Source organism: Ovis aries, chromosome 16 (genome assembly GCF_016772045.2).
Source record: "Ovis aries strain OAR_USU_Benz2616 breed Rambouillet chromosome 16, ARS-UI_Ramb_v3.0, whole genome shotgun sequence".
Taxonomy (NCBI): domain Eukaryota; kingdom Metazoa; phylum Chordata; class Mammalia; order Artiodactyla; family Bovidae; genus Ovis; species Ovis aries.
In genome coordinates this window covers 5,742,573-5,866,572 of record NC_056069.1, presented here as the reverse complement: position 1 = coordinate 5,866,572, position 124,000 = coordinate 5,742,573, and the positions used below count along the sequence as shown (strand labels likewise).

Below are 124,000 nucleotides of genomic sequence, written 5' to 3'. Positions count from 1 at the left end.
TGAGTGAGGGCAGGTGGGTTGGGGAGGGATCAAGGAAGAGGAACGGAGTGAAGAGAGACCAGACAGCCCCATCACTGGATGGGCAGCAGGAAAAGGGACATTTGGACCACTTTGCTGGGACGGGGGCACAGGAGGGTCTTTGGTTGGGGGGTGGTGGTATACCACTCATCTGAAAAGTGGTGTTAAGAGTTTGGAGACCGCATCAGTTGGAAATGGGGAGCAGACCATGCAGAGCGAACTTCTCTGAGAAAAAGAACTGAATCAAAAGCAGGGTTGGGGAAAGGAAAGATACTAAATCAATGGGGCACCCCTCCCCATGGTCCAGTGTCGGGCACATTTCAGAGTGAGGAGCTATCCCTGGATTTAACTGGTATGAACTGTCAGCCAGATGAAGATGGGAGTCTTCAGGGAAAGGTGGAGCAGGGAGTCAGTACTCTTTGATGCCAAAGGATTTTAGTGTGACCTTGGTCTGGCCTCTGTTCTACTGGGCCATGAGCTTCAAGAGACCCTGTGCAGAGAGGTGATGGGCCTGAGGCCAGCATCTCAACTCAGGTAGTCCTGAGGCCCATCAGGGTTTAGCTGCTGACCAGCTGGGTTATTAGTCAAGCCACTTTCCCTGTCTGAGCTTCTGGTTTCCTCAGATGTAACTCTGGATAATCTGGTGAAGATATACCAAAATAAGGCATACTAAGCACCTGGCACATAGTAAGAGGTAATTCCTTTAGATTTAATGTTCAGTTCACATTTATTGGGCTTCCCTGGTGGCTCAGAGGTTAAAGCTTCTGCCTGCAATGCGGGAGACCTGGGTTCGATCCCTGGGTTGGGAAGATCCCCTGGAGAAGGAGATGGCAACCCGCTCCAGTATTCTTGCCTGGAGAACCCCATGGCTGGAGGAGCCTGGTGGGCTACAGTCCATGGGGTTGCAAAGAGTCGGACACGACTGAGCAACTTCGCTTCCTTTCTTTCTTTCACATTTATTGAGTACATACCCTCTGAAGTATCAGTTCAGTTCAGTCGCTCAGTTGTGTCCAATCTTTGCGACCGTATGGACTACAGCACACCAGGCCTCCCTGTCCATCACCAACTGCCAGAGTCTACCCAAACCCATGTCCATTGGGTTGGTGATGTCATCCAACCATCTCATCCTCTGTTGTCCCCTTCTCCTCCTGCCTTCAATCTTTCCGAGCATCAGAGTCTTTTCCAGTGAGTCAGTTCTTCACATCAAGTGGCCACAGTATTGGAGTTTCAGCTTTAGCATCAGTGCTTCCAATGAATATTCGGGACTGATTTCCTTTAGGATGGACTGGTTGGATCTCCTTGCAGTCCAAGGGACTCTCAAGAGTCTTCTCTAACACCTCAATTCAAAAGCATCAATTCTTTGGTGCTCAGCTTTCTTATAGTCCAATTCTCATATCCATACATGACTACTGAAAAAACCATACCTTTGACTAGATGGACCTTTGTTGGCAAAGTAACGTCTCTGCTTTTAATATGCTGTCTAGGTTGGTCACAAGGAGCAAGCATCTTTTAATTTCATGGATGCAGTCACCATCTGCAGTGATTTTGGAGCCCAAGAAAATAAAGTCTGTTATTGTTTCCATTGTTTCCCCATCTATTTGCCATGAAGTCATGAGACCAGATGCCATGATCTTAGTTTTCTGAATGTTGAGTTTTAAGCCAACTTTTTCACTCTCCTCTTTGACTTTCATCAAGAGGCTGTTTAGTTCTTTGCTTTCTGCCATAAATGTGGTGTCATATGCATATCTTAGGTTATTGATATCTCTCCAGGCAATCTTGATTCCAGCTTGTGCCTCATCCAGCCCAGCATTTCTCATGATGTACCCTGCATATAAGTTAAATAAGCAGGGTGACAATATACAGCCTTGACATACTCCTTTCATGATTTGGAACCAGTCTGTTGTTCCATGTCCAGTTCTAACTGTTGCCTCTTGACCTACATATAGATTTCTCAGGAGGCAAGTCAGGTGGTCTGGTATTCCCATCTCTTTCAGAACTTTCCACAGTTTGTTGTGATCCACACAGTCAAAGGCTTTAACATAGTCAATAAAGCAGAAATAGATGTTTTTCTGGAACTCTCTTGCTTTTTCAATGATCTAATGGATGTTGGCAATTTGGTCTCTGGTTTCTCTGCCTTTTCTAAATTCGGCTTGAATCTGGAAGTTCACGGTTCACATACTGTTGAAGCCTGGCTTGGAGAACTTTGGGCATTACTTCGCTAGCGTGTGAGATGAGTGCAATTGTGCAGTAGTTTGAACATTCTTTGGCATTGCCTTTCTTTGGGATTGGAATGAAAACTGACCTTTTCCAGTCCTGTGGCCACTGCTGAGTTTCCCAAATTTGCTGGCATATTGAGTGCAACACTTTCATAGCATCATCTTTTAGGATTTGAAATAGCTCAACTGGAATTCCATCACCTCCACTAGCTTTGTTCATAGTGATGCTTCCTAAGGCCCACTTGACTTTGCATTCCAGGTTGTCTGTCTCTAGGTGAGTGATCACACCATCATGGTTATCTAGGTCATGAAGATCTTTTTTGTATAGTTCTTCTGAGTAGTCTTGCCACCTCTTCTTAATATCTTCTGCTTCTGTTGAGTCCATACCATTTATGTCCTTTATTGTGCCCATCTTTGCATGAAAATTCCCTTGGTATCTCTTATTTTCTTGAAGAGATCTCTAGTCTGTCCCATTCTATTGTTTTCCTCTATTTCTTTGCATTGATCACTGAGGAAGTCTTTCTTATCTCTCCTTGCTATTCTTTGGAACTCTGCATTCAATTGGGTATATCTTTCCTTTTCTCTTTTGCTTTTCACTTCTCTTCTTTTCAAGCTATTTGTAAGCCCTTCTCAGACACCACTTTGCCTTTTTGCATTTCTTTTTCTTGAGGATGGTCTTGATCCTTGCCTCCTGTACAGTGTCACAAACCTCCATCCATAGTTCTTCAGGCACTCTGTCTATCAGATCTAATCCTTTGAAACTATTTGTCACTTCCACTGTATAATCAGAGATTTGATTTAGGTCATACCTGAATGGTCTAGTGGGTTTCCCTACTTTCTTCAATTTAAGAAGAAAATGGTCTATTGGAGAAGGGAATGGCAAATCACTTCAGTATTCTTGCCTTGAGAACCCCATGCGCAATATGAAAAGGCAAAAAGATAGGACACTGAAAGATGAACTCCCCAGGTCGGTAGGTGCCCAATATGCTACTGCAGATCAGTGGAGAAATAACTCCAGAAAGAATGAAGAGAAGGAGCCAAAGCAAAAACAACACCCACTTGTGGATGTGACTGGTGATGGAAGTAAAATCCAATGCTGTAAAGAGCAATACTGCATAAGAACCAGGAATGTTAGGTCTATGAATTAAGGCAAATTGGAAGTGGTCAAACAGGAGATGGCAAGAGTGAACATTGACATTTTAGAAATCAGTGAACTAAAATGGACTGGAATGGGTGAATTTAACTCAGATGACCATATATATCTACTACTGTGGGCAAGAATCCCTTAGAAGAAATGGAGTAGCCATCATAGTCAACAAGAGTCCAAAATGCAGTACTTGGATGCAATCTCAAAAACAACAAAATGATCTCTGTTCGTTTCCAAGGCAAACCATTCAGTATCACAGTAATCCAAGTCTATGCCCCAGCCAGCAATGCTGAAGAAGCTGAAGTTGAACTTGTAGGTTCTATGAAGACCTACAAGACCTTCTAGAACTAACACCCAAGAAAAGATGTCCTTTTCATTATAGGGGACTGGAATGCAAAAGTAGGAAGTCAAGAAACACCTGGAGTAATAGGCAGATTTGGCCTTGGAGTACAGAATGAAGCAGGGCAAAGGCTCATAGAGTTTTGCCAAGAGAACAGACTGGTCATGGCAAACACCCTCTTCCAACAACACAAGAGAAGACTCTACACATGGACATCACCCAATGGTCAACACTGAAATCAGATTGATTATGTTCTTTGCAACCAAAGATGGAGAAGTTGTATACAGTCAGCAAAAACAAGACCAGGAGCTGACTGTGGCTCAGATCATGAACTCCTTATTGCCAAATTCAGACTTAAATTGAAGAAAGTAGGGAAAACCACTGGACCATTCAGGTGTGACCTAAATCAAATCCTCTGATGTATACATGATGATAATTAATTTATACTTTACAGATAGCTTCACCATGAATCATCTCTTTAAATCCATGCAGCGTTCTACAGCAGAGGAACAGGGGGGTCCAAAATGTAGAGTGACTTCCCCAAAGTAAGAGACAGTGACAGAGACATGTACACATTAACTTTTAAAAACTGATGTATAAATATGTGCAGAAAAAATCACCAGTCATCAGTAGATAAAGTAGATAGATCTATAAACTATAGATAGATTTTCACATAGTGAATATACCTACATAATATCCACTGAGGTTCAGAAATGATACACAGCAGAAACGCTTCCTGTCCTTAGCCAGTCCCAGTAAGGACTTCGTTCTTGACTTCAAACAGCATCAATTAGGTTTGCCCATTGTGTTTGACTTCTTTCACTCGTTATGTTTATGAGATACAAGTTATTGCATAAGTTTATACGTCATTTGAATATACTATCATTGATTCATTCATTCCACTGTTGATGGACATTTGGTTGTTTCCAATTTAGGAATGTGCTGCTGGGAATATTATATATATATATATATATATATATATATATATATATATAAGAATATATGTTATAGGATATATCTTAGTGTGGAATTGCTTATTGTATTCATATGTTCAGCTTTATTAGCTACTGACAGAGAGGAATCTAAAGTCCCACCAGCCAAGTCCGAGAATTCCACTTGCTCCACATGTTCATCGTCCCTGGGGGTTGTCTATTTCACTTTAGCCATTCTGACGGACGTGTATATTAGGACTCTGCAGGGGCAGAACCAAGAGGCTGCGCATGTACATGTGTGTATGTCTATAGACAAGTCCGAAATCTTCACAGCAGGTCAGCAGGCTGGAGACCCAGGGAATCGTTGATGCTGTAGTTCAAGCCTGAAGGCCATCTGCTAACAGAATCCTCCTTTCTTCAAGAAAATTCATTCTTTTTCTATTTTTTCTATTAAGGCTTTCAACTGAGGCAATAATGAGTACCATCCATATTATGGGGAGTAATCTGTTTTACTCCAAACCTACAGGTTTAAAGAACTTCCCAGATGGCGCTAGTGGTAAAGAACCTTCCTGCCAATGCAGAAGACATTAAGAGATGTGGGTTGGATCCTTGGGTCAGGAAGATCCCCTGGAGGAGGGCATGGCAACCTTGCACTCCAGTATTCTTGCCTAGAGAATCCCATGGACAGAGGAGCCTGAAGGGCTTCAGTCCACAGGTCACAAAGAGTCAGACACAACTGAAGCAACTTATCATGCGCTGGTTTAAATGTTGATCTCATCTAAAAAAATACCTTCACAGACACATCCAGAATGTTTGACCAAATATCTGGGTACTGTGGACTAGGCAAGTTGAGACAAAATTAACCATTACAATGTGATATTGCTTTCTTGTAATTTGCATTTCCTTAATGACGTATGAAGCTGAGTTCATTGGCCCTTTGGATATTATCTTTTGCATTTTAATCTCTTGTCTATTTCTATATGGGGTTCTCATTCTCATTCATTAAGAGGAGTTCCTTATATATTCCATATATTTGCTATTGGTTAGTTGTATGTATTGCAAATTTCCTTCTCCTCTGTGGTTCACCTTTTTATTCTCTTTATATTATTTTCTTCCATAGAGAATTTACTTGTTTCTGGCATGCAGTTAAGGTAGGGGGAGTTCATCTTAATCCTATCAGGAATTGAGTTTTCTATAGCTTGGCTTCAGTCTTTATGCAGGTCTTGAAAGTGAAAGTGTTAGTGCTCAGTCGTGTCTGACTCTTTGTGACCTCATGGACGATAGCCTGCCAGGCTCCTCTGTCTATGGAATTCTCCAGGCAAGAGTACTGGAGTGGGTTGCCATTTCCTTCTCCAGGGGATCTCACAACCCACGGATCAAACCTGGGTCTCCTGCATTGCAGGCGGATTCTTTGCCATCTGAGCCACCAGGGAAGCCCCACATGTGTATCTTATTTGGTCTTACTCTAGAATAAAGCTCTTCAGGTGTCCCAACTTAAAATCTAGTGCATTCACTAGGACCCTAGAGCTGACTGGCCCTGGACTCCAGATTTTATTCCTTTAGTCCATTAGACTGCCTGTAGTTCTGCTCAGTGTCTTAGCCTCTAGGCTGCCACTCATAAACCAGCAACATCTGTTGCGGGAAAGCTCTGCTGAATATTGAGTCATTGCAGTCCTTTTGTGTCCCTGGAACCTTGGGTCCTCAAAGTCAGCACCTCATTAGCGTCCCTATTCTTTTGAACAGATTTGTTTCCTTTTTTCATTCAGTGTTTGATCTTTTTCTTGGTGGAAGAGACAACAAATCTAACACAAATCATTTCCCCTTGGCCAGAACAGGGGTGGGACAACTATAGGGAAGTCTGAAGTCACGGTGCCTTGTGAAGCTAACCACGTGAAACAGCCACGGAGCTCACGGTCACTGTCCCTGCCACCCGAGGCCTTCCCAGTGACCCACTAGAGCTCAGCATGGATGGATACTGAGGAGATGACCAGCAGGATGACAGGAGTGCCTGGCGGGTGAAAGGGGCTTATACAGTCAGATTCAGCTCTCACCATTCAGCTCTCAGCCTACAGGCCCATTCTGAAAGAACCCACCCTGGGACCCTCTCTCCAAAGCAGCCCCTTTCCCCAGTCTCTGCCTTATACAAGGTCTCCACCATGACCTGAAATTATCTTTTTCATATAGTGGTTTACTTGTTTATTGAGTACCATACCCAAAATTGCTACACGACAATGAGAACCTTGGCCCCCTTTTTCCTGCATCATGTTCTCAGGTGTGTAACACAGTGCCTGATGCGCACAGGCAGTCCACATTCACTGGTTGTATTAGTAAAGAACTCAGGCAGACCTTGGAGATACTATGGCTTCAGTTCCAGACCAGACCACCACAATAAAGCAAATACCGTGATAAAGGGAATCACATGAGTTTCCCAGTGTATATGAAAGTTATATTTACACTATACTGTGGCTTATTAAGTATGCGATAGTCTTGTGTCTGAAAAAAAGTACATTAAAAATACTGTCTGAAATTTTCTAATCACCCAATCTCAACAAGTTTTAGTAGTAATATCAAAGATCACAGATCACCGTAACAAACACAATAATCATGAAAAAGTTTTAAATATGACAAAAATTACCCAAGTGTGACACAGACCGGAAGTGAGCTAATGGTGTTGGCAAAAAGGGCATAGATAGACTCGTCTGAGCAGGGTTGCCACAGACCTTCAATTTGTTAAAAAACGCAATGTCTGTGAAGTGCAATGAAATGAATTGGAATAAAATGAGGTGTTTCTATAACCAAATGAATGGCCGGACAAATTATAAAACGACAAGAGCAGAAAGAATGAAGAGCAAAAAGTCCCATGAGAACCATCTCTTTCACAAAAGACCTTTGCAAAGAGCACGTTTCCTCCTTTCTTGGCTTTTGCTCTTTCCCAGCCCCACCCCACTCCCATGCAGCCTCCTCTGTTTCTCCCGGAACTCACCTCCCTCAGAAAACCTCACCCTGCCCAAGAAGGGGTCATCCCTCTTTCTCTTCTTGTGTCTTTGATGTCCACCCAGTAGGTGATGGCCTTCTCTGCTCTGTCCAACTGATAGAGATGGTGCTGGTGGGACTTGAGTCCTAAGAAGGAAGGTGGATTCCTTCCTTCCTGGGATTGGGAGTGTCCCAATCCCAGTTGGGTCTCTCTGTCAGCACAGCAGTTTCTCTTTACTAAGTTACTTGGTGAAGATAAACCTTTATTTGCTGTGGCTACATACAGGTCAAAACTCGATGGAGGAGGTACTTCTCTGGCAGTATAGTGGTTAAGACTCTGCACTCCAGTGCAGGGAATGTGGGTTCAGTCTCTGGGAGGGAAACTAAGATCCCAAGTGCCTCATGGCCAGAAAACAAGACAAAACTCAGTGGAGGAAAAGCTGGATGTTCCTCCTGCTAGCCTTAGAGGCCAGACCTCTAATTCTCTCCTGTTCCCCATCTCACCTTGTTGGTGCCATTTCAAAAGAAGCCATCCCTGATGCTATCCACTGTGTTTCCGAGGGCTGGCCCCAGTTTTCCCCTATCAGTTCCACTGGCTTTCTTTGACTTTAGTCTTCTGATAGCAGGTAGGGAGGGCGTGCTGACTCATCCCACTGATTACATAGCCACATATCCTCCTACATAGAGCTAGTAGTCGGCCCTCTGTACCAGGGTGTTCTGCCTCTGCCATTCCACTGCCATGAAGGCCCCTTACAAAGCGCAGCCCCTTTCATGGGTCCTTGGGGAGCCTACTCCTGCTTGCATTTTCATCCTCCGCTCAGCTCTCCCTTGGCCTCCAGCCCTGCCCAACATCTGTCAGTTCCTCAAAGGCACTGAGTCTGATTTCTCTATGAGCCATCGCAAGCAGCGTTTGAACTGTTCAAATTCTCTTCTTGCCTCAGTTGGCTACTCTTTCTCGTCCTTCAGAACTCATCTTACACGTTCCTTCTTCACGAAACATCCCCCTCAGCAGGTGACTTTTTATGTTCTCCTAAGGCACTGAGGACCATTGTGGAATAAGCTTATTACAAATTATAACCACCCGTTTACAGGCCTAACTCCCTAGCTAGACCCTGGACAGGGACCATATCTATTTGCTCTTCGAACAGCTATTAGTTGGCTCATGCCTGTCTCCCTCCAGACAATGAACTTGATGAGACTAAGGCAGTGTTTCTGCTCACCTTCCTGCACCGCCGCATGCCCAGCATGTAGTAGGTGTGGTAGGTCCAAAGGTGCCCACAGCCCCATGTCTTCCTCCACACCAGCAACTTTTACTGAATGTTTTCTATGTACTAGACTTCTGGTAAACATTTGCATGGGGTAATAGTTTATTTCTCTCAATCCCTCTGTAAGATAGGATTATCAGCCCCACTTCACAGTTGAGGAAATGTAGGCACAGAAGAGGTCTAACAACTCAGCCACACTGACAATATTAAAGTCCTAGTGAGTGAGTGAGTGAGTGAGTGAAGTCGCTCAGTTATGTCTGACTCTTTGCAACCCCCATGGACTATAGCCTGCCAGGCTCCTCTGACCATGGGATTTTCCAGGCAAGAATACTGGAATGAGTTGCCATTTCCTTCTCCAGGGGATCTTCCCAACCCAGGGATGGAACCCAGGTCTCCCACATTGCAGGCAGACTCTTTACCATCTGAACCACCAGGGAATCCCTTTAAAGTCCTAGAGCAGAGATCAAACCTGGGCCATGTGGCTCCAGCACCCACGCCCTTAACCCCTTCTCAGGACTCTCCCTATTCATGACTTCTGTCTGTGTGATGGCTGGCCTCTCCTCCACTCCAACACCAGCCCCCCGCCCCCCACATCCCCAGAGCTTCTTCCCATGAAGACAACAGCAGAAGAGGGACCAAATGCAAGAAGGGCTGACTTTTAAAAGTAAGCAGCCTTTTTAGCTGCTCAGCTAACGTTATCCACCAGGTGGCAGTCGCACCTCCCAGATAAAATCGTCTCTCCCTTCACTTCCCTCCACTTTGAGAAATATAAAGAACTCCATTTTTATTTTTTTTGCCAAGGAATGAGTAGTCTGAATTCAAACCTCGACTCTTTTCAGTTGAGCTTTTTGAAAATGGCACTTGGAGAAAGTGTGTTTCCCATCCCTAGACAGCCTAGGGTGTGTGGCCAGGGCTGCTCAGCCAGGGCAGGTGAAGAAGTTCAGCACCTGCTGGGCGGGGGGTGCCCCGCATAGGGGAACCTGGAGCAACTGCGCAAGATGTTTCAGTACGAAAAAGACAATTTGCTCCTCCCTCCGCCACCTCTCATCAAACAGCTGCAGGAGCAGAAAACCAAAGGATGCATATTCCTAGTCATGACTTTCATTTGGCCAGCAGCAGGCACGGGGACATATGGTCCCCTGAGGAGAGAGCCGCAGATGACTGTCAGAAAAGGGCCTTTCCACCTCGTCTGTGCCTGAAATGTTCCTTTGCTTTCCAGGCTCTGCCGTGTGCTTTTGGCAGCTTCCACTGTGTTCCTAAGAGTGGGATGGGCTTGGGGGCTGGAACGGTTCTTGGTGCCAAGCCGGCCCTGACTTTCAAAAAGGTAACCCCAGGACTTCAAGAAACATAGAAACCCAGGCCAATTCTATGGCAGGAGGAGGGATGCAAGAGAAAAGTTTTATTTTTTTATTAATGAAGAAATTGTGATATATTTAAAATGTTTACATTAAACCAATAAATGGCATTAACCCCCAAAATACAATGTAACAGAATTATCCTTTTCTCCAGGAAATTCCAGGAATTATTTTTAAGACTGAATTCTTTGTGTGTTGTAAGCGGCGGGTGTGATAATGGCACTCAAGCTTAAAGGTGTGTGATGGCTTGACCTGTTCCCATACCTGTCGCTGGATCTCTGCGGCCACTGTTTAATGTCAACTATCTCCATTTGGGGCCTTCTGTGTCTGAAAGGACTTGGATCCCTGGGGGCCTAGACTAACATTGAGTTTGTTGGGACAAAATGGATGCGAGGACCTCACCCCATGGGGAGCGGAGAGAGAAACTCTAGACTTGATAGTAGGGAAATTGAGCCTTTTCCCCTTCCCTTGCCACCTCAACACACTAACCCAATACAAACTCACACACACCCCTCAGCTCCTGGTTTTTGAGCCCAATCCCTAAGATTAATTGAATTGTCTATGTCCTCCATCTATCTCATCTTCCTTTCATATACCCTCTCCAAATCAAAATAACGCTTAATCAGAATTAGAGCCTGTTCAATGCTGCTAAGTGCCACTTGGTACTTGTTAAAGCAGGATCTCTGTGCCCTTTCGAACAAGCCAAGCATTTCAATGAGACTTCAGAGGACAAGGAGGGGACTGGGGTAAAGATCATCCTTTGTAATCGATACCCTCTTTCTGAAGCTTCTGTGTCTCCCGGTAGGATTAGGACAGGCCTTGCTTCCCTCTCCTTTCATGAAGGTTTTATCTTTGCTGCTGTGTGGCCCGAAGAAATGGGGTTAGCACCGCAGGGTAAATTGTGTCTCCTCCCAAAAGAGTGCAGCATGTGGGGTTTTGCCAAAGCCCAGGTCCTCGTCTGTCTTCCTCCCTCCCCACGTTTCCTCCCCTACACAGCCCTAACATGCCCACTCCGTCCCTTCTCCTGCCCTCATCCTAGCTCAAGCTGTTGCAGGAAAGAAAGTGGAGCCAGGGAGGATGGTCACACCCCAAGTCTGCAGCGAGTCCCTGGAATGGCCACTGAGCATGGGTTCTTGGCTTCGCACAGGAGAAAATTCAGGAGTGAGCCAGAGTAATGTGAAAGGTTTATTTAGGGCCCACAGAGTGGGGGCCATCTCAGAAGGTGAGAGGCGCCAGGGTATGGGGTTTTCATCTTTTATAGGGTGGGTAATTTCATAGGCTAAAGACTGGAGGATTATCCCAACTATTTTGGGGAAGGGATGGACTCTTTCAGGAACTGGGCCAGCGCCCACTATTTGGCCTTTTATGGTCAGCCTCGGGACTGTCAAGGCACCTGTGGGTGTGTCACTTAGCTTGCTAATATGTTACAAAGAGTATATTGAGGCTCAAGGTCTAGTGGAAGTCAGCTGTTTGCCCTCTTGCAGCAAGTTGGTGCTAACCAGTTTATGTAGTGTTCTTGATGGTTGTCATTCTTTTAAAGGTTGTGCCCTATCACTGTCCTGTCTCAAAGGCTCTGTCACCCACCAACATCATTCACAGACCCACTGCCATCCCTTCCTAAATGGCTCTTCTGCTCCCATGCTTCTTCCCCTACAATCTATTCTCCATGAAATTGCCAGTTCAGTTCAGTTCATTCGCTCAGTCGTGTCCAACTCTGCAACCCCATGAACTGCAGCACGCCAGGCCTCCCTGTCCATCACCAACTGCCGGAGTCCACCCAAACCCATGTCCATTGAGTCGGTGATGCCATCCAGCCAACTCATCCTCCGTCGTCCCCTTCTCCTCCTCCCCTCAATCTTTCCCAGGATCAGGGTCTTTTCAAATGAGTCAGCTCTTTGCATCAGGTGGCAAAAGGACTGGAGTTTCAGCTTCAACATCAGTCCTTCCAATGAATGCCCAGGACTGATCTCCTTTAGAATGGACTGGTTGGATCTCTTTGTAGTCCAAGGGACTCTCAAGAGTCTTCTCCAACACCACAGTTCAAAAGCATCAATTCTTCGGCGCTCAGCTTTCTTTATGGTCCAACTCTCACATCCATACATGACCACTGGAAAAGCCATAGCCTTGACTAGACACAGAGTGGTCACAAATTAGTTACTGTCCCTCTACTTCAGCTACTCTTCAGTGGCTCTCCATCTAATTTAAAGATAAAATCCAAAGTCTGTACCCTTGCTAGGAATGCCTTTCCTTATCTGGCCCGTTGGCATCTCTGAACTCATCTCCTGACCCTTTTTCTCTTGTCACTAAGCCCAGCTGCACTACTCTGCCTTAGATATATCAAACCCAGTATTGCCTCTGGACCTTCACATATGCTGTTTCCTTTGCCTATGTTTCCCTTAGATTTTGGCATGGTTTGTTTTTTCTTTCACTATTCACATCTCAGCTTAAATCTTACCTGTCAGAGATACCTTCTTTAATCTCCCAGTTCAAGAGCCCCATGCTCAGTCTCCATCATATTATCATTTTGTTTTTCTCATAACACTAACAGCACTATTTTTTTTCTGGTTTATGTACACGTCTGCTTGTGGATTGTCTGATTTCATCTTCTGAACTATAACTGCCAACAGACAGGGACTTTGCTGGCTTTGTCTCTCCAATATTTTTAGAGCCTAGAACAGGGCAAACACTTATATAAATGATTGAATGAATAAGAAAATTCCTTGATATGATTCTCCTTTGCAAATTGCCACCTTTGGTTAACAGAATGCAAGTTCAAAATTCAGGTTAGTGATTCTGTGAACAATAATAATCCCTTATCTTTGTAAGGCATTATCTCCTAAGATCCACCCAACAACTTCCAACACTAGGTGTGGGCATCACATTTCACTAGGGCTCAGATTGCTGAAATGAATCACCAAAATCACACAGACACACACACACAAACAGCTGAGGGCTCAAAATGTAGGTCTTTGTCTCTAGGATGTAAATGCCAAGAGGACAGAGATTTTGTGTCTTATCCCCAGGTGGCGCAGTGGTAAAGAATCCACCTGCCAATGCAGGAGACTCGGGTTCCATCTCTGGGTTGGGAAGATCCCCTGGAGGAGGGCATGGCAACCCCCTCCAGTATTCTTGCCTGGAGAATCCCATGGACAGAGGCGCCTGGCGGGCTGCAGCCCATGGGGTTGCAAGGATTCGGACACGACTGAGTGAGCACACACACACACATCCCCACATTACCCTTAGAACAAATAATATGAAAATAATTGTTGAAGAAATAAATGAATGAACAAACTCATGGCTAGCACTCTCTCTCTGAGGCTAAGGCAGATTCTGAGACACAGCAACTCCCCTCCTCTCACTGTTTCTGATCGGTCTGCTCCGGCATCAGAGGAGGCCAGGTCTTTCTCGTCCTCCACCCTCCCTTTCAGGTCCTGGGTGCCCCCACTTCCAACCCAGGAGCTGCACCCACAACCCAGTCAGACTCTCTTCACCCAGCACCCACATTCTCCCAGTCCTTGTGTCTCCCAGGTTTCTGCAGAGACTCGGTGTTGGCTTCTCCAGCATGTTCAGAGAAGCTTGTTAGAAATGTGGTCTCGGGCTCTCTCAGGGCAGAACTAAAACCCGTATTTGAACAATATCCCCAGTTGAACCTGGCACCCACTGGCATTTGAGGACTCTGAGCTGCCTTTATCAAGCATTCCCATCTCTATCCTGCTTGGGAAATACCTGAGCCTTGAGGCCCCACTGCAGCCCAGCCATCCTCTCAGTGGCAGTTTTGAGAGCTGGCCTTGGAAAGAGAACGGACGTCAGGATCCTGTGAGTCACCCACTTGGCAAACATTTAACAAGCACTTATGGTGTGCAAGGCACAGACAAGTCCTGAGGACGCAAATAGGATTCAGGCAGCACTTGTCTGCCTCGCCTAAAAAAGCAGGTACGCAAATTATATATTGAGATAATTAGACACTGTAATAAAGCGAGTCAGAAGGAGATCTGATAACAAACCAAGTGTGATGACGGTGAGTGCAGGAACAGAGGGCATTTAGAAAGAGTGATTCAGGAATTTATCTCAGAGGAGGTGATGTTTAATCTAAGCCCCAAAGGGTGAAGGAGGAACCAGTTCTGTTCTGAGCTGAGCTGAAGACAGGGAGAGGGTGGAGCAGGGCAGGCAGATAATTTCTTACTGGAGGTAAAAAGGAGTGGGAAGACCCTGCCCCATGAAAGGTGGCTTGCACTGGAGGGAAGAGGAGGCCTGCCTTGTGGCAGGAAGGTGCGATGGAGAAGGGTTAGGAGAGGAAGTTGGGGTGGGAGTGAGGCTAGATCTTTCAGGTCACCCACACCTGGGAAAATGTGCTGATTTTATTTCCAGGGCCTTGGGAAGCTGTTGGAGGGCTTTATCAAGGCTTGGCGAAGCCAGATTTCTGTGGTACTCCAGCTGCATCGGGCAGAGCACTCGGCTTTCACTAGATCCAGTCATTGTAGCTGAGGATCACTGTCCCCTCTGTACAGAGCTTGGGTGGGGTTGGGTATAATATCACAGAGGGGAATGGACTTCCCCAAGATAGTTACCGGCCACAATGTCAATATCTAGGACAATAACAGTCATGATAATAAGAGTCACTAATGTTTATAGTTTGTGGGTTTCTTTTTTTTTTTTTTTTCATGATTGCCTCATTTAATCCTCACTGCAGTCTAATAATGGAGACATTATTTGCCCCTTCCAATGGATGAGATGACCAATACTCAGAGGTTACCTAGTGTGGCTGAAATCACTCAGCCAGGTGCGGCAAAGGGACAGAAACCCTGGGCCGGGGGGAGGGATTCTCACCCCAGAGCCATACCCTTAACCCTACGGACCCCAAGAGGCCCTACTATCCCACACAGTGCCTGGGTCACAGTGCCTGAGATTTGCTATTCGTGAGGGCAAAAGGGAAATAACTGAAGAACTGAAAACCATATTTCCTCAAAGGCAGGATAATGGAGCGGCCAGCTGGGAGACAAAAGGCCTACTTTCTAGCTCCCACTCCTCTTTTCCTGCTTCTTTCCCTAAACTGAAAGATTCCAGAAAACAAGTCCCATCTCATGGCCCCTTGGAGTTTTGCTCACGTTGGTAGCATAGGCTCAGCGCCCCTGCTACACAGTATGGATTCCCCAACCCCCACCCAGTAGGAAGAAGAAAGCAGGAACTGGGCGATGCGGTGCTGGGCCTGGAGTCTCTGCTTTCTCCATCACCATGGCAACTCTGCCAGGCTAGATCCTGTGGAAATGTGAGAATAAGCAGGAGGTGGGAAGGCAGCATCAGAGGGTTCCCCCTGCTGCCAGTGACCCTGCCGCCCACTCCTGCCTCCCACCCAGCACAGGGACCTGCACTCTGCAACAGTGTAGATAGTCATTATTCAGTTCAGTTCAGTTCAGTTCAGTTCAGTCGCTTAGTCATGTCCGACTCTTTGAGATCCCATGAATCACAGCATGCTAGGCCTCCCTGTCCATCACCAACGCCCGGAGTTCACTCAGACTCACGTCCATCGAGTCAATGATGTCATCCAGCCATCTCATCCTCGGTCGTCCCCTTCTCCTCCTGCCCCCAATCCCTCCCAGCATCAGAGTCTTTTCCAATGAGTCAACTCTTCGCATGAGGTGGTCAAAGTACTGGAGCTTCAGCTTTAGCATCATTCCTTCCAAAGAAATCCCAGGGCTGATCTCCTTCAGAATGGACTGGTTGGATCTCCTTGCAGTCCAGGGGACTCTCAAGAGTCTTCTCCAACACCACAGTTCAAAAGCATCAATTCTTCAGCACTCAGCTTTCTTCACAGTCCAACTCTTACATCCATACATGACCACTGGAAAAACCATAGCCTTGACTAGACGGACCTTTGTTGGCAAAGTAATGTCTCTGCTTTTCAACATGCTATCTAGGTTGGTCATCACTTTTCTTCCAGGGAGCAAGCGTCTTTTAATTTCATGGCTGCAGTCACCATCTGCAGTGATTTTGGAGCCCAAAAAAATAAAGCCTGACACTGTTTCCCCATCTATTTCCCATGAAGTGATGGGACCAGATGCCATGATCTTCGTTTTCTGAATGTTGAGCTTTAAGCCAACTTTTCACTCTCCCCTTTTACTTTCATCATGAGGCTTTTTAGTTCCTCTTCACTTTCTGCCATAAAGGTGATGTCATCTGCATCTGAGGTTATTGATATTTCTCCCGACAATCTTGATTCCAGCTTGTGCTTCTTCCAGCCCAGCATTTTTCTGCATATATGTTAAATAAGCAGGGTGACAATATACAGCCTTGACATACTCCTTTTCCTATTTGGAACCAGTCTGTTGTTCCATGTCCACTTCTAACTGTTGCCTCCTGACCTGCATACAGGTTTCTCAAGAGGCAGGTCAGGTGGTCTGGTATTCCCATCTCTTGAAGAATTTTCCACAGTTTCTTGTGATCCACACAGTCAAAGGCTTTGGCATAGTCAATAAAGCAGAAATAGATGTTTTTCTGGAACTCTCTTGCTTTTTCAATGATCTAATGGATGTTGGCAATTTGATCTCTGGTTCCTCTGCCTTTTCTAAAACCAGCTTGACCATCTGGAAGTTCATGCGGGCGGCTGTGACGGCATACAGAGAGGGCAGCCGAGAGGAGCTACCCCACGTCTGAGGTCAGGGGCAGAAGCCGGGAGGACCCCATGCCAGAGGGACGGTGGCCGAGAGGAGTTACCCCATGTCCAAGGTCAGGGGCAATAGCCAAGAGTGCCAGGCTGTGATGGTGCAGGAGGAGCTATCCCCTGCCCGAGGCCAGGGGCTGTGGCCAGGAGGAGCAACCCCACGTCCAAGGAGCGGTGGCTGGGCGGGTACAGGAGGGCCTAGAGGAGCTATTCCATGTTCAAGGTCAGGAGGGGCGGTGGTGAGGAGATCCCCTCGTCCAAGGTAAGGAGCAGCAGCTGCGCTTTGCTGGAGCAGGCGTGAAGAGATACCCCACGTCCAAGTTAAGAGAAACCCAAGTAAGACGGTAGTCATTATTATGATGCTACTAATCAGACGTCATTATGTTGCTACTAATAACAGGTTAAATGCATTGAGTGCTTACTCTGTAATAACACAGCAGTAACTCTTATCAGAAACAGACATGTATAACCCCAACTTTTGATGGCGCTCCACTCTCCATATGTTTTAATAATTTAAAGAAGAAAATATAATGATATAAAACAAGTATGTGTGCACTCTTAGTCACTCAGTCGTGTCTGACTTTCTGTGACCCTCAGGGCTGTCGTCTGCCAGGCTCCTCTGTCTATGGGATTTTTCAGGCAAGAATACTGGAGTGGGTTGCTGTTTCCCTCTCCAGGACTGTGTGGATTGTGTTAGCTGCTCAGTCGTGTCCTTTTGCGACCCCACAGACTGTAGCCCACCAGGCTTCTCTGTCCATAGAATCCTCCAGGCAAGGATACTGGAGTGGATTGCCATTCCCTTCTTCAGAGGAACTCCCCAACCCAGGGATCAAACCCTAGTCTCCTGCCTCACAGGCAGATTCTTTACTGTTTGAGCTACAGGGAAGTCTCCTCCAGGGGATCTTCCCAACCCAGGGATTAAACCCAAGCCTCCTGTGTCTCCTGCATTGCAAGCGGATTCTTTACTCGCTGAGCCATCGAGGAAAACAAGTATAAGGAAAGCCAAACAAGATTCCAATTTCCCCCTTTTATGGGTGACTACACTACAAAATTGCCTCACCCTAGGAGAAAGAGAGATGAGAATTTCATCAGGAGTGTGGGAGGCTGAATCCTGGTTAGGGTGTGGTGTGTGTTGAGGGAGGTGCCATTGGCTTCTGGACACTACATTGCACTTGACAGCTGAATTCCACTGTCCTTCTCTTCTTGTCCTTTCCTTCCATTCCCTGTATGTGCCCCTTCACGTACCCACTTCCCCACCACCTTCTGCTGCCCCTTGTAGGGGGCTGTTGATCCTGTTTTAAGTAGGACACTTCAGGGCACTAAATTTGAGTCCCCATTTACATCCCTTCCAATTGCAGAATTTTGCTTTGGTCTTTGTTAGATTTGAAGACTTTGGATGGCAAGTAAAAAGGAAGTTGCTGATGACTGTATTTGACTATTGCCTTAATGTCTCCCTCAGAAGGACCTTTTTGCCACAAACCTATGTTCCAGAATTCTAAGTTGATTCTTCCAGGCTCCACAGTATCACATCTGTTCAGGAACAGCTGTTCAGGCTGCAGTAATGATCAAAGCTCTGCATTCCAGAGCTCTGGTGCTCTAAAAATGGCAAACACTTCTTTCTTTATATATATATATATATGAGTGTGGGATATATATATATATATATATATATGGAACATAAATTCTCAGTAGAAATCTATTTTAATGATTGTGACATCTCGGCCCAGCCCAGAAGCAAAATATTCAAGTGCTGTTTTGAAATTTGACAGGACACAGCAGTAAGAAAGCCTCTCCCTCTCTCCTTTGGATTTTCAAGACTATTTTGGTTCTGATGACAGAGATGGTGCAGAGTCTCAAAGGAAAAGATTCACAAGGAGGCTTGATTTCTCTATAGAATGTGTTCAATTATAGCTCTATAGAAAGAAGTAAAACCCTTTCATTTTGGTGGGATTTTCTTTGAATCTGAAAAACTGATTTATAAATATATACTAGTATATCTTATCTGTGTTTGTCTGTCTGTGTACTTACCTATCCATTCATCCTTCATCCATTCATCCATGTGCCCCTCCATCCATCTACCCATGAATCCAGCCAGCCAGCCAGCTTACTAGAGAGCCTTCCTTAGCACCCATGTGATTGTAATTGGTTGGACCACTTCTGAGGCCCATGACAATTTAGCAGACAGTGTAACAACCACAAAGAATAGCCATCACCTTATTGTTAAAGACATCCCTGTCAAACAAATAAAAATTTTTTTGATAGGAAGGACTGATGCTGAAGCTGAAGCTCCAATACTTTGGCTACCCTGAGGTGGAAGAACTGACTCATTGGAAAAGATCCTGATTCTGGGAAAGACTGAGGACAGGAGAAGGGGATGACAGAGGATGAGATGGTTGGATGGCACCACCGACTCAACAGACATGAATTTGAGCAAGCTCCAGGAGTTGGTGATGGACAGGGAAGCCTGGTGTGCGGCAGTCCATGGGGCTGCAGAGCTGGACGTGACTGAGGGACTGAACTGATGTATCCTCTTAGTCTAACTTCTTGGTGACTTCTTAGTCAATTCAGTGGGGAGGGTGGAGGATAAAGTTTTAATAAAATTTTTGTTAGAAACTTAGAGAGTGAAGTGAAACAGCACGTGTGTGTGAACCCTAACTTTGCAAACCGATTACCCTTTCTGAATGTTGACCACCTTTAAAGTGAGCATGCAAACAGCAGTTGCCTCACTGGGCTGTGGGCAAGCAGAGAGGCAGGATGCCTGCACCTGGTGAGCACTCCATCTGTGTTAGTAGATGTTGTTATCGGTACCATGACTATTATTCTCACACCTACGGATTGCTTGTGTTTCTGGGATTGGGAGTTCACTGTGCTAGAGAAAAGGTCCTTCCTTTTCCCTTGTTTCCTGCCCTCAAACTGATATGTGTCTTTTCCTGGTAGTAAAGTCAAAGAGAAAAGATAGACACTAAGGAATCTGGAGTTCTTTGACATAAAAGAAATAACAAGATTTCAATTCCTTTGCCCCTACTCCTGGAAATGTAAAACCCAGTCTGACTGCTGAATCACAGACACACTTTTAAGGAAGGCCAGTGGGGCAGGCAAGAATTGTACATGGAGTCACCCATGCTCGACAGAAGAGATTTGGCTTACTTCCCTGGCCTCTGCTACTCACCTATATGACCTTAAGCAGATCCTTTAACCAAGAACTAGTTCTTGAGGGGCAAGTGGCCTCATGTCTGGATTCACAATCAAAACTCACCTTCTCTCTAGAGAATTGCTTCATCAACCTCTCTCTATACTTTCAAATATGAGAGCTTGCACTTAGATTATGTTTAAGAATGAAATTTTTTGTCTTAAAAACAAACCTAACAACAACAAAAAATTCTGTCCATCGCTATTCTAGGAGCAATGAGCATCCAGTTCAGTTCAGTCGTTCAGTCATGTCCGACTCTTTGTGACCCCATGGACTGCAGCACACCAGGCTTCCCTGTCCATCACTAACTCTCAGAGCTTGCTCAAACTCATGTCCATTGAGTTGGTGACACCATCCAACCATCTCATCATCCTCTGTTGTCCCCTTCTCCTCCCGCCTTCAATCTTTCCCAGCATCAGAGTCTTTTCTAAGGAGTTAGTTCTTCCCATATCAGGTGGCCAAAATATTGGAGCTTCAGCTTTAGCATCAGTCCTTCCAATGAACATTTAAAGACTGATTTCCTTTAAGATTGACTAATTTGATCTCTTTGCAGTCCAAGGGACTCTCAAGAGTCTTCTCCAACACCACAGTTCAAAAGCATCAATTTTTTGGCGCTCAGCTTTCTTTATAGTCCAACTCTCACATCCATACATGACCACTGGAAAAACCATAGCTTTGACTAGCCAGACCTTTGTTAGCAAAGTAATGTCTCTGCTTTTTAAATAAGCTGTCTAGGTTGGTCATAGCTTTTCTTCCAAGAAGCAAACGTCTTTTAATTTCATGGCTGTAGTCACCATCTGCAGTGATTTTGGAGCCCAAGAAAATAAAGTCTGTCACTGTTTCCATTGTTTCCTCATCTATTTGCCATGAAATGATGGGACCAGATGAGGGTTACAGGGGAAGAATTGGGGATGTGGTAGGTGGGAACTGGAGTCCAGGCTTTAGCATGCACTAGCTGTGTAAGCTTCTAGGTCACCCAACCGTTATGGGACAGAGTTTTCAGTATTTTGTTCAGTACCTCATGGGCGAGGAGTGAAGTGTGTAACCTGCCAACGTAGGTAAGTGCCTGACCCATCATAATTGATGAGCAATTGCTAGTTTCCTCTTCCCAGAACCAACCATCATTGTTGTAGTCATGAAGCCATTCCACATCCATTCCCCACCTGTGCAGTTAGACACACAAGGGGCCACTTGGCTTTTCCCTCCAATGAGAGGTGAATTATGCCTCGATTTGGTCAAATAAGAGGGCTCAGGTCTTTCCTGGATTCTATCTAAAACCTTAAACTGCTTCACTGACATATCACTGCCAGTTCTCTTCATGGTAACAAGTTAAAGATGCTTGAGTTTAGTGGGGATCCTTCGTGGATATGTTTGGTTCTTTTCTTGTATCTTTTGGTGTTGGGGGTGGGGTTAGAGAAATGTTGAAAATAGTCCCTTTAAAAATGGTGAGATCTGCTTGACTGCATTGACATTTTGATGGTGCTAAGGGCCTGCTTACTGAAATAGAACGCCAATGAAAAGGATGAAGCAGGCAGAGGCTGAATTCCTGGCACTGTATTCACTGACTCACCACACTCTACCTCCCACCTATCCACAAGCAGGTTTTTACTGACACTTATTCAGATTGTATGCAATAGAAAATACTGTGTGTTTGGGCCCACACTGGATTTTGATGCTGCTGTTCATTTTTAACTTCTTTGAGACAAACCGTACTTTTCCAACTCTGGTCACCATAAGGAATCACAGTGACACTTTTTTTCCCCCAGCCAGCCAACAACACCTGATTTGACTAGAAAAAGATTCAAAGTTAAAAAACACCAAAAAAGACTCAGGCATGCCAAACCAAAATGTTCTCTAATAAAAGAGGCTGGATGAGTGCTGCCAGATAAGGAGTTCATAGTGGGGCACAAATGTGCGTGTTCTGATTTCTCATTTATCTGAAGCTTGTGGTCCCTGTTCTGAGCATGGGGTGGGAGTGTGTGCTGAGAGAAGTTGGCAAAGGGCATTTTTAAAGGAGAGAAGTGATAGGCATTCCCAGAAAGGCAAACAGCATCCCACAGAAGGCCGATTCAGAGCACAGCTTTTGTGGGTGACGTGGTATTTGTGGCACTCATGAGACATAAGGCTTGATCTGAGCCACAGAGGAGCATAATCAAAATAGCTTTGCAAGCTGATAGTTCATACTGCAGACTAATCTCCTCTTTTTCTCCTGGGGTGGGAACAGAGGGAGGAGGGGAGGAGGAGATCAACTGGAAATGGGACAAGGGTTAGAGGTTAGGCAGGTACGTCGAGTCCCAGTTCAGTGCAGAACGTGGTAACAGGTGAGGATAAGACTCGGCCAGGGCAGGAACAGGAGGCCTTGTAAAACGCCATCCAAAGTGGGGTTCTAAGGCTGACGCCAGCAAACACACTAACACGTAAAGCAGGGTACCCCCAGATACCCCAGTGCCTTGGGATCCTGTATTACCTGGAGACAGTGCTCCACAGTCTGAGCAATTCTAGGGGGAAAACATTTGAAACAAAGCAAACAGGTTTTCTTCACTGCAGAACTTCTCAAAGCCAACCCAACTGCCTATTTCCTAAGAAACAGAATGCTTTACTTTCTAAGCTAATTTAATGACAGAATTTTTTTTTTTTTTTTTTTTTTTTGTCCTTTTCTCCTGGTAAGGACTATCTTAGCACTCCAAAGATCAGAATTTGGAAACAAATATTAAAAGTTTTTATTTTTCTATCAGTATATACTTTAGAAAAATAATCCCTGAAATGTGTTTGACTCACTTCATTGACGTCTTCAATGCTCCTTAATTTTTAAAATCAGGGATTTACTTTCGCAGACTTTTGAGCCAACTTTTAAGTATTTCTCAAACTTGAAAAAAAAAAATCCTAACAAAATGACTTATTTTCCTTCTGAACTGGGTATGAATACAAACCTGTTAACAAAGAAGTTATAAAATAACTTCATTGTTAAGGACAGTTAAGAATGGAATAGAGCTTTCCTTGTTGGTTGGATTTAGGTAAGTGACCAGTGAATAAAATAAGAAAATGCAACCCTTATAACCTTGCCCTTTCCAGATTCACCATTCTGAGACTTAGAACACCAAAAGTATTTCACCTATATATTATCTCAAGATATAGTTGTTACATCACTTACAGTTGATATAGCACTTGCCCAAGTTAAGTATTTCCTGAAATAAAGAAGCTAAATCTACCTATGTCTTCCCCCCCACCCCTACAGTGCTGGAACCATGCTAGAAAGTCCAGGCATCTTGCAGAGGTGGCAACCAAATGTCACCCACATTCTCCTACGTCCCTGGGGCTGTCTCAAGGGCACGTCACTGAACTCTATACATACTGTCCCCCAAAGCTTCTGGGACTCAGTACTCTTGGGGGGTTCTACACACTGCTGGGTTTGGTTACTACTATCAGAAACCCCTATATTTGAAAGAGTTGCATACTGGGAATATTTAGGCAACTTAGAAGCCAAAGACCTCCCGAGTCCATTTGTCTAGGGACAAGAACTGCTTCTTCCAGTCTTAAGACTACTATGCTCAAAGTAAGAAGGAGTAGAAATTAAATTTTACACAATGGGAGATATATATACATATATACACTAGGTTCTAGGTATGTGGGTTCAATCCCTTAGTCGAGAAGGTCCCCTGGAGAAGGAAACGGCAACCCACTCAAGTATTCTAGCCTGGGAAATCCCATGGTCAGAGGAGCCTGGTGGGCTACTGACCATGGGGTCACAAAGAGTCAGTGACTAAACACCAAAAACAAAGCCCTTAAAAGCTTGAGAATGCAGTCTAACATATAAATGGCTGCCACACCACAGCACTCAGTGGTCCACATGATTTATGGACCAACCCAAAGATAACACTTTCAATTCACATGCTGTAGAGAATGTAATCCCAGAGGCCACATCCTGCGGTGTGAGGATACGGGGAGGAACGGGAGGGCTAAAATTCAAGAGAGACTCCTTAACCCAGCTCCTCTGGCTGGCACGGCCAGAGATCAAGGCTCTCCACTGACACAGACTCAAAACTGACCCTCTCAGATACTGACTTTCCCTGTTGAGTAAACATGTGCTCCCCTACTTTCATCAGACAGTTGGCCTTAAGCAGATGACTGGACACTGGGATCGCGGGCTCAGGCCTCACACATATGCTGAAGACTACAGACAAAAAGACCTCTGCAGGGCAGCGTGTGAAGTAACTGCAGGCCAAAGAGAACCACCACTGACATTTAGCTGTTTGCATAAGCAAGGCACATCTGCCAGGAGCACTTATATGACCAACATCTTTTCATTTCAGCTTCTTCTGCTTTGGCCAAAGAATATGTTCCTAATATTTTTTAAATGTTCTATTCCCAGCCCTGGAAGCACAATTTACTTATGTTGAAAATAAATAAGTATATTAAAAGAAAGCTGAGTTAAAAGTTTTATTCATTCAACATCTCACATTACAAATATTTAAAAATTATACGCATACTGGTATAAATAGTCATTTGCAAACTATTTAATAACATTAATTTTCCACTAGCACTTCAACAAATGAACTCTTTTAAAAAAGGAACTGTGTTATATAACTTAAGAGTAGAACATACAAAAATAGGAACTTAACGTGAAAATGACTTTAATAAAAAATGAATTACCCTTATTTAAAATGCTATAATAAATACTACAACCTCCCCATACACAGTAAAAACTATATGGAAATTCAGCCAAGTAGTACAATTAACTGACATACTTAAATAACTTTTCCTTCTGATAATATGAGCAATACACTGGAAAAAAAAAACATTAGGGATTAGTAAAAACTAGACACCCACTTGCTAAAAGTTTCACTTCCAAAAAATATAACAAAAATCTGATGAAAATTATAAAAACTAATTATACTTTAAATTTTAAAAATATAAAAAATAAAACAGTTGAATACAATATTGTCCCAATTCTTACAATGCTATCAATCACAGTAGCTTTAAAATAAGATAATAAAATAAAGCAAATGACCAAAACCTCTTTTATTCCATTTTTAAAAATAATCTCAAATTTACATTAGTAGAAAGATTGATTTCTGATTCTTTTCTTTAGAAACACCAGCAAGAAAGAGGATTACTCTTAACAGTAGAAAATGACATTTTTAAATGTCTGCAATTAAAAACAAAGAATTACACTGCAAAGATCTTTCAAAAGTTTGAAATAAGTATTGCACATAACTTGAAGTTAACTTGCCACAATTCATCACATTCAAGTTTTAAATCACCTTTTAACAGAAGATTCAACTCTTCAAAACAAAAAGGGTGAATTATCAAGTCTTTCCAACAGCACTCTCATAAAATGCTAAATTCATTCACTGCAAGTTTTATTTTGCATTCTGCAGAGGTCTGTGTATGGAGAAGTATATATATTATACCAAAGCGTGGGGACCAGAAGGGGAAGGGAGAGGGTTCCTTTACATAGAAAATAATCAGAAACACTTTATTTTACATTGCAAAAATAACCATGTAATTACTCTGTAACTACATTGTAAGTACATGGCTGGTGCCATGCTAGTGCGCTAGAACTACATGCTTGGTAAATTGAAGTGATACCCTAAAATCTGTAAACTAATTACATGTTAATTATGTTTTGAGTTACATGGTAACTCCCAACTACAATCCCATGTAATCTGAAGGACATGTAATCAATAAAGTTCAGAGTAATAGATAATAATTGTTTATGCCCTGTAAATTGAAGTGTAACCAAATAATCTGTAAACACGCTTGTCACACAATCACAAGTAAATATTAGTAGAATAACAATTTCTTACATTAGTCATGCATACTAACATTACACACCTGTCCCACGGCAGGCTATTTTTTTTCTTTATATATAATTTAAAAGAGCAGACATCTCTGAATCAAACACTTAACATCAATTAATATTAAAAATGGCTAAACATTCACCAAAAATGTCTGCATTATGAATAATTTTAAAAACTTAGTAAGAAGCTGTAGACAATTTTGTTATTTTAAATTTCTACCCTATGCTTATGCATTTAATTTTTTTCTTTAGGAACTACAGTGTTATCTGTCATTTTCATGCGAATTTTTTTCATTAATTTGTTACTTTACATAGACTATCTCTTAAATTATAGGTACACCAATAGCTGGTGCTGGGGAAGGATGTTTAAGCAACATGCTTTCTCTTCTCTGCAGACTCTAAAATAGCATTGCCAGTGCACAACATTCATAATTTAAAATGTATGCAGAGCACTGAAATGTATAAAAAGCAGAATATAAGAAAATAAAATTTATTAAAATTATTTATATTAAAAAATGAAGTATATGAAGATCTCTCAGTAATAAAAGTACAAAAAGCTACTCTTTGCAATATGAAAAATTGAGGTATTGCATAAAGAGATATCCCGTCAGTGAAAAGTGTGCCTAAAAATGTTCACTGTTGGAAAAACAAGATATACAAAAGTAGTGCATAACAAATATACATTATGTGCATGACAAAATAAGTTAGCTACAAAAACACTGTACCGAAATTCAGCAGGTCATGTACAAAGGGAAAAATTATTATTCAAAGCTAGTTCTCAAACAGTGTTATTTCTTGTTAGCTCATCACACCTGTTTACTGAGTAGGAACAGCACGACAGCACACCCCAAGCCACCTACAAGCATTGAAAAGAATAAAAAGAGGCAAATGAACATTCCCATTAGAATTATGTCGTTCAGGAGAAAAGAAAAAGTCCCTGACCAGCTACACAAGAGCACCCTCCGCTCACATGACCGCTTTCAATATTTGCAGGGGATTCTTTAATAAGCAGCTCCCTTTCTTGTGTCTGACTGTTAGACAGCAAATGCCTCCATTTTGACCTTTGGAATTTAACAGGTATACAGTTCATTAAAGCCTGGATTAAAAATAAAGGATTGCTTTTCCTAAACATGATCAGTAGGGGTCATCAGTCAGGTGGTTTCACCGCAGTGCTAGGGCAAGTCTTTGGTTTTGAAGGATCCAAGATGGTACTGTTAGGCAGCACAAGTAGCAAGATTGCCATTAGATTTTTGTTTTTAATGTTTTGCACACTGATGATAATAATCCTTTTCATGGTGGATAGGGCATTTCATAAGAAAATGTCCATTAGAATAAAAGTTACTTCCAATGACCAGGGCTTCAAGAGACTATTTTTCAATTTACCCCTGAAGCATACTGTTCAACACATAATAACGCCTTTCAAAAGCTAGAGTTTTATTTATAATAAAGCATGCATTACTTGATGAAGTTGGCACTTCAAACACTGACTATGTCCCATGCTAAATTCTGAAACTGTAATGTTATTTTATTTTATAGGAAGAGTAAGATAAACATACGTACCTTTGCACAGATTTACACAGTTACTTAGTTCAACAGTGCAAAACACTTTGCAACTACTTTTTGTTTTCATTTTCTATGTTACAACTAAATTACAGGATATCCAAAGTAACTTTAAATCTAAAAGTAAGCCAATCAGCAGCCAATTTGAATATTGGTTTTGTCTTCCAGTTTTGGCTATACATGGTAGTCTAACACAAAATCAAAAATGATATCCTTGAGGTATCTCTTGATCTGTTTGCTTGCTTTTTTTTAATGTCAAAATGGAGAGCAAAGGCTGACACCTGATGAGTGTTAGGAAATTAGGATATAGAGTTTATATATAACATCAAAAATAAAATTTATACATTTGTTCTTTAGGAGAGGAAATGCTAGTTTTCCCACCAGTTGTCATTAAGTCTAGCTTTGGTAGGTTTCCTGGGGCTGTGACTGGATAAGTAAAAGTTTAAAAATAAATAAGTGCACTCCCCTCAGAAATAAATGTACCCAACTTTTACATTCTAAATTTAAAAACCTGTTTAAAAGAAAATAAATCTAGCTCTGCCTACTTTTTTTTTTTCTGATGTGGTAGTAACTTTGAGGCATAATGAAATGATATTCTGCCTCTAAACCCTTAAAATTAGTTATAATGCTGCTTCAATCTTGCTCATGCATTTGTGTTTGCTTTAACATGCTCTTTCCTGTTAATAATTGTTAACTTCCTCCACTGCTGTTGAAAGAACAGAAAAGGGATGGGAAAAAAAGAGAGGCAAAAAAGATGAAAGAAAAGAAAGAGAAAGGCAAAAGCACTTCCCTGGGGGAAACCCCACATCAGGAGAGACTGATAGTGTTATTGTTATGTGGTTATTTTAATAAAAGTATTCTTATCTGTTATATTATCAACAATAATTTAATTAAAAACCCAAAATACTCTATTGTTTCATTTTTCTTTTAATATTTCTCTCTCTCCTCTAAGAAAATGCTGCAGGAAGTTTGGATCCTCTTAGTCTCCAGCAAAACAAGAGAATGAAACTTCCATGCAACATGATGGCAATACAAAAAAGGAGTTCATACATCTTGTTTTCAGTGACACAGGAATCTACAAAACACCTATATTATAGGTCATTCTCTCTGTTAGACTACTGTTAAGTTACAGACTGCACAAAAGGACATGCCAGCGTGAAGAGGTTGAGGAAGGGGGCAGAATTAACAGAAGAGTGCACTTATTCTGAGGCCTGAAAATGAGCACTGTAGTTATCCTTTAGTTCCAGCGGAATGAAATATGTCGAGGACGGTCACCACCTTCCTTCACCAGGGGCTTGTGGAATTCCCTGCCAGCACGAGAATGAATAGCAGCCCAGCAATATTCACAGTAATACTGCAGACAGGTAACATTAGCACAGAAAAATGGAGCAAATTTTCCCCCACAACGGGCCCCCTGACATTCATCACACAGCTGATCATCCAAGACATATGGCTTAACTTCCACCTGCAATCAAAAATAAAAGAAAGGTGTTGAACACTTCTCAGTGAATGGACCTAGCAACTCAGACATGTGTGTACATTTCCATCCACTGAATGAATGAATCTGTGCCAAGGTGTCCAAAAGGAAGAGTCAATAACTCCTTTACTGAAATTAAATTATCATCTTTTAAGGAACTAGTAAGGTTTTTATGCCCATTATTTTACATTTTTGTCTTATTAATTAAAGAGTTTTCAAATGAAAGACAAGGTTCCAGCATAAATTTAAAAGTGAAGCCAGCTTAATGTTTAAGAACATTACAAGGTTAAACCCACGGGAGAGTCTTCATAGGCACAAACCATCACTTTAATTAGTGGATCTGGATTCTTGTCATACGTGGAATTATAATTTGCACAAGACCAACTAAGAGATTCCCAGAGCCACAAAACAGCACTTCAATGTACAAATCAGAGGGAAGCTGCCTGACTTCTATACCGTAAACCTCTGAGCTGTAAGAAGGTCATGGTTTCTATTTACAGTGTACACATCTTGGGTTATAATCACAAACCTCAAACTCCAGGAAAACAAGACACAGCCATAGTACTCATAATCTAAAACCTTGCTTTGTTCTTTGTCAGGAAGAACGGTTTACCTCAGTCTAAAAGTCAGAGGTAAATTTATAAAACTGGGTCTGTTCCAGTGTTCAATAGGCCGATCTGTCATTTGAGCCTCTCAAGCATTAAAAATAACCTGGCTCTTGATTCTCCAGTGAGAAAAAGAGTTGGTTATTTTTAGACTTGGAGAGACTCACAATTGAAACTCCCTTACACCAGGCTATCACTACCACTGCTGCCATCCACTTCTGACAAGGGATCCTGAGGAAGGCAGACCATGAACAAAAAGAGGAGTGACACAGAAGGCCAGCAGAGCAGATGTAACAAGCAGATTAGGCTTCTGGCCCCGAGGCCATTCCATAACACCTACAGTGTGGCAAGAAGACTGGCCAGAGGACTGGAGATCCTAGCGGGATACAAATTAAGTCTGAATTTCTAATGGCTAACCTTACAACTCCCAAACCGATGATGGAATGAAGCAATGAGGTGGGAGAGACTGTTTACTCAAATGTACATATTTTTTCGTGCAAATAAAAATCCAGGAGGTGTGGTAATACATACAGCAACTAATCCTGCCCCCTTCCTCCATGTTTATTAACAGATCTATACCTTTCTCTTTAACATATTCACAGTACGATGACCACTAGGACGAGAAATTCTCAGCTACCACTTGTGTGGAATATACATGAAATGGAACATAAGCAGTAAATGTAAACCACTGCTGCTGCTGCTCCTGCTGCTGCTAAGTCGCTGCAGTCGTGTCCGACTCTGTGCGACCCTATCGACAGCATGCCCTCCAGGCGCCTCTGTCCAAAGGATTCTCCAGGCAAGAATACTAGAGTGGGCTGCCATTTCCTTCTCCCATGTAAACCACTAGTGACTGACAGTTTTTACGTACTAAATTGAGAAAGTCACAATACAGTCAATCAGGAAAGACTTTTGAGGATAGGGCTTTGGAGTGCTGGTATCTCAGTCAGCCCTAACCAAAGTACCAGTCTGGCATGAAATAAGGAGCTGACACTAGAATGAAAATCAATGCACTGCTTTCTTCATCAAGAAGGTCTTTCTGTGAAAAAATCTCAACTGAACTAAACACTGTGCTTCCTAGTGCAGTGGATTCTAGGGTGAATTCCTATCTCAACACAAACTCATAGCAAACCATTTACCAACTAGCAGTCGATTCACAGGCCACACTCCATCCACCAGAACATAAACCCATGAGTACAGAGACTTCTTGCCCTAGGCACTAAAGTATTTGTTGAATGTCTGAAACACAAAGCTAAGAAATTTGTGAATGCAAAGAAGACATATAAGTGAACACAGAGTCTCAAATACAATACATTAAGAAACAGAAGAGTTATCTCTGAGGTTTTCTCCAGCCTTCTGATGCAGAGGATAAACACAACAAAGAGGAATTTAAAGTGTGAAAATAATTCTAATGAACTACCACCAAATTTCAGGTGGTAAAAGAGATTACAAATGGAAGGATTCTGAGTTCTTCTACTTAATCTGTTATAATGAAATATTATTTCTTAGACACAGTCCTTGAAGTGAATTATTCAATCATTTGTTACACAGTGCATAGGAAAATAGGACTTGCTGAGGTATTCTTGATATCCCAGGTTAAAAAAAAAAAAGGTGAGGAGATCTCAAAGGCATTCAAGTCTATATACTTAATATAATGAAGTACAAAGGATTTGGTAAATATTTATTGAATGACTAACTGAGTAAATGAATGGATGGAGGTGATAGCTTAGGAAAGATTAAGTGGACTCAAGCAAAGTGACTTGAGTATTTTGTTAGGCTACTCAGAACACTAAGAGACAGAAAAAATCCACAGGAAATTCTTAAGATATGCTCTAGAACTTGCATCTAGTGGATCCAATGGGCATAAATCAGCTGTCACTTCACTGTCATATAAAATTCACCCATTCTGAGCTTGGTAATGACACGGAGGGCCATTCGGAGAACTCCCCAGAATGCAGTCCAGGACTTACCCGTTTATCTATCTCTCCATGCTGCAGCTGCACGAAGCGGGCACTGATAGCAGCTATGTAACTCTGTTGATTAGAGAATGCGACTCGCCCAGCTCCTTTGGGGTATTTCAGCTCAGGGTCGGTATCAATCCCAGCATAGCACACGCCTCCGTACAGCCGGTCCATTATCATGGCGAGCTCCACTACATATGGAAGGAGTAGAGAGGACATTCGAGACCAGGAAACATCATCTGGCTCACCAAAGGTTTCATCGAAAGAAGCTTATCTGTCCATCATTATAGTAATTATTAAAATGAAACTAGTTATTATAATCAGTTGTCCGTTGTGTTGATTTTAATCTACTGTGACTAAGGACAGGGACTGCTGAGTGTTTCACGTATAATCTAAACAACCCTATGATGTAAGTAGTGATTTCCTGGGGAAACTGAGGCACAGAGAGAATGATCAACCTACGCAAGGTCACGGAAAGTAAAGCGGTTGTGCTGGACTTGGTACCCTGGTCTATCTGCTCCATATCGCGATGCCACCATGAATTCACCAGTTGACAATGTAATGCTTAATTATCATTTAGCACCAGGAAGCTAACTGGTAGACTCTCTGGGAGCCCTTTGAGAAGATTTCCATTAAAACCCTTTTACCTTTCCCTATAGTCTAGCTATTCGCCAAATTTAAATTTGAAAGAATAAATGAATCGTATTCTCCACAAAATGTTACAATTTTAAAATGGCATTCTTGTTTATGTTCTTCATCTCACCTATAATATTAAAACTCATATTATTTGAAGTTAAGGATGAAATTTCTTCTGTGAGTACTGCTCTAAAAACACGATGCACTGCTGAGGACCTTGTTGTGAATTTCAGTGCTCAGTAAGTAGCTGTTGAGCACATGGGGTCATGGGAACAAACCGTGAACATCTCGATACCTAACCCGTCCCGGAAGCGCTTTCTCTCTTGGATGATAATTAGAGTGATGAGCATGAGCATGACGGGACCCTGCACTAAGCACCAAGCATCTGCTACCTCATTTAATCCTCAGAACAACTCTACATAAAGGTCATACTTATAATTCCATTTGACAGATGAGGAAACTGAGAATTAGAGAAATCAATTTGTCCAAAGTTACTCAGCTATTAACTGGAACAGAGCACATGAATTCAAGCTAAGACACTTGGAGTCCAGGACTCTCACTATTAAGACATTAACTCAAATGTTTATGGAAAACTTATCCTAAAAATATCTTTATAAGCTATTTCTTATGCTAAAGGATAAACAGAGCTTTTGTTTCTCTGTTGCATCATACCAGCTCGCAATGGTCGGGGAACACCACCAACAAATATAGTTTTTCGTGGGTCAAGAGGCTGTGAACCATCCATCACGAAGTCACTGTCACTGAGATTCCAAGGTCGAATCTGTACCTAGGGGAGTGTGCAAACCAAAGTGTCTCAGTCTCAACACAGGCAATTTATGTGGAAATTAAGTTTATAATTATTAGAGAATATTTTACTTTACAAAGCTGTAATTTATATAGTTAAAAATCAATAAAACCAGAAAACCAAAAAAGATTTAAAAGCATATCCCAACACTTCATTTCATTTTTAAAAGTAATCTAACCAAGCCTGGAAAGTTCAATTTAATTGCCTATTATAAACCAAACTGCTTAACAGTAACACGACCTTAATTATCTGTAAGTTAATTAACTATTTTACAGTTTATTTGGGCTTCTATCCTACCCAACCCCTCAGCAGCCATATAATTTAAATTTAGCATGGTATTTGATGTTGATTAGTATACAGTGCTAAGAAACTAGGATTGTGTGTTCAAACCTATGTCCAGGAAATGCAAACTACTCCTGATATTAACAAATCTATTGCATTGTAAAGCATTTCAAAATAAAAATATTGATACCTACAGTAAATGTTTTATGATAAAACACTTCAGTGTGTCCATTAAAACTAACCAATACTCTGGTTTCTCTTCAGGTCACATAAATCTTTTGCCTTTTTCAACACTAAGAATCAAGTACCTCTATTTAACTGTTTGCATTTATATAACTGTTACAAATGCCCACACCAAAGGCTAAGGGGTTAACAGCAGGGTATTCCCAACAGGAATACCAACCAAGTCCCAAGGCCCAAAGTTCTCAAAATTAAATACCTATGGAGACCAGCAGGGGACAAAAAGGTCAAATAGAAAGAGTCTAGCCACACAGAAAACTGGGGACAACCCCAAGACACTAAGAGGAGCTCCACAAATTACTGCTTGAGCTAAGCCTACTGGAGCCTCCATCCCGAAAGGGACCCCACCACTAGGTACTGGTCAAGGGATAAAAGATTGTGGTTTGTCAGATTTGTCAAAATAGGCCAGTTGCTATTGCTACTATTCCTAAACACTGTGTGAGCATGTGCTCAAGTCATGTCCGACTCTGTGACCCCATGGACACTGGCCTGCCAGACTCCCCTGTCCATGGCATTTTCTAGGCAAGGAGTGGGTTGCCATTTCCTCCTCCAGGGGATCTTCCCAAAAGACTAAATTTTATAATAAAAACTCTTTCAAAAAGAAACAATATGTAATGTACATTTATGTATATACATAATTTATTTTATTAATACTTGGCAAGAGTACCATAGGCAGCAAGTTATTTGTATAACATAACTTGCTGCATATGGTATTGGGTAAAATCTTGACCAAAGAGAAGAAGGAGAAAGACAGGTATATTTGTGATTCTGAGTTCTATCATTCAGAGGAGATTCAGCTACTTTATATTTATCAAATGCATACTAGGTGACATCTTTTAATAGAAAGATTCACCAATACTTTAGTTAACCAAAAATTCAATGTCAAAATAATGTGCACATCCGTATGTCTTCTTTGGAGAAATGTCTATTTAGTTCTTTGGCCCATTTTTGATTGGGTCGTTTATTTTCTGGAGTTGAGCTGCAGAAGTTGCTTGTATATTTTTGAGATTAGTTGTTTGTCAGTTGCTTCATTTGCTATTATTTTCTCCCATTCAGAAGGCTGTCTTTTCACCTTGCTTATATTTTCCTTTGTTGTGCAGTAGATCCCATTTGTTTATTTTCTTTATTTTCCAGCATCAATGAGAGCCTGAACAGAGCTTTCATCTTGAAATAGCAGGAATGCATAGCCTAATAAAAACAATTTTGAAAGACTTTTATTTTTCCCACTTTTTTCATAATTCTTCAAGTGAAAGGAAGCATAAAAGGAAGGAAAAGGTTAGAAAAAAAAAAGGAAACAAAAACTCCTAAAACTTGATCTCACCCAAAGTCTGACAATATCAACATTAAGTTCAATTTGGTATTATCTTGAAACCTCCTTTAGAGTAAAATCAAATTTGAATTAAAAGTATATATTAAGTAGAAATTTTAAAAACACATTTGGGAAAATGTTAGTTTAGCAACAAACAGCTGTACACTGAAGGCAAACACTTATGAAGAAACTATAAGGATAAACTACACATGTATTTGAATCTTGAGAAATTACCTTTAGGAGGAAAATAGGATTTGCTCTCTGCTTTATGAGGCCAATCCACAATCAAAGGGCCAAAGCGACGAAAACTGGCTGTGATCTCATCTAACGAACAACAAACCAAAAAAGTAGACGTAAATATTCTTATGAGCATTTGGGGAAATAGTTTAGAAAAAACAGTCTCAAATCTATTATTTACAAAAACAGTACACCAACACCCCCTGCATCTCTTCACCTGGATTCCCCCACTGTTAACATTTATGCATTTGTCTTCCCCCTCTTCCCTTTTATCCTTCTACTGATGCACGAATCTACCGACTGATCTACCATCTTTTTCTGATGTGATGCTCTAGTACCACAAAATACAACTACTGGTACCTGCTCAGCAAGGTCACTCCCTTATGTACCAACATACAACTCCCCTCCAATAAGGAAATCAACAGTGATACAACATTCTCCCAATTCACAGACTCCATCCAAATTTTTAACTGTCACAGTAACATTTGTCTTTTCCTTTCTGATAGAGAATGTCATGTTCTGAGGGTATCTATTTTTTTCAGTTTACAATAGTTCCTCATTCTTTCCTGTCTTTTCTATAATTGATTGCTTCAAAATATACAGGTCATTCCTTCTGCAGGATGGCTCTCAACCTAGGTCTGTACCTGTTTCCTCATGACCTATGTATTCCAACCAGAAAACTACCATAATGATGCTATGTCATCCTGTCCTTTCACAAGGTATGTTAATCTTGATCTGCTAGTCGAGCTGATAAGTGTCTGTATTTCTCCACCAAAAGGAAACCGTTTCCCTTTGGATATGATCAATATTTTGTGGGGGAGCACTGTGTTAACCATCAATATCCCGTTCCCCCATTAGACCTGGCATTTACTGAAGATTCCTGCCTGTATCAGCTACCACGAGGGTAACTGCCAAATGCTGGTCATCTATTTCTATCAGTCCTTCTGCATTTACTAGTTCGTGTAATTCAATAAGGAAGAGTGTTCCCCTCTCCTCCATTTATTTAGTCATGCATTTACTTATATCAGTGTGGACCTATTTTATTCAATGGACTATAACCTGATTCTGGAGAAGGAAGTGGCAACCCACTCCAGTATTCTTGCCTGAAAAACCCATGGACGGAGGAGCCTGGTGGGCTGCAGTCCATGCGGTCGCGAAGAGTCAGACACAACTGAGAGACTTCACTTTCCCGTTTCACTTTCATGCATTGGAGAAGGAAATGGCAACCCACTCCAGTGTTCTTGCCTGCAGAATCCCAGGGACGGGGGAGCCTGGTGGGCTGTCGTCTATGGGGTCACACAGAGTCGGACACGACTAAAGCGGCTCAGCAGCAGCAGCAGCAGAACTTGATTCTCTTTCATGTATTCAGTTTGTCCTCAAAACTGCCCCTGATTCAGCCAGTGGGGGTTCCTATGTTCTCTGACTTACTCCCTCCCCACATCATTCTTCAAGTACTTCCATACTATCTGACCCAAGAAGATAACCCAGGCTTTCATCTTATTCTTTCTCTGCCCTAGCCCCAGAATCAGCCTTATTCCCCCTCCAAGATATCCTGGTTCCTTTCAGTGACAAAAGATACTTAGAAACTCAGATTTGGGTATTCCCTATAGTCATTGTTAATATTTATTATTTCTAAGTCTTCTCAGAGGACAAAGATAGGAAATACATAAACATACACAGACATATTTATAATTGTTTCTGTATCTGTATACATTTATAAAAATTAGTTCATATTGGTACTTGTAAGTCCATTCCAACATCTCATGTCATCTTCTAGCCTTTCCCCTTCACCTGTTTGTAAATTCCCTTCTCACTATGAGAAACCAAGCTCTCACCATCCTTAATTTTTTGCTTCCTTGCTCAGTGTAGCCCATCTTTCAGCGAGCTGCCCTGGCAGCCTCTTCTGCCCTCCACCTCTGCACATAGCCCGTGCTGCCCTGATCTACTGGTCCCCCACACACTGGTGCCGTGGCTTCGGCACAGGCCCCTCCACATGTATGTCTACGACACACCTCCACTTGGCACCCTCTTCCTGCTCACCAACCATCCTCCTTGGACATCAACACCTCTGAGTCTTACAAGGAAGGAAAAGGAAGGGGACATGGGATGGACAAGGAAGACTTAATCATATTTTACTATTAATGTAAATGACACCAGTCATGCTGTACTATATATTTGGACAATTAATAAACAGACTTTCAGAAAATAAATTTCCAAGGAACTTCTAAGAAAGAGTAGGTGAGCTGTGCAGAGAAGATCTGGGAGTAGGGCGGGACAGGGGACAGAGAAGAGAGATGAGAAACATTTTGTAATTCCAGTCTGCTAGGACTGTTCTCACCTCCTCCAGATTGTGAAGAAGTAGTCTGTATGAACTGCTACAATGCCTGTTTCTACATTCAGCCCCTGTGAGATCACTAAATCAGGGAGTGATATCAGTATAACCTAGACATATTGGTTCACAAATGATTCTTCATAAGCAAGGTGAGCCAGCCTAGTAGGAGAACCATAATCTTCAGCAGGAAGGGAAAAAGCCTCCAGCCTGTGTGATGTGCAGGCAGGAACCCCCTCAGCTCTATTACAAGAAAATTAAAACGGGCACAGCAAGCAAGGCTCTCTAGTCAAAGAGGTGTCCCTGTAAGCCTTCAGGGCTACTTCCTGAGAATTTGCACTCCTCAGGGGCCCAAAGGTCCACTTTCATCTGTGTTGTCTCCGAGCTTGCAAGCCAGAATTTCTGCTCTATTGGTTTTGCGCTTTTCAATATTCTTTGAGGCAGCCTCTAGTAGGTCATATTGTGAGCTACTTGCCTAACTGTCCAAGTTATTTTTCAAAGTATTAATTCTCTTTTTGTTAGTGCTTCTGGTACAAAATTCATTAGGTTCTAAGTGATCTGCCTCTAGCCCCATCTGCCCCATAAACTCTGCGATTCTTAGCATACAATTCTACAGAACATAGTATTTTTCATAAATACCTATTTCACATTTTAAAAGAAAGGCCTGTCCACCTAAACTGCTACTGACTTATCGACATATGTGTTATGAGGCTAAAAGAGGATGACTAACACAATCCCCATTAATTCTGCTCAGTTTAAACCACTTCCTGTGCCAAAGTGGTCAAATTTACCTGGGCTGCCAAGAATTTTAGGAATGATACATTTATGATCTCTTGGTAATTTTCCAAAAAGATATAGGCTATCTGGGCAAGAAGAGGAGTTTATCCTAAGCAAGGTCAGATAAAATTCAGTCTTCTTTTTTTGTATAAAGCATATAGTTTCCTCACTGAAGTCCATCCAGGGCTCAAGAGTGTTAAGGATTTGACCTCTAAAGGGTCATAAAACCTAGAATCCATTATACTAGGGAAAGTGAGGATTCCAGCTAGAGAATGCGGAGGCTGCATCTGGGAGCTTACTGGACAACATCGTGATGAACTGTTTAGCCCCAGATGAACACTCACTCGGAACAGAAGATATGCTTTCTGAGGAGAGAATGGAGACTGAGTCAGCCTGGCCTGAAATCTCAGCACAGCTTCCTCCAGGACATTTTATCAAAGATTAAAAAAAAAAAAAAATCCGGTGTTTATTTCAATCTTTGGCTGTTTGGAAGCCATTTTGCCTCAACCTTCCAAAAGACTGAGCATTTTAAGGAAAATGTAGTGGCACAGTCAATTAAATCTCAATCTAAATGGGACATTATTAAACCTCATTATTAGACCGTATAGGTTTTTAGAGAAAACTTTTATATCCTCCATAATGTTTCTATTTCCATTCAGGAAACCAAAACAAAATAGATAAGGGAAAAAAGGAAGCAAAGATATATGGTTGCTATATGGTCTGCTACTTTGATTTCTGTCAGGGTCACTTAGACCCACAGTTAAATGAAATACTTCTGGATAACTAGTTCTCTGTCTTTTTGCACGATTGGCTTCTTATTCAGCCATCAGAACTCAAGTATCATATCTGCAAAGAGGATTTATTTAACCAACAAATCTCACAAGTCTCTCTTCTGAGATTTTGCATATCACATCAACCTGCTTTCTTTTCAGGACTTATTCACTAATATTTTCACACTCATCTCCCTTCGCCCACTAGAATATCAGCTCTGTGTGAGCAGGGGTTTCTTTCACAATCTTATTTACTAAATAATCCTAAGAACAGTGCACAGCATTCAGAAAGCATTTGATGAGTGAAAAAAAATATTCAGAAAATGATATAACTCTTAAGATTCCCTACAACTCTAGTTATATTTTTCAAAAATTCAGACTTAATCTAAGATTTTAAACTTTTAAACAATTAACTATATGCTATATAGTCCATGGAATTCTCCAGGCCAAACTACTGGAATAGGCAGCCTTTCCCTTCTCCAGGGGCTCTTCCCAACCCAGGGATCGAACCCAGGTCTCCTGCATTGCAGATGGATTCTTTACTAGCTGAGCCACAAGGAAAGCCCAAGAATACTGGAGTGGGTAGCCTATCCTTTCTCCAGCGGATCTTCCTGACCCAAAAATTGAACTGGGGTCTCCTATGTTGCAGGCAGATTCTTTACCAACTGAGCTATGAGGGAAGCAGCAGTCATAAAAGGTAGGAAATCGGAAAATGCATAACTGAAGTCAGCCAAGGCAGGACACACAGACAACAGTGCAGTTAGCAGCTGTTTGCCCACAACAGAATCCTAGAGTTTTCCAAATGAGGTTTACGCTTTTTGATTTAGTCCAACCACTTGCTTCAGGTAGTTTTCAAAGTCCTACTCCCTTTCCTTTCGAGAACTAATTTTATACGCTGTACTAGGAAGACAGCAAAAGGGAACAGTGCAATCACAACTCAACACCTGGAGCCAGATGATATTATTATTATTATACTAACAGCAACTATTACCCATGTGTTACCTACTATGTGCCACAGTCTGGGCACTGTGCTATGAACAGCTCTTTCTAAACATACCTTCATCGATGTCAGGAGGCAAGCCACCCACAAACACCTTGCGAGAGTATCGCTCCACTCTTTCTCCATTCTGGTGAGTGAAGCAGTGAGGTGAACCCAGACCGCTGTGAAGAGGCTGATCCCCACGGCCATCATCCAAGAATCCGTCTTCCATTGGAAATAGCGAGGACTGACCTGGAAGAGAAAGCAGGAAGAAAAAAAAAAAAAAGCTAACAGAAAACGCTCCTTGCCATTGATTATCTTACACAAGAAACAAGGAAAACAGCAGATCCAGTAACGCTGCTGCTTTTATCTTTCCCACTGAATAATAAATCACTTAGATATGCTCTTATAGTTCCATCACCTTAAGGTCCCAACTGAGTCAGAGAGAAAGTACATGGTTAAATAGAGGGCTGCCCAACCATCCCACTAGGATCCAGAAACTTGAGAGAGGTGAAATGGAAGTACAGTAGGAGAGAGCAGTCTTTTGAATGTCATTGGCAGAGACTGCACTGCCTTGGCAGGGCCCCATGGCCACTGGCAATCTAGATATATACACTAAGTATTAAATTTGACCATCAGATGCTAGATCACTTAAATTTCTTTAAAATATCATACAATATAGCCTGCCCAATTTCCTTTAAGACCGCCCCTAAAATGAACAAGTTGATTTTTAAAGTAAGCGCTCATCTTGGTTTACCTTACCTAACGGAAGGTCATGAAAACCCATTTATGCTGTTTCCTAACTTCACTGGCTACTCTGACAAAATTTAAGATTTTTAGGTATGCTGAAGATAAATTTTCTTTTAGCTGAGTAAACATCAGCTGGTACAGGTAGTATCTAATTCTAAAAACTAGTCATTAAATTTGCTGTTAGAAAATCCTATTATATAGAACATAAAAGCAGAAAAGATCAGAGATGCCAGTTGTGGTTAATACTCTTGCCATACTTACCTGCCAGCAAAATACAAACTTATAAATCATAAGCAAAACAAAGAGCTACAAAGAACTGTAGAGTCTCTCAAAAACTGTTCTGTCACTTTTCAGGCTGCCAATTCACTTCTAGGTTCTGCATAAGGAATTTGTTAATGGATCCTGCAGAAATATATCTTAAGTGCTCTTCCTTCACTGAAACATTCCAATGTCTTTCTGTCACACTTGCCTTCCTTAACAGTATATTTATTACAAATTTACCCTATAAAATCACAGTTCAAAAGTTATATAATAAAGATAAAAATGACTCTAAAATTGGAGGTTATTTCTGGATTTTCAAAAGTCACTTTTATTTTAAAGCTACCTTATTAAACTGACTTTCTTATAAAAAGGCACAACTAACACAGGAGGCAAAAATAAAGTTTATTCATGTACCTCTAGGAAATGATTCTTCAAAAAATTCTCTAAAATGTCTAGAGCTTTCCCCCCCAATGTTTGAAATTTATAGGATTAGGTGTCTACTTAGTTTACCTAATTTTAAACAAAACACAGAACTATGCTTAGTAATAAATAGGTAAATAAATAAATAAATTTGAAAGTAGATATAAGGTATTCAAGCATAATTTATACCTCCAATCAGGTATTTTAAGACTAGTCATACCATATTTTCCTTTTTAAATACTCTTAATTTAATTCTAAGATATTCCTTTCAGAAAGGAAAACAGAAATCTTCAGATATAAATGAGTTTGAAATTATTTCAATTCAAATCCAAATCCTACCATTCCAACTCCCTCAAATTAGAATATTTATGATGCTAACTACAACACATAAAGGATATATCGATCACAGCTACATTTCAGTGCCCCTCCCCACTTCCCAATAAGGGTTAGAAATTGAGCAAACTTGGGTCCTCTCCAAAAACAACTGATACATTCAAAAGTTAGAAATAATAATGTTACCTCTCCTCCGCCCATATGTCCTTGCTGCATGTCAAATGAGAAAACAAAAAAACAAAAAAAAAACCTTTCAAACATTGTCAAAAGAATCAACTGTGATTTCATCTACCAGCTTAAGAAACTGAAAAAACAAAACAAAACAAAAAAACTGGCTATATTCCTTGTTTCCTGGTAAATATCTCAAAAATATAATGGAATTTTGATGCCAAGAGGTCAATGCATTCCTTTTTTTTTAAGTTCTTCAAGGACACTGTAAAAATCTATCGAGCCTTACTTGTATTAAGGGGAAGCTTTCTGCTGTAACTGTCACCCAAGGTCCAAACTAGTATGAAACTAAGGGAGTATGTAACATGGTCTAAATCAAGTTCTACCATATTGATCTTAATTTCTCTCAGAATTTCCTGCTAACTAGCCATTTAATTCATGACTTTTTCTTTTACCACAACAGAATAAACAGCAATTCTGTACTATTTGTCAATTATTCCCTAATGAAACTCATAACAAATGAAATATTTAGGCAATTTACAAACTTCCTTTTAGCCAGTTTCTTGTCCCTAATTAAATCTTCCACTATGGCCCAGAAGTTGAAAAGTATTAAAAAGTTAGGCATTTTATCATGAAGTAGATTCCAACTAAGAAGAGAAGTATATATCTGAATACTTGGGAAATGGCAGCATAAATTTCAAATCAGGAAACTTTTGAGAAAATGTTTTCCACAAATGAACTGGAACTTGTATGCGTAGTTACTCTAATTCTATTCAACAGATACCTCCTGAATGCGTGACCTTGCTAAGTACTATAATACACTCCTCTGACTGCAGGGAACTTATAGGCTATTCAGCCACATAAGCAAATAATGATAATGTGACTATTACAGCAATAAGCCTGTTAAGTGTTAGGTGCAACGGAAGCAGAGGAGGAGGAGAAGCTGGTTCTGATTAAAGAGTCAGAGATGAGATCTTAAAGGTAAAATAGAGAAAGGGCACTGCAGACCTGGCAATGGCACAAATAGGGGTGCCATAATACTCAGGGAAAGATGCCCAGAACAGAAGCATACAGAACAAGGGAGGTCTTGGCTAGGGAGAAAATTTAAACAGGAAGTTGGGATAGGTTTTCCAGTTAGAAACTGTAACCTTTTAAGAGATCATTATATAAACTGGTCAAGGTTTTCACTCTTAGCTCTCTAGATAAATGCTAAGTACAACTCAGTTATAACGGAGTTACAAATATAACTTAGAAGTACCATGTGCCTATTTTCCAAAATGAAATCATGTCTCATACTAAAATAATTTCTAACATTATTAGATAATATTGAATTTCACCAAAGTACTTGGGCAAATGGATTAAAACCAATAAAATCTCCCTCTGCAGTTAGGTTTTTCACTTTAGTAATTCTTAAATTAGGGTTGAGGGTGGAGGTATTTTCTTCCTTAGTGAACTTGACAGAGGTTAGGAAGAGAAAGATAACACAGAAGTAGATGTTTGTTTAAGATATTCTATTCAAATGACTGCTTCAAAGACAATGGAGTTCGGGGAAACGAATGATTTGAAAATCTTGGTTCTGTCAATCTTAAAAAGTTGATTGATGCTACTTGGATTTCCGAGAAAACAGTTATTTGAAAAAGAGTAGGCATTTAGAAGCTACAAAATTAACATTAAAAACTCTGATGTACATGCTGCATGCTAAGCTGTTTCAGTTGAATCCAACATTTTGCAACCCAATGGACTGTAGCCTGCCAGACTTCTCTCTCCATGGGATTTTCCAGGCAGGAATACTGGAGTGGGTTGCCATTTCCTTCTCCAGGGGATCTTCCTGACCCAGGGACCGAACCCATGTCTCTTACGTCTCCTGCATTGACAGGAGGGTTCCTTACCACTAGCCCCCCGACCTGGGAAGTCCAAATAGTTTTCCTTATTTTAAAAGTAAGCTTCACTATTTTAAAAGGAAGTTTCACTATTTCAAAAGTAAGTTTCAAGAACAGTAAAGCCTATACATCAAAAGCAAAAATTGAAGACTCTCAAAGTCTTCAAATGTGTACTTTAAAACTTTCATTCTATACCACAAAATTAAGCTGGTTAATGCAAAAGAATTCACTATTAAATTCAGAGATTAAATGCCAAAAACTATTTAGAAACATTTTCCCACATTTAGGTTATAGGCGTATAATGCTTAAAGCAACAAAAACTGCCCAATTAAATAGGCAAATCAATATAAACTAGTACCAAAAGATAAAAACAGTGACATTCTGGAGCAAAGAAAATATGAATGCTTAAATTTTTTATTTCCACTTATTATAATGATATACATTATTTTAATGTAGATTTGGATGTATATATATACTTTGTGTACTTCCATATATATATATATATATATATAGGAAATCATAAGTGTATACTTTAATGAACTTTCCATAACATGAACACATCTATGTAACCAGAACTCAGGTATGAAATGAACAGTAAGTGATGCCACTTCATCTATATATGAAAGAGGTACTAAAGCATTGTTCCCTCACTAGTTTCAAATTACACTTGGTGCAAACCGTATGATGATGAAATGAGTATAACACAGATCTTCATCAGTTTCCTGAGGAAAATGTCAGACAGATTTCCAATCTCCAGATTATCAAGCGTTACACATTATTTGACATTTTACAAACACCAGAGGTAGTGGCAGTTTAAAAAAATCACTTAAACAATGTTTAAAGAAGTCTGTATTTTGGAAAATTTCTAGCTAAGTCAGCAGAAATAAACGCTGCTTAGAATTTTCCTGTAATTACCAAAGAACATACACTGTTAAGACTTCCCTGATAGTTCAGCTAGTAAAAACTCCACCAGCAATGCAGGAGACCCAGGTTTGATCCCTGCGTTTGGAAGATCTCCTGGAGAAGGGAAAGGCTACCCACTCCAGTATTCTGGTCTGAAGAATCCCATGGAAAGAGGAGCCTGGCAGGCTACAATCCACGGGGTCCCAAAGAGCTGGACACAACTGAGTGACCAGGCACAGCACAACACATACATACACTGTTAGTTTTTAAAAGAAGTATGTTCAGTTCAGTTCAGTAGCTCAGTCGTGTCCGACTCTTTGTGACCCCATGAATCGCAGCACGCCAGGCCTCCCTGTCCATTACCAACTCCCAGAGTTCACTCAGATTCACGTCCATCGAGTCCGTGATGCCATCCAGCCATCTCATCCTCGGTCGTCCCCTTCTCCTCCTGCCCCCAATCCCTCCCAGCATCAGAGTCTTCCAATGAGTCAACTCTTTGCATGGGGTGGCCAAACTACTGGAGTTTCAGCTTCAGCATCATTCCTTCCAAAGAAATCCCAGGGCTGATCTCCTTCAGAATGGACTGGTTGGATCTCCCTGCAGTCCAAGGGACTCTCAAGAGTCTTCTCCAACACCACAGTTCAAAAGCATCAATTCTTCGGCGCTCAGCCTTCTTCACAGTCCAACTCTCACATCCATACATGACCACTGGAAAAACCATAGCCTTGACTAGACGGACCTTAGTCGGCAAAGTAATGTCTCTGCTTTTGAATATGCTGTCTAGGTTGGTCATAACTTTTCTTCCAAGGAGTAAGTGTCTTTTAATTTCATGGCTGCAGTCCCCATCTTAGTACTGAATAAGAACCCTCTGGTTCCCATCAGAGTTAAGGTGAATACTACTTATATGTTTATCATTTACATTACTTGGTTTGATCTATATAATTTGGTGTTCAGTACTAAAATAATTCAAGAATGTTCTAAATGGGCTGGAAACATTATGGCTATAAATTTTTATAACTTTGGGTGAATACTGCTATTAGATGTATTGATCAATACATTATTTCCAAAATATCTTTACAAGATTGCTTACAAATGCCCTATATTCATCAGTAAATTTCCTCTAGTAAAATATTTCAGTAGTCTGGCATTCTAGACTTGCAAAAATGTACAGAAAGACTTATCAGGTGTTTTTCAAAACACATTTTTATATACATATATATTATAAAAATGAAAATATTTATCTCTTAAAAAGTATCTTTTTCTTATTTGCTTGTAACATTTGTTAGAAAAGGAACAAACTAGACATAATAGTGGTATATTCACAAAATATGTCACAAAAAATAGAGTTATTTTAAAAATATGGTACATATTCATGTGCTATTAAACATCTCTAAAACGTAGCTTGCATGAGGTACCTAAGTGTATATTGTATGATTCTTATTGTGTGAACTTAACAATAAAGGAAATAGAAATAGATACATGGGAATGTACTCAAATATTTTTTCTAGAAAACAACCACATGAACCTTTGGGGACAGGAACTGGAATGACGAAAGAAAAACTCCACTTCTTGTTTTATCCTTTTCTGTTGTATTCAAATTTACACTTTTATGTGTACTATACTACCATATTTATTGATGGATCCTTTTGAGTTTTCTTCTTGGTACTTATATTAAAAGCAAGACTTAAACAGACATTTCTCCAAATAAGACATTACAGATGGCTAATAAACATATGAAGAAATGGTCAACATCACTACTTCAACACAAATCAAAACTACAATGAGGTATCTCCTTCACCCCAGACAGGATGGCCATAATCAAAAAATCTACAAACAACAAGTGCCAGAGAGGGTATGAAGAAAAGGGAACCCTCCTACACTACTGGTGGAAATGTAAATTGATACAGCCACTATGGAAAACAGTATGGAAACTCCTTAAAAAACTAGGAATGAAAACACCATATCACTCAGCAATACCACTTCTAGGTATATGCACTGAAGAAATCAAAACTGAAAAAGACACATGTACCCCAGTGTTCACTGCAGCACTATTTACAATAGCCAAGACATAGAAGCAACATAGATGTCCATCAACAGATGAATGGATAAAGAAATTGTGGAACATATATACAATATAATACTGCTCTGCCATAAAAACGAATATATTTGAGTCAGTCCTAATGAAGTAGATGAACCTAGAGCCTATCATACAGAGTAAAGTAGTCAGAAAGAGAAAAACAAATATTGTCTATTAACACATACACGGAATCTAGAAGGGTGGTACTGATGAATCGTTCGCAGAGCAGCAGTGGAGACACAGACACAGTGAACAGACTTATGGACAAGGGAGGGAGAGGGTGAGGTGAACACAGAGGGCAGCGTGGATGCATGCACACCAACAGATGCAAACACACAGCCAGTGGGAATCTGCTGTGTGACTCAGGGATTCAAACGGGGGCTCTGCAGCAACCTAGAGGCGTGGGAACGAGTGGAAACTGGGAGGGAGATCCAAGAGGGAGGGCACATATGTACACCTATGGTTGGTTCATGTTGATACAGGACAGAAACCAAACCAATATTGCAGCCAAACATCAATCAAGTAACAATAAATAATTTAAAAAAACAAATGATATATTAAAAGCATCCTTTCCTACATCTAATTCTAATAGGACTTTAATAAAAAGGAAAGAATTTGAGCCAGTTGAACTGAGGTGAATGAACCTAGAGCCTGTTACACAGAGTGAAGTTAAATCAGAAAGAGAAAAACAAATACCGTATATTAATGCACATTTATGGAGTCTACAAATATGTTTCTGATGCATCTATTTGCAGGGCAGGACAGAGACACAGACGTAGAGAACAGACTTGCGGACACAGCAGGAGAAGGAGAGGGCAGGACGAACTGAGAGAGTAGCCCTGAAAAGGTACACATTACCATGTGTAAACCAGAGAGCTGGTGGGAAGTTGCTGTGCAGTGCAGGAAGCTCAGCTCAGTGCTGTGACGACCTAGGGGGCCAGACGGAATGCTGGCGGGAGGGAGGCTCAAGATGGAGGGGACAGGTGAATACTTACGGCTGACTGACGTTGTTACATGGCAGAAACCAACACAGCATTGTAAAGCAATTTTCCTCCAATTAAAAATAAATTAAAAAAAAGAATGGGACTTTAGGCTATAAAGAATAAAATATGACTAGCTTTTAGTGGGCAATGAAAGACCTATACTACTTATGCTGCCTCAGGCTGGTCTACCTCCATTTACCTCTCTCTGCCCGCTGTGAGAAGGTAGCAGTGCTACTTGGAAAAACAAGGGGAGGTGGGTCAGATTAGAAGCTGTTATGAAGTAACTTGTTTTTCCAGTAGGACCAGGAAAAAAAAGTATGTGGGAGAATCAGTCAAACTGGTAAACCAGTTAAAAAGACAGAAATCAAAGACTGGACGCTGAGTTAAATCTGTAAATAAAAGAATAAGTTGGCAGAACCAAAAAGCAGACAATCATCACAAACGCAAAGTATATAATCCAACAAAGATGCAAAGAATCATTTCAGATGATTTTATAAATCATTCCCTAATTTCTTAATGGGTTCACTGTCACAAAATTATTTTAGATATATGCTTTATGGGCTTCCCTGGTAGCTCAGCTGGTAAAGAATCCGCCTGCAATTCGAGACCCCAGTTCCATTCCTGGGTCGGGAAGATCCCCTGGAGAAGGGATAGGCTACCCACTCCAGCATTCTGGGGCTTCAGTAGTGGCTCAGCCGGTAACGAATCCACCTGCAATGCAGGAGACCTGGGTTCTATTCCTGGGTTGGGACAATCCCCTGAGGAAGGGAACGGCTACCCACTCCAGTATTCTGGCCTGGAGAATTCCATGGACTATACAGTCCCTGGGGTCGCAAAGAGTCAGACACAAGTGAGCAACTTTCACTTTCATATGATTTATAGAATTTTCCATGTCACATTGGCTTGTGTTTATACTAGCTTGCTATACTAATTCAAAGAATGTTGACAAGATATAATAAACATATGAAAGGATTATTTAAATTGCCTTACAGAAGGGCAGAGATTGAATGTAATTCAGATTCTGTATTTCCCAAACCCTCAGTTTATTAAATAACAAAAGATAACACATATATATATGATGATCTGACAGAGGCTCAGTAAATAATAATTTTTCCTTCCTCAAAAGTAACCTCATATGTATATATTCTTAGGCTCATCTTCAACAGTTACTTTCAGCTCTTCATTACTATTTCCAGGCTAACAACTGTAGACCACTTTATAGAGTTTACAACAGGTTTTCATATTGTCTTTTTCACGAAAGGATCTTTCAACATGCTCCTTCCTGTAGCAACTATGAACCATATCACATACATTTTCACCAAGTGACTATAATCTACATTTCTCCTGGGTAAATTATGTCCTCCCTTTTCACAGATTTCTATCCCCTACCCTCCTTAAGCAAACAATCTTCTCCCTTTAGTTCAGTCTCTCAGTCGTGTCCAACTCTGTGACCCCATGAATCACAGCACACCAGGCCTCTCTGTCCATCACCATCTCCCGGAGTTCACTCAGACTCACGTCCATCGAGTCCGTGACGCCAGCCAGCCATCTCATCCTCTGTCGTCCCCTTCTCCTCCTGCCCCCAATCCTTCCTAGCATCAGAGTCTTTTCCAATGAGTCAGCTCTTCACATGAGGTGGCCAAAGTACTGGAGTTTCAGCTTTAGCATCATTCCTTCCAAAGAAATCCCAGGCCTGATCTCCTTTAGAATGGACTGGTTGGATCTCCTTGCAGTCCAGGGGACTCTCAAGAGTCTTCTCTAACACCACAGTTCAAAAGCATCAATTCTTCAGAGCTCAGCCTTCCTCACAGTCCAACTCTCACATCCATACATGACGACTGGAAAAACCATAGCCTTGACTAAACAGACCTTACTCGGCAAAGTAATGTCTCTACTTTTGAATATGCTATCTAGGTTGATCATAACTTTTCTTCCAAGGAGTAAGCGTCTTTTAATTTCATGGCTGCAGTCACCATCTGCAGTGATTTTGGAACCCAAAAAAATAAAGTCTGACACTGTTTCCCCATCCATTTCCCATGAAGTGATGGGACCACATGCCATGATCTTCGTTTTCTGAATGTTGAGCTTTAAGCCAACTTTTTCGCTCTCCTCTTTCACTTTCATCAAGAGGCTCTTTAGCTCCTCTTCACTTTCTGCCATAAGGGTGGTATCGGTATCATCTGCATATTTGAGGTTATTGATATTTCTCCCGGCAATCTTGATTCCAGCTTGTGTTTCTTCCAGTCCAGCATTTCTCATGATGTACTCTGCATAGAAGTTAAATAAGCAGGGTGACAATATACAGCCTTGACGTACTCCTTTTCCTATTTGGAAACAGTCTGTTGTTCTATGTCCAGTTCTAACTGTTGTTTCCTCACCTGCATACAGATTTCTCAAGAGGCAGGTCAGGGGGTCTGGTATTCCCATCTCTTGAAGAATTTTCCACAGTTGATTGTGATCCACACAGTCAAAGGCTTTGGCATAGTCAATAAAGCAGAAATAGATGTTTTTCTAGAACTCTCTTGCTTTCTCTATGATTCAGCAGATGTTGGCAATTTGATCTCTGGTTCCTCTGCCTTTTCTAAAACCAGCTTGAACATCAGGGAGTTCACAGTTCACATATTGCTAAAGCCTGGCTTGGAGAATTTTGAGCATTACTTTACTAGCATGTGAGATGAGTGCAATTGTGCGGTAGTTGGAGCATTCTTTGGCATTGCCTTTCTTTGGAATTGGAATCAAAACTGACCTTTTCCAGTCCTGTGGCCACTGATGAGTTTTCCAAATTTGCTGGCATATTGAGTGCAGCACTTTCACAGCATCATCTTTCAGGATTTGAAATAGCTCAACTGGAATTCCATCACCTCCACTAGCTTTGTTCATAGTGATGCTTTGTAAGGCCCACTTGACTTCACTTTCGAAGATGTCTGTCTCTAGATTAGTGATCACATCATCATGATTATCCGGGTAGTGAAGATCTTTTTTGTACAGTTCTTCCGTGTATTCTTGCCACCTCTTCTTAATATCTTCTGCTTCTGTTAGGTCCAGACCATTTCTGTCCTTTATCGAGCCCATCTTTGCATCAAATGTTCCCCTGGTATCTCTAATTTTCTTGAAGAGATCTCTAGTCTTTCCCATTCTGTTGTTTTCCTCTATTTCTTTGCAGTGATTGCTGAAGAAGGCTTTCTTATCTCTTCTTGCTATTCTTTGGAACTCTGCATTCAGATGCTCATATCTTTCCTTTTCTCCTTTGCTTTTTGACTCTCTTCTTTTCACAGCTATTTGTAAGGCTTTCCCAGACAGCCATTTTGCTTTTTTGCATTTCTTTTCCATGGGGATGGTCTTGATCCCTGTCTCCTGTACACTGTCACGAAACTCATTCCATAGTTCATCAGGCACTCTATCCATCAGATCTAGGCCCTTAAATCTATTTCTCACTTCCACTGTATAATCATAAGGGATTTGATTTAGGTCATACCTGAATGGTCTAGTGGTTTTCCCTACTTTCTTCAATTTGAGTCTGAATTTGGTAATAAGGAGTTCATGATCAGAGCCACAGTCAGCTCCTGGTCTTGTTTTTGTTGACTGTGTAGAGCTTCTCCATCTTTGGCTACACAGAATATAATCAATCTGATTTCGGTATTGACCATCTGGTGATGTCCATGTGTAGAGTCTTCTCTTGTGTTGTTGGAAGAGGGTGTTTGCTATGACTAGTGCATTTTCTTGGAAAAACTCTATTAGTCTTTGCCCTGCTTCATTCTGCATTCCAAGGCCAAATTTGCCTGTTAGTCCAGGTGTTTCTTGACTTCCTACTTTTGCATTCCAGTCCCCTATAATGAAAAGGACATCTTTTTTGGGTGTTAGTTCTAAAAGGTCTTGTAGGTCTTCATAAAACCGTTCAACTTCAGCTTCTTCAGCGTTACTGGTTGGGGCATAGAATTGGATAACTGTGATATTGAATGGTTTGCCTTGGAGACGAACAGAGATCATTCTGTTGTTTTTGAAACTGCCTCCAAGTACTGCATTTCAGACTCTTTTGTTGACCATGATGGCTACTCCATTTCTTCTCAGGGATTCCTGCCCGCAGTAGTAGACATAACGGTCATCTGAGTTAAATTCACCCATTCCAGTCCATTTGAGTTCACTGATTCCTAAAATGTCGACGTTCACCCTTGCCATCTCTTTTTGACCACTTCCAATTTGCCTTGATTCATGGACCTGACATTCCAGGTTCCTATGCAATATTGCTCTTTACAGCATCGGATCTTGCTTCTATCACCAGTCCCATCCACAGCTAGGTATTGTTTTTGCTTTGGCTCCATCCCTTCATTCTTTCTGGAGTTATTTCTCCACTGATCTCCAGTAGCATATTGGGCACCTAATGACCTGGGGAGTTCCTCTTTTGGTATAATTAAGAGATATTTTTCTATACTAACTTTTAAATGATTTCTTACTAACCTCTTCTGGGACAAACAAGTACTTTAGCTGATGCTTCTAAGTGAGAGACATCCGCAGAGGAAAGGAAATACATACATGCATTTGTTCAAAACTAGTATTTTTTGCTACTCTGTAACCTTCCCTGCCAGAAGCTTCATTTTTGAAGTAGGTAATCTTAAATACTAAAGCTAGAAGGTTGAAGAAAAAAGTACCACACACAAGCACTTTTATACAGAGGTGGTGGTAGTGGTTAAATGTTAGTTTTCTTGGATAAAATAAAGTTTCAAGTTGGGTAAAAGGAAAACTAATCATTCAATCTGATATCTAGCTCAGAGCTAAACCAAAACACACCAGAGAAATATGAGATGAATCAGCCTATGCTTAGCACTGCTTTCTGACTTAGCTGAGAAACTGTTTCAGGGTTGCTGTTCATAATTATAAAATGGATATTCTAACTATATTCCTACTACATAAGATTAACTAGGAAATGGTTATCTGTTACGGGATGAATAGCGTTCCCTCCTCAAAATCTATATGCTAAAGTCCTGACCCTCAGAACCTCAGAATGTGACTATTTGAAACAGGGGCTTTAAAGAGGTGGTTAAAGTTAAAAGCAGTCTCCAGGCTGGCCCTGATCCAGTATGACTGGTGTCCTTATCGGAGATTAGGGCACAGACTTTCACAGAGGGAACCTGTGTAAAACAGCTCGCTGCAAGCCAAGGAGGGAGCCGCAGAAGAAACCAACCATGCTCACCCTTTGATGGCAGACTGCGAGCTTCCAAGACGAGAAACGAATTTCAGTTTAAGCCATCCCGTCAGTGGCACCTGTTATGGCAGTCCTAGAGAACTAATTACAATATCCAAAACGTAGCCAGAAGGTTGCTTTGTTTTTTTGGTACATTTAAAATCCAAGAATCTCCCTCTAAGGATTCCCCTCAAAAAAATATCTACAACTAGTAATACAACAATAATAATTCCCTAGAATACACAATTAATATTTGTTGAATTATACTGGCAATGTCTTTTAAAAGTCATGAGTGGTAATATGAAGGGTAATTGCGTAGTCTGAAAACTGATGATTGAGTATAGCCATGGGGAAAAATGAAAACAATCTGATCCGCTGGGTAAGCGAGCCCTTTTTTATCTTTGTACATGTAAATGCTGATATTATTCCAAAATAACTGCTAAAGCTAGTAGACTAAGTATTTTGAATCTTTTCCTTTTTATTTATTTAGAATTTAAACTGCACTTCTTCCCCCAAACCTCTGATTGCTTGAAAATTTCAAAACAAGTTATACAATAAAAGTCACACTGAAATTCAAAAGTACATTTAAGAGAGGAAACAATTCTTTCATATTTTTATTCAAATAAAGCAAGAAATGGTTCTCAATTCAATAGAGGTTTGGAAGAAAAAGCTCTGAAAGTTATTAACTGAAGCAAAGTAGCTAAATAATCACCTTTCTAAAGGTTTTTAAAAGCCTGAATAGACTACTTGTGATGGACAGAAAAGAACAGCTCCTGCTGGTTCATTTAAGTCTCAAGGTTGAATGATGAATACAAAACGACACAACGTATTAGGCTTATTTTCAGCTTTAAGAAAAGGCTGAATGGATGTAAGATGTAGAGACTGCATTTAAAAGTAAATAAATTTTCACGCTATCTTAATAAGAGACAAAGAAAGCATGTTCAATATTAGGTAATTTTTTCAACTCATCATAATCTCTTGGTTTGTGTTTCTTTTCCCCTTACAAATCTTAAGCACTAATATTCCCAAAATGATGTTCTAATTAATTTAGTTTGACTACATGCCAGGTGCTATTCCAAATGATTTTATATGTACTTAATCTCCACCACAATCCTACAAGATGGGTATCATTTGTGATTTTTGAGTTTATCTTCATTAAACACACATAATGCATTAAACTAGCTCTGCAATACAGGAGCCCCCAAAACCTGAGCTATAGTGAGAACAAAGTGCTACTACAAATTATCATACGAATGCGACCAATTTATCTATAGAAGCAATCCACCATGGAAGACGTTTCAAAAATTTGACTGAAGACAATGGGCAATTTATTATTGTTGTTTAGCTGCCCAGTCATATCCAACTCTTCTCCAACCCTGCCCGGTTCCTCTGACCATGGGACTTCCCAAGCAAGAATACCGGAGTGGGTTGCCACTTCCTTCTCCAGGGGATCTTCCCGACCCAGGGATCAAACTCGAGTCTCCTGCATGCCTAAATCAAGGTGACTAAAGAACTGTCTTAACATCCCTCCACCTTACCTTGCGTTAATTTCAAGATTTTTAAGTAACCTTCTTCTATAATCTGGACTCTGCTGTCAGAGAGGGAATGGGTCTATCAGTAAACTCCAGTATCTAGAGATACTGGAAGCATCGCCTCATTATGAATGTATAAATTGGTACGAGTCAGCTTGTTACTAAGAACTAAAACTTGTTCATACTAACAAAATCAAGTTCTGGAACTCTGCAAAGCTGAATACTGAATCTGAGACCATGGCAGCCATAACCCCATACTCTGGGTCTTGCCTGAGGAGGGCAGCAAGCTTCCCCTCTTTGGCATCTCTTTGTTCTTTATCTTCCTATCTTTCCATTTGAGATAGTGTTAACCTCAGTCAGTTTACTTCTAGAATAAAATTTCCATGTATACAACAGTGAAAAAAAAACCATCTAGTCTACTTCTAGAGGGTGTGGGCAGTAAAATTTCAAAATATAAATATTTAGGGGGGGGAGTTACCTTTATTTTTCCTTTGCCAAGTGAGGGTCATTAAAAAATAATCTAATCTTGAAAGAAAGGATATTAAGGAGGGTGGGGGGTATAAAAGGAAAAAAATCTTATAGTAGACTTTAAAAAATTAAGTGAATTTGGCTTTAAGGAAAACCCACCAGAGAATGTTTCTTTTTCTCAACTCAACAAAGATACCCCAGGGGCAACTGACCTATTAATAATTTAGCAGTAAGGAAACAATTGGGAGAATGAAGAGTTGATCCCTTTGCCTAAGACAGAACAACAGTATCTCAGATCTTGGTTGCCTGCAACTTCTAGCACCTGACTCTGGAACTCATTCCACAGGAAAAGATGAAACCACACTACAATGACAACCCTTATATTACTCCCCCTTATCCTGATGCCACTGTCACCAGTTTTGGATTTCAGTCTATACACATTTACGCTAAAATACTGTATTTTGGCATTATTTCTGGCACTGTAGCATGTAAAGACCAAAGACTGATGAACAAGGGAGGTTTTTACAAGCCACATGGTCTCCAGAGGATCTAATGTATGCAGCAACTCTCATAAATCAAATCTCCTTCTAACTTTTCTTGGCTCTATAATCCTATAGTCTACAGAACACTGGTTTTTAAATACTACAGAAAAAGAAATCCAGTTAAAAAAGTAAGTTTCAACTCCTCATTCATACTAGACCATGGACAAGGAGGAGAACTGTTTTTGGTTTTGCTTTGTTTAGGTAATGCGGAGAATATGGTTATTTGGTCAAGAATATTTCATACAAGTGGTGGGACTTAAAATGAGTTTTAGCAACTCATTTAGCAACTCATTCATAGTGGATGGCACTATGAATACACAAATTTGAAATCCACATACAATAGGAAGAGTGAAAAAGAAGTAAACAAGACTTCTGTATCCCACCCAATTAAACTATCATCTTATAAAAAAGACTTTTTAAAAATTCTTTAATTCCTTTAATTCTTTAATTCCTTCTGTGAGTAGATGGTCCCTCCTTCCTTAATAAATATAGTCTGCTTCAGAATAAGCATATAAAAAGACAACAACAGCTCAGTGGTAATATTTAGAATAGGCATGGAGAATTTACTGAAGGCACTGCAAAGGCTAATATCATCTTTCTTGTTGTCATTAGATAGCAAATAGTGAATGACCTTGTCCTTTGCAAAGTCAAGCCCTGTGGTCTTAGGCTGTTTTTTCTGATTTTAGATCTCTGATTACCTTCCCTTTCCTTTTCCAACTACACAGAAATGGTTTTCGTGTTGACATTTCAAAGGTCACGCTACAGAAGCAAACACTGAATTAAGCCATTCTTTATGTGTCATTATGGGATCCTCATTTATTTTCATTGTCACCAGTTTTAAGACAGCAAATTAGTTGGCTCTCATGGTTTAAAAAAAGTTTCTCCTCTAATTTGGAGGAATAGTAGTTATTCATAAAATATCTGACAGATTAATAGCAACTTGCAGTTATCACTGCAGAGCAAACTAATGTCATTTCTCCACCTGCTGAAGCACAGCTACTACATTTTCTAACCAGTACTAACTTGTTTCAGTTCTCTGAATTTCACTAGGGTGAATCAATTATTATCACTTACCATTAATAAGCAGAGAGCTATCGGATCCTGGATATGAATAGTTTAGACGACCTAAGGGTAGAAGAAGGCCATTACTATATTTTTTTCATAGATGGTTTAAATGTACTCAACAACAAAGCTGAATTAATTGCCTAATAGGTATTTTAAAAACCATATTATGGGAATAAAACTTAGCTGTGCTAATAAACACAAAGAGTTAGAGGACATATCAAACAGCATGTTCACAAACATTCAAAAAGGGAAAGCCTGAAAGTGGGAAAATAAAATATCCCTTATATTTCACTATTCAGTTCTTCTAATTTCCAAATCCCCATCCAAAGTAATCTTTATACCACTATGTTCTCATATCAACTCCTAATAACAATCTTCATGTTTTTTTCCCCATCAATGTTCAAGTTCTCTTTCATGTGTAGTTCTTTACTGCTATTTAAAAGGACGTAGCTAGCAGCAGTATTTTTTATATGAATCATAACAAAGGTGCCAGTTTTATCCTACATGTACAGACATGCCAGTAGGTTTCAATTCATATCTCGGGGAATAAGTACACAAAGTAAAGGAACACATTTCACTATACTTACACATGAAGAAAATAGCAAAGCACACAGCAAAATGCACAGACAGAAGAGCATTCAGTAAACGCTGGGTTAATCTTCTCTGAATTTTGAACCTAAAATGGGCACGCAAGATACCCGCGAGAAAAGGGCTTATGAAAGTCTAAAATTTTTGGAGGATGCACCATCTTCCACAATAAAGGGGGGAACGCATTTCTACTCTGGAAGAGTTTCTACATGTAAGTTGAGGTATCCAGACTGCACATACTTAAGCCTAGATCTATGCTATAAATTATAAAACTCATTATTACAACATTTTTATGTCTCCATATTCCACATGCCCTTTGTAAGAATGGTAGAGAACCCTCAAGTCTTGTTCATCTAAGCAATGGAAAGGGGAACTTAACAGTTAATTACCTACCAGAGTTCAGCACTCTATGCATCAGGAGTAGTGTGAGAATATAAAATTGACTCAGAATTACACACATTCCAATTAGGAAACAGCAGTTTAAACTCTGACCCCACAGAACCATAACAGACTCTCCAAGACAATAAAAACAGTGGGTAAGCAGAGCTTCTCCCATGACTGGAGCAAGTCTTTCAGGATGCCGGGAAGACTCCAGACCCCACCTAGTTCCGATGAACACTATGGGAGCCAGGGCTAGTATGTGGTCCTATCCACCACCAGCCACACATTTAAAATTATTTAGAAAGGGACTTTAGACCACAGCTATCCTTCAGTCTCTCAAAATCCTCTTTCAAATAGTCTCCACAGAAATAAACTCATGTCATAAAAAGAGAAAAGTGTTCTCTGTTGCTAATAGCTTTAATTAAACCACATGTGAAACTTGGGAGTCTAATATGAAACAAAATCTAAAAATTTTTCTATAATTTAAAACCAAATACAAGGATTTTTTAAACTGTAAATTGCGTCACTTAAAATTTCAGTGTGTTCCTGTTTAGGGAGGAAAGGTAGGGATGGAGACCGGCAAGGAGATGAAAACTAACTTTGATATTTCAATCTCTTCCTAAAAACTGGCTTTGTTACTTAATGTTTATATACACAACCAAGTAGCTAAATCCAGTGAATTCCAGCTTAACTGCTTAACTGCAAGCCCAGATCATAGGACCTGTCACAAGAATATCTTTTAAAAAGCACAGACTTGAGATGCTAGAACAAGAACATGACCTTAATTGTCAAAAACTTGGGAGGGAGGGAGGGAAAGAGGGAGGGAGGGAGGGAGTGGTGTTTCTGAATCACTTAAGAGTAGCAGCTGATTTTCTGTGATGGAACACTTGGATTACTTTTGTAGCTGTAAAACCCTCTAGTCAGTGAACTAATAGTTATCACTCATACCATTTTTATCATAAAACACATTTTTAAAAGATGATATAAATCAACACAGGAACAAAAATATTTAATGATATTAACTGAAGTTAAGTTTCTGTATTTCGAAGAAGATACTCTTAATTTTTTTAAAAGGTAACATCAATGAAACCAAGGCTGTTCTATATGAACTATAATGCCTGTTACTTGATACTAAAAAATGATAATTAACAATGAGAATCCAAAGATAAATTCCCAAACTAGCTGGCCCAATTTAACTAGTCAAGTTCCACCTTATCAGAAACTGACTTTTAGGGTAACTTTTAAGGAGAAAGAGATAAGAACAGTTCAACAAAACAGGCACAAAAATACCCCCTCACTCAGTTCTCTCAGTCTGCCTCAACACACACCTCCTAAAATGCCACCCTGCACTCACAAAGTAGGTATTCTTTGAGACTTTTTCTGTTCATCAGACTTCTAAATACTGTAATTCTATTCTTTAGCTAAGACAATAGGGCACTGGCAAAATTTACAGATTAACTCTGAAAGTGATACTTGTTTTTATTTTTTGACCTGTTCTCATGATGAGTCCTGTTGAGCTGAAATCCGTTATGCCCTCTGTATAGTAAATACACCTGTTAAATATTTTGTTAAACAAATAGCAATGCTTTCTATTTCAATTTTAAAATATTAGCAGTGACATAAGAAAACTTTTGGGAAAAACTTTCATAATGCTTCCCTACCCTACCTGCCCTATCCTATAAATTCTTTCTATAATTAAACTATTTAGAGTCATCCATTCATGACATCTATTATGAAGAACACAGACCCCTTCCTTTCTGGAAGTCCTCTGAAAGCTCCCATTCTAAGTTCCATGTTACTCTAAAGTCTTCTACAAGCCTTTCACATTCTCCTTGTGCCCCTTTCATTTCTGCTCTACAGATGCCAACTTTCACCAGCAGTTTTGCATTTTCTAGTCCATGGCTAGATTACTGGCAACCCCCTCCCTCCCTCCAAGACCTCTTTGTTTCCAATGGAGAATATTTGCAAATCTTTTTTGTTTGTTTACTTGTCTTTTTTTCAATTATTTTCCCTAGGGCAACTTTCCCAAAAAAGAAGCCCCTCCTTTTTAGATTAACTCACCAAATTTTATTTCTATCTATACTGCAACAGATAACCATCTTAGGTAATCATCTCAGCTACTTGCTAACTATCTTATCTCTTTTAAGAAACAGCCCCCCTCTTTAAGAACTAGAGCTTCGTTGTTGTTGTTGTTGTTGTTGTTGTTGTTGCTGTCATTGAACCTAGGTATCTTGGGTTTCCTGTTTGGGCACCAAGTAAGCATTCAATGAGTTTACTCCACTGAACTTAAAACACCATCATTTCACAAATGAATACACTGAAGTAAAATCTAAAAATCACTGAGATATCTAAATATGAATATAACCCAGTGTTTGTGAGTTTTGCTTTCTGGCTTTTTGATAACTCATTCATCTATAAACATAACCCAGGCTTTGGTACATTTAGAATTGAATTCCTCAAGGGAGAAGGAAAGTATTAGGATTTCTGGCAAGTGAATCTATTTCGTGGATAACATTCAGTCTTTGGAGGGTCTTAGTATTGATTATGTTATAAACACAAAGAAATATTGCCAGATCAGCAGTCCTAACCTTAAGGGACACTATGACAGGAAAAGTAGTCGTCCCTGGAGGCCCGCCGTGGCATTTGGAGCCAGAAGCCTGGCATGCATCATGCAGAAGGCATAGACTATATTTGGTGACATGACTCAACCTAGCCAAATATAGGCAACTGATACAGTGTGACTCTGGGGAACTACACTACCAAATTCTACAGCCTAGAAAAGATTCAGATTCCAAGTAGGCATTTGCGAGTTGGAAAGAACCAATATTTACCAACTAGAATGACTAAGAATTACTGGGGGAAGGAGGTGCTCAAAAGAACAGTATGTACTATCATAACTATCATATTAAGACACTAGCTAAAGTAACCAAGTTAATAAGATGAAAGGAGAAAAAAAACTGGAAGGAAATACTCTAATAAATTAGTATCTCTTACTTTCAAAATTAGGTAAAATAAGTTATTTTCTAAAAACTAACCCAGATAGTATTGCTACTGATGATTCAGCAGGAAATGATATAATAAATGCTGCCATTTCAAACACACAAGCAATAAAAAATATCAAATGTTCTCTAGTGCTATTAGATTTCACGCTATGGCCTTCTCTTTCTCAGTCATGCGAGCACTGCTGGGGGCATGGTCGAGCAAGGGATGGTAACAGGGGACAGCTCTGCAAGGCTGTGTAAAATACAGCCATGCTGACCAAAATAGTGACAGCAGCCTGGAATGCTGAGTTAGTTTTGTTAGATACTAACAAAAAGGGAGAGGTTTCCAGTGGACAGGCTTCCCTGGTGGCTCAGACAGTAAAGCGTCTGCTTGCAATGTGGGAGACCTGGGTTCAATCCCTGGTTTGGGAAGATCCCCTGGAGAAGGAAATGGCAATCTACTCCAGAACTCTTGCCTAGAAAATCCCAGGGATGGAGGAGCTCGGTAGGCTACAGTCCATGGGGTTGCAAAGAGTCAGACATGACTTAGTGACTCCAAGTTTCTTTCTTTTCATTGAACATCATTAAAAATTTCTAACAGGGAAAGGATAAGCATGGATTTAGGTCCATTTCTAAGACAGATAAAAAGGTGCATGAACACAGCACAACACTCACACAAATATATTCATACATATACATACACATTATGTGTTGTTGTTTAACTAGAGCTGTTTCTCCTGGTTCTGCTCTTAGCGCCATAAATAATTGTTTAAAGGAGGTGCTGTTCCTGCCTTTCTACATTTGCTGTTTCTACCAATATTGTCAGATTTGCAGCAAGATGGCACAGTGGGGGCCTGCACGATGTAAGCAAGGTCCAAGAAATGATACATTCAGTTTGAATACTAACTTTACACTTAAACAAATGCAGAATATATATAAATATGAACTAATAAAAATGTACTCATTATGTTCTATCACTTAATGATACAAAGATCATTTTGTGTTTTATTGCTGACATGTAGGAATCTTAATTCCCCGACCAGGGATTGGACCCACTATGATCCCAGCATTTGAAATTCAGTGTTTTAACCGTTAGATCCCCAGGCAAGTCCCCAGAAATAATCATTTTTAATAATTTCTTCCACTGACCTAAAAGTAACTCCACAAAGCATAATCAGTAACCTTATTCTACCTCATCACTTCTCTGTGATACAATCAACTTCCAGTAAAGATGTTTCTATGCAAAATTATGAAAGAGACACCAGCTGGGACTGACATCAACAGGATGGAGAGTCTTGCCCCCCTCCCCAAAAAGCCATTTGAATTACACACATGCACACACGCATGCATACACGCAGAATTTAGACTACACAAAACCCCTTTCCAGGACAGATCTGACTTTCCGTTTAAAGGCTGGAGCTTGTAAAACATACTTGAATTCTCTTAACTCACTGCCATTTCCCTTCTAGATACTCTAGATATTCAGAACTACTGGCCCATTAACTTTCTCATCTGGGTCCCTTCCTCTGTCTGGAATGCCTTCCTTTCTGTCTGTTTCCAGTGTTTCACCACTCACGCCCCCTCCCTTTTATCCAGGTGGCTTCTTTCTTAGGCCTCACATCCTATGGAAAGTACCTGCCCAAAGCCACCTGCTCCTTGGATCAGACAGCCCCACTGGCTCCACATAACACTCTTTACACTTACTATATACTGTATTCAAATCACCTATTTCTAAACTCTCTTCCTCTAGGACAACAAAATCTTTGAGGACAGGTTTTGGGTCTCACATCCTAGAGCTCAGAGCAGAGAAAGGCACTCAATAAACTGCTGTTGAATAAATAAAACAAAGCTAGCAGCTAGTGGTCTCTCTGGCATGAAACACACAGTGCAAAGTGTAGAGTTGGACCAATCTCATCTAGCGAGGTAGGTTCAAGTTACTTAGTTTCTCTGAAGTAAAAACAGAGATATTTCCATGTACATGTGAGAAATTCATAAGATAATTTTTGCAGAATGCCCAGAAAAGTCCCCCTGGACAGAGTATGTGTTCAATTAATAGTAATTCCTTTCCCTTCAGTAACTTAAAAGCCAGAGACAACCAACAGTTTCTCGCTTGTGAGAGAAAGAAAGAGGAAGGATTCCTCCTTGCCAAGTAAGACCCAAACTGGACCCATGAAGAAGGGAGTGGCCATCTGGGGGATTTTTCAGCTTCAGAGAAATGAGTTTGCTAATGTTCTAAGTTGCCAACAGGGATATAATTCTTCTTTCAGGAGATGAGAGGAAAAAAGCTAACTCTTTTCTTTTATGATAGCCAAACTGGCAAAGTAGCATCAGTATTTTAGGAAATGAAAACTTTGGAAATTTCAACTTAAAAATATTCTTTTCAATAAAAGCCAAAGAGGAGCTTCTTTTTGGGCCAATAGCTCAGATTTAATTTTTCAATTGTGATATGGTAGCTGAAAATCAGAGTACAGTGTGGCAAAAAAAAAAAAAAAAAAGAGAGAGAGAGAAAACATTTTATCTTTAAGATAAGTAAAGTCAATGGGCTATGTTTCTACAGATTGAGGAAGGTTTCATAAGGATTGCTTTAACTATAACTGAGGGCAGGTACAAAGGTGGAAGATCTAAAAGCATCTAAGAATTTCAGGCAGATGGGAATGTCTAGAGAGACACCAGCAAAGAGCTGACCCAATTAAGGAATTCAAAAGATTTCCTACTGCCAGTAAACCTAACAACAAACCAGCAAGCAGGAAGGCTATTTTTATCCTTGCCAGAGGCCTTCTGACTCTGGATGCTACATTTAGAGGACAGAGCAACAAGATAACTTGCCTTAAGAGGATGTTATGATACCAGCAATTAATGGCAACTTTTCAAGCTTTAAATATTAGGCATAGTTTTTATTCAAAGTAAATGAGCCAAAGCCAGTTAAAAAAAGAAAAGATAATATAATGGAAGGAAAAGTGGAAAAACAGACCAATGGGTAGCAATCTAGAAACAAAGCCAAGGCAGTTAAAATTAAAATTAAATTAATTAATTAAAATTCTCCTATCTTGTAAAAATGTTGATTAAAACAAGCATGTGTCATAAGAGACCTATTTTAAAAGAACCAGTGGATAAAAATAAAAAATTGTAGAACTGACCTGAAGGTAAAGATTTTGAGAAGTGGCTCTCTGCCGTAACATGAAGATCAAGACAAATTTATGGAGTTCCTAGGAACTATAAAATAAGTTGCTTGCAAATGATTGAGGACTTTAGAGACAAGCCACTCTTAACATTAGTTACATGCATGCCAAGTCACTTCGGTTGTGTCCGACTCTGTGACACTGTGGACTGTAGCCTGCAGGCTCCTCTGTCCGTGGGATTCTCCAGATAAGAATACTGGAGTGGCTTTTCATGCCCTCCTCCAGGGGATCTTTCCGATCCAGGGATCAAACCCAAGCCTCTTATGTCTTCTGCATTTGCAGGTGGGTTCTTTATCACTAGTGCCACCTCACTGGTTACTGAAGTCCAAACCCCAAAAGCAATCAGCAAAGTCAGTATTGGCATTCTGCATACACAGCTATCAGCAACACTAATCACTTACTTAATATAAATTCTGATGACTTGATTGAACCTTAACATTCACTTGAATTTCATATCTAATTTCATTTGTTATTTCTCAAAAGGCCCTGTTCTTACTTTCCTTTATTAATACTAAAGGCACTTAGTCTTCCTCTTATTCATTAGTCTCCAAAACTAAATAATAAACAGGCTGTTCGAAGATGTCTGCAAATTATCTGGAGGATAAGCTGCATGAGGTTAAGAGTCTTATTTTTTATTTCCTTATATACCCCAACAGGCTAAAATAGTGCTTGGCACTATCTGCTTAATAACATATTTGTTTTATGAACAGCCTCCCATAACTTTAGACTTTACATATATATTCAAAGTGGTTCTCAAAGCAGAATGAGGGTGGGGTGAGGAGGGAAAGCAGTCTATCTGAATCACTTCTGGAATACACATGCTTAAGTCTCACGACAGACCTGGTGAATCAGAATGAGAAAAAAAGGAAAAGCTAGCTTGGATAAGTTCGCTCAGTGATTTCAGACCTTCACCCTCTGAAAGGTACCCTACAATAAGAAATCAGCAGGTGTGCGAAATCTGAATATTTTACAGAAGATTATGATAAAATACAGATTTTAAACTCTGTCCCCAGTTTCCTACATTAAGACACCTGAATGCCTAAAGTGTACTAAAATAAACATTTTTAATGTTTGTCTCCTCATAAATGCTGCACATAAATATCTACTGTGTGGCTACCAGACCATCAGCCGGAGGCTCTGTGTCCTATCCTGATTCTCCAGGCACCAGTTAGTCGACTGACTTCCAAAGCTATTGTATCTCTCGGAACTATAGTCTCTTCAACTATAAATTGGAGACCACAAAACTCACATGGAAAGTTATTATAAGGATTTAAATTAGAGATAATTTTCAGAAGGGGCAAAGCATAAAAGTCAGAGAAATGGTATCAGAAGTAATTGCCCTTTCACTTGAAACTTATTGTTAACACTGTTTCCTATACAGAATGTCCAGGTCCATGTCAAAAAAGAAATATACAGACCAGCATCAAATGTGCATTGTGGCCTACTACTACCCAATACACAGAATATGCTCAAATGTGTGTGGAGCTGGAATTTAAGCCGAAGCTAAAATGTAAAGTACTATGTGGCTTGAAGAAGGCCATCTCCCCCTCCTAACAAGGGCTGTCGTGTTACCCCAAACCAGGGTGCACCCCTGTTGTCACAGGGCTCCCCGTGCCCCTGGCACTGTGCCAGTTGTAATCTGAACAGTCCACACCCTTAGCTATGCTTCAAAAAGCAAAAAGATGGCTACAGATGCCCCCAGAGACAACATTCCAAAATGCTATTAATACTTGGTGGAGATGATAAGCTAGGATAAAGTAAGTGACTCCTAACTCCCCCTTTGTCCTCATCCTCACCATTTTCCTCTATGGAATTCCTTTTTTAGTTATGTTGTTTTTGGTAATGGGGAACATTCTAATGGCAAGAGTTTAAAGCTGAACAATTAGAGAAGTTCTCCACAGCAGTGTTTCATAACATTTCAGAATTATTAAGACCTACACTAATCAAAATATTTCACAGAGGCTCCCCACCATACCTGAAGCCCTCAAGCCCCACTCCAGTGGATATTACAAGTAAAACAAGAAACGCCTTTAATAATAAAAGGCTACTATGAATTCAGCAATACCTTTAAATGTATTTTCATTGTATTACATCAGCATCTGCATGCTTTAAAAGATAATCATGCAACACACACATGACAAATCTATCATCTAACTGGAATGTTTGGTTCTAGTAGGTTCCTGCTGCTGCTGCTAAGTCGCTTCAGTCGTGTCTGACTCTGTGCGACCCCACAGGCGGCAGCCCCCCAGGCTCCCCCGTCCCTGGGATTCTCCAGGCAAGGACACTGGAGTGGGTTGCCACTTCCTTCTCCAATGCTGGATCCCATCAAATAATTACCACGTCTGAAGAGGTCCATGATCCACAAATTAAGAACAGAAACATTACATAAAGCCAAGTTTAAACAACTCTTTCCTAGACATAGCATTTTTAGGCCTATCTGAAAAAGAAAAAATGCACTCTAGAAACAAAGCCTCAACTCAACTGAGCAGATCTGACTGATTTCTGGTTATATCCTTTCCTACAAGCTGCTGCTGCTGCTGCTGCTGCTAAGTCGCTTCAGTTGTGTCCGACTCTGTGCGACCCCACAGACAGCAGCCCACAAGGCTCCCCCGTCCCTGAGATTCTCCAGGCAAGAACACTGGAGTGGGTTGCCATTTCCTTCTCCAATGCATGAAAGTATAAAGTGAAAGTGAAGTCGCTCAGTCGTGTCCAACTCTTAGCAACCCCATGGACTGCTGCCTTCTCCAGTCAAGAGTACTGGAGTAGACTGCCATTGCCTTCTTACAAGCTCCTCAATATTAAATGCTCACATGAAACCCATATGCTATTTTCAGTCATTAAACCTTCAACCTTGACATTTAGGAATACCATGCCAGAGACTGTGTGGAATTGCTGATAGTAACTTAAAGTTCACTAAGTTCAATCCCTGCACTTCCTCTTTTAGATAAAGACACCAAGATCTAGAGGGAAGTGACCAAATTAAGCCATGTAACTGCTAATGGCAAAACCAGGTCTTAATACACTCCTCAATGCTTCTCTTTATTTATTACATTTTGGGAAAGTCTATTATAAGCCAACAACTTCTGATCTTTTACAATAAAGACATCAAGTGGCCAATTTAAGTATCTCCATTTAATTAACCATGACAGACATTTATTATTTGGAATATTACAGCCAGTACAAGTTGACTTTTTTTTTAGATTCTTTATACAAATTAAGAGTAATTAATCATGGCTGCTCTTCAGAAGATCTGCACATCAGTGCTGGTTCTCAAAAATTAAAAAAGGTTCCTCTAATTGGTTGATTCCTCCTTCTCTTTCCCAAACTACAGCAACTGGTATCAGCTCAACTGGATACGAAAGAGATTATGGAACTACTTTCCATTCAGAGTTTCACTAATGTTCTTAACTTATGGTTACCAGGTAATAAGCAGAATAAAAAAGAGCCCTGCTTTTAGAACAGACTGCACTGATGTGGGACTGAGTTCAGACTAAGTCTGTCAGACAAATCAGACAAAATAATGAAGCCCAGAGGCAGCCAGGCCATCTCCTTACCTGACTTGAAAAGTAGTAACTAGTTTTAAAGCGAAAGAGGAAAGTGAAAGAGGAGTGAAAAAGTTGGCTTAAAACTCAGCATTCAGAAAACTAAGATCATGGCATGTGGTCCCATCACTTCATGGCAAATAGATGGGGAAACAGTGGAAACAGTGACAGACTTTATTTTGGGGGGCTCCAAAATCACTGCTGGTGGTGACTGTGGCCATGAAATTAAAAGATGCTTGCTTCTTTGAAGAAAAGCTATGACCAACCTAAACAGCAAATTAAAAGGCAGAGACATTACTTTGTCAACAAAGGTCTGTCTCAAGGCTATGGTTTTTCCAATAGTCATGTATGAATGTGAGAGTTGGACCATAAAGAAAGCTGAGCACCAAAGAATTGATGCTTTTGAACTGTGGTGTTGCAGAAAACTCTTGAGAGTCCCTTGGACTGCAAGGAGATCCAACCAGTCCATCCCAAAGGAGATCAGTCCTGAATATTCATTGGAAGGCCTGATGCTAAAGCTGAAACACCAATATTTTGGCCACCTGATGCGAAGAAATGACTCATCTGAAAAGACCCTGATGCTGGGAAAGGTTGAAAGCAGGAGGAGAAGGGGACAATGGAGGATGAGATGGTTGGATGGCATCACTGACTCAATGGACATAAGTTTGAGTAAACTCTGGGAATCAGTGATGGACAGGGAGGCCAGGCATACTGCAGTCCATGGGGTTGCAGAGCCGGACACTACTGAGTGACAGAACTGAACTGAACGAGTTTAAAACTAGTTAAAAGTTACCCCTTTTGCAAATTTTTACTGCAGAACAAGTTCATCAATGCTTTTCTCTTTTCCCTCTTTTAAATTTGGTAGTAAGGAGAGTGGCAACATCAGGGGAAACAATAAGGAGTAGCAAATAAAGAACATCATAAATCAGGTATACACAACTGATAAATGAATCAACTGCCTACAATATTTAGGTTGAGATTCCATACATGTCAGAAAGAAATAATTTGTGGCAGAGTTGTGCAACTGTTCTGCTTCCTGTTGTTAAATTGAATGCAAAGAGAATCTCGGATATTTTTATGAAAGCTATGACTCAAGTGGCATGGCTTCCCCTCCCTCAATGTCAGCAAGTAACATATTCTAGGATTATATAACAGGATTAAGGAAAGTCTTAAACCTTCACAGACAACTCACCATTGTATTACTCCATAATCAAAAGGGCTTTCATTATGCAGATTAATAGCACATAGGGCTGTTCTAGTAGCTATCAGGAAATGAAACAGCAAGTCACCTCTCTACAGAATTTTACCATATAGAGGGAAAAAAACAGAAAAATAATAAGGTGATACTATCAAAAAGTACAATATACTATTATTAATTTAGAGATGGTGCATGAACAAAATGGATCCCTATAAATGTTCCGGACCTCCTTCTACTTTTTATACCATAGGGAGATCCCTAATATTTTGACACTGACAACCTGCTGACAAAGTCTGAAAACCTTACTACTTAAATGCTATTCAGACTTCACTTCTGAATGGAAAATAATATTATTATCTGTCCACATTGTAATATCTATATTTATTAAGTTGTACATAGATGGAGGAGCCTGGTAGGCAACAGTGCATGGGGTCGCAAAGAGTCAGACATGACTGAGCGACTTTACTTACTTACACAATACTTAATGTGAAAATGTACGAGATTATAGAAAAGCACTCATAAATTTGCTACCTGATTGCTGCTTGGGTTTTGGTATGGTATTTCTAAGTTTAAACTGTCAAATATATTTATTTATTTACCAATAAATATTACCAATTTATCAAGAAATTTACCAATTTCTTTACCAATAAATACTACCAATGTTTATTTCTTTACCAATCCCTGCCCTGAATGTGAGTCTAACAAAATTAAATCACAACAGTCATAAGATATATGAGCTTTAATACAGCTGCAAAGAAAAGAAAAGCTGTATGAGTTAAAAGCATCTTTAGAAATAGTAAGGCTTTTTAACCTTTTAAATAACATAAAAAGTTTACTGTCACTTTTCCCTCTGGCCCTCTTTACCCTCACTTCTCATCCGGGTAAAAACAGAGTTACAATAATGTTTTAAGATGCCTACTCAATTTTCCTGGACTCAAATAAGATTCTTTATGTTCAATATTTAGGATTAAGATATGGAGACTGCTTGAGTAATTATGGACCGATCATGGATGACATAAGACAAATTCCCCTTTTGTGACAATTACTTATATGATTTTCAGAACAAATAAGAACAAGGGTCAATATTTCACTACCAACACGTGGAGGGCAAAGGATCACTACTTTGTATTTGCCAGCACATGTTATATAAAAAGTCCAGCAGATGAGGATCTGGCCAAGGAACAAGGGGCATTTAGTATGAACCAGGTTGGTTTCAGTTCAGAGCTTAGAATAAGGAAGACTTCAGTCTCAGGCTACCAACACATCAGTGTTCACAGACATCCCATTCTGTTCTCCCAGGCATTTCCCTTTCCCCTCCTTCCCTTGAAAAATTAAAACAAAACAAACCTGAAACAACAGCAATCCTCCAACCTGGAAAAGTACAGTCACACAGTTTGAAACCCACACCTTTGTAAACTCTGCCTACACAGTGCTATGAGGAATCAAAAGAATCCTGAGCAACAGTGAACCAGAAAGGAGTGGGTCTGAATTCAGAAATCAACCTGCACCAGGAATAGACAGACAATCATGGTCCACCACTTTGTCCCCTCCTTCCTCACAAAGGAAGTTACCTCAACGGAGAAGCCCAGGTCCCATCCCTCAGCACAACTAAGCAAAAGAAAAAGACTGTTTAGGATGTTCCATTTCAGCAGTCAGGAAAGGGAGGGTGTGGAAGGAGAGGAAATCACCTCACTTCTCAACAGCCACACACAAAGTTCATCATAACCAAGTTTATAAACTGCATTCTCTGCTGCGTGCCTCACTCTATTACTCATGAGGCTTCTAAGAGTAAGGCAATTTTCTCCTCCCTAGAGCCCTCCACTACTCACTCCCCTGCTACGCTGCTTTGAATTATTTGGTATCATCCAAACAGAGCAAGAAAAGAACAAGCAAGGTTTGCAGGGCAGCTGCCTGGAGGACTCTTGAGTCTTCAAGGCTTGCAGTATTTAAAGATGCTCTAATTCACCAGAAGACATTTGGTAACACATAATGGTAATTTGCTAGGAAAGAGAAATTTGACTATGAATCCAAATATAATTTAGTTGCTCTGCATTATCCGTGTCTTCTCTATGGTACTTTGTATCAAGGACCATTAAATATCCCTTGGAAAAAAATGTCCATCTAATCCTTTAAAAAGGTGACTGGAGACTGGGTTGCATAGTAGTACATAGCTGTCTTTCCACAAATTGTCACTGATTTACACAGAAAAAGATGAAATACTGTAAGAAATTATATCCCCCAACCACTATTTCAAATAAATCATTTTAATAGTACAGGAATAGAAATTACTTTGTAAAAGCCCCTTTCATATTTAAAACTGTATGCACTCTGAAATTCACATTTATAACTAAATATAAAATTTAGTCCTATTTTCAGAAACTCTGATGAAAGGTTTCTAGAGCTATCTCAGTGTATATAAAGTCATATACAATATCTGTTCAAAACATCTGTATCAGTATATAACACCTGTTCTTGAAAATACAGAACTACATGACTACAATTTTACGTATAGGAATATAAAAAGAACTGTGGATCCAAGGAAAATTTAAGGTCTTCTGGTTATTACTTATGATATCTTTTTAAAGTAGACTAACTACTCCTTCCACTGTTGTAGAGATACAGAATTTAAGTAATTATTCCAACAGTCACTCTCTCTCTCACAGTGCCACAGAAAATCTTACTCAAAATTAACAAAACTGGCTTTGTGTACTAAACTTTCAACTGACTTTCATGATTTTCTCCTAGAGAGATTATTATAAATGTCTTTTCTTAGCAACAAAGAAAAGAGGCACAGATGGAATCATCACTTGCGCACTCGTTTAAGCATTTGTTTCAAACAAATTCACACATATGAAAAATAGTTGGGGAAGAGCCCTCTAATTTACTGTGCAGATAAAGAAAAAAAATTCCCATAAGTTGTTTTAAAATGCAAGGTCACAATACCTTAAGCAGTCAGGAATTAAATACATAGCATTTGGGGGATAGGTCCAGCTCTTTAAATAAGTTCTTATTAAATGAATACATGAAGCACGTAAGGCACGAAGGTTTAACTGTACAACACACTCCCACACTTACTCAACATATGCAATTGGTTTCTCGGGCACCATGGGAATATGTAAAAGACTGGCACTTTAAACAACTTGCATTTCTGAATTCAGTCATCATTGCCCACATGCAAATTAAGTATTTTAAAATGCCTAAAACTGAGAGAGACTGGTGTAGATAACACAGAGCTCCTCCTTCCAAAACCTGGAAGCAAGATGCATTCATGCATTCTGTATCAACATGAAGAGTAAAAGACTCTAATTTCATAATATATTGAGGAAAATTAAAACAGTATTCTGATCATAACTTAGTTAATTAATATCTGAAGAACAACTACATAATGTTTTGACAATTTACAGATTGCCTTTGTTCACTCAATAATTTTGCTGTCTCATTAGGCTTTCCAGTGAAATGAAGCAAATAGGATATTAAATTGTTTCAATATACAGGATTTAAAACACTCAACCATTAATATGAAACTATGGATTGTTCAACTGTGTGATATCTGATAATTTTCCTTCTGATAATGTCTCTTTATTCCAGTGCTGTCTCCCTCTGCTTCCATTCCATAAACTGGTTTATGCCTATATTCCTTTATTCCATTCACATACAGAAAAGAAAAAAAAGGCCCCTTAATTTTTACAGGACTCTCCTACGTATACTGAAAATAATACCACTTCGTGAATCTTTATCTCACTGTGTCCAAGCCATGCTTCAGAGACTGAAAGCAGATGCGCTGGCACGTGATTTTAATCTATTTCATGCTGCTCCATTTCTAAACAGTAAGTACCAATTTCACAGGCGAGAGAAAACACAAATAGCACTAAGATACAACATTTCCCAAGTATACATCTCAGCATCTACAATGGTAAAAGATTTTCCTGTCCAGGTGAAGGAATTACTTGATAAGCCTAATAATTATTGTAGCAATGCGCAAGCTGCCATCTTGGAGATAACTCAAAAATTGGTGTACAGCGCAGGCTCTTAGCTTATGAGACTGGGTGTACAACGAGGAAAATGAAATCAGTCTCTGGGGAAGAACTGCTACAGATTGTCACTGGTGTTAGTTATGGAGAAGGCAATACATAATTTCATGGGTAAAAATAACATACAGACATGCCAGCTGATCAGTGAAAGGACCTAGAGATAAGGCAGAGGGAAGACATTTCCTCTCAAAGAGGTAAACCTCCGTACATGGAGAAGATGATAAGAAGCCTTAAAATTCTTAGAAAAACTATTTTAAAATAAACCATAAAATTAAAAAAAAAACCTAATGTAAATTATGAAATGAAAGCTAGCTATTCCATTTGCACATTTCTTTTATCTTTTTAAAGGTTGCTAAACAAGCCAACTGGAATCAACAGCATATTCATAAAAAACTGAAAAATTATATTTGAAAGTTGAAAGTTTTGAGACATAGACATATTAACATCTTGTCTGTTGATGGAAAAAATAAAATTTTAAACCCACTTTTAAAGCAGTTTCTAAAGGAGTTTCTAAAGGAGTTTTTAAAGGAGTTTCTTTTTCCCCCTAAAAAATAAGTAGTTTAATTTTTTTAATGTAAATAAATAATACAGCCTTACAAAGTCATTCAATTGACAGATCTTGTACCAATTTTAGGCTTTATTATTTAAACATATACACACAAACCACATATCTATGCGGGACTGCAAATGGAAATAAAAATAAATGAAGTCATTCAACATACATTTTATAAAATCATTTTAAGATAAAATGAACCCAAACATAAAATCTGCCTCCACATGATAGTTTTTTTAAAATAATTTTCAAATTAATTCTTTTAATTGCATCTTTATACCACTTTTCTGAAAGCCATATTGTTCTATACTAATCTCACAGAAATAATGCCTATTTTCTGTTTATTCTATTTCTAAGGAAGCAGAGCACATGAAGAGGCCACTTATTTACTTTCAAAATGGATAGGCATTATTACTTTAAAAGGAGAGAGGAGAGTCTGACAAGAAATAAAGTATTCCCATGAGCAAAACTGCATTGCAATGGACTACAATGGTACAAAGTTCATCATCTTGGTTAAAAAAAAAAAGGCATAACTACTGTCTGACATTTTAGGACCATGAACTCATCCATGAAGTCCTTACTGCTCTTAAAAGGAAAAAATACACAAATTCATTTAATATGCTTAAGTCACCTTGGCACCTTATATTGAAACTGGTTTTCTCATTTGATAAGCATGAAAACAGACAAATAGATGTTTAGTAATAAAAATCAATACCATGTATTGAGCGTTTTCTCAATGAACTGGGCAGTATGCTGGATTTTGTAGACACATCGTATCATTTAATCTTCAAAACCACCACAAATTAGTGGCAGAATGGCAATATAAATCCCAGTCTATCTGACTCGAAAACCCATGGTCTTTCATTCTGGCATATTTCCTCTTATAAATCACAATTTTACAAAATCTTTGTGTTCCCATATTAGGACAATCAGGTTTAATTCTGTCACCAGACTTATCTTTTAATTATCTCTAGAAAATTAGTCTAGGTAATTATTTAGGTAAATATTGGTAAGAAGAAATTAAAAAGGGAATATGGTGACTCAGATAGTAAAGATTACCTGCCTGCAATGCAGAAGACCCATGTTCAATCCCTGGATCAGGAAGATCTCCTGGAGAAGGGAATGGCTAACCACTCCAGTACTCTTGCCTGGAGAATCACATGGTCAGAGAAGCCTGGTGGGCTGTAGTCCATGAGGTCGCAAAGAGTCAGACATGACTGAGCGACTAATACTTTCTTTTCATAGAATAAAGGCAGAAGTTTATACAATAAGCCACTTTAGTGAACTAGAAAATAAAAAATAAATCTGAGTTGTCCTGACTGTATCTGATAAACCAAGAAAATGTTGTTAATCCTATTGGAAAAATGTGTACAAACTCTTATAAAAATACTAGAGGCTTACTTCTTAGAAGTGAAGTGAAGGTCATTCAGTCATGTCTGACTCTTTGCGACCCCATGGACTATACAGTCCATGGAATTCTCCAGGCCAGAACACTGGAGTGGGTATTCTGAAAGGAATACTGGAGCCTTTCTCTTCTCTAGGGGATCTTCCCAGCCCAGGGATCAAACTCAGGTCTCCCACATTACAGGTGTATTCTTTACCAGTTGAGCCACAAGGGAAGCCCTACTTCTTAGAAGCATGACATAATAAAGGGTTTATGACTGCTGCCATTTGTAAACTGTTTTCTCTGATTAAAGACACAGGCACTTATCATGAAAATGAGTTCTAATTATTATCCCTAGTATCTATTACATAAGAGAAGAGGCTCTTAAAAGAAGTTGCTGATTAAATCAATTTAAATCAATTAAGGAAACAACCACAAATTCACAGCAAGTTACAAAAAGTAGTACAGAGAGATTCTGTGTACCCTTTATTCAGTGTCCCCAGTTGGGAACATCTTATGTAACTATACTACAAAACCAGGAAAGTGAGACTGTACAATCCACAAACTATATTCAGATTTCTCCTTTAGCTACTTTATTTTAAAGTGTGCAGTTTTTCTGGTGCTAGAAAGAGCCTTAGACTCTCCTCATTTTTCTGCTGGGAAAACAAAGGGTCAAAGAGGCTGAAGGACTAGCCAAAGTCAGAGTGCTAAGAAGTGACAAAATAAAAAGCCAATTCTGAAAGACCATCTTTCCCCAGAAACAAAGTATACAACCCCATTAGAGGCCATCAGAAGTCCATGAGGAATTCAGTAAAGACATTCAAAATAATCCTATTTCAAAATTGGTTCATCAGAGAGATACATATTCTTTCACATATTAGTTTTCATCTTTTCAGACTTATTAGGTCTGCTGAAAAACAGTTTTACTGCATCAGTAATACGGTAAACCAAACACAAAGAAAACTAGGCCAAGATAGTTACCACTTAAAGTCATACAGGCTCCTTGCCACCTCTGATCCCAGTACAAAGCTGTCTTGGCAAAAAGCAGGCTCATAAACACTGAATGAATGAACAACTTAAGTGACAGGACCAAATATACCAAACAACCCAAATGTTTTTAAAAACAAACAGGAAAACTCTGCAGTATAATAAAATGATATTTTTTGCAGAAAAATATTTATTTTGTGGGGTAGTTTTCATAACATCAGAGCTAGAATGGCCCTTAAAGAACACCTAATCTGGTCATTCTCAACTCTGGCTACACATGAACATCACCTGAGATAATAAAAAAAATCATAAGCCTCACCCCACACCTGGAATGGGGCCCAGGCATCTGTGCTTTTAAAGTTCCCCATTATTAAGTCCCTTATGATAAGAGTGGTTCTAAGTACTTTATTAAAGATAAAGAAATTGAGGCCTAGTCAAACTGCAGTATCTTATTCAGCACAAGAATTGAGACCAGAATCCAAGTGGGAATAGCACGACTTTTTTAACATAATATATAAAAAGGATTTCAAGAACCACAAAGCTTTGTTTTAACTTTGAAACTGTTGGACATTAAAAAAAAAAAAAGTGAAACCAGACCAAAAGATCTATCAACATTGAACTCTTCCCAGTGTATAGTTATTATCATTGGTGAACAGACATACAGGTGAGCAACACTACGCAGGTTTTGCCTGAAAGATTAAAAAAAATAAGAAGTATGGTTCCCATCTTTCCAGTTAACTGCCCTCCCTTAGCAATCAGTACTCTTATAGTTCCCTTAATTGGTATTGTAAAGGGCTTACAGTGGATGTCTATCAAGTAAGTTTGATTTTTGAGCAAAATGAGATACATGTATAAAATAGATGGAACTGGACACAAAATGTGAACCTATAATATTTGCCATATTGCTCATCAAGTTACACAGATAATGATACACATTTTACACTATTTACTAAAATCAAATAGTTATATTTGGAAAATTACCTTTAATCGAATCATTTTCAGCTCTCATTATGTCAATGAGTGAACTCTCCAATGAGTGCATGTCAAAAGTCCTGGGGCGATCCTGTAAACACAAACAGCCACAAACCACTTTTAAAATAGCATGTAATTATAAAAGAAAAGAATAAGCTGCATCTGATGGGACACAGATCAAAAAGCAGGAATTTTCTTCCCTCTCCATGTAAGGCACATTATTACTACATTTTATTCTTAACACTTGCAAAATACCAAAATCACAAGTACCCAGGGCTCAGCAAAGACTGATTTGATTTCCAATAATAATTTTCAATAAAAGCATTACTTTCAAGAACAAAGCAAAAACTAATTTCCATATGGTTAAGAATATTAAATATATATATAATTAGAATTCATAACCTTTCTCTGTCGCTTAAGATTTCAGTAATGTGGCAAAGCTTCCCAAAGTTGTTCCAGCAGTTAAGGTGACATCTACATGTTCTATTCAGAATAGCTATATTTACTTATAAGCCAAGATCTGAAAATAGTCATCAAATGTCTACAAGACCATTAAGTAGCAAAGCAGTCTTGATTTTTCTGCCATTAGAATAAAAGGAAGACAGGATATGGAGAACACTGCTGGTCTCAACCCTGGCTTAACAAAATGGACTTCATGAATGGGTGAGGAATCTGAAAATACACAACCATGCTGATGCTGTGGCATGCTTCAGGGTATTAGAGATCACTAAAATCAAAGTTTAGCTCAGACAGTGAAAAGGAGATGAAAATATTTTCTAATTAAATACTAAAGGGAAAACAATACCTGTAATACCTGTTTCTGACCCACCTTGAGAATAAATATATACCTACAAAGACCACAGCAAGGTTATTAAAGAAAAGGGGGCTTCCAAAGGAATTTTAGAAGCATGATTTCAGAACTCTCTCTTCAATGATATTTTCCTCTCATTACTTTTTAATTCAAAGCTTTGGTTTTTTAAAAGAATTTGCCTAATTTTATCCACCACCCCCTCTTTTCTTTCAGAATTGCTGGGATCTCATTTTCCACATTTCAGACCTCCCTGGTGGCTCAGACGGTAAAGCATCTGCCCGCAATGTGGGAGACCCGGGTTTGATTCCTGGGTCAGGAAGATCCCCTGGAGAAGGAAATGGCAATCCACGCCAGCACTCTTGCCTTGAAAATCCCATGGACGGAGGAGCCTAATAGGCTACAGTCTATGGGGTCGCAAAGAGTCGGACACGAATGAGCGACTTCACTTTCACTTTCTTTCACTTTCCATCTTTTGATCATTCCAACATTTCTCCTTTGTCCTTCCATAACAGCACTCACCCTGCACTATTATTATTCTTCCCTGAAATAGGGACCACTCCTCCTGACCCCACCCACCAAACAGATATCCAAAAATGTTCAGTTATGGGACACAAACTTTTTTTTAAGTTCCACAACCTGAAGGGTCCAACGGTAGTTATACTGGGATATCATCTATATTTAAAGTAGAGAGTGTTACAGGTATTTTCCCCTGGGACAGCACGGGATAAAGATGGGAAGGGGAGTAGATGTCTTAACATGCTCTTCTCCTCTAAACTAGTATGGGGCTCCTCCAGAATACCTTTCCCACTTTTCCTCCTGATTCTTTCCTCATTGTCCTCATCTTCTCAATATGGTCAATAGAGAGAGGCAAGAGGACAGGTGGCCAGAATGAGAATTTCTAAGAATAAGTGTTCACAAAAAGGAGAAACTCTTCTGTTTTTACCCTTCCTCATCTCAAGCACTGAATTAAATCAAAACTTTATTGCGTATTCTTTTGGAAGTCAAGTGGATTTGAGGCATAACTGGAGAAAGAAGTTAAGAACAAATTCCACTATCTCATTCTGCAGTCACTGGATCTCTCCTCCCTTCAACAATCTATAAGCCACACTCAAAATCAGGCCAGCGACTATCTCTATTTCCACAACAAAGCCAGTCTTGGAGACACTCATGCTCAGAGTCTTCACTTGCCTGTGTCCTCTGACTGTGGGTTTCCCAAGGGTAGGAAGCATGTCTTACATCAAATGTTCCCCATGTGTACGATTCCCAAAGGGTGATGGTGTGTTGGGATGTTCATCTCTTCAACACACAGGACTGCCCAGAGGGCCAAGTGTGGCAGGAACTCCCTGGCAGATGACTTCTGCTTCTGTATTTTCATATTCTATGTATGCCATGATGTGAAACAGGCTGAAAAGCCTTGTTCCACGTATCTGTATCACTGTGCCTCACACAGGGTCTGGCAGCTTAGAAAGTACACAAGTTTCCTCAATTGATGAATGAATGCATTTCTTTGAGTAATTTTTATTAAATTTTGAAAGCATTTTTTCTCTCTTATTTCCTTGAGGTTTGTTTTTTAAATCCCCTTTCAGAGCTGGGCAGGGTGGTGGGGGTGGGGGGGGGGGGGTTTCGGTAAGAAAAATAAAACTGTAATGGCTATGGGGGTGATGTAAAAGGAGACCTGAGCCTATTTTTCTTTAATGTAACTACAGTAGTGAGCAACCTGTGAACTTTCAGGACTTGCATTTTGCCAAGCACTGAATGACAAGAGCATCCAAGAGAATCAGTTGGTAAAAAAAAAAATCAGTGTTTTTGTTTGGTTTGTTTTATGACAGCTGCTTCTGGTAAGTAAAGAAGCATCCTTTTCACCTAGAGGTTTCCAAATGTAGTGGAATTCAGCAAAGCCACTTCATACTGTCCCGCCCCAGGACTCTCCAGACTACTGTCTAAAACATAAAGGTTTTTGCTAAAATAACCACTGACTTATGATTGGTAGAGGACATTAAAACTGAAATCCTAAATGAATATCTAAATTATCAGTAGTGCTTGGAAGAATTAAAAAACAAAAAACCCTCTATCGTTGTTATACTTTTACTAGCTTTCATTTGTCACAATATAAATCTGATAAACACCAATATACAAACTCTGACTCTCAGATGCAATGTGTTAAGAAGAATTTTCAGGCTCTGAATGGATTTAGAAGAAAACAGTGCCTCAAAAGACATGTGTAAATGCAAGATACAAGTCCTACTGGCACAAGTACCACATTTTTGCCAGTCCTGATCTAATATGTTCGCTCTCCTCGTAGCTCAGTGGGTAAACAATCTGCCTGCAATGCAGGAGGCCTGGGTTCGATTCCCTGGGTGGGGAATATCCCCTGGAGAAGAAAATGGCAACCCATTCCAGTATGCTTGCCTAATATGTCTAACATGTACTTCTCCCCACAATTCAATCTTATTTGAAATTATAATTATTACAACTACTTTACATTTGTATAACACTTTGTTTCTTATGATGCTATAGTAATTCAGGCCATGTATTTTGCCAAGCAAAAGTTCTGTTCTCAGGCACGGTCCAAAGTTTATCATTTTTGATTACTCTCTCACTGATTTTTTTCTATTTTAAATACCCAATTTTACCAAAAGGACTAAAGTGTAAACATCTGTGCCATTAAGAAGTAGATGGAGGGGGACAGATACAAATAAACCCAAGAAATAAGAGCAGACAAACAATGCTGGGTTTTCTGCCCAAAAACCAGGGTGTCAAATCAAGAGTGTTCTGATTTCTACATTTCATCCTTCGATTTTGCCTTTTTGGTTTACTAATTAACCCAAACATCATAACCATTTATTTATTTTCTAGAATTCATTTCCCAGAAAGTAAGCTAACTATAAAATAGAAATTCTGTTAAGTAATAGCTCTTAATTTAACTTGAGATGGTGACCAAAATATGAACATCAGCCTAAATCTGCAGAGCATTAGACACTAGGAAGTGTGACATGTCATCTGAGCTTGTGCACTTTCATCCTCTAGACCTCATTCCTGATCTGAAATAGGAAAGGGTCTAATTAAACCTCTAAGGTTCCTTTCCCAGCAACAAAATACATCTGTATTTTAGCTTTCCCAGATCCTAAAACAGTCTGTGCTTTTTCAAGATTTGCAGTTTAAATTATAGTGAGTTTGGCAGGAATCAAAGATGTGAACGAGGATGACTGATGAAAGTTGCTAACTTCTTGCCCACAAAAAGGTGGGAGTTAATTAATCTTATCAATAAGAAAATGAACTCTTGTAAGTCTTAAAAGGACAGTCACTATGTTTTCATTATGCTATACATAATGCAAAATAACAAGCTTTATTAAAAAAGAAAAAAAAAATTTGTTGACGGAGGAATGTCCTGATCTCCAATAAAAGCTCAAAACAAAACGAAAACACTGACAACTCTATTTGCTTCAACCCGCCACTGCCAGTTTATCTTGGCAGCCCACAGAGAAAAGCAGATCTATTCTTTATTAAGAATCTACTAAGTATCTGACAATATTCTAGGTAGTTTTTAAATACTGTCATTAGTAATCTTCAAACCTCCTTATAATTTAGATTGTATTATTCTCAATTTTGGAGAAGGAAATGGCAACCCACTTCAGTATTCTTGCCTGGAGAATCCCACAGACAGGAGTCTGGGAGGGCTACAATCTATGGGGTCACAAATGAGTCGGACACAAATGAGCACTTAAACAACAACTCTCAATTTAATGGTAAAAACTAAGACCAGGGAAAAACACAGTTTATTGCACAGACAGATTACTGCTTAGTTCAGCAGCTTAGTCTGGATTTAAGAGCCCAAGTTTCACTCCAAAGCAGGTGGCGCTACCTTGGGTAAAATAATGGTCATGGCAGTCAAAAGATCACACTAACTAAGACACATATTAGAACAAATGAGACACTCTGCCTGCCTTAGGGTCCTGGGGTGAGGAACATGCTGGCTAGTACCTAGCAAACAGGGGGCACTCAAGTATGACTCAGTAAATGAAAAACAAAGAACAAAATGTATATAGGTAATATAGGATAATATCAGAGATACTAAAAACATGAGAGAGAGAGAAGCCTTATCTTCCTTCTTCCTGTTGAGATGACAGATCAATGTGGTCCACAAATTAAGAGCCTTAACATGCATCTCTAGGTTAACTACAGCCAACCACTGGAGCAGAAACGGTAGTAACAGTAATAGTATCAGGTAACATTTATCAAGATCTAATGCAATTTGAGTGAACTCCGGGAGTTGGTGATGGACAGGGAGGCCTGGCGTGCTGTGATTCATGGGGTCACAAAGAGTCGGACACGACTGAGCGACTGAACTGAATTGAATGCTTTACATGCATAATCTCATTTAGTCCTCACAAAAATTCTATACAATAAGTGTTCAATTATTATCCCACTTCACAGATGAAGAAGGCATAGCTTAGCATGGTTAACTAACTTTATCAGGTTAAGCAGAGAATGCAGAATTTGAACCACCAGCCTGACTTTAGAAATGTGAGCTTAACAACCACGAATGAAAATAAAAGACCACCAATTATTTTCAAGGCTCAGCAAAGCAGACTTGATTACAATGCAGGGATTTTTTTTTTTTTTTTTTGGTAACCTGAATTGTTGTATCTAATACATTGAGTTGCATCAGTAACTCGTTGGTTTCAGTTTATGTCATCTCTACTTCACAGGGCAATTTCTAAAGGAAAAACCACAAAAGCCACTATGAAAATCTAAGTTGATAAAAATAACCTTCTGACAAAACAAATTAGCATTTCAAAGAGTAAGACCTGTCCTTTTAATATACACCTGAATAATCCTGACTGCCACAGCAAAACAGGAAGATTTACATCAGCAAGTAACTGATGACATGGCTTTTTGTAACATCCCAGAAGTAGCCACAAGAAGCACATGAATCTGTGGGTCTATTACTACCAGGATGAACAATCTGATTGCAATTATGCCACAAACCAAAATTACTATTTCATAGACTTTAAAAAATATATCCAGATGAACAATAAAAGCCAGTGTTTCTCATATTTAAGAGTATATCAGAATCACTTGGCGGTCCTATTGAAACACAGCCTACTGAGTCAACACCCAAAGTTTTTCATTCAGTAGGTCTCGGTAGCTCCAAGAATTCACATTGCTACTAAGTTTCCAAGTGAAGATGGGGACCACACTCTGAGAATCACTGAGTTAAACAATTCCATTCCACAGGTTAATTTCATTAGATACTTTGGGATGTGATTTATAGCTTAAATCCTGTTTAACAATTATGATGCAGTCCAGCTTAAATATCAACTATTTTACAGTTTCCTTATAAAGAGAAAGGTTTTACTCTCAAAATTAAAAACAAAGTCCTCTCTTCCAAGCTCTAAGATGCATAAATTGGCAAAAGATTACAATTAAGTTCAATTTCAACAGAACCACCACTATAACCACTCCATTACTGGTTCTTGTCTTGTCATACTTGAGTCAGTATGTTTTAGCATTACTAGACCTGACTAATGCATAAGAGTCCCTTGGACTGCAAGGAGATGCAACCAGTCCATCCTAAAGGAAATCCTCAACATTCATTGGAAGGACTGATGCTGAAGCTGAAACTCCAATACTTTGGCCACCTGATTCGAAGAACTGACTCAATGGAAAACACCCTGATTCTGAGAAAGACTGAAGGCAAGAGGAGAAGGGGACGACAGAAGATGAGATGATTGGATGGCATCACTGACTCAATGGACATGAGTGAGTAAACTCCAGGAGTTGGCATTGGACAGGGCAGTCTGGCGTGCTGCAGTCCATGGAGTCCAAAGAGTCGGACACAACAGAGCAACCAAACTGAACTGAATTGACATTCTTAAGAACCAAAGCCAAAATTCAGCTACACCCTTTACTCGCTGTCTTCCTATAAAAACATACATGATTGTGAGCATCATTCTCAGATTGCTATGTATCTGTACTAGCTTATGGAAGTTTCTCTTTCTGGCTTACTCTGGAAGTTTCTCCTTGGTGAAGAAGGGAAAGGAAAACATTTTGGTCTGAAAGGCAAAGTCTGTGCCAGTATAACAGCTGCCAAAATAAATATGAAATCTGAGATGCCAGCAGAGCCCATAATTAATCAAAGGTAACTATGACAGTTTTAATCCAAAATTCACCAAAATGTAAATATTTTCTTGGATTAAATATTTAAGGCCACAGACATCAAAAGCTGACAATATAGTCAACTTTGAAGATTCCACTTTCAGATGAACCTTCCATCCCTATGCAAGCACAAGTCCCCTTTCCCCGTATCTACCAAGCACACTGACAGCCCATATTTATGAACAAAGTCTGTGATGGCTACCCACTCCCTCCTTCCCTGGACTGTGAGCTCCACTCACCCCCAAAGCCACAGACTGCAGCAACTGTGCAGCGCATAGTAAGTCCCTCATCACTGCCACCATCATTATTAAAATGGCTAATATCCCTTCTAGCTGTGTTGTGTCTCAGATAAAAGATGCACAATTTCTGTACATTAGTTCCTCACAACTATCATGTACAGTGGGTACAATTATTGCCCCCATTTTAGGCTTCTCATGAAGCTATGAGACGTTAACTACTTGCACTCAAAGTCACCAAGTAAGCGGTGGAGTCTACTTCATAGCAGAAGCTCAGAAAAGTGGTCCACTACTAAATGGACTTTGTCACAACCTATGAAATCCTTCACTTGTATACAGGGTCTGAATGCAGAGAACAAGTGTCAGAGGTTAAAGTGAAAGAAGTAATTATATCAAGTAGGAAAAAACCACAGTTACTAGCATCTCATATTTCTTAGCAGGGTCCCTCTTTGGTCAGTATTTTCTCATTATGAACACTATAATGAGGCAAACAGTCTTACAGATCTTAGGCTACCAAGTGCTTCCTAATAGAATAATAAACTATAACAAAATGGATCAATGTCTTTAGTATATTACCCTGATTGAATCAATAGCTCCATTTTCTCCCATGTGAACTGATGAACCAGATCTCTCTGGAAAGCCCTTGAGAAAATTTGCTTTTATTCCACCTTCACTAAATAAACCACATTCATGCTCAGTATTAGAAATCCTTAAAGTGATAAATATTTCTTGTCACCACTTGAGTGTATTAAAAAAACAACCTGGCATTCTAGACTTGACTAATCAGTTCCTAAATCAATAGACCCCTTCTTCTTGTTAACCATTTGTTCATTTCCACTTTACCTAGCAGAGGAAAATAACTAAAATCTATTCTAAGACTTGTGTTTAAATCACCACTTACTAGACAAGTGGTCTTGATATCATATCATCTCTGAACCTTGATTTCATCAGTGAAATAAGGATCTCCCTTACTTCACACATCTCCCTTATAAAACTGGGTTGAGGAGAAATGAAATAAAGTCCATGGTAGATCATGCACAATACCTACCAATTAGGAGATCCACTCAATAAACATTCCCTCTGCTCCTTCTCTCTCCAGTGCAATGGCAGAAGAGCCCCAAACCAACATATTAAATTAAGTATTGTTTGTATCTGAATAATTCAGCTGTTCCGTGCTACTTCCTATAGCTCATTTTCATAGAGAAACAAAAAAGGTGTTGGGGGGGGGGGGAATCTTTCCTACCTAATATACTATTTGGGGCAAGAGATCATTAATTCAGGAAAGTGAGTTAAGTTCTACTAAAACTCAGGCCATACCTCTATTTTTGGCTGCTTACTGGCAATCAGCATTCCTCTGCTATGTATCTGCTGGGTGTGATCAGGGTCTGGAGTCATCAGAGAGAATGGTCACCCAAATACACAACCTTTATTCCTAAACTGAGGTTTGTATCCTGTAACCCATACAATCCATACATTTCTCTCTTCCATGAGCCTTGACCTAACATCAAAAGGCAGCCTGCACCCACTGTGAGCCTCTGGGCTCTCATAGCTACCAGCCTCACATCCTTAGCTCTCCAATGTCTCCTGAGAAGGCACTTCTCAGTATTCAGGCACAAAGCAAGATGTCACTGACACCTCAGTTCATGAAGAGGAGAGTGTCTACCATGGTCATGCACTCCCACCATACGGTCCACAGAAGGCATAAAACATTTGTGGGTTGAAAAACAAGAGGTGAAAAAGTGTGATGCAGTCCAAAGGCCGGCAAAAGATTCCAAACCTTTAAATTCCCCTTAAAAACAAACAAAAATACAGCCCAAAAGCTCTGAGTCCTTCCTGTTCTCTCTCCTTTTGGAGAGCCTTCTCACAAATTCACAAAAATATAAACCCAGGAGAAAGCTGAGATGGCGTAGAGAAAACTGGACAATCTCCTCCCGAGTATCAGGTCATCAGCTGATACTCTAGTGTTTCGTTGGATCTTTCTCCCTTTTCTTTGACAGACATGTGACCACCAGCACTCTTCTTGTCTGAGAAGGGAGATGTAGCCAATAGTGGCTTTTTTCGAGATTAGCATCAGGTTGGGCAGTAAAACAGGCTGGGCAGGTACAATAAAATTATGGGCCTTGCCTCAGTTTCTCACTGTCTTTTTAAAAAAAAACAACTAGAAGATATCTTTGTGTATTTTTAAGAAGGAAAAAAAGACTATCTTTTAGAAACACACACTAAACCATTTACAGATGAAATGATACAGTACGTAGGAAATGTTTCAAAATAACATGAAAGCAGGAAGAGAGGGTTAGGAAGATAGATCAAAGAGGACTGTCAAGGAGCTGATCATTGTTGGAAGCCAGGTGACATGTACATGGGATTTTGCTATATATTTTATTACTGAATATGTTTAAATGTTTCCATAGTAAGAAATTTAAAAGACTTGGGGGTCGGGGGAGAGACTTTACCCAAAGAAGAAACAAACAAAAAAACTAGTGGGTCACTAAATTTTCAAGCAGTGTTCAAGAAAATGAGAGCATCATCTGGGCTGATTCCCTAGTGCACTGAGTTTACTAAACAAAATTATAGTTCAGCTTATAAAATTCTTCTTTAAAGTTAAGCTCAAATTACCATATAACAGTTAAACAACAGTTTTCACATTTTAAGAATGTGTGTGATTTCCAACTTTTGAATTAATATTTCTAGTTGATGACCTTCTCTCTTATACCAGCAGAATCTTCTAGAAGCCAAATATTAGAAATACTTCATCTTATTTCAAAAAGATAAGACAAAGAAATGAGAAAATGAAGGATCAGGAAAGCTGAGTAGCTTACCTTAGGTCACAGAGCTAGCAAGTGGCACAGCCATAGCTGAAACTCAGATCTGACTTCCATACAATAATTAATAGCTTTTTCTGAGTAGCAATGTTCTTACATCAACTTTGTTTGGTTCTTTTTAAAGTTCTTATAGACAGTAAGGCTACAGCAACTATTTTACTGACCAGCAGCAGATGCATTCCTCGAAAACATCTGGAAGAACTATTATTAAAAGTATGTTGTATAATGGGGCTACCTTGGTGGCTCAGACAGTAAAGAATCCACCTGCAATGTGGGAGACCTGGGTTCAATCCCTGGGTTGGGAAGATCCCCTTGAGGAGGGCACGGCAACCCATTCCAGTATTGTTGTCTGGAGAACTCCCATGGACAGAGGAGCCTGGCAGGCTACAGTCCATGGGTCACAAAAGAGTTGGACACGACAGAGAGACTAAGCACAGCACAGCACATGCTGCATAATATTTAAATATAAACATGGCTTTAAAATGTATAATACTGAGGGATTAACTATAACTCATTACAGATCTGCAAGAAAACAATGATTGGGATACGTGTGTGTGTGTGTTAGTCATTCAGTCATGTCTGACTCTTTGCAACCCCAAGGACTGTAGCCCACCAGGTTTCTCTGTCCATGGGATTCTTCAAGGAAGAATACTGGAGTGGGTTGCCATGCCCTCCTCCAAGGGATCTCCCAACCCAGGGGTCAAACCTAGGTCTTCTGCATCGCAGGTGGTTTCTTTACTGACTGAGCCACCAGGAAAGCCTGATTGGGATATACCTGGCAACTATTCAGCAAACAGTAACTACCCAATCTAAATATTCTACAATATGAAAAATACATGTTTAGCTTAAGACTTAAAAAATTCAGTTTACAAACATGAGAGAGGACCTGTAAGTGGTCCTTGACATATAATGAGACCTGAATTCTGTGACTCACTGGTTAAAGTTTGCCTTTTGTGGTACCATTTTGTCACAGAATTTTTAAAAAGCACATGTGTATGTGTATATTTATAAATGTAACCATTAATAAAATATTTTAAAATGTCATTTATACATTGTTTCTGTTATACCTAACGCTTAACCTGTTAGTTTTCCTTAAAGTTTAAACAACTCATGGATTAAGATGAAATATAACTATTGGGCTAGTTGTTAACATTTTTATAATGAGATTGAAGGCAGGAGGAGAAGGGGACGACAGAGGATGAGATGGTTGGATGGCATCACCGACTCGATGGACATGGGTTTGGGTGGACTCCGGGAGTTGGTGATGGACAGGGAGGCCTGGTGTGCTGCAGTTCACGGGGTCGCAAAGAGTCAGAGACAACTGAGCGACTGAACTGAACTGAAGGATTAGAACAGATCAGAAATAATTACAAATCAAATCAAAACCATTTTTATGAGATATCCAGACCTGTGCCTAGCTCATAACATAGAAAGTTCTCAATAAATGTGTTATATTCGCTCAGCTGCATCCAACACTTTGTGACCCCATGGGCTATACACTCCGTGGAATTTTCCAGGCCAGAATACTGGAGTGGATAGCCTTTCCCTCCTCTAAGATATTTTCCCAGCCCAGGGATTAAACCCAGGTCTCCCACATCGCAGGCAGATTCTTCACCAGCTGAGCCACCAGGGAAGCCCATTATACAAATTAATTAAAATATATATTAAAAAAAACTTAATTCCAGGATAAAAGTTAAAACATATCCAATTAAATCTCTGATACCTTTCCTGTCCCTTAACCAACCCCATCAAAGTACAGTCTCCTTTAACGTATACAAAAACAATCAAATGTTGTAAATTTCTTAAAAATAGGCAAAATCTTTTAGGCTACTGAAAAATGCAGACTGCTATTGCTAATAAAAGTTTAGGTATATAAACAATTTAAATTCTTCAAGGAAACTGATAATTCTGCTAAATGTTTTATCTGTCCTGGGTTGCACCTAGCTTATTTAAAATGAGTATTCTGATGAAATTTCCTGACAGTTCAGTAGTTAGGACTCTTCCCTTCCACTGTAGGAGGCATGGTTCGATCCCTGGTCAGGGAACGAAGTTCTTGCATGCCAGGTGGCATGGCCAAAAAGAAAAAGAAAAAAAAAAAGACGATTCTGAGAAGTGTAGAATATATGATAAGATACAACATTAAGAACTGCTCAAAAATCTGTCACAGATACCAAAGCTTTTTGTGATTACTTTAATTTCAAGATTGTACTCAATATTAAAGATTTTAATTTTATTTTAAATTAAACAAGAAAATCTAAGCTACTTAATATGGCCACATAAAGTACCTCACAATAACCCTTCACTTATAGGTACTAATATCTTGATGAGGTACTATCTTCTCAAATTTAAGTGACTTGTTCAAGGTCAAGCTAAATAGAGATCAGAGTCAAATTTAAGTCTGTTTGGATCCAGGACCTGTGCTTCAGTATACTGTATTTTTGGCCTCACACAATGGCCTTTCTCAGTAATTATCCAAGTATCATTTTCAAATACTGATTAAAAATAGGATCTATATCTATATACTTCCATATACTAAGAATTTTCTTAAAAAAAAGTTGAAAGTTGAACTCCTTCTAATATTATAAAGTATATTATAAACTCCTTCTAAAAAATTATATATTACTATAAATTTATCATGGCAAAAATACACTTTAATTTCTGCAAGAACGATTTTCTTTGAACAATATAAAATGACTTCTGTCAGGAAAAATGAAAATGAATGCTCATGTTACAAGCTCCCTGAGAAATGCATTATATATATTATCTATGTTGGGACCAAAAACTAAAGTACAATGTAGTGCTGAAAAAAATGTGATAATGGTACTTCAAGCTTATTTTCCTCATAGCTAGAGAGAAAAGTCATACGGAAAATAAATTTAGACTGCAAAATTCAAAACAGGCATATGTTAACTTTAAGCCTACTTTTCCATTTCTTTCTTATGAATACCAACAAAAACTATTCTCAAAAGCATAAACTCATAAACTAACAGCATCTTTCCAATTGCAACTAGCAACACAACCACATTCACTAGGCTTGAAATAAACAGGCATTTCCTGAAAGATGTTGAACAGTATGTTGATCATATTCCATGGTTTTTCTGAAGACATAACAGAAAATAAAAATTTTCAAAACTACCCTGCCCAAGTTTTGATTTCATCATAAAAGCAATTAAACCTAGTTAAAAGGCTTTCTATAAAAAGAAGTAAAATTGCATCTGATAGATTTTTCCCAAAGTTTCCCCAATATATCAATTCTGCTGGAGCCAGAACCATCCAACCGATGCTTTACAGTTAAAAATAATGAGTTTCCCCTCTTCTAATATAAATAAATATAATAAGTCAAAGAAAATGTTTCCTATGCAAAGATCTCTCTTGGGACTACATGAAAAAAAAATGTAATAAAGTTGCACTTTAGATAATTTTAATAATTCACCATGACTTTTGGACAAAGCAATGCAGTAACTTTCTGTTTTCCAATATAAGATGCCATGTAGAATTTTGTAGATCAATAAACTGACAACACAAGGAGAGTTATTAAAGTGACATGAATTATTTTGCCTGGTTAAGACAACTTAACAAATCCATGGTGACCAAAGCAAATGGACTCTAAATCCTAAAATGTTTCCCTAACTATCCAGTTTTAAGATCATCTTTGCGACAGATTTTGTCTCCCCTCTTCTGTTTTGTTTTCTTTTTCTTTTTTGGCCTACTTCTTGGTTCTTAGCTAACAGAGATGGGGGCGTAACTGAGCTGAATATAACAGAATACTAGAATCTATAGCACACAATTCTCATTTACTTCCTGTAAGGACAGAATATCTAGGCACCCCTCCAAAAAAGTGCTATATTCAAATATAACTATTGGCAGATGCCCCAATACATTATTTGGTTTGGACATCAGGATTACATGATGTGTTCAGGAGGACAGGTAGGATTCTTTTCCTCTTGAAGTAAGGGTCAAATCATGCCTTTACTCACAAGATATGGACCTTGTTTTTTCATTTTGAAATTAAGACAATAAAACTAAACCTCATAGGGTTGAAAAATCCTATATAGGAAGTGAGATAACCTCAGTGTCTGATATCTAGCATGTACTAAAAACAAACAAAAAAAAACGTTGATTTGAGGGCTATTATCTAAGTTTAATCTTTTGAAGTTGACAAATATATTCTACTACTTTCCACTTTCAAAACTTTATAATTAGCTTTTGATCATCAGTTATCAATTATTCACTGTAAAAATTTTCTTCTTACCTACACACTTCTGGCAGGCATTTCTTACTCCCACCCCCCAATTCCTCATCTGCATCATGTCTATGTGAAAAGATACTGTAGTATAATGGTTAAAAGCCTAATCTCATGTGTGAATAGTAATAATAACAATAATATTTACTTCATAGGATTATTGAGTGAAATGAATTAATACATGTAAAAACATTATCATAAGTATGCAATTATTAAATATACATTAGTTATCTGAAAACTGGATTTGAGGCATGTTATCTGAATTCACGTAATGAGAATTCAGCGGCACATATACTAATACAAAGAAAATGCTAAGATATAATGCCTGTCATATCACTTATTTAGAAGATAATTCAATATTTTCAATCTTTGCTCCTGGTTTCATAAACATGGATAAAAGAGAAGATTAAGACTGGCCCCAAAAAATTAATTTAAAATGTCATAATGAATTTTAATTCACTGTATGTGCCCAAACCTCTATTAAACAAATGTAAAAACCACTCTGATTCACTTCAAACTAAAATAAACATTGCCCAGTATTAGTTACATTTCAGGTAAGTTATTTCCTTTTAATATAATAATTAATATAGTAATTTAATTAATATAATAATTAAAACATGCTAGACTTTGAATACCAATATTATAATATAACCATGTAAATTCTATCCTGTAATTTCTGAGGTAAATTTTAAGATCTCTCTATAACAACTGAGGAATTCTTTTTAATAGCGACTGAAATTGAATTACTAATGTCTAAAACATCTTTCCTAAAATTATTAGTTTAAGTTAATAAAATTAAATAAGATAGCAGTGTTTAGAAAAAAGTATGGACTGTGATTGCAGCAGTTTAAATTTCACAGTAGCTTGCTTTAGGATCATAAGGAACTTAGAAATCACCTAGGTCACCCCCCATGCCAATTTTATGAAGAAATTGAGGCCCCCAGATGCTATGACTTTGATAGGGCAAAGACCGCAAACTAGGTATCTGAGCTCCCAGTCAAATAAATGTTCCTTCAAATGTTTTCATATCAAATTTAACCAAGTAATCCATATCAACTCAAAATGGCGTTTTTTTTGGCCAAAAATTTTTTCTAAAGAATAATTCTTTAAACACACACACATACACACCTCTGCACTCATTTAAGTAAGCACCAAGGTACTCAGTTTACTAATTTCTTATATTTTCAAAACTCAATTAGGAATTTTTTCATATCACTTATATTTATTGTGACTTTCAAATCACTGTTCTCTCAGCTCCCCACCTCCCAACCTCTCTCTCTTCTCTTCTCTCACACACAGAAATACACACATTCTCCTAAAAATGGTGGGGATGGTAAACAGAAATCTACAACTGAGTTTCTAATCCTACCATATTTGAACCAGGTATATTGACTCTTCTTTTTTCCACCCTCAGCATAGCAGACAACAATTCTAAGGGAAGAGCTGGTTTCTAACAATATCTTTTAGTATCAATCTTAGTCTACTACATTATTATTTCATACATCAGCTTAATCTCTTAAGAAATTATCTGACTGAAAAAATTTCACGTTAAACACATCTCATCAGCCCCATAAAAATATTAATAATGTGCATATACATATAATTTAGTCACTTTCTGAAATTAATTTCTCAAAGCAAATCTGTATCAAAAGTCAGTAAACTGAGAATGGAAAACAAACCATGCAGTCACATAAATCCATTCCGTCACTTGATTAGTAGCAAAATAAAAAGGAAAAGTATTTTCAATTGTGAGCTAACCTTAACCCAGTTAAAATGTCGAGAATGCCATCTTGGATTTTTTTTTAATTTGGAATATATGAATAATTTTCAAAAGTTACCTTTGCATTAAACTTCCCTTAAATTTATGTTCAAAAGACTATCAAAACCAACTTTTTAAAAACAGACTTCATGAATAGCAAAACTTCAATAGATGCTAAGAATAATTTTATTGTTGTTTTTTATGTTACTGTGTTTTTAAAAGAAATTTGGAGGAACAAGCTATTTCAGGTTATTGTGTGTCTAGTTACAGATTTTTTCTAGTTGTCCTGTTTCCTGATTTTAGGAAGACAAAACCTCTGTAAGCTTTATCTTAAAAATAAATAAATAAAATAAAAACAGACTTCATGGAATTGCCAATGTATTAAACAGCCTTTTACCTGATCACTAAAGCTTGAAAATTGCTCTCTTCAGTTTGAGTAAAAACCCTTTCTAAAAACAAAAGCCAACATCTTTTTGCAACCTGGGCAAAAAAAATATTTAAAAAAATTCAAAACCAGATTTCACCAAATATTTTTATACATCCTAACTATTATACCTGTTAGATTTTGATATATCCTAACTATTATATCCTTAGATAATGGATATTTAATTCCTGGGAATGACACAGGGTTCTCTTAGCAAACTTCCCTCCCTCTGAGCAAATTATTAATTAAAACAAATAATTCCATTTGTGCTGACATCACATCTGGATACAGTATCACTATTTTGAAATCTGTTTAGCCTTTAGAAAGATCTCTAAAATAACTTTTTAGATATAGCACAGTATGTTTTAATCTTTGCTTTTTAGCCTAGAGTTTGTACATCAGCTGTGTGCTCTTGGGCAAGTTATTATATCTTGCTGATGCTCATGATTTTCTCATCTCTAAAACGGGGGTGATAATAGAACTTACCTTGTGGGGTTCACTGTGAGGACTGATTCAGTGTTAGCTTATAACCCATATAAATTTCCTAAACACTTATAAATGACCATACCCCCAAAGGAAACAAATTTAGTAGGGCATCTGATGCTCAATTAACTCTGAAATTCCCTTTATATTATATCTATCAACTAGACTGGCTGTTCCTTAATTCAAAAACATCAAACAATGTGATGTTGGAGAATAAGAATACACTGATGGCAAAAAAGACAAGTAATCTTTGTCTGGACCTATTTTTAGGAATGGTTTAATTATCTACACCCCTAGTGTTAACACTGGGAAATAAACAAATGGGTGAAAAGGCATCATAAGAGTCACTCTGAGACCAACAGTTTCATAGTATTCAAAAATAATTGGGGATCAAGAAAATATCTACATCATTTCTCTAGCAGTCCTTATTGACACAAGGCAAGCCAGAATTTGCAAAAAGGTTTACTAGGAATTTCCAAATTGATAACTGCAAACTCTTCAGACTGCATGGTTCAGAGAGGTTTCAGGTTTAAAATATGATCAGGGAGAAAACTATATTTCAGTAGTTGGTTTTCAGCGAATCATTACCTTACAGTGGTGAAAAACAAATTTGGGAGGGTATATAGTTATACGTATGGGCAGAAAATGCTAATCAGTTTCCATAATGAAATATATTTATATCTACATTATTTATTCTCACCTAAGTAAGTAGGGAAAAACCTACCACGATTTTCTTGTCAGGCTAGAAAGGTACTGCAGTTAATAATCATGACATCACTAGCTACCTGGTATTCACAATTATGCTAATTTATATGGTTATCTATGGAAAGATAACAATTAGAAAATTACAAAAAAAGAACAGCTGAATATTTTATTCCGAATTACACTGCTCTCCTGCCAAAATAATGTCTTAACAATGAACTCTTTTTCCAAGAGCTCTGATGTGAATACAGACAATTCAAACTCTCTTAGTTACATAGATATTACACCATGCCGTTTCCTTATTTCACCTTAATCTATTAATGGAACATAATCTTACCGGAAAAGGAAAAATGTTGTCAGCCCTGTTCAAGCTATCTTCCATCCAGGATTTAGGAGCAAAGGCAGAGCTGGGGCGAGCATACTTCTGGAGCTGAATATGATTGCTTGCAAAATTTTTCTTCAAAGGCGAGATGGAGTTCAGGGGCGTTATTCCTCCATTCAGCCCCCTACGGTGATCTCGGCCTTGGGAACCTCCCCAGCCACCATATCCACCACCTCCTGGGCTCCAGGAAGAAGACGGTGTAGGAGAGGGACTCTGGTAGCTGCTCCACGGAGAAGGGGGCTTGTTAAGATTATTCGCCAAATGAGGCAGCTGGTTAAAAGCAGCATTTCTATGTGTGAAAGGTGGGGGATGGGGACTGGCAGGAGACCTCCTTTGCTGCTGATGCTGGCTGTGATGATGTTGGAAATGAGGGTGATGAGGGTGGTGCTGTGAGAGAGGCCCAATCTGAGGAGAGAAGCTGCCTCCGAAGCCAGGGCTGACATGATGGGGGAAATTTTGAAACAACAGAGCACCGTTATTAGCCGAAGCAGCCGGGACCCCTCCCTGGTGAAAGAAACTTGCATCTTCATTGATGATTGTAGAGGAGGAAGGCGCTATCGCTGCTGACCAGTTACTGAAACCAGTGAGAGACGATGCGCTTGATGTCAAGGGTTGGGTAGAAGTACCTAGCCCCGTGGCTTCTTGATAATCAAACCCTGTCAACACTGGTGATTCAATTCTTATTTTCTCCTTCCCATTGCCATTTTCTGAAGAATTGTCCCCTTGATTTTCTTCAGATTTAGTCTTCTCAGTTTCAGGCAATATTCCAGCTTCCTGACCTGGACTGGGGGAGAGCTGCTGCTTTTCCAAAGGATCTTGCGGTTCCTGTTGCTGACTTTTTGCTTTTTCTGATCCCAAGATCTCATCCTGAATGTTATGGGTAGCCGGAGCAGGAAAGAGCCAAGCTGACCCGGCACTGCTGCCATTGGCAGCTGTGTTATTATTTATAAAAGCAGCAGGGCTGGGGGTGGCATTTTGGTGATGGTGTGGAGGCTGCAGATGTGGATGGAATCTGACTGGAAAAGCAGATTTATTCCCAGTATTGCTTTGCACTAGCACTCCAAACCCGTAATCCCCCATTTATTATTTTTAGGCTCAGAATCTTAAGATAAAAAACAACCTGGTATCTCAAGCCTTTGTATCCTCTACTCCAAATGTAAGTTGCTTGTTTGAAACGTCTTATTTTTAGCTAGCTCAAAGATGCAGCTTATCACCCTAAATAGTTCAGATTTGGAATTCTGGTCTCTGAAAGAAAAAAAAAAACTTAAAAAAAAAAAAAAAGCAATCTTAAAACACTGACATGAATCCAACTAGGCTTATTTCTAGGAGGGAATAAAAACGAAGAGGGCAAAAATCAAGTCTTTGGTTAGTAAAATAGGCGCTTTCTTTTTCCAAAGGAAAACGTACATGAATGACAAAAACACAGCTTCTCAAGCATCTATGGATGTAGAAGAATAAGCATTGCGAGGAGTAAAAATATATATATATATAATTTAACAATCACATATGGTCTTCTTCAGCAGTTTAGATTCACTCACATAAAAATTAGAATAGGGCTAAGAGGAGAATAGGTTCTTTTCTTGGCAGCTTGGTTAAAAAAATCAGGAATAATTTAAGAACATTATATATTATATATTTATATATAGATAGATTATATTAGGTTATCTGGGGTGGGGGGCAAATTCCTGGTTGCGGGAGAGGAAATCAGCATTGACTAATGGAAAGATGATTGCAGGGAGGTTTCTGCTCTTCCTGATCCTGTTTCTGCTCTTTCACGGGGTGCAGTTTTGGCCTCTGGGGCTGTTCCTGAAGCTCTGGGTGCAGATCTTGCTGCGGTCGCTGTTCCTGGGCTCCCCCTGGCCTTCTCTCCCCCATGAAATGGTTTGGAAACACACCCGTTTCTCCCTCGTGGGGGTGTCGCGATCAGGATGGATTAGGGAGACTCGACGAGGACGAGCTGGCGGCCCGGGGGTGCGGGGACCAAGGGGGCGACCTGGAAGGTCCTGCGGTTTCGGCCTCTTCCCCTCTCTGCGGCTCCGGGGTTTTTTTCCCTCATGGGACCCAGGAGCGGTTTGTTCAGTTCTCTCAGTTCGATTCTCCGCGGGGGAGGGGGGGGTGGGGGGATGGGGCTTGGGGGGTGCGGGGGGGGAGGGAGAGGGAAAAAAGAAAACCCCACTAGCTTAGTTGTTCTAAAAAAGAAGGTCCTCCCCCCTTTGCTCTCTCTCTTTTTGCCCCCAGATTTTTTTTTTAACTATAATTTAGAAGGCTTTTGTTTCTCCTCACGGTTGCTGGGCCGTCGTCGTCGCCGCCGCTTTACCCCGGTCCCGCAGTCCCCGCCGTCGTAGTTGCGAACTCCGCCTGGCTCTTCTTCTCTCCTTCTTCCTCCTCTTCCTCTTCTGCTGTCGCCTCCGCCGCCGCTGCTGCTGCCGCTGCCGCCGCCGCCGCCGCCTCCCGGTGCCCGGGTCCAGCAGCCGCGGCTGAGTCCTTCTCCTCAGGACCTAGCCGAGTGAAATGACAACCAGCTGGAAAGACCGAGAGACACTTCCGGTTCGAGAAGGGAGGGGTGGGTTAGGCCAGACACCCCGCCCACCTGCCTAAAGGCCAATAAGCTGCTAGAATTCAGATAAGGCCACGCCCACAACCCAGGTGCCCTCCCAGGAAGGTCGAAAAGTTACGTCGAGAGACGCCCCTTCCGTCTGTGCCTCGCCCAGTGAGGCCTGGAGCCTGGAACTCGCTCTACTACCCAGAGGGAACCCAGCGAGTCGCCATCTTTAGTGTGGGCAAAGGACTACTGCGCTGTTTATTTCGCTTAACCACGCTCTGCAGGAGGAGCGTACAGGGGCGCGCGGAAGAAAACGGATTTTCCTAGCACTGTGGAAAAGAGTCCAGGAGTAGGAGATTGGATTGGCTACCCATGAAACCGCGGATGATCGGGAGGACTGCCCAGAGTAAACGTGGTTCCCCAGGCATCTCGTGCTTTGGCTCGAGCTCCGCCCCGGAGGGATCTGGAAGAGGAGGCGGGTTTTACCAGCTGCTGTAAGGTGTCTAGAATTGCGTATGTGCTTGTCCTGAAAGTGGATCTTACGCGGGACTCTCCCTTCACCTTCCATCCCCCAACCCCCACTCCTCCTGCTTGGTTTAGGCTCCCGTCCGGTGCAGTGTTTCAGGCACAAAGATACAGCTGCGGCGTCCGTGGCCAAGCCCTCCTTATCCCCACCCGCTCTAATGTACCTTACCCGCTTATTAGGGGCACATTTCCAAAATGAAGAATCTTAACCAGGATCCTCACCTGTTCTGCTCTCTCTACGACTGCCCACTACCTCCTTGAAAAAGACCAAACTTTTTATCCTCATATTCAAGTGTTTTGCACTCTAGGGGCAGTATATCTTAACATCTCATCTCCTCCAAACGCCCCACAACAAGCTCCTCCAAATGTAATCTCAGTTCCTTTTTACCTTCCATTTCCTCTCTCCTCCACCTGGTAAACTCTAATTTAGTTTTAGGAATCGGATCAAAAGCTACCAACTCTGTCTTCTGAAATCCCTCTTAAATGGATGTCCATGGCCCAGTATATTTCTCATGCTTGTCACCCTCTATTGTAATGGTTGCTTATGTCTCCTGGACCTGTGGTCACCTGTGGGCTTTTTGAGGAGAGGACCTTGTATTGATAGATAGGAATCATTAGCGAATGGATGCTGAAAAAAAAGAGTGAACAAACCAACTACAGTGATATTCTTCCTGAATCCTTTTTTCAGGTCTGCCATTTGGTTTGGGGCTAACGTCTCTCAAACTGTCATCATTTAGGTTATTCATTTGCTATTCAAGGGTTCCTTGTCTTTGTACATGACCACCATCAGGACCTAAATTAACGCCTTGCTCTCAGCAAAGGTTCTAAAGATGTTGAATAGTGAGTATCTTCATTTAGTAGAAAATGAAAAATGAAGAAATCAGAGTAGATCCACAAGTGACTATGGCAAAAAGTAGGGAGTAAAAAGGAGAGATCACAGACTTTTAAGAAAGATCTCATGAAAGGAAATGACTTCCACTAGTCTTTCCTCAGTGGTCCCAACTTCTGCTGCCTCAGTTTATCAGTCCTCCCATATTCCATGTAGAACACCTGTTTGGGATCTGAATCAGTGATTTTATTTATTTATTTATTGTCTTATGTCCTGAACATGAGTCTTTGTAACTCTGCTTTGAGTTCCTTGAGTGTTAGGGATTGGGTCTTATTCTACTGTTTATTCCCCATAACTGGCCATACCTTGAGACTGAGGTGGTTCAATTAGGTGTCCTTTCCTCCAGAATGGTTTCCCTGACTCTCCTTTGTGTAGCATCTTGTAGATTCTCCTCATTTAGTTACTTCTGGTTGTCAGTTAGTCGTGTTTTTTTTTTCCCCCCCCCCACAGGCAGAGATTTTGTCTGATTTATCTGTGTGTCGCTAGTGGCCTTCAGAGGATTTGGCAGAGTGGACTCAGAATATGTTTATTGAATGAATGAATGAATGTTTAATATTCAGTAGATGGTTGAGAGTCTTTTGGGGCTGCCAATTCTTAGTGTCTGAAATAGCTGCCATGCTTGAAGAAAAGAGGGGTATCTTTAGAACCAAACTGGTTATTTGAATCCCAGATCTTCTACTGCCTAATTGTAGAGCTCTGGGCAGAAATCACCTCTACAATCCCCTGATTCCTTATCAATAAAATCTGAATGATAGTTCCTCCCTGGCTAGAAGGTAGTAAATTACAGTGAAGTGCTGGGTTCATAGGAGGTTTTCAAAAATGTCAGTTCCTTATTGACATATTAAGCATAGAGAACTACTTCACTAGTGTCTTTTTCCCAGAAACTGCATGCATGAGTGAATCTAGAAACTTAGGTCACTTTGTAGAGGGAGGAGGCACGCCAGCGCCATAGTCAGGATGCTGGTTGGTCAGCCTGATCTTTTAAAGCTAAATCAGGGTTTGGGCTGGGCTGAAGCTAAGATGATCTCTGGAGACATCAGACTTCTGGGTAGCAATTAAGAGCATGGGAGAAGGAAGAGGGAAACAATTCTCTTGAGTCAGTTGACTACTCAGAAACCCAGGATACCGAGCTCAGAACTGCCTTCCTTGAGAACATAATGGCTCAGAAACTGCCCCAGGTAACCATGACAACAATTCAGCAGCTCTATTTAGGATTTCCAAAGAGATCAACAGTTGCAGATGAGCGCTGGCTTGAAAACTCTGTTAGCAGAAGAGAGCCCCTCCCATGAAACATGCTCACTGGGAAGCTTTCAGGTTGCAGAGAAAGGGAGCTATCCCTGGACATTAAGGAGCTACCAGATTATTTTTTATTAAACCTTTTAAAAAAAAAATCTCCCTTCCTGTCCATTGAGAGCTGACACACTTTCCAAGAAGTTGTAGGCTAGTGAATGGACTCTGCTGGCCCAGCCCTCTTTGGGGTTTGAGGTCAACCAGACCCAAACTCAGAGCCCCCCTAATATTTCCTTCACCAGCCTCTTTTAAACCTAACAAGTGGTATAAACCCCACCCCATAATCACACAGCGTGATGAACTCTGCCCCATGCTAGCTAATGTCTTCCACCACTGCCCTTGAAGCAGACATGTTCTTCTCCCAACAGCACACACCCAAGCTCCTCAGGGGCCTGTCTGATGACTAGCAATCAGAGCCACCACCCAAGGTTGCCTAGGTTGTACACTGTGCAACTCCATAAGGCAGCACAGACTGTGATGTGAATGCCACTCCCCTGGAGTTGCACAATGCGGTCTGTTTTGGTTTATTTCCATGAGACACCAAGGCACATTATGGAAATATGACACGTACACAAGGCCAACAGATACTACCATATATTACATGAACACGTGCTCATCACGTGCAGAAATATGTAAAGCAGTTGATCTTTTTAGATTTGGTGGCCCAGTTCTGTAATGGAACTGAAGGACACGGTGTCCTTGGTGTTGTCCTGGGTGGGGAGCTGTAATGAGAAGACAAGTCCGGGCAAGTATATGGTCCAATCCCCTAAGAGATTTATACCTAGCAGTTATTTTGCCTAGCAGCATTAATAAGCATTCTAACATAGTAGAGGAATATATATGTTACTGAAACAAAAATATATATAATAATTACATTCCAAAGCAGGTCCTGTGAAGTTAGGGGAAGAGCAAAAGATGAAATTACTTGTGGAATATCCTCTTTTCCAAGAGTAGAAGCTCACTACCAGAAGGCAGCCTGGACAGAAATAGAACCAGGTCCTGAAAGCAGATTTTATTAAACTCACCTCTGATCTTCACCTTGTTTCAGTATTGGAAAGTGGGTATATTTACTTGGAAAGCACCAATTTTTTTTTTTTTGCAGTTAATTGCTAGGTTACATTTTCTCCTTTTGTTTATTGTTTTATAACCTGCACAAGCCCTCTGTGTTTTAAATACTTTTTTTTTTTCCTACTTTCCCATTTCTGATATTATCATTAATATGAAGTCCATAGTTAACAACCCATTGTGGTGGTGACTGATGAAGCCAGTTCTTCCAGTGCACTGTTACTGAATAAAAGATTTGGAAAGGTCTAGGACAGAGACAGGCTTCACTTGAAATCACCAAATCCTGGCAAAGATTTAGGTGAGGTTGACCTTCCAAACTGTGACTTGTATCACATGGAATGACTTGGATTCTTTTGTGGCTCCAGTCACCTATGTGGATGGGCAGTTGACCTAGATTACCCCTGGCCGTTTTGATTGGACACACTTCACTTCCCTGTATTAAAACCACAGCCAGGCAGCCGAACTGCTGCCATCTCACACTCTGTGGCTAGACTAGGGGATTTTCACCTGCAATGCTGGAAAAAGCTTTTTGGAGCTTGCAGAGAATCTGCAGAGTCCAGAAGTCAGAGATCTAGGAGTTAGAGACCAAAATTCTAGTCCCGGTATAGCCTTGACCCCAGTGGCACTGGTCCAGTTTGACGATTTCCTTTCAGCCAGAATATTTACTACCAAAGGAATTTCATACTGGAACTGGTAAGCAATAAAGTTTCAAAGAAAGTCATCTATTAATATATATATTTTAAAAAAACACTAAAGATGGCCCTTTTATGTCCAAATTTCTTGATTCTCTATTCTTGGAGTGTATATATATGTATGTATATTTCTATGTTGTGCCTGCTTAATCATGTCCAACTCTTTGCAACCCTGTGGTCTGCAGCCCACCAGGCTCCTCTGTCCATGGAATTTTCCAGGCAAGAACACTGGAGTAGGTTGCCATTTCCTCTCCAGGGGATCTTCCTGACTCCAGGATTGAACCCACATCTCTTGTGTCTCCTGCATTGGCAAGTGGATTCTTTACCACTGCACCACCTGGGAAGGGAAGCCAGATTCGTAATCATCCAACCTTAAAGTATAGTCAGTCCCCATAGGAGCCCATCAAATGCAAATTCTCAGGTCCTGCCCCAACAATGTTCTGATTAAGTTTTTTCATAGTATTTTCTCATAAAGTTATAAAGTACAAAAGATTTTCTCATAATAATGTAAGAGCACAGAAAATCCAAATGAATAATTAACACAAAAAGTGCCTTTCTCACATAAAAGAAGTTTGCAAGAGTCAATAATAGGGCTGGTGAGGTAGTTTTAAGAAATCATCGGAACCAGCATTCCTTTTATTTCATTGCTCTTCCCTCCTCGGAATTTAACTTCTGCCTGGGATATAAGATAGTTGATAAGCTTCCGCCATCACATGTGTATTCCAGACCAAAGGAAAAAGGAACAACGGCACAATGCTTCTCTTTGAGGAAACTTCTCAAAAGACATACACATCACTTTCGTTCTCTTCTCACTGGGCAGAATTTGGCATATGGCCACAGCTAATGGCAAAAGAGGTTGGGAAATACAGTCTTTTATTTCATGCTGTATGCGTTAAGTTAAAAAGTGATATTTTATTACCAAGGAAGCAAGGGAGGCAGATATCAGGGGTTGGGTATGTAGTCCCAGAGAGGTTTCATGACTTGCTTTTGGTCTTAGAGCCAAGTCAATGACCTCATTCTGCAGTTGAGGAAACAGGTCCAGAGGAGGGCCTTGTCTAAAATAACTAGGTTATTTTGCCCAGGTATTTTGACTCAAAACTCCACCCTCTATTCAGTGGTCCTCAGATTTTAATAAGCATCAGAATCGCTTGGAAAACAAGTTAAATCAGAATTTCTGATTGAATAGATATGGGGTAAAATACCTATTCTTTTTGGGGTGAAGCCACAAATCTGCCTTTCTAATGAGTTTTCAGATGATGCTGATGCTGTTGGTGTCTTGAAATCGCTTTGAGAGCCACTGGTCCACAGGCCATCTCCATTTGAATTTAACAAGCTCCTTCCATGAGTGACCAACTGAACCCTTCACTTCACTCCCCCACCCCACCCCACTGCCCCAGCCCTGGCGCTCTTCTGTTTTCTCTAGCTCACTCAGTGGTGCCATGATTCATTCTCTGGGTTGCCTCAGCCAAACTTAGGAGTCATTCTAAGCTCCTCCTTCTACTTCTCCATCAGCTGATGATTGGTCCCATGTTTTCTTCATTTTGCTACGTCAACATCTCCCTTTTCTCCCCACCTTCTGCTTTGGTTTAAACCTGATTATTTCTCACCAGGATTTTTCTTTTTTCTTTTTGTGGAAGCCAGGTTTAATACCTGGCCTTGCTCACTGGATTTTTCTAAATAGTCTACTGACCTTACTCTATTGCTTAAATACTTTCAGTAGCTTCCTGATGCATTCAATTCTGTTCTTCAAACTTCAGTGTTTTTCATCGCAGCCTTCCAGTTGTTGCCATATGGATGTAGTTCCTACATTGTCACTCCTTTAACATTTTTATAAACTGGCTTTAAAGAGCAAAGAAATATCCAGTCTAGGCAACTTGATTTGCCACCCAAAATGCTATAATCAAAAGGAAATTATCACATTTAAAACAATGAAAACAAAATGATGGTATTGAATTGCTCCTAGATCCTGTATATATATCAAAGGCCATAAGTCTGAGACTTTCTCTTTGTTACAAGGGAAGATTACTAAGGTTAGCGCAAGGTCCTAAGACTCGCCAGCCCAACCTGGCTGGCTTCTTTACTTGTGAAGGACTGAAAAAGAATGTAAAAGGAACTAAATTTCTCATTGTGTGATTCAAGACTGCATACTGTCTTGTCTGTGTACCGTTTAAGACCATCTCATGTGCGCCAGTGGGAAGGGAGCCATTGTCTGAAAAGCACTGCCAGATTCCTGAAGGTGGTACCCATGCACCCGATGAACTAGTACCTGCAGGACATTTCAGCATCGTCACCTGCAACTCTAGAGCGCTGTTCCAGCCATTCTGAAAAGTCTGAGGTTCCATGAACTTACAAGGTCAGGAATACTATTTGCTGAAAGTAACAGAATGTATGAGTAAAACTGACAAGAAGGTGATTTTCATTGCACATGAAGAAGTCTAGAGGTGAGCAGTTGCTGATGCTGGCTGGTCAAATGTGACAAGGCTATAGGCTGGAATCTCTGGATATTCTTGCCCTTGCCTTCAGGGTCTTAAGATGTCTTTCACAGCCCCAGTCATCGCACCATGGCATTCAGAAGCAAGACACAGAGGGCTTCAAAGAGCTGAGCATTTCTGGTCAAGAGCTGTCCTCTGATCAGGGAGGAAAGGTCTTTCTCGAGGACCCTCTAAGCACACTTCCTGTTATATATTTATGCTCAAGATGGGGTCACATGCTTTGATCTAGACCAGACCTGGGCCCACCTTCCCTGAGACCCAAGGACCCCAATGTGAAATAAACAAAATCAGAATTCTCCTAGCAAAAGAGTAGAAAAGCTTCTGGAGGAATCAACAAATGTATCCTATGCTCACCACACAACTTCCTTAGGCAGACACCTACCAGGGAAGCTTGGACTCGAGCAGCCTCACTTCCTTCCCTGAGCCCGCCTCCCTGCTTCAGCAGAGGTGGGCATCTTCTCCTAGGTTGGCACAGACACTTGGTCACATAACTGAATATTATGTAATTGACTAGATCACACCGACTGGAGTTGCTCTTCCAAGTCAGGAACTTCTCTCTTTTGTATCCCCTGAGCCTGGCATTATGCTCAGCACACAGTAGGCCTTTAATGAGTGCTTGTTGAATTAAGGTTTAATTAATCGATTTTATTCCTTGATGTGAGTCATAACAAACTTCAATGTAATGAATGTTAGGTCGACTTTAACAACAAGCCTTGGAAAATTTGGGAAATTTCCTAATAATGTACATCAAGTTTGTATTGACATAAAACTTCTAAAATGCTGCTCATCTTACAGCAAATCCATCACTGTAAATCCTGGCAGGTGGTTTTCATAAACTTAGTAAACCATTTCAGTCTCATGTAAAGCGCAGTATACAGGGTAATAGCTTCATTTGGCCGAGTCATCTTAGGTGCCGTTCCATGATTGCATTAAGCTAGTCTTTATTGATATACCTTAGTGTTAAACCGCTTCTTAATGAAGCAAATTGCCTAGAAGCCATTGAATAGTGCACACACACACACACATGTACACATAAACAAAGTTATCACCTGAAAACAACAGCAGAGGCGGTAATTATGTAATATTAACGAGCAATATCTCATACAACTGAATGTGCCAGTTTCTAATGTAGCTGAGTTGATTCTCAGTAATGGGTTTCTTGAAATGACCTGGCCCCCACAGAAGTACCTTCAGGTTCAACAGCCCATGTGAAATATAATAAATGCATAAATAATTTAGCAAGGGAAATAGGTAGCATTATGGCTGCGCTTCTGTGCTGCTGTTATTTAAAAGCCTGGCAGCTTGGTAGTTAGAAACCACTATGTCCAGGGGTGTTGTAATTCACCATTTGCTCAGAGTTGAAATGAAGCAGAGGAGAGCTCCAGGCCCCTAGCTCATTTTTTATTTAGAGGCAGTTTTTTTCATCCATTTGGCTATTTAAGTTCCAAAAATAGAAGGAGGAAAAAGAAATAAACACACTTCAAATTTAGAACTTTAGAGGCTGGTTGGAGTCCTCTTAGGTAGGCTCTGGGGTGTGTTTTTTAAGCAACATTCTACAAACTTGTAAGTGCATGGTGTGAGCTTAAAAGTCAGTTTCATTGTGTGTGTGTGTCATCCATGTATGCCAGTTTATGAGGCAGTGCTTTTCAAATTTTAGTCTTTATATAAACTCAGACATATAATTTCTGCTTTATTGTTATATGATCCATCTTATTATTCACCCAACATCATTTGTAAATGGACTCAATTTTTTTAGAACTTAATAAATTTAAAAGGAAAATCCTATATCACTAATGTAAATAGAAAAATCAATACACCATGCCATAAACAGATGCTGTCATTTATTTTTTGTTCCTAACACACACTAAATACATATTTGAGTCAAAAAATGCCTAGTAATTGAAATAAGAGTTCCTCTGTGCTGTCTAAAAACATCTTGAGAACGGTCAGTGGCACTTTTAAGGAAGCCTGGCTTACTGGTTGAGTAATAGTACTGCTAAGGAGGATACCCTGTGCCCAAGGGGTGGCCAAGACAAAGCTGGGAGAAGGGTAGGGGCTAAAGCTTGAACGCGCAGGTCCCAGGGTCAATCCATCTGCACAAAGTTCGTTTCAAATCAGGCAAGATTGGTTCAAGTTGACTTCTGACATTTGTCAGCCGAATGTCCATCTTATTTGTTATTCACCCAACATCATTTGTAAATGGACTCAATTTTTAATCTGTTTATTTTTTCATCTCTCTGAGCCACAGTTTCTGTATCTGGAAAAAGGAGATGAAAAATTAATTAGTTGAGAGGATTATATGGGATAATACGTGTAAAGCTCTTAGCATGGTGCCTACCTATAGCAAGGAACCAAGAAATGTCACCTGTGATGATTATTCATTTGTGATTGGGGCGATGTGGGTCATCACAAAGAACCAACCACCAATGAATTCAGTCCAGAACCAACAAATGTGCGAGGTGTGTACCATATGACAGGCTCTGTGATAGGCCCTAGGGACGTGGAGGTGACTCTTGAAGTGACAGACGTGTATAGCCAGTGGTATAGGGAAGTGCAGTGAGAGGTATATGCCCAGGCTATTATGGCAAGCCAGAGGATAACATGATAAAAGTCAGTGTCAGGAAAAAAAAAAATGTAGAGATCCAAAAATCTGGCCTTTACTGATAGCTTAAAGGGACATACATTCATCAGTACTAGGAGGTACCAGGTAAATTAGATTTCTACTGGGGAACAGAAAGGGCATGAAATTCAAGCATATATATGGTGATGGAAGCATATCATTTACTTATGGGCTAAAGTGACATTAATGAATTGGTGAGTATCATTTTCAAAACCAAATGGTGGTCAAGCAACTTGTGAATGGAATTTTAATTTTCTTTCCTTTCATAGAGGTCACAGTGGCTCACAGATATTTTTAATTTGACCGGCAGAATGATTTTCGTGTTTTTTTTAAAATTATTATCATTACTTGGTAATGTAAAAATCAGGCAGTTTCATAAGAAAGCCCAGATTGGTGTTCTGTCTTTTAAAAAAGTGGACGAGGCAGCCATCTGAATCCATTCCCCACATATGGCACTTTAGGGCTGGCATTGAACAGCTGCTGCTGTTGGGACATTTGCTCTATAGCACAACACAATCCCAACCTTCCCAAGGCAGCGGTGCTGCCCTAAGGCTCGCACACACAGGGCCCCTGCCCTTGGCCCCATGTAGCCAAGGGATCCCTGCACTACCCCTTCTAGACCTGGGATTCCCTGCCCACATGACCCAAGCCTGCTTCCAGAGCCTGCAGAGATCTCTTCCTCAGTTATTTCTCGCAAGAGGTGGCCAAGACTAAGTTGGGTAGAGGCAAGGGACTGAAGCTTGAATGCTCAGGTCCCCGGGTCCATCCACCTGTACACACTTCCTAGCTGCGGCGCATGAAGTCAGGCCTGAGAAGAGAAGAGCAGACGCGCTGTGTTGAGTGGGCTTGGGGAGGCCTTTGGCATGGGTACCAGTGTTCTCCATCATCTTCAGGTAAGGAACTCTGAGGAGTCTGAGAATTCTACATTTGAACTTGGCCTTCCAGGTCATTATAAAGGTACATTTGTCAAAGGAGGAGGCTAGAAGTTACTTCAATTTGTTACCTTGATTTCTAACTTAAGTACTGAGTTATCTGGTAAATGGACTTCCATTTAAACTTTTTCCCAGGGCCTGTAAATGTTAGCAAATATTAGAAGTGGGTCTGCTGGTGGACTTCACTTCTTTCTCCTTGCTGCCTGGCCCCCATTCCTGCCTAAGTTTGCAGTTCCCACTAGAACTGTGAGCTTCGTGAGGGTGGGGAGTGTGCCTGAACTTGCACCTTATCCCCTCATCCCTAGCGTGGTGTCGGCTGTGGTACCCGATTCATACTGAATGAGCGACTGTCTAACCTGAGAGGTTAGTTCAGGTGAGTCCTCTTGGAACTATCTTCTTCTGTCATAGATGTCCACACATCACAAATTATTTAAAATTATCTTCTTACAAACTTCATTAATTGCTAGAAGTGGTTTTGGTTGTTTTTGTGTTTCTGACATAAAATGAATGTGTATACATGATAACATAATCTGAAAGGCTTTTAAAAAAGAATAAAAAGATGAAGAAAATAACATTACACATCATCACCCTAACTTCACTGGTGCAGCCATTATTAACATGTTGATGTATTTATTTCAGTCTTCTTTCATATGTTTCTTTTCAATGTAGAGATCTTACCCAGAGATTTATGACAATAAGCTGCCATACTCCAACTATTTGAACAGCTTTCTGGCTGCTGTTTGTCACTCGCTGTGATGTACTTTAAAAGATAAATTGCATAAGAAAACTTCCAGATTTCATGGAGAAATACTGATGTGAGGAGACTTATAAACATTTTCCCAAGAGGTGACTGACATGGTTCTACATTTGTGTGTGTGTAAGAGTTTGTGATTTACCCTACTTACCCACCATTCATCATTTTTATCAACATATTCCCTGGTAAGGGTCAATTTCACCATCTAATTTTTTACAGCCTTTTGCTGTTGAGCTTGATATGAAAAATGCTGCATACACTTGGCCCCCTCTCTTTCAAAGCCAACAGACATACAGGCTTGTTCTGTCAACAGTCCACAAACACTGATCAGGTGATGCCTGAATGTCATGCACCACTGAAATCCTGAGACTACCTAGTGTAACAGGGATGAGGTGACTAAATTCCATATTGCAAGAAGCATGACAGTCAATAAATAAGGGTGTCAGTCTGGGCTCCAGGGAGGGTTTCCAAGAAGGGGATATTTGAGCACTGTCTGGAAAGATGAGCTGGGCATTGGCAGCTGCGGAAGGGAATCGAGTGTTGGGTTGAGGCCCCTTGAGGGTGTGGTGATGCAGAGGAGAGGACCTAACTGGTGCTTATGGACTCTGCACTATGTATCAGGGGCCATGCTGGATCCTCAGAAGATAGTGATGGGTAGGCTACTGAATGAATACATCAGCAGACCTTTCGGTGACATCCTACCTGATGAGACACTTCAGAACTACATCCTGATAATTAAGCCCCAATCCAAGGCATTCTGGAATATCCTTAATAAAAATAATTTAAAATGTCCTCTACAATTTGGGAATATCTATTAAAAATAAAGTGTGCACATGACCCAGAAATTCTCTTCCTTCATTTCTATGGTAGAGGAAAATCTTATTCAAATCACTTCTTGTATAAAAAGGTGTACATTGCAGTATTTTGTGTCAAAATGAAAAACTATTGGATCAACCCAAATATTTATGCATAGGTGAATGACTGTCAAAACGAGGCTGAATCTATCCCACAGAAATGTATGGAAAGTTTTAAAGAATAAGGTTGATTTATATAACATATATACAGCAAAGGCTATGGAGAAAGCTGAGGAAAAGGAGTCACATACTATACATACAATGTTATTTACATTTAAAAAAAATCCACACACAAAACCACAATGCTTTGCATAGTTACAGAGATATGCAAATTTGTATTAGTTTGTAGACACACATTTTATGTAAGCACATGCATTATAAATGCGTATATAAATGCATTGATTGAGGGCTTTTTAACTGAAAACCATGGCTGCCTCTGAGGAGTTCAGGGACTAGAAGAAGTGGTGATAAGAGATATAGGACTTACCTTTTAAAACCTTTTGCAAGGAGCCTGTATTCTGTGAATGACTTCTGCAATTAAAGGTTAATTGAAATGATGAAAATGTTCTTTCAGAATAAATCAGTACCACTTATTTACAATCGAATTGGGCAACATGAGACAAGACACTAAAATGTTCCTACCCTATGACCCAGTAATTTTCGTTTCAGGAGTCCATCCAAAGGAAATAATCCCAGAGGGTTGCAAAGATTTTGATAGAGAGATGTTCAATGCAGTATTATTTACATAGTAAAAAAAAAAAAAAGGAATTATCTGAAATGTGCAATAATGGGTAAAAGCTTAAACGGTAAGTTTTCATAATGGAATACTGAGTAGCCATCAAAACTCACTGAAGAGGAGTTTTATTGGTTTATAAAAATGTGACCAAAGTAATATTAATATAAAAAGTGAAGGTAGAATGATCTTAAATACAATATAAGCACAAATACACACAGGTAAGACCCATGGGGTGGGGTAAGGGACCTACGAGAGTGATCTGACTTGGCCTCACATTCACTGAAGGTCTCAAATTTAGATTTTTGACAGGATCTCTAAATACAGTTCTATAAATAAACACAGGGATACTCTCATAGTCACACAGTCACAGATATACCCTTGCTAATATCATGTGACTCTGATTGTTGCATGTAAATATTTAAAATGCAGCTCAGTGTTTTTCCATCCTGCCTTAGCATTTGCTTCACAAATAGAGGAAGCCCGGACTATTCTCACTGGCTGAAGGGACCTGTTCTGCCACAGGCCCAAAAGATCAGAAGGAAATACCCCTAAATGGGAGTGTAGAAGCTCTTGGCAGTGCAATGTAGATTATTTTTTAATGGAGCATTTTCTGTTTTTCCTAAATTTTCTACAATGAGCATGGTAAATTAGGAGTTTGGGATTGACATACATGTTAATCTGTATATGTTGTATATGCCATGTATAAAATAGGTAAACAAGGACCTGCTGTACAGCCCAGGGAACTATACACAACATCTTGTCATAACCTATAATGAAAAGCATATGTATAACTGAACCATCTTGCTGTACATTTTGAAACTAACACAGCATTGTAAATTAACTAACTTAAATAATAATAATAATAAAGCTCCCAGAGTTAAAATTTTAAACACGAACAGGAGAAAAAAAAACAAAAAAAAGAAAAAACAGAAGAGGAAGTGTCCTCCTTTAAAACACAAAAGCAGTGCCTGGCTCGAGAATGGGCCACTTCAGGATGTCCCCGGGCGGAGTCCTCCGGCAGGCTGGCACCAGGGCTGGACAGAAAGAATGCGGCTGGACCCTGCTCCAGGGTGTCACGGGAAGGCCAGCGCGACGCGGGCCCGCCCCGCCCTCCCCACCTCTTCTGGGTGAGGCCAGAGAGGCAAGAAGATTCGGGTTCAAAGCCAGACCCGGAGTGGGTGGGGCGATTATCCCGTTAGCAGGCGGGAACCTGCATCCCGGGTTCTAAATCAGAGTGCGCGAGAGCAGGAGGAGCAAATTTGCAGGAACAAATGGGACACTCGGGTCGGGCTGATAAATAAATCCCTTTATCAGGGGACTTCAGAACGGAGGATTTATTTGCGTGGCAGACAAGCTGCACACGAGGACGACAAGAATTACTAGATCACAATAGAATCTCTTATTAATTGATTTGGAACCTAACTCTTGACAGGTTACGGTTCAGGGGCGAGTTGTGCGTGGGGCGGTGTGTGTGTGTGTGTGTGTGTACACTGCTTCCCACTGTGTGTGTGTGTGTGTCTGTGTGAACAGGGCGGTGTGTGTGTGTACACTGTTTCCCACTGTGTGTGTCTGTGTGTGTGAACACTCCTTCCCACCACCCTCCACCCCCATGCCCGAGGCCTTTTCCCCCCACTAACAAAGCAGGTATAACTGGTTCCATCAGCAGAGCAAACATAGGCGTCCAGTTCTTCCCCTGGCACGGAAATGGCTCCAGCATCCTCATCAGAGGAACACGTGCGCGCATAGGTCAGGGAGCACGTGGAGCAGTCTGGTGATGAACAGCTGGGACCTGGAGCCAGCACCCTCATTAGAGGAAGCTGCTACTATTTCCAGCCTGCCTCTATTCACTGAAAGCAGGTCATTATAAACACAGGGTGTTTTTTTGCATATTAACCAAATTAAAAGAATAATATGTTCTCTGCTTTCATGTGCTATACTGATAAATCCCAATTTATGAATGAAACATGCTGATTAGTTAGTTAAAAAATAATTAGTCCCAGAATGTGTTTCAGAGTAGGGGACTTAATGAATGCACACTCTAATACGGCTTCCTGGGTCCTCGGCACAATAGTCCTTTAAAGAAAAATATTCATAAGATACATGCATGAGAGACTAATGTTGAAGTAGCCTAATTTTATTTTTATTTCTTTCTCACCATGTAGGGTAAAATTTGGATGTTATTTGGTGCCTGTCAGTCTGAGTCACTTTGGAAATATGAGTCCAGGTGATGGCTTTTAATCCTGGATTGAATTTTCATGTTCAGATTGTCAAGAGAAAGAGTGTCAGCCCAGAAGTACCTTCTTGTCCTGGAGAGAATCTTCCAATTCTATTAAGGAGACTTCATTTCTGAGGTCCAAAGGTTAATAACAAAAAGACTAGCAGTGGAGAACCAGAGGTAGCATCCAGGTGGGATTCATTAGGTTTTCATTGTATTTCCAAGCTGGGAAAACCAATATGGGTTTCAGACAAAATCTAAGTGTTTTGGCCACTTGGAATCAGAAGATTCCAGATACTCCAAGACAGGTAAGGATGATCATCAAGCCAAGGGCCTTTAACCCAATACCAGCTGACCATTCCTAACCCAGGAGGCTGTACACAGCACAACTGCACCTCAACAATACATGACAGCTTATACTGCAATGTAGGCTGTAAAATCCACCCTAGCAAACACCTTCACTTGTGTGTGGTATGGTAAGATGACTTAGCTTCCATTTGGGGGCCAAATCATGGCTTCTTTGATTGAGCCCCAAATGGAATATAGGTTTTCATTTAGGAGCTTGCTGTGTGGAAATCACACTGAACTGCTTTGGCCATGAGAGGCCTGTAGGAACAGAGATGAGTCAGATACTCCAGGGAGCAGGCCATGGAAAATTAAAGTGTCATTGTTGCTGTTGTTTTAATTTGTATAGTACAATTCATACAAGTGAAACAGTCCTACTGCAGGGTATGAGCTAAGAGAATGGGATCTGACGTCAGACAGGCCCAGCTGTCCAGACGGTCATCATACTTCTCTGTTTCCACACGTGTATCTGTAACTTTGGAATAACAAAAACTAACACCGATATAACACTTACTATGTGCCAGGGACTGTTTTAGGTGTTTCCTATGTATCTTTGCTCCTCTAATCTGGAAATTCATCACCCTCTGACAGGCAAGACGGAACACAGTAGACGGCAATAAACGGCAATTCCATTATTGCCTTGGGCTTCCCTGGTGGCTCAGATGGAATAGGCCTGCAATGCAGGAGACATGGGTTGGGAAGATCCCCTGGAAAAGGGAATGGCTACCTACTCTAGGATTCTTATTGTCTTAGTGATGCTCTTCAGGGTCATCTATGACTCCCCTTCCCACTGCCTCCACTCATTCATTCAACAAATGTCTCCTGACCACTCTGGGCCTCTAAGGGACCAGAGATAAAGAGATCTCAATAGTTCTCAATCTCTCTCCATCCCCACTCATGAAGTATGTTTGTCTAATGACCAAGCCCTCATAATACCATGAAAATCCTCCCCCCAGCCTGCCCCACCCCATCCCTCCTTTCCTTGCCCTACTCTGAGCTCCCACAGAACTCTGGATGCATCTCCATCTTACTTCATCATCTTGCATTTTCATCACCAGTTCTTCCTCTCCTATCTCCCCTACATAACTGTGAGCCCCTGCAGGGCAAGTTTCAAAGTCATGCATCTCTAAAGCTAGCTCAGGGCTGGCCACTAGAAAATACCAGTAATGGAGAGAGAGGGAGAAGGGAGAGGGAGATGGATAGAAGATCAGAAACCTGGGGAGAAAGGGAGCTGCTGTGGTGTGTATTTTTGGTCCATGTGCTGATCACTGTGAGGAAGTGGCCACAGGCTATAAAGCTGTCTTTATAGACACCTCCCCCAGCCATCTGCCCCAAAACTCTGGCACAAGAAATCTCTGCCTTTCCTATAAAAATGTCAGCTCACATGCAAATTGTGTATGTGTTTTGTATTCTCTGAGTTTTGCATTTGGAAGGGAGAAAAAGTCTCTTGCTCCTGCCTGTGTCTGTTTCATTGTCCGGCCCTTTGAGGCGCTGGTCCGTGAGTATCTGTGCCAGTGTGTGTGGCTGAGAATGGAGGCTTTATGTGCAAAGGAAGCAAGGCTTTTCTTTGGCTGCTTCTCTGAACCCAGCTGCCAGTCACAGAGCTGGCTGCCTTGAGCCGCTTCAAGGAAGTCTCCCGTCTGTGCTTTAGCTCTGTATTGAGGAGGCTGCTGCCTCTCCAGGCAGGCCTTTAGAACATCCCTTGAGTCAGGAGTGTCCCTGGGCCATGGAAGGTCCACAGCCCAAGTGCCAGGCAGCATGAGGCAAGGCACAGAGCCCTCGCAAGCCTTCTTCCCCGGGAAGCTGTGTGCTGCAATGAAGAGGCGTCAGGCAGCACCCGTGGTCCTGACCTGTGCTCACAGAAGCTCCAGGGGCAGCAGAGAAGGGCAAGGAGGGACATGGCCCATGGCAGGTCAGAGATAAGAAAAGTAGGGGCCAGGTATTGGGGCCTGGGGAGTTGTTACATTCAAAACAGTAGTAGGAATGTCAGCCTGGGGACTTTGTGAAAGAGATCTTGTCCTGAAGGAAGTCTTTGAAGGCTGAGACCAAGATAGGTACTGGCCACGTGGAAAGCTTGGACTTGTCATCATAGATGGTCCAGCAGAAGCCTTTCCAGAAAACCTGGGCGTGAAACTGTCAACCTCAAACATCTGTCAGACTCAGAGAGGGGAACACCAGTCTTCGACAGCACCAGACCATTGAGAATTTTCCTATCCCCTTCACTTTCCTTCTCTGTCCCCATGTGATCCTTGGAGGGACCAGAAATCAGGTTAGTCAGCTAGGGGAGGAGCAGATAGACCTAACCCAGAAGATCCTGCTGGCAGCAGGCCCTGGTGGAAAAAGGAGAGAAGTAATGAATTAAGGCAGTTGCCCTGACTGGAAGTGACCACAGGAGCTTTTTGTTACCTAACAATGATTAGAAAACTCATAAGACTGCTCATAATCTGATTCTAGAGTGTGGAACAGATTGCATGCCGTGAATATGTTTAAAGGGAAATTGGAGACAAAAATCGTTACTTTTATAAGAATCCTCCTTGTTCAATGTATTAGACACATTGTTTTTACTTAGCTAGCACTAACCATGGGCTAAGGACTGTGCAAAACACCTTATGTTTTCAAACTAACCCACAATGAAGTAGGTCTGATTATAATGTCCACTTTGCAGGGGAAGAAACAGGTTCAGGAAAGTTAGATAATATGATGCAGGTCGCAGGATGGATGGGGAGGAGCCAGGGCTGGGAGCCAGGCAGTCAGGCTCTAGAGTGCCATCACGCCTTCCCACCTCCCTGTCTCAGGAGGCAGATCAGACAAAGGCGAAAGTTGTCCAAGTATCTGCAGCTAAAAATACTTCAAGAGTTCACAGGAATTTTCACCAATCCCTTTGGGGAAGGACTTCAAGGGGACGTGCTGTTTGGGTTAGAATGACTTGGTTTTAAATATCAAGACCCACTCAAGCTAGCTTAAGGAGAACGCAGGGAGGCAAACATTGTCATAAGGATACAGGGATGTATTCTGGAAGCCTGTTCCGCCGCTCTCTGCCTGCATCCCTGCTTTGTGCTTCTTGCTTCTCCTCCTTTCTGCACTGCACAGTCCTCAATCCTTTTGCAGATCGTGGCTGCCTGATTCCAAGTGCAGAGAAAGGTTCAGTTCAATATATACTAAGTATCTGTGCCTGGCATAATCTTAGGCACTTGGGATTTAGCAAGGCACAAAATAGGGGGGAAAGAACCAAAACAAGCGCTGCCCTTGTGTATGTTGGGGGAGGGGTGTGCCTTCCAGTCAGATTCTGATTGGTCTATCTTGGTCAGCTGAACTCTCCCCGACTAGACCAACCAGACATGCCCAGGTGCAGGGTCACAGAATACTACCTCAATGGCTGGAAGCCCAGCCAGAAAGCCGAGGTAGCTGTGGAATCCAGAGCTTCCGGTTCCTGAAGCCAACATGTCCATCCCCTTTAGAGCTGGTTCCAGCAAAACTCCAGCCCTCCATAGTGGCAGCTGCCTGCTGCTGGGTCCTATTGGCATTCCTTTTCAGGAGGGCCCTTCCCTTATCAGCCTTGTCCCAGGTCCCTTTCATGCTGGGATTGACACACACTGTCCCTCTTTTGTGTTGGATGAAGCCAGATCTTCTTTTCCTGTTGCTTTTTGTCCATCTGTCCTCTGTGAGTGAAGGCTTTTAAGGGGGATCCAGGGTCATCTCCCCCTTCCCCTGTGCAGGCAGCCAGTCCAGGCAGGCAGAGTGGAGTGATGAGAGGACACGCGGAGGACGGACTGTATGCTGGGGCTCTTGTCCCCTCAGATGGTCCCCACTGAGGCAGTGGAGCTGCTCTGTGCAGCTGGGCCTGCCTATGGGCTCCCCGCTGAGCCGGGCCTTGTCAAAGTGTCTTCATCCTTCATTGTCCTGCAGGCAGGGATGGCGATGAGCTCGGCAGCTAGGGTCCTCCCCTGCTTCCTGTTTGACGGCCATCGTGCTCAGCTTGGATAATGCCAGCTGCTGCTCTACAATTGGCTGGGTTCTGGGCCTCCTGCCTTCCTGCCATTTCTACAGCCTTTTTCTTTTTTTTTTTTAACGTGAGCTTCTGCGCATTCAGGAATGGAATAGATTACATCAGATGCTGTGTTTGCCAGCCTCAGTGCTAAGCTATGCACCTCAGTGCTGCAGCAGAGGCTGATGCCAACCTTGTTTATATTAGGATAGAGTTCACAGGGCGGAATCCCCCCAGACAGGTTTCTAGAGGATCCCTGAGTTGTGTCAGTTGAGAAGCATGGCACTGTCGTTTCTTGGGTAAGAACGTGAATGTCTAAGTCAAGGGAGATCATGATATCCTCCTGCCAGAGCTGTTTAATATGCATGACCCTACATGTGTAATTTAACCCTCGGTGCCCCAGTTTCCTCACTGAAAATGAGGTTAATAATGGTTTCCTGGTTACATCATTGGAAGGTGAAATCAGGATAATATATAGTAAGGTCCTTAGCATAATTCCTGGCAAGCATGGTAGGGCAGCCATTGTTAATATATTCATTACATCGCTCCTAGAACTCTGTTCCCAAAGATAATCCCCACAGTCTTATAAACAGTGTGCTATCACCAGGCTTTGGAGTCAGAGGGATCTGCAGAGCTCTGACAGTCGCATATCCCTCTGGCATGTCTGTGAGGATTGAGTAATTGTCATAAGCCTATGTAAGGTCTTCTACACACTGACTCACTGAATCCTCACAACTAATCTAAGGTTGGGACCCTTACTGTATGCACTTTACACATGAGGAGACAGGCTTTAACAGGGGCCTTAAGCAATCGGCTCCAGGTCACAAGCTGGTAAATGAGGCAGGGAGTGGGCAGAGTAAGCCTGTCTAGTCGCCGTCAATCCCACTCTACCACAGGAGTTCAGATAAAAGTGAGTGATACTTCTCCACGTTGCAGATGTAAAATGACAAGGCGACAGAGCACAATGGATGTTTGAGACAGTATCTGTGTGAATCTGTGAGTCGTTAGGGAATAAAGTCAAGCCAGTGATACGACCAAATCAGGTTAAGAATGCCTACTGTTTACCGGGTGTTCTCCTGAGGGCTTGGAATGTATAACTGCAAATTAATTCTGAGAACCTCCATGCCTGGTAGTTGAATAGGCCCCAGTGGTTCATGTGAATTCTGTCCACACATGCATTTGAGGTTCCTAATCTCAGATGAGGCTTGAAAACCACTTTTCCTTAGAGCTGGGAAGAAAAGAGACTGTGGCTGGTCCAAACCAAAGAGCAAACAGGATGTGCAAAGATTTTGAAGGGCAGCTTCATCGTGGCCAAATTTCCAACCTTATTTTCCACTGGGCCGGAAAAATATATGCGCAGAGCAAACTGATCTCCAGGCTGAGAACCTGGAGGTGCCAGTCAGGGGCTGGCAGGAAGCAGATGGCATGCTCAAATTAGGCGACTCGAGAAGAGTTTAATAAAGGAGCCATTTACCAAGGTGTGGGGGAACCACAAAGATAGTCACCTCCCCGGAGGCTGGGAATAGCTGAGTGCTGTCACCTGCCTTAAGCCTGAAGGGAGAGGGGACAAAGTGGTGACCTGAACCCTGAGACAGAGCACTGCATGGAGAATCCCACCTGGAGGAGCTGTGGCCTTGGATAGAGGGACTCCCCCAACCCACACAGCCTGGCAAGGCAGAGGCAGGGGAATAAATATCCCCAACCTCAATTTCCTCCTGCCTCCCCATCCCCTCTTCAGGCTCCCCATTTTTGGAGCCTAACCAGACGATAAGGTGCTTCATTGATTCAGATCCACCAGGTCAGCCACCTGGAGCAGGCATAGAGCAAGGTGAAAGAGCGCGGAGTGTGGTCTGGATGGGCAGAGGGAAGATTTTAGGAACACTACTTCTCAACTGGAACCACATAGAGGCTGTTGCCCCTTACGCCAGGACTGGAGATTGAAAGGCAAAGAATAGTTTAGGACCTTACCGGTCTGTTCCTGGGATTGTGGAGGTGGATGGCTGGTACATCACTAGACTCCCGCTGGCCAAACCTGGGGCCTGACCTCACCTTCCGTCCCTCAGCACTTAACCAGTTCAAACTGAATCAACTATTGAACCTCAGTTTTTTTTTTTCTCTACAGCTATGAGCTCTTAAAAGCTAGAAGTAGCCTAAAGCGTAGGAGTGTCTCTGACTACAAACCCATTTGTGTCCTTCAAACCTGGCATAAATCTCACTTCTGTGATGTCTCTCCTGATGTTTGTATGCGTGTGTCCCGCTGTTGAAAATATAGACCCCACGATGGCATGTTCTATTCATCTGCATATGCCTGGTACCCGACACGAAACTGGCGTACAGTTGGATCTCAAAAATATTCGTTAAATCTGTAGGTCCTCCTTCTAGTCCTCAGTGCGTTCCAATTTAACCGGCATTTATTAAATCTCTATCACTTTCCAAGCTCCGAGTTAGGTCATTTTCACATCAGTTCTCTAATTCAATATTCTCTACAGCCCCCATTATTATCTCCATTTTTACAAATGAGGAAACTGAGGCTTAGGGAGATGAAACAGGTAGAGCCTGGATTCGAACAGACTTCCACTTCCCTGGCCTATGCTCTTTGCTTTCCTGCTCAGAAGATATTCTTTGATTGGGCACTGAACAGTAACTTCATGCCTATGCATGAGCTGACTGCTTAAATGAGCTCAGTGGAGTGTGTGTGTGTGTGTGTGTGTGTGTGTGTGTGTGTGTGTGTGAGCTTTGTTAAACTCTGAACATTACTGATGCTGCTGGCCTGTTCATGGTGCTCATCCCAGCTGGATGGCTGCTGCCAACTACATCACTCGTGGGTATCCTCCAGTTTAGACTCCCCAAGCCCACCCTGCAATCTGATCATGAGATCAGGTCAGATGGATGCTGGAATCTGCCCCTGAACTTGGCTCTAAATTGGATACAGGAGCCAGGCCGTCGCGTAATTGGCTTGCTCCCACTGATTCAGAGCACACCTCTTGCTGACTGTTTCCTCTGTTGAATACTAAAAATATGAAATTGTCAAGTGTCTACCCTTTAGTTGTCCTGCAACGGAGCTGCCAAAATTCTAATCGGCCGATAATATCCACCCGTCACAGAAGAGGCCCAGGCACACCCCCACTCATCAAAGCCAGAATGAAAGGTGGTCCTTGTTACGCATATTCCATATGTGCTGAACTTGCATGTAGCTCTCACAATCCTCATAGCCAACCCTGTAGGCAGAGCTGCTATTGTTCACTGTGCTTTACAGGTGATACGCTGGGGGCTTCCGTGGGCTGGGCTGTTGGTCCAACATCACACAGCAGAGTGGGGACTCAGAGTAGATCTGGGCTCCTGGCTCTCGCCCACGGATGACACCAGCCCAAGGGAGCTTTCTGCTGCTTCTAAACCTGCTGGCCCCAATCACAGGTAGGATCACCTCGATTCCTGCTCATTACCTTCTGCCCTATTTTACAGAGGATTCAGGGCAGATTTGAATCTGGCCTAGAAAAACATCTTCCTGACCCCTCAGAGAGGGAGAGAGACACAGAGAGAGAGAGAGAGAGAAGAAATGTGTTTCTAGGCTGTTTAGAAACTGAGGCATTTCCACGAGAACGCCTGCTAGTCCTTGGGACACTTTCAGTGCCTCTTCCCGGGGCTCTTGTCACACTCCGCCTTGTTGATTTCTGCCCTGTCTCCCCTTCAGGCAGGGAGCTCTTCAAGGACGGTGTCTGTGTCTGACCCTTGTGTCTCCTCTCACACCCAGTCTCAGCATTCATCAGCATGCACCGAGGACTGGTCGCACACCACGTTCCGTATCTGACACTTTCACAGTCACAACCAGCTTTCCTGTTTGCAGCAATCCATGTGGAGACAACGGTACAATGAACCCATCTTACAGATGAAGCTACCGAGGCTGGGAGCAGGGTGGCAGGGAGGGGGAGAATTTTCCCAAGGCCACAGAGCAGGAAAGAACTAGCCCAAGGTCACGGGCAGAGCTGGGAGTTGAGCACTGGCCGTATAGCCCCACTGTGAGTGATCTTTGCTCAACCCTGAAGCTGTCGCTGAGAAAATGCTTCATCAGTGTCTTTGGTTGAATGAGGAAGAAGGCAAGGGAGGAGGAGAAGGAAGGGTATTGAAAACAGTTGAAGAGAGCAAAATAAAGAGAGACAACAAACTATTTCAAAGCAGTAAATTGATGGAAGGTTAGAGAAATGAGTCTGGGGTCTAAATTCCTTTCTTCTCAGGCCAGGAAAAGATGGGCATGGCCCTAAAATCAGAAAAACAAAAACAAGGGAGCAGCTAGAATTTGAGCTTCTGAGCGGATCTTTCCGTGGACTCTCTCTGGGGATGGGCACGCTCCTGTGGTCCACCTCGCAGCGTCAGAATGCATATCCTAGCTGTGTCCAAGCAGTAAGATTCTTTTCAATGAGCCTGACCAATTTATAGATGCGATATGCATCAACTATAGCAGTTAGAGGTTTCTGCCCTTGGAGTTAAATAACCAAGGCCCAAATTCTAGATCTGTTCTTTCCTAGCTGCCCAATCTTTGATAAAACCTCTTAAGTCTCTTAACCTCCGTTTTCTCATCTATAAAATAGGCATGGCAAGCTTCTTCATTTCACAGAGGGCTAGTAAATCAAATTAAATAGTGAATATAAGCCCCTAACAGGAGCCTAATTAAATATTTCCCACATTGCTCTATCTAATGAATTCCTTTTAAATGAGGAGAGGTAAAATAGTCCCCATTGCTGTGAGTTCCAGCTGCCCACCTGGGTTATCACATGGAGGCAATTGAGGGCAGTGGGGCTTTCAGGGACTCTGGAGCCAGACTGTCGGGATTTAAACCTGGCTTCGCCATTTACAAGCCAAGTGACCTGGAACAACTTACTTAACCGCGCTTTGCCTCAATTTTTTCACCTGTAGAGTGGGAATGATTATAGGACTTCCTTCTTTGAGTTCTTAACAAATATGTGGCCCTGGGAACCCTGCCTAGCGCACAGCAAGTGTTCAGAAACTGTTAGTTATTCCAGTATTGTCACTGTTATTATTCTGTGCTGAGGGTTTCCTTGTGGCCGTTTCACTGACCCTTCCCCCTCTACCCCCACCTTCCAGCTGCAGAGCTGGAGGACCCAGATCTGTGGGGCAGAGAGGCACTACTTAAGCGAGGAGAGAGCTTCGTCATCTTTCACTGATGGCAGGAGGACTCCTTATCAATAATTGAACAGTTTTTCCAGGAACCCAATCTAGAGAGTGCAGTGCCCTGACTGCTGCAGAGCCCGGCTGGCTGGGGCTCCCGGAAGGCTCTGGGCACCGTGGGGATGGTTATCTGCCTGCTGTGGGCGGACGGGTCTGGTTGCTACTGGAAGGGCTCCCAGGGCAGGGTGGGACTCAAAACTCAAGCCTCCCAGCAGGGCCCTTGATCTTTCCCTGGCCCTGCCCTCACAGTCCCATCCTGACAGCCCCAAAATAGAAGGTCTATTCTGTACCCAGTATGCTTGAGCCCAGAGCCTGGAAGTCATTCTGAACACCTTCTGTTCCCTCACTGCTCACTTTCAGACCATCCCTAAGTCCTGATAATTTCAAGTGTGACCCAGGTCTGCCCCCTTCTTCCAGTCTCATTACCACCACCCTAGTCCAGACATGCTGGGGCCCCCACAGGAGCATCTCTCTGCCTTTTCTGACCCTCACCTGCAATCCTACTGCACCCCCAGCACACATGTGCATGCACGTGCGCACACACACACACACACACACACAGCAGCAGCAGCTAAGAGTAATCTTTCTAAAATGCAAATCTGCTCATGTCACCTCCATGCCTAAAATCTTCAGTGTCTCTGTGCTGCTCACAGGACAATATCCAGCCCCTCCACGTGTCCTCAAGCCCAACTTTCACCCCAAGCCCTTCTTGTCTTCACTCATGACCTTCTAGACACACGACCTTCTATCACGCCCTGTCACAGAGCCTTCTCACCTTCAGTCCCTCCCCCATCCTGTTCTCTCTCCCATATCTGCCTCCTACTTATCATGCAGTTCTCAGATAATGTCACCTCCTTAGAGAAGCCCTCCCTGACCTCCTGTCTAAAGCAGTGATTCCACACCCTCATCCCTTCTTCTCTCCACAGCCCCTGCATACTTCCACCGTGAGGCTCATCCCAACCACAGTGATTGTCAGTTTATCAGCTTCTTTATATTTAGAGTCTCCCTCCCCTGCTAGAAGGTGAGCCTAAGAAACACAGACCCTGTTTATCTTGCTCACAGCTGCATTCTCAGAACTTCCAGTAGACCCTGATGTTTGAAATGTGGGCAGCAAATATTTATCACATGAATGCACGGGAGCTAGGATGTCGTGTAGTGTTACAGGGTGAGTGCTGAACCCGACTAGAGCCCTGGGTTTGAGTCTCAGCTCCCTGTGTGCAGCGAAGCCCTGCACTGGACCCTCTGAAGCTGCAGCGGAGTCAGGAGACCTGAGGTCTGGCCTGGGCTCTGCAACTGACTGGCTTGGTGAGATCGGACTGCTCACCTTATCTCTTTGAGCCTCCTTTTCTTCATCTGTCCAAGGGGTTGGCACTGTCTGCCTCATGGGGCACTTGTCAAGATTCCTTGAAGTGGTGGGTGTGGAATCTGGGCAGGTAGACAGAGACTGACACATTCTGGGGGTGATGGGAGGTGAGTCTAGGGTCTGTCAAACCAAAAGCAACCAACCATCCCAAAGCCTGGCAGATGGCGCCCACTTCAAAAGAGCCAAGACAAAGCACCAACACTCTCCGGACTTGACCAAGTTTCCCTTTGGGAATGAGCTGCTAGGGAGCTCAGAGAGACCTTGGGCCCTCAACCGCAGACTTTTCTCCTACAGCATAAGTGTCCATTATGCAAACTGGCTATAACCAGATGGTTAATTTAGAGTATACAGTCGGTCTCACATGGCCCCCTGAGGGAATCACAAGGGTGATAGGTGAATGGCTTTGAAGTTGTAACCTTTGCCTTGAGAGATTTCGTCATAACTTTGGCTGAGATAGATGATAAAGAGGATAAAAAAATACCTTGGATGCTTTACCCTAATGCCAGAGCTGATGGCCGGCCGGCAGAGAAGTAGCATGTGACCCAGCAATGCGGCAGCTGCTGACATTTAGATTTTATGGCTGTGAACTCCCAGCTACAGAAACACTTTTACTGCTGGGACTCCAGGAGGAAAAATTATTTTTGTTATTGTGACTCTAAAGCTCTCTAGTCTAACCCCCCTTATTTTTTTCTGCTATCGAAACAATTTATTTTATAACTATGACCCTGAACTCAGGATTTCGTTGGCATTAAAGCCAGAAACGGGCCACCATTGCTTAGCGATCTGTGTTCACTTGCTTGCTGGAGTGTTTTTTTTTTTTTTCTTTTTTTTCATCTTTGGAAAAACATTAATGAGTGTAAGGCATTTAACTCAGGATCTGGTATATAGTAAGCGCTCTGTAAACACGGGTTGCTCTTATTCCTACTCCTGTTTTATTAACAGAGTATATATAAACGCATTTCGTAGTCAACAGTCTCAGATCCTTTGTGGGGGATGAGATGAATGGTAAAGAAATCCTAGGGGTATGGGGTAAGTTCCAAGTGTCTGGATAGAGTGAATTTGGTTCCATTTCCTAGGGATCCTATATCCATCAGGTAATGCCTGTCTGTCTCTAAAGCTGACCTAGATAAGAAGCCCCAAATTAGATGGGAGAAGGAAATTTACATAAAGTAAGAAGTACCAGGTAGCTCCAAATAACCTTATCATTTTGAGGCCTCATGGCAACATTGGAAGGTAAGCCTTATTTTCCCCAACTTACAGACAGGGAAACTGGGTCTCAAT

At 40.7% G+C, this 124,000-nt stretch overlaps 1 protein-coding gene across 1 annotated transcript; it reads right to left on the bottom strand.

The window, feature by feature from the left end:
• Window positions 1–24,517: 24,517 nt before the first annotated feature.
• On the bottom strand, window positions 24,518–96,749 carry CPEB4 (cytoplasmic polyadenylation element binding protein 4). The gene is made up of 10 exons (XM_060400575.1): window positions 94,192–96,749; window positions 76,225–76,306; window positions 56,429–56,479; window positions 41,809–41,832; window positions 39,937–40,110; window positions 35,001–35,090; window positions 34,593–34,645; window positions 32,803–32,917; window positions 31,504–31,685; window positions 24,518–28,919 (listed from the first exon to the last, which is right to left on the bottom strand). The coding sequence occupies exons 1-10, from the start codon at window positions 95,314–95,316 to the stop codon at window positions 28,692–28,694; spliced, it is 2,124 nt and encodes a 707-aa protein (XP_060256558.1). The 5' UTR covers window positions 95,317–96,749; the 3' UTR covers window positions 24,518–28,691.
• Window positions 96,750–124,000: the final 27,251 nt, after the last annotated feature.

What these genes read in the sequence shown, in the direction of transcription:
- CPEB4 (XM_060400575.1), bottom strand. Translation starts at nt 95,316, where the DNA reads ATGGGGGATTACGGGTTTGGAGTGCTAGTGCAAAGCAATACTGGGAAT. An exon ending in ACAACATTTTTCCTTTTCCG is followed by an intron (nt 76,307 to 94,191) that starts GTAAGATTATGT and finishes TTGTGTTTACAG; the next exon opens with GATCGCCCCAGGACTTTTGA. An exon ending in ATGGAGAGATAGATAAACGG is followed by an intron (nt 28,920 to 31,503) that starts GTAAGTCCTGGA and finishes TTTTGATTGCAG; the next exon opens with GTGGAAGTTAAGCCATATGT.